This window comes from Anticarsia gemmatalis, chromosome 8 (genome assembly GCF_050436995.1).
Source record: "Anticarsia gemmatalis isolate Benzon Research Colony breed Stoneville strain chromosome 8, ilAntGemm2 primary, whole genome shotgun sequence".
Classification (NCBI taxonomy): domain Eukaryota; kingdom Metazoa; phylum Arthropoda; class Insecta; order Lepidoptera; family Erebidae; genus Anticarsia; species Anticarsia gemmatalis.
The window spans coordinates 13,387,691-13,531,869 of record NC_134752.1 but is presented as its reverse complement, the minus strand read 5'-3'; the positions used below and the strand labels follow the sequence as shown (position 1 = coordinate 13,531,869).

Here is a 144,179-nt window from a genome sequence, read left to right as displayed (position 1 = left end):
AGTCATTCCGCCATAGAATCATCACTCCATAACCAAGACCTTCTTAAAGATACTATGTAGAATCGAAGCTACATACATCAAACTCATCAAAGCAAAATACAACAATCTCTCTTAATCCAAAGAAGCGTGAAACAGGGAGACCCGCTATCTCCCAAATTACTTACCAGCACCCTCGAAAAAAATTTCAGGAGCCTGGCGGCAATCAAAAGGCATTGTTGTTAGTGGCAAACAGTTAACAAACCTTCGTTTTGCAGACGAAATTGTCCTCTTCTCTTCCTTTGCATTGGAACCCGAATCAATGCTCAAAGAACTGAGCACGGCAAGCTTTCAGATTGGCCTAAGTAAGAACCGTACAAAAACCCAGGTTATGACCAACAACACAAAACGTAGGGTCGAGGTAGGCTGGCACGTCATACACTATGTCGACGAATACACTTACTTGAGCCAGATAACCTCTTTTAACAACCGACGGGACAAAGAGTTGGACAAACGTGTCACAAGTGCCTGGAAGAGCTCCTGGTCCATGAAAGAGCTAACGAAATGTTTATATTAGCTGTCCTAACCTACGGTGCCCAAACATGGTCTCTTACGGAAAACCAAAAGTAGAAACCGAAGGTTTGCCAGAGAGAAATGGAGCGTAGTATATCAGATGTAAGAAGAACAGATCACGTCCAAAATTCTATACTTCGCTCCCAAACTCGCATAGCCGATTTAGGGAAGAAGACCGCCAGGTTGAAATGGAATTGGGCCGGCCACATTATCCGCATGCATCCGGAAAGGTGGGCCCGCATATCTACCAACTGGATGCCAGAGGATAGTCATCGCAGACGCGGGAGATTTAAACGGAGATGGCGGGATGACCTAGATGCATTTGAAAAGGACTAGTCGGATCTTGCCGCTAAAAGGGCGATTTGAAAGGGTGGGTACCCCCTTGCCTTTCCCTGCATCAAAATGTTAAATATTATTTCGAAAATTTTCGAAAACTAAAATTATTATCATGCCAAACGGCCATATTTATGGCCTTCCCATTGTAGCATGCTAAAAATAATTATTTATTCCACAATAATTTTATGCAAAAGGGACGTATTTCAAAATATGCTACTGTTATATTACAAAATATAATAACAAATACTATCTGTTTGAATGCAAAACGGTCGTTTTCAGAAATATGGCATTTTTGTATTACAAAATATGGTAACAAATACTATAATTAGAATGCAAAAAGGACGTTTTCCAAAATATGGCAGTTTTGTATTGTAAAATATAATCACATTAACTTGAAATTTTGCACCCAACACAGACGTATTTCGGATTGTGGCACTTTTTCACGCAACTGACGAGCATTTGCGTTCAATCTCCGGGCGCAACTCACATGGCTGTTTTGCACTGACATTACCTGTCAAAATGAGCTAATGCAAAAAGGGCAGTATGTCAGTGCAGCCATAATATAAGCAAAAATGATGGGGGTTTTTTTTTACTATAAAATATAGTCGGTTCAGGTGTCATTTTTGCAATAAAACGATTTTCATTTTTTTTTGAGTTGTGGCCCTTTTGCATTGAAGGAGCGAACTGTATAACTATATAAGTCTGCCGGTCACTGATGTTCTTAATCCTGAATTTTTCACAACTTTGTTAGCCGCGAACCTTGCATACAAGGTTCTCTCGTAAGTTAATGGACTGCAGCTATGACCAGACACAAAACAAATAACGTCGCTTTAAACATTTTTACGAAAAAATTTAACAATATTACTGACTCAAGATCGAAGCTATTATAGCACATAAGGTCTGTAAGCGACACGACTGGAACTCACTTTCAAACTCGAACGCCATTAACTGGGAAGTTGGCGAGCTTTTCTAAGCTTTTGTACCTTAGACGGTCTCTTTATCAGTGTTGATGGCTTTTTCTTAGAGTTTAGTGGTTCAAGTACTGAAGTTAGGAACGAGTAGACTGAGAAATGTTTTTGATAGACTAGTTTGTACTTGAATATGAAAGAAATTTCGCTGTTTTGGTTTCTTAGATCATGTTTGTCATTCTGTGTAGGTACTAATTGTGACATTAGCGAATTAAGAATCATTATCATATATTGTAAGACTTTTTCTACTTTAAACCTGATTATCTTTGTGTGATTCAAGAGTAATTTAATAGTCTATCGTTTATGCTCGCCGAGAGTGACTTTGAATACTGATTGCATTAAAACATCGATTTAGTTTCTCTTAAGCTTATTTTGAAATATAGAAAACTTTATTTGGGAAATACGTTTTTTACTTTATTTGGTAATCGAAACTATTATCTACGAGTAACTAGTGCAATGCGCGTACTAACATACCCACTGCGTAATAGTCTAACCACCACTACGACAATCCCACAATTGTTTAAAAAATCTACCTACTTTCATCAAACTTCCGTCAATTTTCAAGAAAAATAAAACCAATACAAGTCTTGCATGTTTCACACAACTTCAAAGAGACAAACACTTATTTTGAAGGCAACTTTATACCGGCTTCCATACAGCCGGCTTCCATACAAGCGGCTTCCATACACGTCATAAAATATGAACTGTCACGTTCACAAAGTTTTGATTTGTTCGTATGTGAAATATTTTATAGTCGCAACTTTGAATGCAATAACTATTTGAACGCGAGTTTCGGGCGATACATTGCTAGGAAATTGTATTACAGTTACAGAATAATATTACATTTTCTTGTTCATATATTTAGTTTGCGTGCAGTTTTGAATCGAATTTATGTGTTTTCGCACGATATTAGGTTTCTATGTATTGATGGATGTAATTTGAAAACAATCTTGTTAGTTTTTTCTTACAATTTTTTTATATTGTGTATTGTAAATTGTAGCTGCCTCCGCATGATTGCGTATGTGTCTGCTAATTATTTAGTTTCAGTAACTGGGCTGGAAAAATAACTTTTGAATTTTTCTATTTTGATTAGATTAATTTCCGTAAATCCGAAAAATGACAGTATGTTATGACAATAGGCTTATCCACTATTATATGAAAGTAATACTGTAAAAGGCGTAAGGTGGTCCCTACATATACATATACCTCTAGTACCTCTAGTAGCACAAAATGTATGTATGTACTATGATAATATAACCTCGCTTTCTATTACATGGGACTAACATTGTTAATGGCGGAACCTAGGTTTATTTCACGGGTGCCTATACCTTTGGATATAACAGGCGTCATATATAGGAAATAAATGAAATAGCCCCTTTACAAAACTTAAATACAAAACCTACTTTGCAATACATTTTACAGTTCCATACATATTCAATGGAAGTTTTTCCCGGCTAATTCTCCCTTGGATTAATTATGGGTGATTTATTACACATTGTGACTAAGTTTGCGCACTCCCAGGTACTTTGCTATCAAAGAGCTTTTTATTTGAATCGTTAGGCTTTACTGCTAAGTTGTAAGTGATTAATTGTATTGTTTGTATGTTTGTTTGCGTATGTATGTAGGTGTTACGTACATGTTGAAAGTGCTCATTTATTATAAACTACTAGCTGACCCGGCAAACGTTGTTTTGCCATAAAAATTTAAAAAAAAAAGTGTCACTTAGGGGCATGAAAAATAGAGGCTGGCCGATTCTCAGACCTACTCAATATGCTCACAAAGTTTCATGAGAGTCGGTCGAGCCGTTTCGGAGGAGTACGGTAACGAAAACTGTGACGCGAGAATTTTATATACTTACTTATTAGATTTGTAGTTTTTGGCGTGATACATCAACTCAAATAGATATTTATTCAAACTTTCGCATTTATAATATTAGTGTGATAGAGTTTTGTAAAACATATTAACTGCACTTGTGGGTATTTATGGGGCAGCTACCGAGTGACTTGATCATTGAAATCTAGATAATTAGTTATTTTCAAAAAAAAATACGATAGTTTTTTGGAATTTTTGTAATATTTTTTACAAACTGATTGCCTTTCGCAATTAAACTATACGTTTTTAGTAGCTGTCTGTTCCCGTTGAAGTAACAGTAAAGTTCAGTAACTAAAGGACTGCATTACATTATTTAAAAATATTAATTAAAATATAACTAACGAAAACTTGTCTATAAAACATTTTTTCAAGACCAAAATAAGCTAACAAAAAACATTAAAAACCTGTCAAGAAACTCATTACCTAGAAATATTTGTTTTTGTACTCATTAGTAGAGCACAGTGAAGCATTTGAACGCATCCATTCGTGTAACGTTAATTGGAAAGAAAGAAAGAACGTCATGTCGTTAAGACTGGCTGTTTGAATGCGGTGTTGTACTATGAACATGCGCTTTGATAGGTTGGTTAGGTGTATTGTACAGGTAATTAGAGAGAAATACACGATTTAGAAATGAATGTGAGCTATTATTGAATTCTACTTATAATTTTAAATGGCGACCACAACTTCATGCGCGTGAACTTGAGTGTCGCGGTTAAACAACACTTATTTATTTATATTCTCCTTTTATATTAGATCCATGATAGTCCTCTTCGTTAAATGGACTATTAAGCACATTTTTTTTCAAGTCTTACTTGTAGTTCCTGAGATAAGAGCGTTCATAAAAACTAACAAACTCTTCTCTATCTTACTTGTGCTGTTTTATTTCTTCACGATTGGATAATAGTGATTGTGGGTTGCATGAAGATAACAAAAAAGGCAATTAGCATAAAACCTTCATAAGCGATATAAAGAAGTAGACCTATCATGAAAATTATTGAAAAGTTAACAAGAAAGCTAGGGATTCCAAAGATCAGATGTAATATATAAGCAAAGCAACAAATAAAACAGTCAATTTCAAATGTATGTATATTGAAATATGATTAAAACTTTTTCACTTTAAATATAACACACACAAACGCTATTAATTTAATCAAAATTTGAAGCCTCCAACACGAATCTTTAACCAAAATTTCCCTTTCGTTTATAAATCCAATTTAATATCATCCTAATAAACAGTTTATTTATAACATTATCGACATAGTCTTGTCCTTGCCGGGTCCAATTTGCGAGTCTCTGTAGCCATAATTCCATGTAACATACGAGAAAGACCTTGTATCGATTAGAGACGTGAATTTTTAATGTAAGGTTGTAAAATGGACGAGGTCACGGCTCAGTGAAGGGAGTGTATTCGTTTCATGTTATGGATTAGGCAGCTAATTTGTTACATAACAATTGTAATATACCTAAATGTGGAATTTGTTTGTGTTTTTGTAGTGGCAAAACGGCTGATCAGATTTTGATAAAATTATGGCAGGGTGATAGATGAAATTGGAACGAAATACAAGCTATTGTGTTCTGTGCCTCGATTCTCTACTACTATCGACTATCGACAACCGAACTGTCATCGAGAAATTTTGTATGAAAATCTGATCAGCGCCTCTGACGGGTGTCGTAGGAAACATTTTGGCAGTACATTCTAAATGTCAAATTTCGATAGCTAGCCGGTTGTCGGTAGTCGATAGTGGTAGAGAATCGAGGTACTGAAGGTGAAACTTTTGCATTAGCTAGTTTTACTATTCAAACATCGTTTTTATTTTTATCACTCATTTTCGATCTTTACTTCATGACATCGTTTTGGGCTAATCCTTCTTCAGTTCAAGAAATCAGTAGCCATTATTTGTTGATTTTATGGCAGTAACGTTGTCCGTTACATGCATTCATAAGGAAACCCTTGTTCAGCAGTAGAACAGTAATGGCTTATAACTATATATTGAGAATGCTGAGGGACTCAGAAGCATAACCCAGACATGCTTGCAAGTGAGAACATAATTTGTATTTCATACTTCATACATTGAACACTTTCAAACTATGTAGCAGTACATAAAATTGTATGACACTATCTAAATTCATTACCTTGTAGATACTCGAACAGTTTATGTTACACTGTACAGTGTAAATCTTTAATCACGTCCACTTTGGAACTAACTTACATATTATGTAATGCACTTGTCAGTGACTTTTTTTCTTAAAGTTCTTATATTAATTAATAGAGTATGGAGACTCCAAAGACTTCAAATTTCATACGTTATAGAAAAAAATCATACGACGGTAGAATAATTGGCACCTATGGTGATACAATCTAAGTAAATATAAACTAAACTAAATTGGATAATTCTTTTTTCATATTTTTATGTTTGTAACAGTTCCTGCCGGGACAAACTTTGTAGGACACCGATGAAATCATAATTCCCACAAGAAAGGAATCAATGGGATAAAATTATACTATACCCGGACGAAATCGGGCCAGTCCACAAGTAAAGTATAAAAATATAGTTGACTGCACGTTATAACCGGAGCGCCGCGTATGGTGGGTTCGAACCCCACTCGCGACAAATATTTGTATCTTGACCACAAGTATCTATACTCAATATTTATCAGTGATTTGGTTACCGTAGTAAAAGCTCTGTTTAGTTTGGAATGAAATACTCGTGTGTGAGTAGTCCAATGAATTTTATTTACTTATTCACACCCTTAGGGCAGACAACGTTTAGAATTCTCTTTTGAGCACTAGATAAGTACACACAGTTGTCTATTTCACCTTTTCCAACAAAGGTTCAAAGCTACGTTACCGAAGTCCATTAAAAAAGATTTATTCTCTCACAATCCGGTCCAATACCTTTGTTTCATAAAACATCAAGTACAAGGTCAAACATGTTTTAATAAAACACATATTGTACTGAATAAAAACTTTTGAGACGAAACAATATTCTATCCATACATAATAGAAGTTGTTTACTCGACTGTATAAAGAAAAGGATAGCGATGCTATATGAAATGTGTTTCCATCTCTATCTTGTGAGTAAAAAGTAAGTAATTTTACTGTTTTTTGTGTTTAATTTTGTTTTCATTATAAGTAATGTGACTGTGACTGCTTTCACGGCACGATTGGTAGTGTTAGCGAGTGCTGATGATGAGTTCTTGGGTTCAACAATTAATCGCTAGCTAACTGATTTCACGAACCATTTTTGCATAGTACATTTTAGATATGGAACTCTCGATGCTCAAATCCTATCCTCGAATACAAATTAGCCTTCGTTCAAAACACTAAAAACCTATAACACTTCGTACAAAATATAGCTAACATACCTACAAATAAAAATAATATACATATTAATAAAAAAATAAACACACACAAATAAAATCATTTATAATCACCTGCAAAGGTGGCAAGTAGCTTGTAATAAAGATTTACTATACAAATTATGATGATGATGGAAAGTGACCTTTGTAAAATTTGAAGAAAATCTTTGTCAAAATTGATGAACTTCAGGTCTTAAAATATGTATTTTATGTAAAACAAGTGCATTATCTTCGTACAAATATTCAAACACTTAAGCAAGTGGTGAGCTAATAGCAGCCCGCGGCGCACGGAGCACTTAATGCCTCAAGTGCAAGGCTACGTTTGCCTTCTACCAGGAGTGCATACATGACTAGAAGCTTTATAAGTAAGTACAAAGGAGTTGATTCTTTAACTGGTGGTAACCTTTGGCAGTAAGTGATTAAGGCCGCCAATGACTTCGACCGCTTAGCACTTAGATTTGAGCCAAATTTTCTTGCTCCTTCACTCTTTTTGGATATAACATGGTATTTTCCCAATAGCTTTCCTCAATAAATGAACTATTCTCCAGAAAAAAAAATCAATTCGATCCGGTAGATCCTGAGACAAGAACATACAATGGGAGACAAACATTTGAAATTTTCTTTGTTCATCTGCTTAAATTAAGATTTTAAGGAAAGCACGATATAAAAGCATATAATTGACTCCCATAACTACACTCCCTGGCCTACTTTGATTCCAATACTATTTACATTCGTCAACCTTACCTTAAGATTATTTTTTCGTCTCCATCTCATCACATCAGCTCCCTCGGTTGTCGTTCACATCAATACTTTTTCAAGGCAATGTGATTGATGTATCAAAGGGATTCGCCGTATCCGCAATGTGAACTAACATCACATATCAGATAAGTAGTTTAGATTATGTTGTTTGATATTTGTGCTACGAGTTTTGTGAATATGATATTTTCATTTTGTTTATGAGGCGCCCATAGCCAGTTGTGCTCACCGGTCGGTAAACGATCTGTGGATTAAGCAACCGTTGGCGCGGTCATTCCATAGATGGGTGACCGCATAGTGGTATTTGAACTGGGCGTCTCCGTGCTTCGGAGGGCACGTAAAAAGTCGGTCCCGGCTGTTATCTACTAAGGTAACAGTCGTTAAGCCATGTCAAAGGCCTTTGGGCGACTTGAACAACTTTGACACTAGGTTGACCACTGACCATACGATAAGAAGAAGAAGATTTTGTTTATTATTTAATTACCTTTTTTAAAACAGTGCTTTTAAACTGAAAAACCTTACAACTGTGAATAATGCCACCACCCAGATATCTCTCCTCAACACGTTTTTATATGTGACTAGCTGACCGGCGCAACTTCGCTTGCGTCACATAAGAGAGAATTGGTCAAATTTTTCCCCGTTTTTTAAACATTCTTCTCTGGTACTCTATTCCTATTGGTCGTAGCGTGATGATATATAGCCTATAGCCTTCCTCGATAAATGGACTATCTAACACTGAAATATTTTTTCAAATCGGGCCAGTAATTCCTAAGATTAGCGCGTTCAAACAAAAAAACTCTTCAGCTTTATAATATTAGTATAGATTTTGTACAATTGGATAGTACCAATTGTACAAAATCTATAGTAAGTAGTAAGTAACTAACGAGTACCAATAAATAATCTGACCTTTGAAATTTACCGAACAATTGTTCCTGCAGGAACTAATTTGCTTCTGGATTATCGTAGAGATAGTTAGTTACTAGATAACTGGATTTTCGTAGAGCATTTCTCGATTGTCGGGCATCCCGGTTGTCGTTGTTACTAGTAGTAGAATGTCGCCCCTATGTTGTCTTACGTGAACGACGAATATGCGTGATGCGAAGTGATACGACGCATGAGTCAAATATAAGTCAATACAAAGAATCTCGCTTTTAAAGGATTAGCCCCGAGTTTCTGAGGTACATTTAGCGGTAATTTATCTATTGAATAGCGTTTAAACTCATATAAAAAATCCCGACATAAGGCTGTTTGTAAGCCTTCGTTATGACTGCGTTTGCAGTCAATTGCAGTATCACGTTGCTTTTCTATTTTATGAAGGACTACGGTTAATGATGCCTTATGTGACTGATCTTTTAACGTTTGAAATTTATATAGATTGAACAACCCATAACAGCGAGCGAAGTAAATTATAGCCTTAACCCTTTCAGAATAAGAGCACTTTTTACGACCTTATTTAACCTTGTACACCCAAGGGTTTCCGCTAAAGTAGGCCATGGAACGTAAAAATATAACTATTTTTAAATTAGTTAACTAATAAGCAAAAATTAACTAAACTTTTGCTCAAATAACTTCAGGAGATAATTTTCATTTGCGAAATTGGTACTAGAAATTTTCCGTCTAATTAGAAGTAACAACTATGTTCGTGTAACGTTCACATTTCAAAATATAAAGTTTTATTTGTATGTTCGTGTAATAAAAATATGTAACGCGTTTGTATAAAAGCATATTTTTTTTCATTAGCTACAATTTGAGTGCCCGTTGTCACTATTTTGACACCGCACTAATTTAATTAACTCGAAAATATGAGCCTACACCGAAAAACATTTCACCTAACCACGAGTTTCTAAAAAAATGGTATTCTAGACTCTATGTTAAAGGGAGAAGATTCAAAATGGATTGTAGTATAGAACCGAAATTGTAAATGACAGGTCAATTCACAGGTGTACAAACAAAATTATGATTAGTTAGGGCCGGGGCGCGCGGCCGCGTAAGGTCTGAGCCACGCTTTAGATCTCTCTTATTTATAATATTACCCCTATTTTCTCCCCAGGGTACACTAAACTTGATACTTTTATCAGGTATATTCTAGAGTTCACTGAGCATATAAAACTAAATATGAAATTTTGAAGATAAACTTATGTGCATGGTTGTGCTGACGATGTCGAAATTTGTACGTTTTCCATAATATTGCTGAAGCAAGAGGAACATAAAAATATCACACCAAATAATATTTTTTGTGACTAAGATTTTTTTTTAATTATGACTAGAATCTCTCATGATGTAGATCTCCCATTGACTAATTGAAAACTGAGGTATACTGTGGTATAGCCTGGAAGCTACTAAAGGCTATAGTTTTGGTTTGGATATATAGATTAAAATATACTATATTACTATATGCGGTCACCTCGCCGCAACAACCGTAGCGCCGCGTGTGGTGGGTTCGAATCCCACCCGGGACAAATCTTTGTGTGATGAGCACGAGTATTTGTTCTGAGCCTGGTTGTCAATTTATCTATATAAGTATATATTTAGAAGTATATAAGTATGTTTATCAGTTATTTGGTTACCATAGTACAAGCTCTGCTTAGTTTGGAATCAAATGACCGTGTGTGAGTTGTCCAATAATATTTATTATTTATTATATACTATATTATAAGTTTAAGGTCAGTGTTTTCATCAACAATCATAACATAGACATTCCCAGAATATAAGTAGTGCGATGGTTGGTAACTACCCATTTTTTGGAAGTACTCTGATTGCTCCATATTATGACCACGACATAATTTAACCATTTCTTATGACCATTACATAGTAATTCTTCCCTTCTACAATCTGGAGTTACTTAAATTACCTTTAAATAATTAAATAATCAGCTTTTCTACAAAAGCAACAAGTAACAAATAATCTCTTTCCATATAGCTGACCGGCCGCTGAAGTGTGGCCCGAGCCTTCGTTGTAGGGCAGCGAATGCGAGTCACAGTGATCCCTTGATACCGATAACTTTCCTTGTTCAATTACCTTAACGCTGGACGCAGACAGAATCCGTCAAAAATTGGAAATGTTTGTGTTTTCGGCTAAATATTGGATGCTGGAGTTTTTACGCGTGGACTGTTGTGAAATTAATTAGTGAATTGTCCAGTTAGAAGTATTTTGATAGTATCAGAGAAGTTGCTAATAAAATATGGTTTTATTACAATCTTACTGTCTAATGTATAAAATCTATTGAATTATTGCGGCGAGGTGACTTAGGAGGCGAGGCACTTTAACCACTGCGCCAAACGTGCAGTTAGAAAAAAGTAGCTGTATCAAACAGGTCACTGATGTTATAAATTCTGAATGTTGTATACCTCCAGCTGCGAACCTTGCTTACAAGCCTCTCTACTTAGTTGTCGGACTACAGTTTTATGTGAAAATAAGTAAGTAAGTATGCATTCATTCTTTCAACAATAACGTTTTCCTAGAACTAAACGTATAAATCTACATAATTAAAACTACATTTGTTCAACTTCCGAGAAAAATGTAGTTAGAATGTAGACAAAATGTTATTCAAAGTTCATTTCGTCTCAGCTTTCAAGCTTCAGTTTCCTTGCATACGTCTTCATTAGCATCGTATCCTGATTGATGATGTGATCAATACTGAGCTTATCTTACTGCAATACTGACTGTTTTACACTCCAATGCTTGCAAATAGATTTTCGGTGTAGTGTAAGAGTGCTTCTTTTCTAATGTATTGCATCTGTAACTAAATAGATGAAATTGCGAGACAAAATTAGATGCAAAAAGTTATATGCATAGAATTCCGTTCCTAGTGGTGGAAAAATAATGTTTCAATGAGTTTACTTTTTCACCCTTTTCCTAAATATCCATATACCAATTATTTAAATTAGTTACAGGAATTCTCATTATTTACTTAGACGCCTCGAACGTTTTTATTATCTCAGATATTTATAATATGCGAATATTGGCTAGATAAAACTCTACTCTAAACTTTCTTACAATCTCCCAGATGCTTCAAGTTCGACATTAACGTTTTTCAAACAAATAAAATTTAAGTCACCACAATCAATCACAAACAAAAACCAGAAACGAATACTTAAAGCAGAAAATTCGCGACCCAATTCATAGACAGAAAAGACAAATGATCCGAACGTTTTCTCTCCAAACTATCCCAACTACTAAAATAAAATGTACCCACAGTTTTAAAACAAAACAAAATGTGAAGTTTGCAAGCAAAAGTCGACGGATAAAAGTTGCATTCGTCTACTTTCTGGTTATATAACGATGAACCTTGCCAACCGTACGTCGGAAATGCGAAATTTCAATAAAACTTTGATTAGAAACGAATGATACTGAAAAACAATGAACAAGTTATAAGATTATTCTTTCGCTTGATATTTGTACAAGTAATATTATACTTCGCAAAGGTATAGCAGACTAATTTATGAATCTGTTTTGATATCAAATTTGTATGTAGTTTCTTGAGATCTACCCCTTATTTCTTCTCCCTTCTCATTCGGGAGAAGACCATTGCCCAGCTGGGAGTTAAAAAGAAAAAAAAGTATATTTATTCAGAAATGCGACATTTCAGCCTGGTGGAATTTTGTGTTTGCCAACAGACTGTGGTTTAACATGACTTTTAAAGGGACAGTTATTATCAGGCCATATATTAGGTCGGAGAAAAAGTCTTCGCATTTATAATGCAAGAGATTATAAATGCGAAAAGACTTTTTCCCCATTTTATTACAAGTTCATACATACTATAGTGAACTTGTAATAAAAACTCTTTGCCTTCAAGAATCACAAATGAGTACACGGTTCATTAGGTTTCTTTCAGTGAGCTCGTGAGGTACCCAAATATCGTCATTTTTTGTGTAGAGTTTTTATTACAAGTTCACTATAGTATGTATGAACTTGTAATAAAATGGGGAAAAAGTCTGTACCATAATGCGAAAAGACTTTTTCCCCGACCTAATATATGTTGACACGTGTAAACTACGCTTTGACAGTAAAGAAAAATACTGTCTGTGGACTTTTTCTTACCCCATCTTAATCTGGCTCATGTTCCAAAAAACAAAAAGAAATGGCTACATGACACAATTTTTCAAAACTTAATCTCAAATGACCATCGTCAAACTTAAATTATACGAGTGATAAATTGCATTAAACGCAAGCACCCGACCGCAGACATTTTGCTATACATTGTAGCTGGTCCTCAGTTATCTGGCTAGCGATTAATCTTAAGATTTATTGCATTTATGGCTGGTCTTTTTTGGCAAGAGGCCAGGTGATGCACGGATCATTTTGAAGATGAAACGACTTCTGCTCTTGTATATTTTTTCGGAATAAATTGGAGGCTGGGGGTAATAAAATGGATCTGTTTTTATTCGAAGACTGCCTCGGGTAGATGTTGATCTACTCGAACTTGAAATCTGATAGTAACACTTTCTTGTTTTTCAACAAACAACCAATTCATAATAAACCTAAATCTTTCTCGTGAATTAAGCTGTCTGTTGGTAAAAACCGCAGAAAACTACTCGAGTAAGTTAAGTAATTTTTTATTATTTTTTGAAGACTTGAAGGTTTCCGCTACTTTTCTAAATAATCGACAACAACAGATCTGATACTCAAAATATCTAAACATATACAATTATACATTTGAAATTCAAAAAAGATACTATGATCAGACACGAGCTTAAAAAAATCCTCCCAGAAACGTCGCAGATTTAAAAATATTTCAAGCTCATATTAACCCGTAACAGGAATACATTTACACGAGGCATTACCCAAAAACATACTCAACGATCGGTAATAAAGGCCTAAACAGTGCCTGCAGGCATTCTGATGGTGCATCGATCGTAAAAGAGTACGGACGGATAGGCAAGCTTCGGTAATACTGGCCGGTGCCAAATGCACTGTCGTTATATAAAATTGGCAACTACCGAGTTGTGGCCGAAACCGTGCGGTTACCAACTCCCAATTCGATGTATATTGTATATATTTTGGCTAAATATTTAGGAATTGAATTTCTGAATTCGAAGTAGTGAACATTTTTGTTCGTTTGTTTTAAGTTTTCGTAATAGTTTTGAGTGCTTCTTTTTATAGCCATGAATAGAAGATAAAAATACTCGCACAAAACAAAAATTTGTAGCACTAGATTATACTTTATTACATTAAACACCTAATCCTATCAAAGAATAAATATACTGTCCTTTGGTTTCCCTATTTACTTATTTACCAATTAGAAAAAGTGAGTATTGTTGTATTTCATTCTAAATATTTTTTGCTATCGAGCACTTATCACTACAGCTTCCAATAATAAAAAAAATGAATAAGCGAGCATCGGATTAAAGTATTGAAGTTATTAAAACAGAGCATATCCCACAAAAAATCACAAACTAATATTCTCAATTTCGTAAGATTATTAGCTTAAACAATATTTCTAATCTTATAAGAACACTGTCCCCGTTTCCTTCCATCTAGCCTGATTATACTTAGTCGGAACTTGCCAAATATCTGGATGTAAAATATTGCTATACTATAAAACAAAAATATGAATACATAGAAGAAAGTCTGCCTTCGTGGCGCAGTGGTTTAGGTCACCACGCCAACACTACTGCGTCGGGAGGTCGTGGGTTCGATTCCCACACGGAGCAATTATTTGTGCGATCCACAAATAATTGTTTCGGGTCTGGTTGTGCTTTGTGTCCGTTGTTTGTATGTTTGTAAAAGTCCCCGCGACACAAGAGCAATTCTTAGTGCGGGAGTTGTCTTTTTTTAAAAACAAAAAAAAAAAAAAACAAAAATGTTTTATGAACTAAAACAAAAGTTAGGTTGTAAACTTAGCTGATTGAACTGAGACGAAGATTGGCAATTTCGATTTTACAACGCTTTAATATTGTTAATTGTTGAATTAGTAATTCTTTCGGAAAGGACAGCCAACATAAACTAAAAAGCGACACGTGCATGCTCTCTTCATATTCCATCCTATAGCTGGGTTTCCTAAATCCCATAATTTTGTAACCAATAATCTCAAAATTTAGAGGTTACACCTATAAATATTCTTGTTCAACACATATTCAATTCGGCATTAATTGGCGTAGCCGGGTGGCAAACGTTCCATGTGTAGATGGATCCGATCGGCACAAGCCGAACAAGTGAATAGAGTTGGTTTTGTTATTCGATAAATATTGCCGAACCGAACGAGCCGAACTGAATATGTGTATAGCAAGCCTTACACTAATTATAGTACTAGCATGGCCCCTACGGCATAGTCTTAAGGCTTAGCTCCAAACCTTTAAATTATGACGCTTTCGTTACATCATTAAGAAAACGGTAAAGAAACAACTATTACAAAAATTATAGCACATTTTTTTACGAGGTTCCCCCACTTGGTGTAGAGGCTAACGGCCTAACACCCCCCAATTTAAACGCTGGATTATTGGGGTTTAGTAATATTTTTTACTACCGAAAATACTAACGGTACATACCATATTAGCTTTATAGCAACACTAAAACAGGTTTTAGTACCTAACTCTACTGTTATTATATTTACCAACCCGTTTCCTTCATAATAGTCACAAACCCCTATTTTAACAGCTATCTTAAACCGTCTTATCTTCACACTACGCACTCTAATGCATAACGCATGTACGAAACAAAAAAAAATGCGCAAAGCGAAATATTTCCTTTGATCTCATAAGTACACTAGAGGCCGAAAGAAAGTATACATTGGGGATTAAACCTTTATTGCGAGGAGAAAGGTTGTATTGTTGTATTCAATACGGAGGTCGAATACGAGAATGGGATATTTTAGCATTAGCCGTAATGACTTGCTTTTGCTGCGACGTATGGTCTGAGTTAAGTGGTCCTGGGCCCTTTTATTTTACAATTCATTGCGTTTGTACTTTGATATTTTTTGGTTTTTGAAGTTTTGTGATTGACTTATTGTTAAGTGGAATTAGTAGTTAATTGGGTATAAGTGTACCCTAAATCAATTAATCTATTCAAAATTATTTGTGTTAAGTGAAACCCAATTCTTTGTAAATCCGAGTGAGTTGGAAATATCCAAAAAATCATGTACATTTTCTTAGGTACATTCTTTATATTTTAACTAAAAGAAAACTTAACTTTAACTACAAGTTTAGACAAGAAGAGCGTGAAGTTATTTTTATTTATAAAGGGGTACTTTTTGATCCAACAACACCAAAGAGATTTAATGGCAAGCAATGAAAGCGAAACTGAAAAGATCTTACAAAGCGGTTTTGAAAAAAAAGTAATATCTTAATTGAAAATCGTATATTCAAAATCTCTAACATAATTAAACAACCCTCATCTATATTTTCCAAATATGGATTCAAATATTAGTTTGATCAAACCAATAGTGGTCCGTATTTGCGCTAAACAATCAGGCTAATTGTAAAACCGGTGGATAATCCAAAACTATATGAACAACAAACAAACAGAATGTTCATTTTACAATAATAATAAATGGCTATCTAAACAAATATTATTTGAAATGAGATAATTTATATCGTGTAAATAATTCAGCCAATTTAGTTTAAGTAGAGTTCTAGACAACTTGTCAGATGGAAGTTCGACAGTTGTGCACCTGGATAACCTATCAAATAGAATTTGGCAATTATTTTCATATATTATTTGCCGTCACGATATACAGCAGATTGGTAATCTGACTCTTATTCATAAGATATAATACTCTAAACTGGTCGATTTTTCATATTTTATTTTAAATGCTGTCAACTTTTGAGTGAAGTAAAAAGTATTTTTTGGGGTTATTCACTACTAGTTTGCTCAATGGACAAAACTACACATGACTTGAATTTTATTTACATTCCGTCGTAAAGTTATTACCACAAATTTTACACTCAATTCAATACGTTTTGTTATTTGAAATATCAAAAAGTTATTGTCAATGACAATTACTCTACCACACATAAAACACGTCGTAAGACAAACAGTTTGTGTCCACGGCCAGTCTAATCTGGTCATAACAGCAAGCAAAATAAAAATCACATAATTACGCCAAATTCCGTGTATAATCGCGTAAAATAATAAAAATACTGGCCACTAATTAACTTACTTAACCATTTAAATTACAAGGCATTTACTCCCTGTATTTATAAATCAAAGGGTCTATTTAATATTTACAATGTTGGTCAATTTCGTGGCCGCCAGTGTACGCGGTAAAGGGTGGCGTTGAATAAATTATAACGAGTATTGGCACGCACTTCTAACACAAATATTGGAAGTAATTAAATAACACTAATATTTATAACGTGAAAGCAATTTCAATTAATTTCATAAACAGGCCGTTTATTGAATTGGTAGTAATAAAATTATTATTCGTATACTTACTAATATTATTATTAGGTGGGGGAAAAAGTCTTTTCGCATTATAGTATGTATGAACTTGTAATAAAATCTCTTTGGCTTCAAGAATCACAAATGAGTACACGGTTCATTAGGTTTCTTTCAGTGAGCTCGTGAGGTATCCAAATATCGAGCTTTTTTGTGTAGACAAAAGATTGTATTACAAGTCCATACATACTACAATGAAAAAAAATGAAGAAAAATCTTTTTCTCCGACCTACTAATAATATTAGTAAGTATACAAATAATAACACATACATACACTAGACCTCGCCTTTTTCCCATAAGGGTCAGCAAAACCCAAGAACACCACTCGGTACGATCCTTACAAACTTTCCTTGCCTCATTCATATCCATGCATCTTATCATACAGGGCCAATGTTATAAATGTGATAAATCTGTCAATCCGTTCCGCTTTTGAGCCTCAACCTCTGAACTGATTTTGATGAAATTTTATATCAAGATAGTTAGAGAGTTACAACCATAAGCTACTTCTTTTATCACGTGGATCAACTAATGAAAAATAATTTAGCATGTACCTCAGTAAATTGCATTTATCAAAATATTATCTCTTTCATATAAATTCATACATCAAACATTCGACATGAAAGCATTTGATAAGATCAACTAATTGCATAAGATATTAAAGTGAAGTTTCAGCGACTAAGCGATATGGCAATTTGTAAAAAGTAATTTCTTTGCTGCTGATTTTTGCTAGTATTTGGCATTTAACTATTGGAATGTCATTGAACTTATAATTTCAAACGAATAACTAAAAATGTAGTATCACTTATGCACTTATAATACTCGTAATTAATTAGTTTCGTATTGAGGCGCCCATATCCAGTTGCGCTTACCGGTCGTTAAAAGATTTGTGGGTTAAGCAAAGTTTGGCGCGGTCATTCCATAGATGGGTGACCGCATAGTGGTATTTGAACTGGGCGTCTCCAGGCTTCGGAGGGCACGTAAAAAGTCGGTCCCGGTTTTTGTCAATTAAGATAACAGTCGTTAAGCCACTTCAAAGGCCTTTGGGCGTCTTGAACAATTTTGCACCTGGTTGACCACTAACCATACGATAAGAAGAAAAAAACTCTCGTATTTCGCAGAGTAGGTACCTACAGCTCTCTTTATTAATGCGTTTATCATAAACACAGAAAAAAAGACACACAAACTAAAACACTTTTTAAAAATCAAATCATTTATTAACGACTATCATAATCGTCAACAGATAGACTCTTGCGATAGTCGGTGCAATTATGGAACCTATCACTAGCTTTAAAAGTGGAAAGAACCTAATGAGAAGAGTTAGCAAGAAACTTACGGCCTCTTTTTATATGTTACATATTAATAATAATTACTAATATCACGACAAAATGATAGCCACTATGTAGTACATTGCTTTTCTGACGTAACGTGTAAATCACTTTAATCTAAGGAAGAAAACAATGTACAGCGTAGTGGCTTTCAAATAGTTGTCAAACTTAATAGCCCCCCTTCTCCTCTTAAATGGATGTTTCTGTAAAAAGAAGCAGGTTTTTAATTTCATGAAAATTGATTACGCGGTCTTGCCAATAGGTGGACAAAACATTAGCCTGGATAGGTAAAAATCTAACTTTCAACAGAAAGTCTCCTCGAATATATTTTGACAATAGCTTGAGACCGTCGATAAAATCCCTACACTTTGAGAATAGTCATTGAAACGCAATATTAAAGGATAAAACCTCTTGAATCGCGGTCTAGGCTATCTTTTAATACATTTACACTAAGAACCGGGATAATACTAGTTTTAAGATCCTAACATTAGCATTTAAAGGTTTATACACATAAGACTTCCTTGAGAAGGCAGGGCTTGTTTGGATACCTTTTTAACGGAACAGGTATGGCAGCACGATTCTCTGCCGTCGTTACTATACTAATCGTATATCGAGAGTTTGCACTTTGACATTTAAAATGTACTAAACGATTAGTTCCAACGATGTCGCCAGAGGGGCTGATCAGTTTTTCATACAAAATTTTTCGGTAGCTACTCAACTGTTTATATTTAATAGTAGTAGAGAATCGCGTTATACTAAGCAAGTAACTCTCAATCACTTCATCGAAACACGGAACTTAGCTACACTTAGAAGCTACAATTATCGTTAAAAGGAAATTAATACAATGCGTACAAGCTCTGACTATTCGGCCGAACATTTACATAGTCGTCATAAGGTTATTACAAGCAAGGTATCTAATGTGTAGTCACCTTAACGGGTCTCCCGATGTTCTGAAATGTAATGGTTATGGTTATAGTAAATAGTCGTTTATAGTAACGTTCAGGGGTTTTAGTGGACACCTTAGGGTCTGAGAAATATCTTTAATTGACTATTAAGTTTCACTTTTGTGTGAAAATCGGTATTTTGTGTAGTTTTTAGGAAAAAAGGTACTGTTGTGTGAGATCTTAAGACTGTTTTGAGGAGATAATATTTAACTGATTTTGAGCTGGACTAGTTTCTAGAAAACTCTCTAGAATATTACTAACAGTCTGTACTAATTTGAGCTACTACAAAAATGAATAATTACGAATTATTAGTTCCATTCGTTAATTTGCTGTGCTGTTGATCATAAATATTGTACTACCCAATAGTGTTACTTTAATTAAAAATGCATAATTAAGTATCATGCATTGCATGTCTGACTATCCAACATTTTGACACTAGCTCGATATACTTCGATACCATCGCACCTAAAATTCGATATACCACCGAACAACTGTCAAAATACTACCAAAATTATTCCACAAACGTTAGTTACAATGTTAAATTCTACTAGTAACATACAATTTTGACATAAACTCCCTGTACACAGAAACTTGCTTGAAAGTTTGTTCGCTGTTTAGATAGCAACGAGTTTCTATACTTAGTTAATTAGGATGCTTGTACCACTCTAGACAAAGGAATTGGGGAAAACTTGTACCATTTCAGTTTTGTTAACTTTAATTTACTATAAATCTATAATACGATTATCATTTTATTTATTAAAAGAAGTGACATTTTTTATGCTGAATTATCTTAAAATAATTCTTCATTGTTTGTGATTTGCCCGGCCCAAAATTTCAAATCAGATTCCTGAATTGAGTTTATATCAAGTCGAGTCAAATAGGTTCCAATTATTGTTACTGGTATTTTTATAGTAAAAGAGTGGTAAAAACAAAAAAAAAATACTTTTCATGCAAATAGTGTAGTTACGATCATTGCGGGCACCTTCCTTAATTTGACATGTCATTGTTATCGCTTCAAAGAAAAGGACAACGCTATGTCGACTCTGTAGTGCCTATCTCTTTCTTCCAGGAGAACATGGATTGGTCTTAAACTATGCTACATCGGTACTGGAGTCTTTGGTTAGACGTTAATGCATATTTATTTATTACAAACGGCTCTACAGGAACACAGAGAGTATTCGTATGGTTCTGTTTTATAGTGAACTAGCTGACCCGCGCAACTTCGCTTGCGTCACATAAGAAAGAATGAAAAAAAATCCCCGTTTTTGTAACATTTTTCGTTGCTACTCCGCCCCTAATTGCCGTAGCGTGATGTTATATAGCCTAAAGCCTTCCTCGATAAATGGTCTATCTAACACTGAAAGAATTTTTCAAATCGGACCAGTAGTTCCTGAGATTAGCGCGTTCAAACAAACAAACAAACAAACAAACAAACAAACTCTTCAGCTTTATAATATTAGTATAGATATGAAATTGGTTCCGATATTTTGCAAGATCTAAGCACAGATTAAAAACTCTGAATTAGATATTTCGTTGAAGATTATTGTAGCACTGATAAAAGACTAGTCTGTAATTATTGAACATTATTAAAGTAGCAAATTGCGCTACAGTGAGTCAAACTAATTACATATTATATAGTGCATATTTAATAGATGGATAACCGCTTAGCATTAGTTGCTGTACTCCTATTAACCACATACCGTTAATCAATATCAATACATAGAAAAATAAATAGACAATCACATCCAACTCAAAAATTTCGTACAAAAAATCTAATTACCAAATCAAAGAGTCACTCCAGTTTATTATTCAGTGCACATCTAAACCTATTTGAACTGGTTAGAACACTCATTACACGTTTTACTCCTAACTTTTATACTTTCTAGATCGTTAGTGTCAACCTTTACCTCACCTTTCTTCAATGTCAGAATAGATTTGTGCTGACTAGATAACTCTTAGCCAATGTATTAGAAAAAGAAGAATGAGATACAATCTATGATTAGTCAGCATTGGCTTTTTTGGTCAGACAGGCTATTGGCGGGTAAAAATTATTTGAAAACGTTTATTATTTTGAAAGCTTTTGAATAAATTGGTATGATCAAAACGGATTTCAGGTGTTTCGATTATGTAAGACTAGCTGACCCGTGCGGCTCCGCTCGCGTGAATGATTTTTTTTTACAAAGCTTAATTATTCCTTAACAACAAAATATGCTTTTTTTCACGAAAAATATTCTCAAAATTATTTATATCTCATATAACTCGCGCTAAAGCATATCCGCCATTAAAACTGTTGCCATGACAACGGAATTTTGTTAATTCAATGTCATTATAATATTGATTATTCGCGACTTCGGTGGCGAAACCTGAATTTTCCCGGGAAATGCATCATTTTCCCGGCGTAAAAAGTAGCCTATGTCCTTTCTCGGGTATCAAACTATCTCCATACCAAATTTCATGCAAATTGGTTCAGTAGTTTAGGCGTGATTGAGTAGCAGACAGACAGACAGAGTTACTTTCGCATTTATAATATTAGTATGGTAGATAAATAGAAAAATCGTAATTTAAAAAATATATTCTATGCTTGATTATTATCTGATTTAACGCGGAAATTATTACGATAACCTAATTTATCTCAATTTGCTTACTATTGCACTACAGATAACACTGCCGTTTTTTGCAGCAGTCAGTTAACAACCACATCCAATGTCCAACAAAATCTTTAATCTTGATGAATACAATTATTGATGTAAAATTTACATATTTGCAGTTACTTAGTATATTCAATGGTTATTTAAAAGCCGTGAGTTTCTTGCCGTTTCTTCTCACGAGTAACAGCTTTTCCGAAACGGCGGTAGATAAAAAAATATTTTGACGATTTCAAATACTTGTTAAAGTTTATGAAATCTATACTTCTATACTAATATAATAAAGCTGAAGAGTTTGTTTGTTTGTTTGATTGTTTGTTTGTTTGAACGCGCTAATCTCAGGAACTACTGGTCCGATTTGAAAAATTCTTTCAGTGTTAGATAGCCCATTTATCGAGGAAGGCTATAGGCTATATAACATACAGGCTACGGTCATTAGGAGCGGAGTAGCAACGAAAAATGTTACAAAAACGGGGAAAATTTTGACCCATTCTCTTAGGTGACGCAAGCGAAGTTGCGCGGGTCAGCTAGTAAAGAATATTTGACTGTGACTTATTATACGCAAAATGTATAACGTATTTCTAGCTTGACAGTATTGGCAGCTATTAGTATATAAAAAAACTATCTAATAGTAAGCTTCTTAATCCAAAAATCACTCCACAATACCCAATTACGATACAATGAAATAAAAACGCTTGATTAACCCCCTAATATACGTGTTCCAATTAACTCGCGGCGAATGAAATCAGGGAAAGTTATAAGGGTGTTCCCCACATGCAAGGCGCTGAGGCACAGAGGGACTAAATTATTCCTACACCTTCAAATTACCACAAGTATTGTAGGGAAAAATCCGACATGACCGTAAAATTAAGGCAAGTGTTCGTATGAATTATAAATGGTTACTTTTTTTGTTTTGGCGAAGATTCTTGTGAAGTGGTTTTTGTAAATGATGGGGTTATTAAGGGTTTTGTGAGAGAACTTTTTGGGAACTTTGGGTGAGTGATTCTTGATTTTTAATCATCTACAAGTTACATTTCAAAATCGCTGTTGTAGATTACTTAACGAAAGCGTAACTGGCAAGCAAGCAAGCTTTCGTACTTATAATAAACACGACCATGTTTTAAAACCGTAAAACATAGTGGAAAACTATATTATCGTTTATCACATAAAATATAGCTTCAATAATTTACAATCATTTTAAAAAACCCTGTAATCATTTCTGGCAGAATAAGAAAATACCTATTTTAGTTGATGTATACAATAAATATAAAGATATGGTCGTTCATAAGAGTAGCAGTTTAGAAATGTTTAGTCTTGATACTTGGATATCGTCTGTTAATATTAAACACTGTATTCATTCTAAGATTGAACATTTTGATATTCCAAAACGTAAGTGTAGTGTACAAAATTTAAAGTCTATTGTAATGACAATGTTGAATTCTGATTATAAAGATTTTTATTTGATATTTACTGACGGGTCCAAGGATACTACTGGTGTTGGAGCAGCATTTTTTGACCCCCAAAATGATTACAAAACTATTTTAAATTTATGCGATGGTGCTTGTGTTATGAGAGCAGAGTTGACAGCCATTACTGATGCCCTTTCTTATGTAGAGTCTATAGAGGTCAAAGATGTGGTCATTTTGTCGGGCTCAAGAAGTGCTCTCCAACATTTGGCCCGTTGTGTCACGGGTGTCCGAGGCATGCCGATAGCTTATGCGGCACTAGAGTCGATTCATTTAGTACAATCGAAAGGAATTAATATCAAACTTCAATGGATTCCTTCTCATTGTAGGGATTTCAGGGAATGACATTGTGGATGGGCTTGCTGGTCGAGCTGCATCGGATGGTATACCTTTCGGCAGCAAGCCCTACCCTTCAGAACTGATTTCTTTCATGAAATCTAGTTGCTTCGACATATGGAAGCAACATTTTGAGTCCACAATGTCAACCAAAGGTCTCTGGTACCGGACCATGCAGCCAGCGCTGTCTCGGGCCCCTTGGTGTGATGAGTCAGGCCTGTCGAGGGATCAGATAGTGGCGGCATTCAGGGTTCGTTCCGGTCATGTGCCCTGCGGCAAATTTTTGAATTTGGTGGGTGTTAAATCGTCGCCGATATGTAATTCGTGCTCGAAAATCGATGATTTGTTGCATATTTTAATAGAATGCAGTTTATATAACAATATTAGAGCACAGTTGCAATTGCAGCATTTTTTTTGTCATAATGGTAGTATAAATGTTATTTTGAGTGATCCATTTTCTGAAAAGGCGATTAAAATTTTTAAGTTTTTTAGTTATGTTTTTTCTGTAAATATGCTAAATTAAAATATGTCCAATTTATTTTTCTCTTTTGAATTTATGTTTTTTGAAAATTTTAATTGCCTTCAGTTAGAAAATTTGTTTGTTTTTTTAGATTTTGCTGTACACTTTGTTGAAATTTGAGTTTCCCTATGAGGCCGACATAGCCTTTTGTTGGCTAAAGGCCTTGACAAAAAATTTGATTAAAAAAAAAAAAAAAAAAAAAACCCCTGTCATATTTTAACCAAGTTAAATGTTTTATATATTTCATAGTGTTACTAACACACCTCGTAAAACGCAAGTATTTGAAAATAAAAACCAACTAAACACCAATAAAACAAAAATAAAAAAGCAAACAACAACAAACAGAAACTATATTACAACCCATATCTCCAAAACTTTCCATCTTTATTTCTAAGATAAACAAGAGACTGCAAACCGCATACGTGTAAGTCGATCTCCAAAACCCACTTTCAACCCCTCTTCCCCCCTTTAAACCCCGAGGCAAAAACCTACAGATAAGAATAAAAGAGGAAACACAAAAATCTTGCAAGCCTACCATATTGTTGGTGAATTTTTGTTGACGTCTGTTTACGTTACGAAAAAATTGACGGGGAGTTGTCGATTCATCATATTTTTGATAGGAAGGAAATAGTGAGTGTTATCAAAAAGGAATATGCTTCAGCGTCACTAATTTTCCAAGATTTTTCACGAAGTAAATGTAATGAATGCGTAGGTGAATATTTATTTATAAGTTTATGACTATACCTAAAGGTATTTGTTGGTAACATAAATTATAGCAATTTTAATTAATACTTATATTATCATGTTACAGCAATCCAACCTATTAGGTACCCCACGTCGGAAATTTTGCGAAACTCCGGATCATAAAAACTAAAAACATTTTAAAAAAATAGAGAACCCAATAACATTTGCCCAACCCGGGAAACAAACCCGTGACCTCATGATGATCAATCGCATACCGTACACCTCAGACAACATTTTTTTATAACAAAATATTTTTTGTAACAATTAGTAACCTATCAAACAATCCTTTGAATTCGCCAAAAAATATTCATTTAATCCGTTGACTCGCATCAACAAGAGATAGCTTAACGCTAATCTTGTAATAAATAATGGTTTTTGAACGATATTTCGTGGGATCTGAGCGATCGAGATGGAAGGATGGCACGGATTACGGGATTACTTGCTAAATCATTGGTTTGTTTAGCAAATTTATGTTTGTAGGGATATTGTACACGACTCTGTGGTTATTTATTGGCGTGTGATAGGATTCGTGGTACAAGTAGGAGCCTATGCCTTATAAACTGTGGATTTATTTCTTATTATCTACTATCGTCAGTATGAAGCCATGATCAACGCCCCTAGCGTACTTTGTAAGAACTATTTTTTCCAAGTAATTGTATTCTCGATCTGTCAACTGGCGAATGTCACCGTTAGTCGTAAAATGGACCATAGGAAATTGCGACTTAAAGCAGAGGACGACTTTTTATACTACAAGTAACTATTGACAATCGACTAGCTATCGGTATTTTTTTTTATGAATATCTGATACATTCCTCTAGCGGGCGCCGCAGGAGCTGTTTTTGCAGTATATCTTAAACGTCAAACTTGCGATATCCGATAAAAACTGTAAAATTTCCGCTACAGGAATTGAGATCCAAACTTATCTCAGTAATCCTAAATAATATTTAATAATATAATAAAGAGCTGGCTCTTTGATTCTTACGTTTCTAAACGAATGAACGTATATATATATATTCGCTTAGCCTTTGTTCCAAACTATGTTGGAGTCGGCTTCCAGTCTCACCGGATGCAGCTGGATACCAGTGTTTTACATGGAGCGACTGCCTATCTGACCTCCACAACCCAGTTTACTTGGGTATTAACACGATACCCTTCGGTAAGACTGGTTGTCAGACTTTCAAGCTACTGACTACTGTTAACGACTGTCAAAGATCTTCGAAAATGACAGCCGGGACCCACAATTTAACGTGCCTTCCGAAACACGGAGAAACTCGTTATGTATAAGATGGTCACCCATCCACGGAACAACCTCGGCAAGCGTAGCTTAACCTCAGAGATCGATCCGTGCGGCTGTTGTAAACTAAGCCACGAGCTCCTCTTGAACGAATGAACGTATCAAGATAAAATTTACAGTGATAGATTTATACCCCGCGGTTGAACGAAGTTTGTAAAACTAACTTTAAACTTCCGCAGTGACACAAACATTACACCTTTTGCCCGCAGTAGGCACTAGGCAGAGACCAAAGAACGCCACTTGATACGATCCTTAAAAAACTTAATTTGTATAATTCACATCCTAATATTTACCAATTTTATAAATTCAATAAAATTATACCGATTATAATATTATAGCATTTGACGTTCGATTTTCAGACCAAAACAATCTTGCGAATATTTGACAATGAATAAAAGCAAATTTCTTGATGAAAATCAATTCTAATTTTTATTTTTATTTAGATACTGCTGACTCTTCAACGTAAGTTGATACATTTGTATAGAAAATTCACCGCATTGCGCCGCTCTGGGGCCCTTAAGTGCATATTGACTGCGGATGAACTAGACGTAAAGTATCAACCTGGAGGTGAATTCCAATACCTTTATGTTCATAGGTCATACATACATAAAAAACGTCCCGCTTTTATACCAGAAGGCGTAGGTATTATACCTGCGTTTCGCCGTTTACAATTTTCGTCCTATAGGGCAAGACTAATTGCTATATTATTATGCTATGACTCCTATTATGACAACACTTCTAGATACTTTTTTTTTGTGGATCGCTTTAATTTTATTGTTCAGAGTGGGAATCAAACCTATGGTCTTTTGACGCAGGGGTAGTGGCGTAACAGCTTTTCAGCCATAGAGAACGTCGGATCTCCATGCTACTGTGAAAATCTGTTCACTATAAAAAACAAACATGCCATAAAAACTTTAGACAGAATTTTGCATTTACATATATGTAGTTAAAAATATTAATAGTGAATTATTTTGCAAATGCTATTTCTTTATAGCTCTTAACTCAATATAAAACTACAATTGCGTTATAAAACGCTTCAGTAATTGCATCTTCCGAGTTCTATTCACACGATGTATTTTTTTATTCCTTCTGTGACAAAACTCCGGGTCAACTAGTTTTTCTTGCTTCGTTTTTGTTGCTTTCTTACAAAAGTAATGCAGGCAAGTTATAACAAGCTTTAGACGTTCTGCAAGTTCGTGTATTAAAAATTTATGACTTTTGTATGGTAGTACCGGCTTTTGTTACTGGAATTGTGTAATTCTTTATTTATGTAAGAATTTAAATTTAAGCAAGCTGTGTAATTAATCTTAAATTATTAGTAAAACAAAACCTTTCGGATAACTCTTTAACTACTTCATGTATTTTTGTGAGATGTTCATAGGGTTGGACAATAGAACATGCATATTTTAATTCTTTCATAATTTTTGACTTCAAGGTATCATTTCCAATAATAAAAATAAATTAACACTACAAATTGCAAATACTTATAATATTAAAATTCCTCAGCATAGTTTATCTTGTTTTCACAATTACTAAAGAACCGTCTTCAAATAGCACTTGCACATGCTAAAAACCTTCTATACATCACAGAATAGTTCCGACACAGTATAAAACTTTGAAGCAATCCGCGCACCGTTACATCGCCATATATCCTTGAAACGACCAACCAAAACACTCGCTGAGAACATAAAAAGCCTTCCACATGCTCTTAGAGAACCCATAAACCCTTAGGAGCAACTAAACTGATATTTACGACAGCGCAGATTCCTCCCAGCCCTCTCAGTTCATCTCAATTCCTCTTAGCTTCTAGAATGTCTCCAGAATGTTCTGTCATGTTTTCATTATGTTTTAAATGAAGGTTAGTACTCTCTAAGGATGTGGTTGAATGTGCTGGGTTGCGTTGAATATTCTGTTGCGGTGTAAAGAGAGGTCTCTTTGATTGTCTTGGGCTGATCTTTATGTCCGATTGTTTAGTTTCACTTGTAGTTGTCATCAAAGTCTAGCCTGTTTTGGTGAATAATTAATTTTGCAGAAACGTGAACATTTTAAATTATTTTTGATTCAATGTTACTCTTGACTTGTCAAAAGAGCAATGAAGCAATTGCGAAAAAAGTATTTTTTGGAACACAAAATATAACGTTTTGACAGAGGTGTCTATTCTGTCAACACGCAACTCGTCAGGCTTGTGAACTTTATCCTTATCTATCTGATGACAAAATAAATTTATATCCGCAGAAGCTGAGTGTAAAACTCATAAATAACCCTGCATTAAATCCTTAGTCACATGTTAGTCAGTTAAAATGAAAGTTTTCATTTCGAGTAAGAACAAATGAATGGATTTAGTGAAAAAAAATATCACATTCAAATTATAATTTGAATTTACATACAGGCAAATTTTAACCAAAGAAAACTCTCCACAACTACAAAATAGCAGCCATAAGCCAGTTCTCTATCAAAATAATAAGTACTTAAAATGTTGTAAAACGTACCGTATGACTAAGAAAAATAAAACGGGATCATCTTGCCGGTGCCTGCAGTAGGGTTATTTGCATTTTTATATGGCCTGTGTCCAGTCGTATAGTTTTATTGCCTAGAGGTAGAACAATATGTTAGTTAGTCTGCTTGTGTGACGCTAGTGACCTGTATTTCTTTTATATTTCCTTCCTATTGGGTTATTTAAAGGAAGCTGTGTAGTTTGAGATGAGAAATCTTAGGGAAAATATTTTTTGGACGGGATTTAATGCGATTGTTATTTTTTTACTTTGGTTTGCTTGACATTTTGGCCTAGACCCATTTAATGCCCCATGTTGGGCGCCAAGTGAAAATAAAGTGATTTGATGCCAAGGAAATTTGATAATTGACCGTTAAAAATATTTTTTTCGGGGAGGTAAACTTAAATTATTAAGACTTAATTTTTTGTTTATTTTTTTTTTTATTTACACCCGGCTTGAAAAACAAGAAAAGTTCTTCGGTTTCGATATTTTAAGCAACGGTATAAAAACTTTACTGTTATAGAACCTGTTAGCCCCATTCATACCCAATATACCTAAGCCCTTATTTTGACCCCAAAAACATTTACACAGGCACGTGCCCTACAATATTTCTATACCTTTTCCCTTGCGAGGAATAACCTAATATATATGTGGAAGAGAGAACGAATAAGAATATATCAACTGCTTATCTTGCCCGTAAGTTGTAAGGGTCGACAGAAGGAATTGGGTAATGGTGTCGTAAATAATAGAATAACTATATTTTTGTACGCACTCTGTTTAGTTATTGAAGGTGTGTGGTCGACGTGGATCGCTTTAGCTTTGGAACTTTTTGTAGGAATACTGATGGAAAGCAAGGATTCTGGAAAGTTACGGAATTGTCTAGCGTGACACGTTAGAATTATCCGCGATTTATTTTCCGTTGGATGCTATTCTTCATCTTTTTTTAATGACTGTTAATTGCTATTTCAATGGTACACATTGTTTAATAGTTTTGTTATGTTATAGACAGTTGTTTTGTTATGTTTACCTTCACTTGGCAGGAATTCATTAGTAAAAGTAAGCAGCAGTCAGGTTCCTTTCTGGTAGAGAAAGGTCTTTATTTCACAGAAAAATAATACCTAGCATAAGCCTGAAAAAAGATAAAATTGTGACGAAGACCATACACGTTTGAACGTTTATAGCAAAAAATCATTAACATGCAATTAAAATTCTCCAAAACGAAACATAATCTTGAAAAAACAAGAAACTCGTAGCGCCTCACTAATTTGTCGTTCAAGCTCTATTCGAATGCAATTACCAGTGTGTTTCGAAGCGAACCACTCCCCGCTAGGTTCAGGCACAGATTTAGGCTATTACTGAGAAATCTGCCTGTCTTTATAGCCGGAAAACGAACACTCGGTATTTACTGAATTGAATTTTATATTGGAGCTATTTACTTTTATTTTTGGACTTTTTTGTCGCTATTCTGAAGTACTAGTAGCAACAAATATAAGACAACTCTATAGCATAGTGATTACTTTACTATTTAATTTTAATTTTGAAGCTAAGCAATGCAGCGATGTCTAGATTGAGATTGGTGGTCAAAAACAAAGTATCTCTTTCTGAAGCAGCATATTTTCGATATTAATATTGTCTATACTTTTTCATATTAACTGCACCTATGTAAGGGCAGCAAAGGAACTTGAAGGTAAAGGTCACCTTCAGGATTGTATACTAACTTTGACAGTAACATAATGTTTTAGTATTTTTTTTTAGAAATTTATTGATGTCTCCTGAAAAACATTATCAAGAGTGGTTCAAATTCAACTCATTAGCGTTGATTGCATTAAAATGCTCCCACCATACCTGCATCCACATTTCCCAAATACTGTTATCACACTCACCTTCCGTTAGTTCATCCCCTAACTCTCCCTTCCGGGTCCTTACGACCAGTTCCCCGGGTCCAGAGATTAGCATTCTTCCCAACGACTATTATTATCTACTTGTTGATACAACTTTTTGTTTTGAGAAATCTTTTGGACGCTATCGGCTTCACGGCTCCCGTGTTATGGGAGTTGGAACTTTCATGGTGTTTCAATGTCTTAAAATGTGTTTAAGTTCTATGGGAAGTTGGAGTTTGGGAAATCTTTTTCCTGCGGATTGGAAGTAAATTGATTTATTAAAAAAAAATAATGCCTTCTTTGTCTTTAAGGTTCTATAAGCTCCTTGTATTATAGGGAAATTTACATTTTGGCGACATAATTTATTATACAGTAAACTCAAAGTTTACTTTATAATTTAAAAACTCAACCTGTTTATTTTTAATCAAACCAATACCAAATTAAATAACTCAAGAACATTGATTCATTTCATAGTCAAAAATATTTTGATATATAAGTAGTAGTAATTAATGTCAAACACAGACGTAACTTTCTAATATTTATAAACAAGCATGTTTTTAAAAGCCAAACTTGATTTCTTTCACGAAAACCAGACCGTAAAAAAACGTGACTTCAAAAATGAAAAATCAACATCGAAATTGATTCGTCCTAAGTAAAAAAGCCTCGAAACGATCAAAGACTTTAAGAAAAAGTTATGACAGACCTTCGAAGGTCCGTTTTTTGCAAAAAATAAAAATACTCGTTCATCGTCGCTTAAGAAACAAATAAAAAAGGTGAAGATGTTTAATGATTGAAGTTTAGGAAAGTTTTTGTAAATATTCTGTGATCTAAGAAGCGGTTGATGATCAAAGGGTTGATTTTATATTACTATCGAGCAAGTTAATTAGTTATTATAAAAAAAAATATGAAAAATTTACGTGTTTAAATTGCATTAAAATGTAAGTCGTAGATTTACAAGAGTAATTAACCTATTTTATTTCATGCCTGTATCTTCCCAATACTAGGACATTAAATCTTAAATCCTTACTATCAAAAATTCTACAAATGTATTTTCGTTTTACTTTGTGTATTGTCTTTTAAAAACATGTCGAAGTGAATAACCTTTACTTAGTAAAACAATACCGGCAACACCCCACTTTGTTTCAGTCCGTTATCGTTTCTACAAAAATGGTAATATAACCCGAAACCTTTGTTGACACATTTAGGTATTCACGTAACACCTAGAAAAAAGGGTTAAGTACTAAAGTAAATTCGGACCGAAATGTAACACGCACTTTCTGATAATATCCATATAATCCTATGAGTACACAGATATATTTAAATTTTTATCGCCGGCTATCCGGATCCCTATAAAAGTATGCAAATTTTAATCGATAAGGTGATTTATAAAAATGGTAAGTAATAAAGAGAGTGGAAATATTGTTATCGGCGCGTCAACGGGCGGCCGCGAGTGTATCAATAACCGCACGATTTTGTACAAATCCGTGCACAATCGTTATTTTTTCGGGTATCGATTTTTCCGTTTATTCCATCTAGTCCTACTAGTAGTTCCATAGTCGAACTGTTTGGATGTTTTTATTCCAATTTGTTATACTGACGGATCGAACTATTTGGAAACCTGGATTTTATTCCAAATAGAACTACTGACTTCCGATATTAAATTAAGATTTGCTATTTTCTGCGTCTCTCTGTCTGTTCATGTACAGGATGTTTCTAAAACTTAAATAGGGTAGGCTACACGTAGTTGAGCCAGTCACTTTTATTAAAGTATTGCTATAAATTACAACAATCACACAATTAAATAGCAATAATCACTTACCAAAACACCATCAAAAATCAAAACATAATAAAGTATCTACGTTTCCGTGTCATAATAAAATGTCTACGTTCAAAAGATCTACAAAATTTCCAATAATCGTATAGCAATCGCAAAACGTAGCCCTCACAAATCGCAGTCAACGCAAGACAGGGTTGTTACGTTCTAAAAATTATACAAAATTCCCGGCGTATTTTACGTAAATAATTTTTAAGTATCGCACGCACGTAAACGGCCGGCATAATAATATCAGTTAAAATTAATCACTCCGCCAGGGATAGTTATTACGGTGTAGCCTCTTCCTTTTTATATTCATTATTATATTTAATAAAATATATTTTGGACATTGTTGTCGAGTTTCGCAGTGTTATAGCGATTTGGAGTTTTGGAATTGTGTTTTTAAATTACAATAGAATTACTTTTTTAGATGGCTGTGAAAAAAATACTTTGCGTAATGTAGATATTGTTTTATTGGAATAGTCGATGTTATTATTTAGAAAAAACAACCTTAATTTTAAAACAATGTACTTTGTCATTTTAGTTTTTTATGTCACAAAATATATAAATTTGTATATCTTTTTTATACTATCCTAACTCATAAAGTGATATGATATGAAGATGACCTTTGAAGCAAAGGAAGTTTGTAGTGATCGTAGCAAGTGGCGTTATTTAGTCTCTGCCTACCCCTATGGGAAGAAGTCGTGGTTTTGTCACGTATGTATGTATGAAGCCTTAAAAAAATAAACTATTGCTCATACACTTTTCTTACTATTCAAATATAAGTAGCAGCCCTAACCTTAGATTTATGACGTCATTTGACGTATAAGCAATAGGGGTGTCACGTGCGGAGTGTTTTTATCACCCACACTAATATTCTGACACTATCATATATTTTACTAAGCTCTAGAAGCAAATTCCATTTGATAGAGCTTTGTGAATAAGGGTTTGGACCCATTAGGCAAATTGTTTATTTTACTGTTTGATATAATTTTCTGATATGATATTACCCTCAAATGTTGGTGCTGTGTGGATTGAATAAGGTCTCACAAATCGTGAATGTGTATTATTTTTTTTCAAAAATACCGTACTTAATAAAACTAAGCTAAAACTGTTTAATGTATAATAGAATACGGGAATTAACGCGAACACGCATTTTACCTTAAAATGCCTAACGTTTCGGCGCAGGTTGCACTCGCCGTGGTCCCAGGCAGTCTGCCTGGGACCACGGCGAGTCATCACTAAAATGCGTGTTCGCGTTAATTCCCGTATTCTATTATACATTAAACATGCAACGCGAGAGTTTAAAAGTTATGTAAGCTAAAACTGTATGTTAAAGACGTTCATTAACAAAAAAAAAACAGATTTTTCTTAATAATAGCCCAAAGTTTATTAATGTGTCGTGTGTAACATGGGACGAACATTGTATACGGCGAACAGTGGGTATATTTCATATGTTTTGACTACACCTTCGGATATAACAGGCTTGATATATAGTTTCATTGGTATTAAATTTTATTACATAACGACGTATTTTCCCGTTATTTATTCGTATCCATGGGGGAATGATGGACAAATACTTAAACCTTTCAACACTATGAAATGAAAACTTCACATAGCAAACTGTTAGCCACAAATTATTAGCCAGCTGTACATACAGCCTTATTCAGAGCTCACTAACAACTTTGTGTGATAACTATGTGAGTGTTTGTCATGTAAGTTGCAAGAGTTAATTGAGATTCGGCCTTTGAACACCAAGTGCTATTGTTCTTTGTGTAAATTAACTTTAGTTTTTGTTCACTTCATAAGATGGTTTAATTTAGTTTGGTTTAGTTAGATGTTTGTAATTTGAGTTGTATTTTTGTGGTTTAAAGGACAAAGAGACCAATTTTATTAACGTTGTACAATGCTGGTTATTTAAATTCTAGGCCTAGTAAAAATGTTTTGTTTTTGAGTTTTACTCGTATCTAAAATGAAATACTTAGCCAGTATGTAAGTTTATGCCCTAGACCTTACTGTCTCAAAAGTGCATAAAATCATTAGTTATAAACTCGCTAATTATGTCATTGTCCAGTATGTTGGTCTACAAAAGTTAATTTTATCATATGCTATCCGTGAATAGATTTGCTTATCGTTGGCTAAATATGATTCATTTTGTATGGAAAATCTGTCAAATTTCTTTCTGAAGGTAAGCAAATCTTACCATGGATAGCATATGCATATTGGCAGTTAGTAGAAAATGGACCCGTGTGTTGAACTGTACGCAACGCTTGGCTAATTGAATAAAGTAAAACCTTACTTTTGCCGTTTAATGTAGAACTGTAAATTTTAATATAATCCCCAATTTTTCGCATGAAAGAAATACAAAGGAATTCCCACGGAACAGTAAGTTCTAAATAAAAACGTAAAAGCTTTATTATGCAAGATGATTTGTCACGCTCATAAAAACCATTAAGGTTATAAATAATTAGGTTAATAAACCCCTAGATTCTGTACATTGCATTGTTGAATAATGCAAACAGTAGCGTACATAATCCCTTTCTACATTATCATAATATTCGTGGCGTGTTAGTTAAAATTGCACGTCGCTTGGTTGCTCGTTATATTATATTGCAAATGTATTCTACTCCTTGTAACTACGTAATGTATGTGCAATTAAAGGCTAAGAGATAGTGTCTCTAAAATCTATGTCATTATACCCTGGTGTAGGGAAGCGACCATTACATACCCACGCACACAATACTTGTCTCAGGTATGGTTGCGCTCTGCCTCCTTGATTTTAATGTCTGTGAAGATTTTATGCTAGCGATAATTCATTCTACTCTGTCTTTAAATGTATTTCATTAAAAGGGTTCAGATGCTATTCATTCCCTATATTGATTATATCAGCAAACAACATCTGAAAATAGGTGGAATTATAATAAATTTCTTATCTTCCTCTTAGCTGTCTATGGCGCTGAAAGATAGCAAAAGATATTGTCTATACATTGGCACTTGACCTAGAGTCAAAGATAGTCACTTTTTCCCCCAAAATAGTCCTCTAAAAGGCTGAAAAGGGGTAAGGATGCTAGCAGTCTCGCACCATACTCTACTACAGTTTAACAATTGAAAACTATCAAACGCATATTAATAAGGTCACAAGAACCTTTATAAGATAACATCAGCTTCATATATCACGACTAAATTGAAATGTCAATCGTGCGTAATAGATATTATAGTACAATCAGATAAGAAAGGCTCTGTAATTTGTTCGGGTTATACAAGGGTAATTACAATTGGTTATAGATAAACATTTATGGCTATTAAATTAGGTTTACATTCGAAGTTCTATGTGTCAAACATTAGGTTTCTGGGCTTATATTGGTTTAGTTAGGTCTTCCACTATGAGCTAGTCTCTCAGTTTATATTTAAGTGTCTGATAACCTTACTGCTAAAAAAACTTAAGAAGTGATAAAACTGGTCCAAAGTCCTAAATATTGTGAAATGAGGTTCGTAACTGTGTCTTTAAGGTATATTCGCGATTACATCGGAAACTATGGCATGGATTTTCATGCTATTTATATATTTCAATGTGTAATTAAGGTTTATTGTGAGTTTATCAAAATTAAACCTTTATTTCTTTTTTAAATAATTAATTTTACTAACATGATAAATTCTTTGGTTTTGATGTAGTAAAATCTGCATAAGAAATGTGACTATCCTGTTTGAAATTACTTCTGAAATAGTGAAAAAGTTCGTCTTTCTGAACTTTTTGAAGCAAATAATTCAGCTATATTTCCACTGAAAGCATTACTTGGCAGAAATCAGGGGAACATTTGCCCACTTGTCAACACCAGTGAATGTAATAGAAAAAGTTTGGCAAACGGAACTCCTCTCGACGAAGTGAAGCTGAATATTGCATTTTTGTACTTTTGTACAGTTAGACAGATGATTTTGGAGTTTGTTATATCGTAAATCAAAGGTTTGATTTAAACCTATGATGTCTTAAATTAAATTAGAAAATTCAAGAATGAGACTTTTGCTCAGCAGTGGGACATATGTACATAAAATGCAATAACCACCCTAAACTGAAAATATTTAAATAATTCATAATTTTATTTTAAAGTTTATTTCAATATGATGCTTCTATAAATACTATAGTATTAGCGACGCCACAATAATAGGTTAATGGCTTAAAGTGCATTAACAATGTTAGCAAATATGATCTACTTAATGCAAAAAAATACTGATGAAAAATAAATCTTTATATAATGTCCTAAAAAATAAATTAAATCCAAAAATTCATTTTTGGATCTATTAAATTTTATATCAAATATCATCACCCCATCAGCTTGTCATAAATGTAATATAATTCAACGTTTCACTCCCACCATAAAAGAAAATAAGTGTAAAAATAAAATACTTATTCGATCCGGCTTCGCGAAATTCAATTTATTTTTGATTGTGCACTTGGAGCTCGCTGTCTCTTTGACTATAACAGTAAGAATATTTGCTTCGTTCGTTTTGTATGCATTTTAATGAAAGCCTCTCCGGTTACAGAGGAAAGTAAACTAAAAATAATTATACGATAATAATGTTCTATATTGTATGAAGTTACTTGTGGTTTTTAATTTCATTTTTATTGTGCAACTAAGTTTTGTGACGAAGTATGTTTTTTTTTTATTACACACAATACTGGCAATCTTGTTAACTCTCCTTGTTGAGCTCAAAGAGTAAAAGTGAATTTACGTCAGTACAGTGGGTGAGATTTTTGCAAGGAAAAAGACTTTCGTCGATGTATTTGTGGGTGTACAAATTTTCTTTATAATTTTCTGTCGTATTAAATATACACTTAGAATTATTAATATTTCCATTGAAATTACGTCAAGGACGCTGGTTTATTGTGCTCCTGGCATCTTTTTTTTATTAATGAGATTATTACAACCCTTTTACGTACAACTGTAATTAAAGGTATTTGTTTGTCAGGTGCATAACTGCATATAGTTTTGTTTCAGAGAATCTTGGGGTAAAAATAAAGTCGCAGATATATGCTAGTATTCTATATAAAATATTATTAATAGGAATTCCATAGCTCGATAGGGGTCTGTAATCGTCTGTGCGATCAGCTTTGTGTTCAAAGCACGGAGACGCTTTGTTTAAATACCACAATGCGGTCACTTGTGATGTCTTGTGTATAGTTCACCACATCAAGATTGGCTTACCAGTGTGATTGTTGACTGATCGGTAAGGTCCTATATAGTTGTGGGCTCGTTTACATGAAGTGTTTGATTAGATCGATATAAATTTTAATTTTAGAAATGTTTTTGATGATAATGCAGCGTTTAGTACTTTTTTAGGTCAGTTTGTCATTCGAATTGATGCCAATGATCCAGGCAATTTCATTTTGGAATTTCAAATGTTAAACTTTACTTTAGCGTCTTCTTATCGACCGATAAAAAGACGCTAAAGTATGTCAACATAATAGTAATTAATTCAATGTTAATTGATCATTGACAAGTGTCTTATAAATTAAGCTCTAACACCGAAAATGCTGAAACAATAGTTTAAACAACTTAAAAAATAAGGTTAAAAGCCAAATAAAGACGGAAGAATCAGCTCTATTTTATTTGCAACCTAACTTTATCGATTCTCATCCATTCTTTGAAACAAAAAACCCCGTTTCTCCCAGGCATCCCATTTTCAACCCCGACCCGAATTCACCTCATGTTATCTCGAAAAGTTCATTTTAACGGTGACTAGCCAAAACCTTGTAATTTACCGTCGGAGCAAACGAAGTTTCCACCTATTATATCACCCTTGATCTCTTTTAAAAGTTACAAAGACTATTCAACTCTCTTTTACAAAGTTATTGCAAAGAATCGAACTCGAGATTAACTATGACCTCCCAGATTTATTGTTCAAGATAATGTTCGATATCTTTTGTAAATTATTGGGAGTTTTGATTGCTTGAATACTTGGCTGTTAGCCGGCTGATTTGAGAAGTTTGGATTTGTGCTGCTTTTCAGTGGCTTTTGAGTTCGTTTTTAATTGATCGTATTTTGGTATTGGTTGGTATTAATATTTCTGCCAATTGTAAGTGCTAAGGTTTTCTAAGGGTTTTGACTACTCAGCTGTAGTAGTTTTGGGTAGCGGGTCACTATCTATTTGTCTGGCACTTTTATGTAGAGCATATTAAACCCCAGCAATAAAACACGTAATACGTATCCAAATTCTTTAAAAAAATATAACCATTTCATACGATATAGTTCTCATAGAAAAATCAATAAGATAATATTCAATAAACAAAGAGACTAACAAATTCCCCGCCACATGGTTTGATCCCACGACCTTCAATCCCCGAATTCCCCCCCCAAGCGTGTTTAATAAAAAATAAACGACTTTGAACACCAGATGCCCTGTTTTACTGTTCCTCAAGCTTTAACCTCATAATGTACCAAAGGATATTGGATAAAAACTCTCTTATCTTGATAAAAAGTAATTTTACCAAGTGTTTTGTTTTCCGCATCTCCCCTTTTCCGTTTGATTGGAATGATTTGCACAATTCAATTTCAATTGTAATTTTCAAACTAGGATGTATTGACGGCGTCTGGTAGAATGAGATCCAAAGGATTTTCCTCAAGAACTGAAGCGTGAACTGAAATAGGAAGAAATATTTTAATTTTATTCTTACATTGTGTAATGCAGAAGTATTCTTCGGCTGGCTTTCTTTCTTTGAATTGGAGAGTTGAAAACTGGGTTGATTTTTGAGTCTAACGTATTATAATATCGTTTTAAAACAAGCATAATATTGTACAATATGTTTAAAAATATAATATGTCGACGAAGAGGAACAAAATTCATAACAGAAGTTGATCGACAACTTGATGATGAAAGATTGGGACAATTTTGAATATCGAGGGATATTTTACTAACATAATATATGTCAATTGATATGCCCCCTATTTCAACATGGGACTAACATCGTTAATGGCGAAACGTGGGATTTTTAAAATTACCTTCGGGTATAACAAGCGTGAATTTTAGTATTTAAATAACATCGTATATTCGTTGTAATCCAACAAAAAGTATAAAATAAAAATAAGCATCAATATTTTATCAGTTGAAACAATTCCATTCGATTTTTCCCAGCGGTGAGAATAATCTCTATAGAACCGTGATCCATTTCCTCCCGTGTACGATTGCAACACATTAAACTACTTTTGTGGATTTTATATCGGCTTATCCGCTATTCCTCGCTTTGAACGCTTGGCCGCAACGTGCAGATAAGTGGTATATCGTTTGTGAAACTAAATAAATTTACTAGATACTGTTGAAGCGCGAATTGAATAAATAAAAACATGATACATTTATTTTGCGGTTTATACTGTTCTTCCAACGACATTCAGTATAAAAGAAATTTTTTGAAAACACAAATGTTTCACAATTTTTGAATATAGTATCTTGTAAGTCCGTTTAGTGTTTGCTAAACTTATTATCCACTTATACCTTAACTTAACAATGAATGATATCTTATAAACGCACTCATTACAAGTAGTGGCACGATTTTCTACTATTATCCACTATCGACAACCGGCTATCTATCGACAAAAATTCTATGAAAGCTGATAGCGCCCCTAGCGGATGGCGTAGGAACTAATTATTCAGTACATTTGAAATGACAGTACATTCAAATTCTCGATGCTTAATAGTACCAACTGTAGAGAGAGTTAGATCGGTATTGTACCCAAATCAGTATCAATAATTCCAACGATACAACGTTTCATCAACATTTGAATGAAGACAAGATTATTCTCGTTTATAACCTTAACATCAAGAGGCGCCGAAATAGAATTTTCTTCATATAATTTTCATGTTGCTTGAGGATATTCAACGCAGAACGTTTCGAGGGTACAAAAGAGATCGCGGAACTAGGCCAAGTTGGTTTGTTGTAAAAATTGCATCTAACGTTGTTTTGTTCACCTCTCAAGTTTAAGATCAGTTTTAAGTAACATTTTATGTAATGTCACGCTATTTTGTCATTATTTTTAATTTGGGCTAACTTTTATTATTTCACGTTAATGTAGTCGTTTCCGGAAGCCGACTCCAACAAAGTTGGAAGAAAGGCTAGGCGGATTGATGGTAGTCCTTTCTGGTTTCTTAGCCAGAAATACTTGCAAAGATGCCCTACGCTTTTTAATTACGGGCCTAAAAAAATGCGCTTACATTTTTTTCTCAAAATGTGACCAGTTTATGTTTTTTAACATCCGACGCTTTACGTACCCAAAAAATACTTGTATTGAACGACTTGGTCCTGTACCTGTTTGGAATTAACCATGCGCCATGATCAATTACAAATTACGAAGACTGAAGCTCCATATCAATCTGAATCTTGAACTCTCTCCTATACAAAAATACCTTTCTTACAACGTCTCATGAAAGTCCCAAGAGCCTTCAGTTAATTAAATAAAGAAGGTATTGCGGCATCTCATTTTCTGTTTACAATTGCATAAACATTCTCTAACTTCATCTAGGAAACAGCTTGTTCAAGTTAAAACTTGAGTTTAAGTTTTAAACTCGTTATGATTTTTGAATTGCTTTGTGGTTTGAGGGTAGTTTTTTACCTGAGTTTTGCTATTTACTTTGTTATAGAATTGTTTAGTGTAAACTTACTTTTACAAACTGCGCACAGGTGCATTTTTCTTGGAAAAAATATACCTGTTTATTTTCTGAGAATGTTATTTACTGACCTGTACTTAATTTATGTATTTTAATTTCAAACATATAATGGATGGATGTTTTTATTATGATGATCTTTGTACTATTCTACACATTTAATTTATCCGTCAATTTAATAATTATAATTTTGCAAATTTAACATGAATTAATCTACAAAATTTTAACGATATTTTATAAACCTAATTCCAATGTAGGCACAAAGAAATACTTAAAAATATCCAACCTTAACTACGTAAGAGCAAAAGAATCTTCAACTGTTTTCCATAGTCTTACACTATAATCTCTCGATACAAGCTCTAAGAACACTAAGTATACATTCAGACGAACAATAGGCACTTTTGTCACACTACGCTTTTCATAATCCCTTCTTTCTACAGATTACTATTACTATTCAGTGCCTAGGTTTTAGTTTTTGGGAACAAGACCTGTAACCTTTAAAGTTTTAAGGTTGCTTCGGTAAGCCTACTATCATTATTTAAATAATACATTTCGTAAAATAATCAAATTGCCCGTTTGTAACCTTACTATATTTTATTGTCACACAATATCGGATAGGCATAGATTGTTTTCTTGTATCTGTCAACCACCATTTTAGAAAGGAAAAAAAATGGTTGGTTGCTTATTGTTAGTTAGCTTTGCTTATGTTTAGCTATAAGTAAAGGGTAGAGATGCAAAGAAAATAATTCCTTAATAGCGAGACGAGTATCGGTCAAAACGACTTGGTTGGACGGACTTCGACGTGGTTCAGGGAAGAGCCATTTGAAGAACACGAACCAACTTGCGTTTAAAAAAAATGGCAATTTTCAACAGCACTACATATTCTGCTCAACGTTTGTAGAGTAGAGCACCAGCAACCGCCTCACACTCGCATAGTGTGTGAAACAATTTTACCCACAACCCACACATTGAACACCCTGTATCCTTCAAGCTTAATGAATAAATGTATGCCCATACACTTAACATAAATATTTAAACACGATTACTGACTAGAAAAAACATTAAAACAAAGGTTTCCTATTCAAATACAGGGTGTAAAACTGTGGGTAGTTTTAAACGATTAAATAAGGGTAATGTATTCGACCGTGATTAGGATGTGTTGCTTTTATCTTGTGTAGGCGTTACCGGTGTAACTGCGTGTTCTATGTAAGATAATGTTAGTTAAATTGTATTATTTAAAGTGGTTGATAATGTGTTGCAGGGAAAAGAAGCGATTTTTCATGATTGATTATTGATTTGTTTCTCGATTTTAACTATTTCTTAGCTCAGTTTCATCAAGATGAGTCCAACGTCTTAGTTACGAAAATGGCACCTATCTCAAGTTCTGGTACTGCTAGAACAAAAAGCAAGATATAAAAAAGAGTTTTTTAGAGTTAATATTAAAATAAGAAAATACTCCCCCGTCCATTACGCAGCAATATGAAACTCTTTTCGTCAACACTCCATTTTACGTATTTTTCTCTTCCAAACAAGATAAATTTTCCCTTCAAGTAAAAAAAATAAAGTGGAAAAATTCTAAATCACGAAAAAAATACACTCCATCCTAAAACAGCTATCCCAAAAAAGCAGAAAATAGCATTTTATTTTTTAACGCATCGGCCTTTCCGTAATCCAGTGTAATGAACGATCTGGGAAAAATATCGCCACAATCAAAATTGTAAATTTTGTCGCGTCGCGGCGTGGGCGGACCAAATAAAATTACTGCTACAGCCGTTAAGCTTAGAAAGTACTGATCGCAATTAGAAACGCCATTTTTTTAATATTTTATAGTCATAATGTTGTAAACTGCCTCACTGGTAATTAATCCTTATAGTATCCAACTACAGTACCGCAATTCTCTACCACTATCGACTACCAACAACCGGCTAGCTACTGAAAAATTGTGTGACTTTCGGTTCAGCGCCAGCGCCCCTAGCGGGTGTCGTAGTAATTAGTTTTGCACTACATTTTAAATGTCAAACTTTTGATACTCGAAAGTAGTGACTGTACAGAATTGCGCTACTGATCACGAGGTCTTCGGGTTCGCTTCCCACATTGTCATCTGCTAAAGTACTATTGGTTGTTTATATTTCATAACTTATATTTCTCAATAGTAATCTGGAGTTTAGTAACGTGCCTGTTTAATCGAATTAGAATTACCTATTACATTGTTAATGGTGAAACATGAGTGTATTAAACCTTTCCTTACACTTTAGGATAGAACAGGCCTGATATTATATGTACGTCAAAATCAAACCATTTATTACTTAATCTATACTTCTATACTAATATTATAAAGCTGTAGAGTTTGTTTGTTTGTTTGTTTGTTTGAACGCGCTAATCTCGGGAACTACTGGTCCGATTTGAAAAATTCTTTCAGTGTTAGATAGCCCATTTATCAAGGAAGGCTATAAGGCTATATATCATCACGCTACGACCAATAGGAGCAGAGTACCAGTGAAAAATGTAATAAAAACGGGGAAAATTATGATTCTCTTATGTGACGCAAGCGAAGTTGCGCGGGTCAGCTAGTAAGTTATAAAAATACAAAAGGATCTTAGGGTAGTGACAAACTTGGTAACGTTTTCGAGGCATTGCAATTTTTACTTACTTAGGTAGGGTAAGGTATTCTATTATTATGTCTAAATGCTAGCTTAGTATATGTGCAATTGTGCAAGAAGTCATATTATATTTACATCACAAAATATAACTTTAACACAGTAGTAGTCAGCACGTTAATTTGAGCACCTAGTTTATCAATAGCGAAGACAGACACTATTCTAGAAACACATGACGTCATCGCACAAAGTGCACCGGCCGAGTCAGTGTAATAATTAAACGAGTTGCAAACATCGACCAATAGGAATTGGCTTTTCAAGGAACCCTTCCTTTGTCGTTTGAAATGGAAAGACGTACTCCAGTGAAGAGATATTTGAAGTCCGTTGCTTTGAGGAATCGATAAAGTAAAAAGACATTTGAAAAGCTAACGTTTTTATGAGTGGTAGATTAAATCATGACTTTTTGTTGAAATGGAAGTTTGATTTTAAGTAATTATAATGTTACTTGTTTGATCAATATAGGAAGCAACATCCATCAAAATCAGTTGAAGGTACTTAATGTCTTTAACCAGAATAGTCGATGGACTAACGTAGAAGTCGATTAGGAAAGGGTAGGCCTAGAGACCACCACACTGGTTGCGGGCTGAGAATATTGAATTCTTTTGGGAACTGATTATTATCACACTTGATCATTTTAGTTTTCTTCATAATATTTTCCTTCGCCGTTAGAAGAAGTGATTATTATTTTTTATCGCCTAAGTCATCCAGGTATTCACTTTCTCGTTTATATTTAGTTATCCAGAAATCTTACACAGGAGACCAATAAACAAACAGAACAGTCTAAACGCTTACCAGAATACAAAACAAGTGAGTCTAAATATACCAGTCAGAATAATTACTCCTATGTGGCGTGCTCGATAGTGTATGCGACTGCCGTTCAAAGGTCTTGGGTTTGATTCCCAGCTCTTTACTGATTTCAATGAAAATATTTATCAATAGCTTGATATCGTGGCCGACAAAAGGCAATAAACTCGTCCCCTAAGCTATGGACTAACATTTTCATGAAGACACGTGGTTGTTTTTCATACGCCACCGGCAACGCCTTCGTGTATAACAAGGTGTGATGTTGGTATGCTTGTTATTCTTAGGTATTCCATATCTTACATAGGAGACCAATATACAAACAGTACAGTCTAAACATTTACCAGAATATAAAACAAGTGGGTCTAAATATACCAGTCAGAATAATTACTCCAGCCTCACATGACGTAATCTAGTCCTTAATACAACACAAACGCTATAAGCCCTGGCTTTTCAGAGTATATTGTCTACCTAGATTAAAGACCTTTTGTTATGAAACTACGAAAATTACTTAGGTTACCTGATAGTCGTGTAGATTATCTTTATGCGAGGGTTAAACTGTACTAGGGCATTTTTTGGAGCATACATTTTCGTATGTGCAATCGTCTAAGATACTTTTTTTATACAATTTGGCTTCTTAGCCATATCAAAATATGAAAACTAATATGAAAACGTGCATGTACTTTTAACCATTTAATTTTTTAAATTAAAATAAAAAAAAACTGCATTAAGAACTCAGAAACCCATAGAAGCTACTATGTTTCTTTTAATCATAACGTATGGGACCTATCCACGAATAGGCTCCAGTACCCATCGGTGATGACGAAAGCTGGAACCGTACTAAAGACAACGAGGTTAAGAATCAACTGGCGTTGTCAAACGGATGACAATTGACCACCGAGGATACTGGAAATTCGTGGTAGCAACCTTTTGCTCAGCAGTGGGTTACAGAAATACGCTGTAACAAAGAGCCCAAATTTCCGTCGTAGTGGAGCCTTTACGCTAAGAGCACAATAACTACCATCAATGAAACCACACACTCACTAAATTTACCTAACCCTATAACAAATTTCCCAACAACAATAGCTATCCTTATCCACACATCATACTTTCTATAACTATAACGCTCAAAAGTTATTGAAAACGGTTATAACTATTGACGAACCTTCCAAACATCATCTTGAAATAATTACTCACATCGCCTTGAAGAAAACCCCACTTTGTATGCGTGACCCTGTTTGTGTTTTATGACTATTAAATCAGTGAGGGTCGGCTTTACCAACAATATTGTTCGTTGAGTGAATGACCTGCGTAACGGCTTAGGACGGTATGGTGGAAACTTAGATTTTTTTACGTTTAGATATTATTTAGATTTAGATTTTTCTGTTCAATCTGCTGCAAGTAGATTTAAGATCGTTTATAATTGAGAATTTATCTTTTTTCTTTACCTGTTAAGTAATATGATGAGAATCTAATTTTGTGTGTAGGTACTTATATTTTTATTGATTACTTTAACAGTCGAAAGGACTATTGAACTAAACTCGTTACTTTTGTGTCACTTTTGTATCGAATATTCAATATAATATAGTATTTTAAAATGCTATTTCGGACTTCTAGCTAGTTGCTGCTGGAGACAACCCAGGTTTGAATCCCAGGCTTCAAATACATATTATTACGATTTTCTGGTACGATTTTCTCCTATATTAGCCTGGAGTTAAATAAACTAAAATCCAAATAATTTATTTCATACTTGAATCCATAGATCAGTTTATGAATAATAGCAATAAAATTGCCCTCTTCAGAAACGTAAATACTAAAAAGTGGCCGTTTTCAATGCTTCTCTATCTACCTTCTTGCAAACAAACTTAAAAGCTCACCTTTATTTTAGAAGCGACTTCAAACTAAGATTAGAGCGACGTTCTATTCTAAAACCATTTAGGTGTTGACCTAAATAGGAGGAAGGCTTGAGATTGAGATTGCTTGAGGAATAAACTCTAATCTCTGTAAGACGTAGTTCTAAATGGAGCAGATCTAATGTAATTGTCGTTTTATAGAAATCAAAACGATTATATTAATGATGAAAAATTTGTACTGTTTGTCCATTTTCTACGATTTTATCGCTAGATAAATGTATAATACCATTGCGGCAAATATTTTTTTGGAAATATAAAGACTACTTCAATTACTGAAGGTCGAATAAAACATTAAGTAATCAGCGAAGTTAAAGTTAAATCTAAAGCTAAACTACCGTCTAATAGCTATGGTAGACAACCTTAACAGCACAACAATTTTCTTAAAATTATTAAATCAGTATAGGAACAATTAATCAAAAAATCTTATATAATTAAAACACTTTTTACGTCCCTATATCCATTTATTTCACAAACATACTTTCACCTTTCAGCATTTACTTCACTATAATTACAAACTAATCTCACAGTTTGCTTAACACAACACTAGATGGCGTTGCACAACGATAAGATCTGAATCGCGCTAGTGAAAGGAGATAACCACTCTTCATAGAAACTTGGGCCCAAAGAGTACAGAGCTGATTTTTTTACATAATTTAGAAGATATCAATATAATAATACTGAGCCACTTTTTACGTCGATTTATAATGGCCAAATCGATAAAATAAATCATTAAACATATTTGAGGTTATCTCAATTATTTACGTTCCCAGTACATTATTCGACTGAAATCTATTTATTTAAGGTTATTAATGAAGTCATTACATGAATGGTATGCTCTAACAACCACAGAACTCTGCAGAACACATAAATGCTTCAAGGTTATGTACCTACCTGTTATTTTAGCCCTTTTGTTCTTGTCAAACAGGTAAATGATTTTTCTTTCACTAACATGTTGTCCGGCTGGGAGTGGTCTTAAACATGAAAGTAGCACCATCCACGTGCTGCAATGTACCTACATTATCAAAGCTTTTTTGGTATATTTGACACTAGCGACCCACCCCGGCTGCGCACGGGTTTATTATGCATGTTATACCTACATACATAAAACTTTCCTCTTGAATCACTCTATCTATTAAAAAAACCGCATCAAAATCCGTTGCATAGTTTTCAAGATTTATTTAAGCATTACAGCAAGACAGAGAAAGCGACTTTGTTTCATACTATGTATTGATGAGTAACTAACCATAATTGGCTGGATAGTAACTGTTAGTGCCACATAATATAATATTCTCTCTATGGATTTAGATGGAATAGGTAGACAGTAAAACAAAAATATTTTATTAATTATATTTATTCGTCATCATAACCATCATCACTTAAATAACACAATAATATGTCATAATTATGTGCTTCTTCAGCTTCTGGTCTCTTATCATCATTGGCTACACTGTTGGCAGCATTGTAGCATGAATGACAAATAATATCACTCTCACTTGCCTGAAAAATAGGGACTAATTAATGATAATACTCATTGAATTGAAAAATATATATAACTACTTTATTATTGTTTTTAATACAATGTTAATCTTTTAAGTAGTATTTATTAGAATTAGTATTTATAATGAATGCCTGGACAGAAATACGTGGCGAAGAAAAATGAAGAGAGCTGACGTCACTTGATGTGAAAAAAAGATGCTTACCGTTTTTGGTGCAATCCATTGTCTTACAATGGACAACATTATTTCGCCTTCCATTTCCAATCGACGACTTCCTATTGTATTGCAACGATCCGTTGCTATTCCACAAACAATGCAGAAACCCATTTTGGCAAATAGGTAGGCTAAATCCAGGTTATCAGGTGTTCGCGCAGAGGTCAAAGATTTGCAAAATCGGGTGTCCAGGTACAGAAAAAGGGTCAGTGAGTATACGATCAATATCGGAGTCCGGTTAACAAGCAAAAACTTCAAGAAATATACGAAATACACGAAAGAACAAGAAGCGAATGTCAGGTTTTGACTTTTGACACTCAAACAAATATCTCAAGGGATGTCTTAGCATAACGTAAAACAATCGATATAAAAATCGATATCGATCATTAAACTGATTCTATGAATAATTTCACTATACATAGATTCAGATTAAAGAAAAATATTTCCCTATCTGAATGTACAATAAATATATTTAAATAATAATTAAAACATTATAAACAAAATACAAAACATATTCCGAAATCGATTTTCTTCATTATGAATCGATTTACTACTACTTCACTGAGAGAGTGACTGACGTTGACAGTTATTACCGAATGACAACATTTAAAAAAAAATACTGGCTTTTGTGAAGACAGCTATAATCGACGCTGTTATCTATGGAAATAATTAAAAGTGCGTTTACAGATCTAGTTCGTAAGATGAAATTATTATTTTGCATTTTTTTTATATTTGGCCATTATTAATGTTGTTCATATTTAAATGATGTAATCTGGAAAAATAGACCGTTTTTTTGGTATATGTGTCATTCCTGTAACGCTTGGGCCCAAAATGGGTTATCTCCTTTGCATGGCAGTAACAATTTCATTACACAGTCCGTCTAAGGCATTAACTGGAATCATAAACTTTGATGAAACTATCAACATTTACCTCTACGTCGCTTTTACTCTGAAATATCTTGTTTGTAAATTAACTCGGTAAAGGTACCATTAATTAGTTGTCTGCAATTTTCAGCTGCAGTTTTTTGTACTTGAAATTTTAAATACAATCTTAATTATAAATACCCATAGGATACTTCAATGCTGACCATCTTGTTATATCTCTTAATTATATCGCGTTATAATGACTCGTGTCTATAGTGGAATTAAAGCAATTTGTTAAGCCTTCTCTAACACGAAAGATGAAACCAATTCCGCACAATAACGTAATGCTGCAAATGTAAAGAACGCGTTGAAATATATGTATGACTTTACTTAACCTATCACACTACCTTACACACGATTGTGCCCTACATAACTATCATTAACAAAACGCGTAGGTTCTTCGTGTTTGAAGCATTTCACGAACAAGTCACATCACCGCCTTCACCTAGCCCTCGCGCTTCTCGCCTGCCTGGGACTACGCCCGACGGCGGATTAACGAGCCACGGCAAACTGGATTGTACCTTTAAGTTCTTAAAAACTACTAGATCGCTTAATTATTACAGTTTACTAAGTACTACGTGTAAGCCCCAAAGCATAACAAAGTTCGTAAATATTTGTCGTATCTTTTTCTGCGTTAGTAATAAAATAAAAAGCCTAAAGCATTTTATTCCTTTCTCCAAGGACTTGTATATTGCCTGAACTTTTCTTGATACACGTCTTATTATTTAAACAGATCTTGGCTTTAGGAATTCTGCCTTTGTGAAATTCTATTTTCGTTGGGAATGAAAAATTACAAAGTAAATTAAATAATCATTTTGTTTCTCATACAGGGCGTAAATCATGCTCGTTTGAAAACGAACGCCGAGTGAAATTTTGTTAGTCATGTTTTAAAGTTTGTTCTTGCTTTAAAATGTTTATTTTAGCTTTTATTACGAAGCTGTAATTTATTATTAAGTTGAGTTTTGGGTTCAGTATTTAAAGTTTGGGCTTAAAAATGCCTACTTTATAACTTAGTACAGTATTTGGAGTTCAGCTAAGCGTTAAACTAAGTTAAGACTATAAACTTGACTTGCGGATACTATGATTAATTTTTCATCCTTTCGTACTCACAACGCAAATCTACTCCACCTATATTCTGACTACGTCAAAACTTTATCTTACTAGAGAGAGCCATCACAGATCAGTCAGTTTACTTATATATTATTCCATCTAGGTCATTTGAAATCTACTACTAGTCGAACCACTATATAGAATACCCGTAACCTTCCTTTATAAAACAAATCTGTGAGGGATTGTTCGTAACATATTTCTAGATGTGGGTGTTGCCATCCGACACTCAAAGGATTTAAGCCCTCCGGCAGAAAATAAACTACATTGCGAGAATAAAAAACAAACAGAACGGTTCGAGAGAATCTTTTTTTATTCGGAATAGCTGAAACGCAGTGATGCTTGGAAATACCATGAATAACTATACAAGATTATTGCCAGCCTGACCCTGTTTGTCAATACTAAAAGAATTACAGTAAGATTTCCGACGAACTATGCTTATGAGAATCCGATATTGGATGTAGGAATTTGGTGATAAAAAACAAATTTGAATACTGATAAGATTTTGACGTCTGTTTTGAATAGCAATCAGATGGAAGTGCTGGCATAGTTTAGATACTGGTTCTGATTTACTTTGATTTGGATAGAAGATTAGTTTTTCTTGGAGGGCAAAATATTCATATATTATGTAAAACTTCACAAAGGTATGGCTATTAAATCATGTAATTTGTATTGTATATTATATTCTTGTATTACCTAAATAACAGTAACGTAAGCTCGTGGCTTAGTTAACAACAGCCGCGCGGATCTATCTCTGAGGTTAAGCCATGCTTGCCGAGGTTGATTTGTGGATGGGTGACCATCTTATACATATCGAGTTCCTCCGTGTTTTGGAAGGCACGTTAAATTGTGGGTCCCGGCTGTCATTTTCGAAGATCTTTGACAGTCGTTAACAGTAGTCAGAAGCTTGAAAGTTTGACAACCAGTCTTTCCGAAGGGTATCGTGTTATCCCAGGTAACTGGGTTGCGGAGGTCAGATAGGCAGTCGCTCCATGTAAAACACTGATATTCAGCTGCATCCGGTGAGATTGGAAGCCGACTCCAACATAGCTTGGAAGAAAGGCTTAGCTGATATATATATAACGTTTGGACAAAATTCTCAATACAACCATTTTTATTATTCATTGAATAAACTGCCGAACCTAAGATTCTCGTACAGTATTGGTAACATAAACACGATATAAACTACGTTTTAAGTTATGACAGTCAATAAACGGAAATTAATTTGGATCAATACGTGTTCGAAAGATAATTAAAAGTGGTTCGTGAAAAGATTCAGGAATCTTAAGATATTTTCCTTCAGTGTGGGTGAGGAGATAATTATAATTCAAGTTATACTTTAAAATCATTAATATTCATTCAACGACTTTTTCGGAGAAAATGAGGACGGTCTCGTATATTTTGTCGATATCTATTTTAAATACCTTTATTTAGGTAGACAGGTATATAGGAGACTGTAAAAAGAAGCTAGCTACCCTGTGCTCATAGTGTTGTCCCAGAAATTTAAGTAGCTGTTATTTTTATTTTTTTTAAATATGGTAGCCATTTTACACACAACTGTTCCTCCTTTACGACTATACTAATTTTAAGGAACCAGTTCAACATGGAAATGACATGATATAGCTATATCTTCAAAGCTATATCACAAAGGCTTTATCTTCAAAAAATAACACCCTATGCAAAGCGAATAGCTTATAAGCATACTAAAGCAATTTGATTTTCGAGGAGTCTTAAATAATAAAGTATTAAGTAAATATTTTAACCACCAAATATTTTTCTTTTTATCTTTATTTATTACAAGGGATTTTTGTGCATTTGAAGGACGATGCCAATCCCATTGTACCTCATTCTAATTATTCTACTACGGAGTGTTCTTATCAACTAGATATTTCTAATACTAAACAAAACTATATAGCATTCACCACTCTCTCTAGAAAACTCTCTCTCCCTCTCTCTAGAAAAAATAAACCCTCTAGCCAATTTTGGTTACGTAACCAAAATAAAGCAAGCACATAGAAACTTTTGAAACGATATGGCTGAATCAACACAAGCATTGAGAACCAATAGCCGAGATAAGGCCACATAACGCATATTCACAACTGCCACCAAGAGATTCGGGGCCAGATAACGACGGAACTTACAAATGTAGAATTACAGACATGATGCTAAGTTTTCAAAACTTTGACTTGATTGGTTCACGAGATATCTGCTAGGTTTTATGTGTTTTTCATTCGATTTGTGGGTTAATTTCTTGGTATTGATTATATTATTAATGGAAAAGTACACAATGTGATTGGATATTTTATGTTTAAAACTGCTTAATTTTTAATGATCAGATTGTTTTTTCTAAGAAACGTCCTCTATCACTCACACTATTTTTCGTTTTTACTATCACTAACAATAAATATTGAAACACACCAGTAAATTCTAGCGCAAACAAAAAATAATAATTTGCACATCGATAATATTGCCCGAATTTTCTATTGACAGTTTTCATCGAACAATAAGAAGTTCTAATCAGAAAAATATTATCTTTAAAAAAATCCTTCGTTATTTAACAATGTAAAAAATCAGATCTTAATTAATTTTGTTGTCGATTTGTCCCAGTATTAAACTTACTGTCTGACCTAGACAAAGAACAGTACCTATTATTGTGATTCGGATTTCTCTGAAATCCGTCTACGTTGTTTTGACAAAAATGTCTTTGTCGTTACCTATACCTACCTCATATTTTTGATACTGGTAAAATTTATAGGAAATTAACTTCAGGAAATTGTTTTTCTGAGGCAAATGTTTCTTGTATGTGGTTATTATAAAGTTGTGTTTTGATATGAAGTCTATATTTATTATTATTCTATCTGAGCTTTACTTTTCTGTTTCTGTTAGTAGCTCTCAGTCTATTTGTGTAAGGTAATTTGTATAACATAATGTTTGTACATACGTTCCTATATTTAAACGCCATTTTATCCAAAGGTGTAGAGGCCGATGTATAAAATATATTCACGTGTCGCCTGGGCCCAACACCAAAGTTTGGGCTACTATTAACAAATATAACAATATAGATAAGAAAAGCCCAGAATACTTTGCCGGATCCGGGAATCAAACCCGAGACCCCGTGGTCAGCATACAATACCCATCATACCACAGAGGCAATCTTTGTAACGTTATGTATGTATTTACAATAAGGATAATAATACACCGTTATATCCCTTAGTGTATTTATTACAAAAACAATTTTACAGTTTATTCCCGAAATTTGATATTCTGAATGTGTTGGACGAGTTTAAAATGCCATTATAGGTGACTACTTTATAAGAGGACAAATTCTACTAAAGCAAGTTTCTAAAAATAACCGAGTATGGCAGCAATTTGAACGTTTCAAATACGGGTACCTTTGTAATTCAATTCAAGTTCTATTTTCCACTGTTTAAAAGGTTTGCCCAAAAAATATTCCTTTTAAAAGTGTTCGAAAATGTCAGAATGATGATGACAGCCACCCAATTCAAATACCAGCGGTCACCCATCTATGAAATGTCCGCACCAAGCTTAACCCATAGATCGATTACCGATCGCTGAGATACGAATACCAATTGTTTCAGCTGTTGTTATTATGTAAAGTCCCCAACCCGTACTTAGCCATCGTGGTGGACTTAAGACCTAACCTCTCCATTATTACCGTAGGAGACCCAGCATGGGACATCAATGGGTTAAACTTATTTTATTTGTTTCAGCTCGGAGTGTGTCCCACACGATTACCTCCCTGGAAGTGCCGTTGTACGCCGACCCGCGGCGCGAGGCCGAGCTCCGCTGCCAATACATGAGGCAGCAGCACGACCCGCCGCTGCACTCCGTCAAGTGGTACCGAGAGATGCACGAGATATTCAGATATACTCCTCAGGAAGTAAGTACTAGTAATTTTCTATAGACTATAGACAACGAATGTGTCCATACGTTAATGGTAAAGGTGGCTCTAGGTGGGAAAAAGTGTTGTTTTGTGTGGCTAGAAAATAGGTATTTTTAGACCAGAGTAGCGCTCTCTCTACTACTATCAATTGTCGACAACTGGCTAGCTATCGAGAAACTTTGTATGAATAATTAATCAGCGCCTCTATCGGGCGCGGTAGGAACTATTTTTACAGTAGATTTTAGACATCAAACGTTCGATACTCGATCCTACCGACTGTACAGAATCCTATTACAGTTCTATAAACAAAATTTGACTATATCCATTCGTTTCCCGATAATTAACAATTTTGAACCCTCGCGACTAATACATAATATATTATGTATTACGTTTTCTGATATTTGTAAGTATGTATTAGAAAATTCCCTTTAAAGAAGTCTTTGCTTGTTTGTTTCCACTTTCAACCTTCAAGGCAAATCTGTGCCAAGTCTGTGGCGTTGCATTTTATGTGACATGTTTATGCAGATTTACGGAATATAAAAATTTCACTAGCACCACAATTTTATTACAGCTTCTGTTTATTTACCGCTGAATATAAAGTTAGTGGTCACAGAACGTAGCAAGATGTTGAATTACGATGCAGCTGGTTTCACGTTTGTGTTTGTCGATAAATAGAAACGTTATACTTTAAACTATATGTTATACATATGAGATTTTTATTTTATGAGACTTTTATGGTGTACTTGTTTTCCTTGAAGGCAAAAACCTAATTATGATCTGTAGGAATAAATCCCAAAATAACATTTTTAAACCCATACATGCATTGCATTATAAAGTTTTTTTTTTGCTTATTGAATACATTTTCACTAGCTGATTCGCGCGGCTCTTCTTGCATGTAATTTGAGTAAAAAAAAACATTATCTAGTGTCTCCAACTTTGATTTTCTGAATCAGTAACATATTGACAAACATACAAACATATTATTATAAGTTTGACTATTTTCCAATATGAAAAGCCAATCCTAATTTTGTTTTTATAATTTAGCAACCATATTTACTCGTAGTTTAACTTTGTATCGAGAACTTACCTTTTTTTTTTTTTTTTTTGACGATGGGGAAATGCATTTACGCATTCCCGGCTTTAAGTTGGGGCAAAACCGGGATATGTGGGACTCACCCGAGACTAGGTACTACCCACTAAAACCCCACCGGAACAACGTCATCGCCATAGTGGGGTGGTGCAGGTTCACTTGCGTATTTCACTGCGACCACCCCGGCGCGGCACCTCCATGCCAGGCGCCCAAAGTTTGTAAGGGCGCCCAATTTTACCCAGGTGGGGGCCCCCAAGCCCCCAAGAACACAAAATAACAATACTTTACAACATCACAACACAAACACAATCAAACACAATAAGGCAGGCTATGGCGGGGGGAGGAGATGCGCATATCTCCTCCTTCGCTGTCCTCGTCTCCGCTGGCGGCGCGGGTCGGAGGAAGACGCCTCCCGATCCCGCTCCGCGGCCTCCTTCTGCGACATGACTGACTCGCAGAAGGAGGACACCGCCCTCCAGGACCCCTCGCTTTCAAGCATCGAGTTGATGACACTTGGTAGCGAGAGGTCCCCCATCGAGAACTTACCTAGTTTATCTCATAATAACATTAAACGCATTTCAGATTTAATTATTTACCTACACTAAAGATAGAAACAGATTTATTTAGGTAACAGTTGAGAATCAACGCCAGCCACCTGTGCCTGGCGGGAAGCATCGGTGACCTATTTCACTGCTAACACTAAATCAGACATCTTTACTTGCTTCAGTTAAAACGTTAAATGTAGCTAGCTGGTTTCAAAGTGTTTATTTTCTTCGATATCAAGTTACGGTGGTAGTTACTGGAAGTCTTTCAGTAACTCTTTCAGTGAAAGAGTAGAGCTTTGAAATTTTATTCTAATATTTTTAAGGCCAATTTTTTTTTTAAATAAATCGTTAGTTTACAATTAAAAGAGTAGTTACGATTTCATATTTGTTTTTAATGCTTATTTTTATTTTGTAACCAATTTTTAATGGCTACTTTACTTAAATATCGGTTGCGAGGTATTAACGACAAAAGTAATTATTAAAATTTAAATACAATCTACTATCTTAAAAAAAAAAGAGAATTACCGTACCTATTATTTGAAACTATCACGTTAAACCGCCATTGCAATTTTCGTCACAGTTACTCCAAAACGAAAATAACCTCATCTTTTTCAACGCTTCAACGACAAACCAAATGTCAGTCCTTCAAACACCAATGAATATTCAATATCCCCCTACAATATCATTGCATATAATTCTAATAGTATATTCAGTAAAAGCTCGTAGCAGGCAGTGACCGCAACGTTGTCACAATGTTGGGCGTCCACAGCGGTCCACAGAAGGGAATTTTCGCAGGACGCAGTGTCCATGGCTGAATAGAATAGCGGCGAAATAGCGGCACGTGTGTCGGACACGGGTGACTGGACTGTTTCTATACCTTTGTATTGTTTTGAGTCAAATTTGAAAACTTAGTAGCTTTGAGTGTAATTTTATTGTGTTAGCTTTCTGTGTGTGATTCAAGTTATTGAATAAGTGTGCGTGTAATAGTACCTTATTGGTTAGAAATCCTTTTTTAGGTTCCGATTAATAAATTTAATATCTACAACAACATAACTCTTTCATGTACCTCTGATTTTTATTCAGGTTGCTCGCATTGAAAGTTTACTAAAGCCCAACAATTTAGTAGTGTGCTTTGGCGAGCACGATTTGTCTAGATTATCACTAATTATTGTTTAATTACATAATCGGGTCACTGTTGATGTTTTAAATTCCAAAATTTGTGTACATTAGCCAGCAGCGACACTAAGGTACCCACAAGGTTTTCTCCTTAGTTAGTGGGATATAATATTTTTTCTAATAATAGACATATTAATTTTAATAAACCCTGCAATTTTCTAAAACGAAAGTAAAATTAATCCAAAATCGAAGCTCGTGAAGCAGATTTTAAATCGTCTTAAAAATAAATCGTTTCAATCTGTCTGATTGCACCCAACGTTGAACGTCGTTCAATGAAAGAAAGGAAATTGAGAAACTTTTGAACATTATAAAACCCTTTACTTTTCAATGGTTTGAAATATTTTTCAAAAGCCGTTAGTATTATTCTATTCATCTCATTTTATTCTATTTAACGCCTTCGAGATAGGAGGATCTGTTTTTGAACCTGTGTGTTTGTGGACTATCTGACGCCCGCGACATCGTTCGCGTAGATTTTGTTAATGAATGAAATAAAAGAACATTTTCGTCATTCGCTCATCAGATAATTCATCAATTCATCAAATAAGGATCGATGTGAAATAATTTTTATATAGTAAATGGAGTTGTCGTGAAAATATATATTCTGATCAAACACATTTTATATAGGTTACATCCATAGTTCTGTACCTCGATTCTCTACTACTATCGACTACCGACAACCGGCTAGCTATCGACAAAATGTACTGCCAATAAAGTTTCTACGACGTCCGTCAGAGGCGCTGATCAATTTTCATACAAAAATTTTCAATGACAGCTCGGTTGTCGGTAGTCAATAGTAACAGCGAATTGAGCTACTGACTGTCAAAGTTACACTTCTACATCGTCAATTTGAGAGACATGCCAATTAACTATACACAATTTTAGTTTATAATTTGTAGTATACGACAGAGGACTATTACAATACGCATAACCAAAAGGCCACAAGTCACATGCATCCTACCGTGAGATATGACCTTTTCGAAATTCAGTTTCAGTAGCATCAAAACCGTTGCATACCGGTACATTGTACCTCGTTAGTTCGATAAAGCAATACCGCATGTATAATTATAACGTGTGCAGTATCATTAGTTTGCTTTGATTATTAGTTGCGGCATTATGTTGTTCGTACGGTTCGAAGTTAAGTTAGTTCTGTTTTTGGTTTCTGATCTGTGGTTTGACTTTAATGCATTGATTGAATTTTCATATCTTAATAGGTGACGAAATGTTTTCTGAAATAGACCGGAGTTTAGTAACTAGCCTAAATGAGGCTTGTGCGAGTGAGTGACTAGATTTTTGAGTAAATCAAGCGAAATGTTAGGAAAAATTAAGTGTGTATTGTTGGATAAAAAGGTAGCTAAAGTCAGAACTCTACAGTGTGTAAAAGTTTTTGCGTAGATTCTTCCATCGTTATCTTTCAAAAATACGTATGCAACGTATCGCGAATTCGAAAGCGTAAGAGACAGACGTATAGTTTTTGTATAAATTATATTGGTAGTATAGAAATATTTTCCTTAGATAATAGAAGCCTTATTTGAAGTAGTATCAGCCCAACAGTTCAAGTCACAAACACGGCAAGTTTCGATTCAACTACTGACGCGAAACTCTCGCAGACAAGCCTTTGACCAAACACTGAAACGTCAGTCAAATTCAGATGTATCACAATACACAAAGTGAGGAGGACAGCTTTACGTTGCCATTATTTGGGTTTGTGTATTTGTGATGCTTAGTAACCTATAGATTGATACGTTTACTTATTTTTATAAACCTTAAGAGTTTGTTTATAACATCTCGGGAAGTACCTACTTGTTCCTATTAGAAAAACCGTTTTGTGTTGCACAGTCCGCTTATTCATTAAGGTTTTATGGTATAACGCTATGACTAATACTCAGAAAGCGATGAATCTTGTGAAATCGAATTGTGTCGCGGTCGGCCGGTAGTGAGATAAGTAGTGAGTGAGTAAACTAGCAAATACAGATACCGAATCATTACTTCAAATTAGACCAATCCCTCAAAATCTTTTAAGTTTTCTTACGAGCAATATGCGTTATACTTTTGGCATATGAACGTTATCTTATCTTATCTTAGGGACGCTAGTGCCGGCTTGAAGCCTTTTGGCACTCTGCCCTCTGTTAATCTTTTGTCACCTCCTGCTTTGCTATCTCGAACGCTAGAGGGCAGATTGACAGTTTCTTTTCATACATTTTCTGTCTCTTTATCAAGCAGAAGAAGATAGACTATCTAATACTTATTCACAAGCTGTGCAACCATAAGATTTTTTTTAACCCATTACTGTCCCACTGCAGGGCAAGGGTCTCCTTCCAAGGAGGGGGAGGGGTTGGACCTAGAGTCTACCACGCTGGCCAAGTGCGGGTTGGGGACTTTGCATGCCCTCAATAAATGTTTTAACAAATTTTAGGCATGCAAAGTTTCCGCACGATGTTTTCCTTCACCGTTAGAGTAAGACGTGATAATTATTTATTTGCGTTATTTATAGTATCAAAAAGTAAAAAGTATGTAATACATACATACATACTTATTATTACACAAATTGTTTATCCAAATTGAAATTACCCCCAATCTAGTATTAATAGCATCTATATTTCAACCGTTTTAAATAATCAAAGCTTATAATTTATCCCGATTTACTAAGTTTAGCCAGACGATGTAGTAATTTATCACTATTTAGACTATTAACAAGTTCTTGTAGTTATTTATTACTGCGCCACTTAACTTAAACGGTATCTCTCTTGTTAGTTTCGGTTAGTTTCTTCAAGCACTCATTTACGCAGTTAAATATTGTTTAATATTTGTTTTTATTGTTCTTCTTGATTTTATGTGTATTGTTCTTTGAAGTATTAAAATTTAAGCCTACGGTTCTTTCATATTTAAGTCTATAATGATAGCCTTAAACGGACTGGCAACTTTTTACACCTTGGAGAACTGTAAAATATTCTTAGCTGAACGATGTACATGATGATTTTTTCACCGTTCTTAAAGCAACTACGAAGAGAGCCTTTTTCTAGATTATCTAGTAGTATCTCTGTGTAGTTCCAAAGATAAAATAGCTGCATGCTAGTTGCCACTGTCAACTACACAAGCCTGCGAGTCACTGATGCTCTAAATTTTGTATATTTCAGCCAGCCGATAAATTTGAATACAAGAGTCTATTAAGTTGTTGCTTGTCAATTTGTCTACATAAGTATGTATTTAGAATTATATAAGTATGATTATCAGTTGTTAGGTTACCATAGTACAAGCTCTGCTAAGCTTTGTATCAGACGACCGTATTTGATATATTATCTATGTTATAAAGAAAGGTCCCAAAGAATTCCAATTTACTTTCCCAACTTAAAAAAATGTGTACTTTGTGCCTATGCAAATTCACGTTTACGAAAGTATCCGAGGATTGCCGAAGGTGCCCGAAGCGTCTGCTGTAATCATAGGAATATCATAACGAGTTATTGTTTGCTTAGGCTCAATGATAACAGTCACAGCTTATCCGATCTGCGTGAAATCTCTATGTTTTGAGAAGAAACATTGCGATGGAGTAAGGTTTTATTTATGTATATGAATTTGCCTATACAGTTGATATGCATAAGATCTATGTATTAATATGTGAAGCAAAAACTTTGGACCCCTTTTTACGAAAAACGTACGGACGCAGAAGTATGAAATTTGGCACACTTACAGTTTATGTGTAGGAGGAGTGCAGAACGCTAACATTGTTTAATAATAATGCTTTTAAGGTACGTAGACCCTCAGTTCAGATACCTCTGTGCCAACCATCTATGGAATGGCCTCGTTAAGTGTTGTTTAACGCACAGATCGTTTACCGACCGCTGCAACTAGCTATTAGCACCTCATTTTCCTTGATATTGATGATATTTAAAGACTCGATGCCAAATAAACGCGCTTAATGATTCAATAAACCAAGCCGGTGCTGCATGGGTCATCTCAATACGTTATATTCATTCAAACTATTACTAACGTGGATAGCATACATTTTGTATCCCCTTAAAAAACTCGTAATTCTTAAATTACATCAAAATGCAAACAATTTCATCCAGTGCAATTTTCCAAGTAACCCAACGACGAAACAGCAGTAAAAGTAAAAAGTTCAACTTTAATAAGACGTCGTACTTCCAAACTCGTCTGTCAATCCTTTGGGTAATCAAACCCAGTGTTTTTGTACTCAGTCCTCTGTTGTATAGAGATTCATCAAGTTGGTACCGGTTTTTTTATAAAGCTAAAATATTGCAAAAGATTTCAGGGTTTTCATTAAGGGATAATAGCAAATTTGCCGAAGGAGTTCTGCTCGGCACTTAGTTCTACTCTCCCGTACCGCGATTATCTACTATTGTCGACTACCGACGGCTAGCTATCGAAAAATGTTGTATGACACACAATCGGTTGAGCGCCTCTAGCGGGCGTCGTAGAAACAATTTTGGCAGTACATTTTAAATGTCATTCAAATGGTTCCAATTAAATAAATATTATAAATAAATATTGTTGGACAACTCACACATGGTCATTTGATTCCAAACTAAGCAGAGCTTGTACTATGGTAACCAAATAACTGATAAACATACTTATATACTTCTAAATACATACTTATATAGATACATTAACATCCAGGCTCAGAACAAATACTCGTGCTCATCACACAAAGATTTGTCCTGGGTGGGATTCGAACCCACCACACGCGGCGCTACGGTTGTTGCGGCGAGGTGACCGCTTAAACCACTGCGCCAAACGTGCAGTTACAATTGTATAGAATCGTGCTACCGTTCACCTGCTTAGGTCTCGATTTTTTACAGAACCTATCTCTATCCGGGCTAATAAAAATCGCTTTAGCGATTTAGATATTGAATTTAAAATACAGACTACTTGGACAAATAGGTAGACGGATAGACGGACATATGGGCAGACGGATAGATGGAAAGACACATAAAGTATGTAGGATAGATCTATTTTACACGAGTAACAACCAATATAATTTTGAACACAAATTCATGGACAAGTTATTAAAACGCTATCTATTTAAAATCCAATTAATTTCGCTTTCATGAAGTTAATGAACGAATTAATTATTTGTAAATACTTTTGATGGAAGGTTCCAGTTTGTTTAGTTATTTTTGTACAGTCTGAAACTTTTCTGGGATCTATTGAACGATGTTTAAAATGACCATGGCTCCATTATACGTTTTAATAATTTTGTATAATTTGATGCTATATTATGATTTTTTTTTTGGTTTGCAAATATTTTTATTGTAATGAAACTAAACATTAAATGAATGTCAAATTGTCAAAACAACAGCTGATTTTTCTTTTCTCTTCTCTTTTCTTTTAAAAGCAAAGCATATATTATTGTTGAATATAATCTATATAGACATCTTTTCTTCTCCGCCTTTTTTCATTTGAACTAAAAATATGTTTGGATTTCTTAAAATTAATTTTCTTAAATACAAAACACTTGGTGTCTCCAATACAAGTAGCATAAGAGCTAACTTAGTACCGACAGTGGCGACAGTATCATTCCTAGAATGAGCCTAAACAAATTGAAATAAATCAACAAATGACACCCAAACTAAAACAAAGTTTACCACTTTACAATACTATAAATTTAACCCATTACTGTCCCACTGCTGGGCAAGGGTCTCCTCCGGTAATGAGGGAGGGGTTAGGCCTTAAGTCCACCACGCTGGCCAAGTGCGGGTTGGGGACTTTGCATGCCCTCAATAAATGTATTAAACAAATTTTTAGGCATGCAAGGTTTCCTCACGATGTTTTCCTTCACCGTTGGAGCATGTGATAATTATTTCTAATACACACATAACTTCGAAAAGTCATTGGTGTGTTGCCTCGGATTCGAACCTGCGACCACTGGTGTGGGAGGTGTCAACTTATACCACTCGGCTATCACTGCAATACTAGTGTATTTATATTATAGTCGTTTGATGTTAATATAAATGTAGTTAACATCAAACGCCAACATTTTATCCACTAACCTCAAGCACAAAACAATACCCTTTTGGTTAGTAACCAAGCACCATTAACCCTAAAAGTATATCGTTTCCGTATATCCGTATTCAATTAACTGAAAGCTATTTTATTTTTCAATTAGGGCCAGTAATTATTTTCATGCCTTTTCGTGTGGAAAGGTCATTGATCTAACCCTTGTTGAAGGACACTATAGTCCTCAAAGGTACTACTTAAAACCTTTAATCATGTAGCAGGTGCTAATAAATTGGTAAATTTTAATATGAGAAAGTTAAATTGGTGCAGTCCATTAAAAGGTAAGAAAAAGTTTAGGGTCAGTGCTGTTTTGGCGTATAGTTTGTGGCTGAATGTTTGTTTGAAGTTATTTATGTTGTATAAACAAGTATTTATTTTTTTAACGTTTTTTAATTTAGTTTTCCGGTAGGGGTTCAAAGTTTATACAGCAGTTATAAGCTCGGAAAGAATTGCCTTCTTAATTTGCTAGTTCATGGGAAGGAACTCCTTCAGTTTGACTATTACAATGTTGTGGAGCAATAGTATCATTTGTAAACAAAATTAGCATTCGCACTCAAAAACCAATGATTATCCTCAATCATTAGCATCAGAAACACCTTGAGAATAACACAAAAAATTTGCCGCAAACTATCAGCTCTATAAAAATCAACCCTAAATATGATAATTCATCACAGAGTCTATTAAGTACTCAGGAGAAACACCAATAGAATACGAATTAGTTTTTCAAAAGTTTTGACAAATTTTGTCGCCGTTACACGGTGAAAAAAGTTGCCAAGTGGAAGATTAATTTCACAAGCTAATTGAATAAACTTGGACTCTTACAAGCATCAAATTAAAAAAGTCTACTTTTATCTTTTATTTTCTTCTAAAATTGTGAAAAATCTTTGTGAATTAATTGCAATTACTGTGATTAATTAGTGTAATAAACAAGTGTTTTAATTACGTGGCTTTTTGTTTGTTTCGTAATGTGTTGTTAATGTACTGCTTCTAGCGAATAAAAGAATCTAGTTTGATTACTTTATTTTGTTGTGTTTTTATTTGTTTCAACGGCTAATAAAACATCTTCTGTACAAAAAAAAATAACGAAATTTTCAGCTATGTAGAGTTTTCTATTCGTTTTATTTTTCATCGTTAGGCGAGAAAGTATTTTAATACGTTTCTCCTTTTTTTTACTATTGCAGCGAGTATTTTGTCTTACATCCTCAGTCATATGTGAGAGACTGAGACCAAGATCGGCTTAAGCCTTATTCATAGTTGCCTGAATTATTCAATTCCATTTTCTTCCAGTATTTGAAACCCTCCTGATTCTTTCGCTTGTTTATCACAGCTATTTCTTTGTGCCGATACACGAAAAAATTATACCCGTCCAGTTTTAAATGCACAGATGTAACTATCTCCAAAAATGGTAAAATATTTATTTTTATAAATGGCCTTCTAAGTGGATCGATCAATCAAAACAAACCAAGTACTCTACTTCCAATATTACAAAAGTCTCCTTATTTTAAAGAGCCCTCTTAATTAATAAGTCTTTTTAATATTTCCTCTACATATTTTAATGAGAGCTTCCAGTGTGTTTGTCAAAGCTTTCATTGACTTCATTATGGAAGGAAAGGGTTCATTACGTAATAGACTCTACGTCTCTGCCTAGAGCGTGTCTGCGAGCTAATAAAATGTACGAACATTTATTTTCGAGAAGTATTTTTTGTGCTATTATGTTTTGGAAAATTGTATTCATTGAATAGAGTATCCTAAGGTATTTAGTACTGGGTAGAGTCTTTTCAATCGACTTCTTTTCAAATCGAACTCAAACTTTGTACTAAACTCAAGTTTCGTAAACTTTGATTTTCACGATTTTTCCTTTTTAAACAGAGTTCTGTAAAAACACTAAGTAATCATTGAAACGAACACTTTAAAAACATGTTTATAAAAAAACACAAAAAGGCCATTAATTAAATAATAATTTGCCCAACTAGGGAAATGAACCTCACAATCAGCAATCGGATACACCACCGAACGCGCAACAAAATCAGTAAATTATGACTTGACGAAATTACACCAAAAAACACACCTTCCATATTCCTCATACAGTATATTTACTCTAGTCAAGCGCTCTTAAGCATGACGAAGTGTTGGATTACACTGTAACTAATAATTCATTAGATTATACTTCGTACAATTGTAATGAATATTTACTTTGATTCTACGTAAATATGAGTATTACTACAAGGTTTTAGGAACGGATTATTAAGTCGGCTTCATTTAATTAGTTCAGTTGAGATTGAAAGAGTTACTTGAAGGAGTATAATTGATCTCAGAATCTTCAAAAAATATAATTACTGATTGACTGTCACTTTAGCACGGTCAACAGCGTATCCGATAGTTGATAATAAGGTCTCTGGTTCGATTTCGTGGTCGGACCAATTACTATGTTATTATTGGACTTTCCTCATTTATATAAGAAATAGAGGCCGCCCGCGACCTCGTCCGCGTGGAAACCCTTCTCGTGTAAATCCCTATCCCTAGGAAACTCCGAGATGAAAAGTAGCCTATGTGTTATTTTGGGTCAGCAGCTACCTACGTGCCAAATTTCATCGTAATCGGATCAGTAATATTGGCGTTAAAGTGTAACAAACATCCATACATACATTCGCACAAACTTTCGCATTTATAATATTAGTAGGATATTCTTTTAAATACCTAATTTTGTTACAACAGTAAAATTACCAAACATGTCTCCATCACCTAAATGCCTGAGTGAAATTTGAAGCCATAACATCAGTACCAGTAGGTCCCCGTGGCTGCCTTAATACACGAACATTACCGTACTCGTATATAATAATAGCATTACCATTACTAAGATAACGTGTAATTGTCTTTTGTACAACCACTGAACAGAAATGTTAAGGTGAGTATACTCTGGTACATGGTTTAGTTAATATCTGTTTTTTTTTTTGTAGAAAATCACACTAAAGACGTCTTTCTAACAATAAACAATTAATTTTCGATGATAATAAAATCTCTTTGACTTCGAGAATCACAAATGAGTACACAGTTCATTAGGTTTCTTTCAGTGAGCTCGTGAGGTACCCAAATATCGAATTTTTTGGTGTAGAGAAAAGATTTTATTGCAAGTTCATACATACTATAATGCGAAAAGACTTTTTCCCCGACCTAATAATTTAATTTGTTCTGACGGTGGAGGAAAACATCGTGATGAATACGCATACCTACCAGTTGTTTAACACTTTAATTGAGTTCATCCATAGTCTCCAATTCACTCTTAGCCAGAGCAGTAAATTTAAAGCCTAACTCCTTCCTAATTAGGACAGAAATGAGTTAACAAAAAATCTCGAGACAAAGTTAGCTTTGAAAACGGCGCATCGGTAGTGCATAAGACTGCAGATCATAAAGTCCCACTTTGATTCCTAGTTCGATCAAAGTGCTTTTGGTGTGTTTCTAATTTACATTAAATTAGTAGTTATACCAGTCTGGAGTTTGGTAACCTGCCCGTTAAATGCAAATTGGCTTGCTCTCTGTTACGTAGGACTAACATCGTATAAGGTGAAACTAGTACTGCATACTCCCCTGCCATCACCTTTTGGGTGTAACAGGCGTGATATTATGTGTTAGCAGTCGGACACACAGACTGGCTCTGTGGCGCAGTGGTTTAAGACACCACGCCGCTACCATTGCGTCGGGAGATCGTGGGTTCGGTTCCCACACGGGACATTTATTTGTGCGATCCACAAATAATTGTTTCAGGTCTGGTTCTACGTTTTGTCCGTTGTTTGTATGTTTGTAGAAGTTCCCTCGACATTCAGAGCATTTCTTAATGCAGGAGTTGTCTTAAAAAAAAGAAAAGGTCAGTTAGTGTATATTCACTTTATAACCACTAACATAGAGATATTACTTGAATTTCGTTTCACATCGCCTACACGTATTTTTCTTCCAAACTGTCGTGATAGCTAAATGGCTGGAGGCGCTTCTTTCAGCCATGTTTTTGATTAATACTATAAATGTATGGCTCAAAGTAAACTTGGAAATTGAAGGAAAACGCAATTTGTCTCTTAATAGTCTTCGTTAAATAAATAATGTGGTAATGTGGAGTTTGCTTGTTATACAGATGAGTAACTTTGATAAATGAAAATGAACTTACCTGTGTTGCAATAAGGTTTATATTTGTAGACAAAAATTAAATAATGGTGGAGTTGATTAGATCTAGATTTTGAACAAAAACAACTTCTATAATAAGAATAGTCTAATATCGTCGGTAATATAATTTAACGACATATGTGTATAAAAAACGTTTAGAAAACCTCGTGTTTTCTTCACATAGCTAATGATAGTTATCAATACATGGGATAAAGTAATTGCGAAATACGGGTATATCTTATACACCTCTCTCTGTTCACACCATTTTTTTTATTGACGTAATGTATGTACTATCCCGCAACTTTGAATACTCTGTGAATAAACTCTTGTTAACCTTCCTAAATGACGGAGGGGTTAGGCCTTGAGTCCAAAAAAAGCTATAGTTAGTAATTAAACAAATTAAATGTTGCCTAGGTTTTGCTGTTAGCACGCTCAGATATTTCACGGTTGCTTTAATTCTCATGTTTATTGCCTATTTACCTTGCTTTTAGAAGCTAGGAATTCTAATATAACGTGTTTAGCCCTAATTAAACAATATACAAGCTAATTATTATACAATTACACTAGAATTTAATTTCAAAATGAACGACTAGACGACGGTTCTGGGAAATAATATACAGTCTGGTTTGATGTAGTACCTTACTTTTAATAAAAATTCTAGCAGAAATGTTTTAGAAAGAATTTTAATTAAATATTGCAGTAACGTGATACTCTTCCACTGACTCTTAATTCTTCACTACTAACTATCAACAAACATTTGTATGAAAATTTTATCAGCGCCTCTACCAGGAGCAACAAGTACTATTTTTGCAGCACAAAGTCATAATCAAATCATTTATTCGTATAGGTTTTTTTATGCAGCGCCCGCACTAAGAATTGCTCTTGTGTCGCGGGACGTTTAAAAACATACAAACAACAAACACAAAGTACAACCAGACCCGAAACTATTATTTGTGGATCGCATAAATAATTGCCCCGTGTGGGAGTCGAACCATCGACTTCCGGACGCAACGGTAGCGGCGTGGCGACCTAAACCACCGCCCCACGCAGGCAGTGATTTATTTATGTATTATTTTATTTAGGTATATTATATTTTAAATGTCAAACTTTCGATACTCGATAATACTGATTGCAGAAATTTCGTGTTACAGATCTTAAACACAATTCGATATGCGTTTTACACCCGATACAAGTATCAACTATGTTTGCACCCACAAAACCCTCGCAACAAAATTCTCTAAAATATTTAGCGAGAAAACTACTTGGTGTACACTTTGCTACCTTTGCAAGCGCTGCGCGTGACTGTACATGCATAAACAAAATCTTGGGCTCCCATTCGACCTTGTTTTAAACACTTGTGGTTATGACTGTACTATATAAAAGTTCGTTTAAACTGTACCGCGATTAGGATATTTTGATACTTTCGTCTCCATTGTTTCACGTAAAATTATGATAGTTTAATTTCATCTTAAAATTAAAATATTGTTAAAATTAAGTTTCGTCTGTAAGTTTTTTATCTTTAAGCCGACTCAATTTATTTATTATACAAAATTCACTAGAGAAATATTTTTTACATTGAATATAATGTAACAATAAGAAATTATATTGATACTGTATTTATATTGTTAAATACTCGGCACAATTTCGATACTGTACTAATATCTAATTTTAAGACTGCGATGTTACAATCCATAATAATGACTAAGCAACAAAATAAGTAACCTAAGTTCATAAATAATAATAATATAAGCCTAGAGATATTTTCATCACGTACCAAATGATTAGAAATAAGAAACTGATGGAGTATCCCATTTTTCTTCGAACAAAATTATCGTGGAGCCACCGTTTAAAATGAAATAAACTTTAGTGATCGTCTATTTTCCAAATCTACCGCCGCTTTTATCTGAAAGATGAATTAGAACGAGGAATTCCCCGAAGTGTGAATTATTTTGACGGTGTAAAGGTAGTCTTACACTGAAGGGAAGCGATGAAAAATATATTTCATGCTGTTTCTATCTGTGGTACTATTGAGACAAATCCAAGTTTAAATGTACGTAAAACCTTACAATCAAGATTAATTTTGGATGTTACACGTGAACAACTAGCTATCTACTAATAATGTGTTTGCATTATGTGTAAACAGTCATAAGTTTATTAATTTATGGAGAAAAAACCCTACCTTATGCTTTATGTAAAAACAAAATCCTTCCAGGGGAGTCGACGGACTCGTATTATTTACAATATTTGTATTCATGAATCATTTACTCAGTACTTCTAGTAAATAATTTATTGATTCATTTTTTTTTGTTAACTGTTCTTGGTCTCATGCACGAAATAACTAAGTGAGATGTTATTGACGAGACAGTATATCTTCCACAGGTCGCAGTACCTTATATCTGGGAACATTTTGTTAGCTTACCAGCCATTTGTCAGGGTCTAGAGTAATAACGGCAAGGAGCTTTGTGAAGCCTGTGCAGGTGACGCGATGCATTCATTTATGTGTTACCGTTACTGGTACTGAAACGTTCACTTATTACGATTTGATTTCAAAAAATATCTTTGTGATTCTAATTATTATAAGACGTTAGTTTTCGATAACTCTGCGTTTCGATTCCACAGTTTTAAAATTGTAATACTATCTTTGTGACTGTGTGTATTGGTAGGTTTAAAATGATTTTATAAAAATAAAAGTGAGTTTACTTTTGTCATTCAATGAATGCTTGTGTTTATAATGGCTACGAACTATTTTTATGCGGAATTTAAGAGAATTCGTTCAATGATTAATGCGTAAATCTTACTTCAGCAGTGACACATAAGAAAACCTTGGAAAAATCTAAGCCTAGTTTTTCTCGCAAATAAAATAAAACACACTCAAAGTATCAAACACACTACATCCTAACACGAAAAATACTCTGTATTTCTGCGAATATGAACTAGAAACATATAAATCAAAATTCTAGCTCATTTGTGTCATGTCAATGTTCTCGTTTTACTGATATATTGAAATTGGCAACTCTATATTTTATTCTTTAGACCTTGTCCAGAAGGGGCGAATTCGCGCGTATTTTGTGCAAACGTTCTCTCCACAAGTGGGCACAAAGTAACTTGTTTTTTTATCAAAACGAAGTTAAATTCGTTATCGTCTTTGATATAACGTCAGTCATTTCCTAGCAAATATAGCACTGTAGTCGCGATCGGTGTAATGAATTGTTAATTCGTTAAAAAATCTAAATGTTGTCTATGGAACTGAAAATTTTGCTGTCAGTGTCAATTTTGTTTTTATATTGTTACTTTGTGTAGCCTGTCTGAGGAGCGTAAACTTCGCGCGTATTTTGAACTCGCGCGAAGCTTGTAGACGCGATGTACAAGCGCCTAGTACTTCGGAACGAACCCGCGCGAATTCGCCCCTTCTAGACAAGGTCTTAGGTAGACTACCTACGTTCTTACTTTTTTTTCTTATAAATATGTATGTAGATCTCGGAATTTTGTTAGGTACCTATGTAAAATTGTTGCTTATTTCGGATTAGATATCTCTGGTTTCTATTCGCTGTGTGCTGTGTATATAGAAGTACATATTTGGGGTAGGAATATAGGAACAGATTTGATTAATATAATTAAACCAAAAAGAAAATGTTTCTTTTGGTTTAATTATATGAATCAAATCTGTGAAGTCAATATTAAAATAATATAATATTATTATAAGATTTACTCAACGACGAAAGACAAGTTACATAATATCACGCCTTTTTCTTTAGGGATAGGCAAAGACCAAGGAACGCCATTCGAAATTATCGTTACAAACTTCCCTTGCCTCATTCACGTCCATAAATAAAAAGATATTTTATATTTAACAGTTGAATACAACGTTGGGATGAAAGCTTGCGTGTCTGAGAGTTGTTTAAATAGCTCTTAGCTAGCGTGCAAGAACTCAAGATTTGACCTTCCCCTACTCTCGTCAGGAGTCCCGGGCAACATTTTTATATTTGTACAACATGCTTTTGCAACATACAAAAAAAAAGAATCATGTTTAGATGCACATGCACTTCGCACTATAATGGATTTTTATCATATTTAAGGATTCAAAAATACAGTTCTTGTATACTGCAGTACATGAATTCGACTAAGTATAGTATGCTAGTAATTAACTAGAGAACCCTGCATTTTTTTGAGATTAAAAAGTATGAACATGTCTAGCAGACGCATGGAGCTGAACATGGTCTGTTTCATATTACTACTACATTATTTTTGAAACATTAACACTAGAAAAAGATATTCATTATACATACGTAAGATCACGGCCTTTTCCTATAGAGGTAGTTGGAGACAAAAGAATGACACATTGTACGATCCTTACAAACTTCCCTAATTATTCATTGTAACCCACATAGACAGTGCACGACTCTCTTCTAAGTTTTTGAACTATACTCCTCACATCCAAGAACATCTTACATTCGCCATGGTTTACTAAGTTTTATGAGTACCAGCTTCTCCAAGCTTAAAATATTACGTGCGTAAATGTTATTAAGACTTAAATGCGAAGACACCGAAGAGGCATTCTGAGATAATTTTCATCTAAGTGCTGTCATTATAATATAATATCTCGTGAACAACGGATGGGGTAACGCTCTTGCACGTTCATTTAAATTTTAATAAGTAAAATTATTTGAGTAATATCGAGTAGGTAAGCCTCTTAGGAGAATGAAATTTATTCGTGTTCAGAGTTTTGGATGCAATCAGCGGTTGGTATATGATTAGAAGGCAAAGTAATCTTTGGCCTGTCCGCTATAGTTAGCTCTGCTTTTGTTTGTGAAGGAAGATTATAAATAATCATAAATTTAACCCATTAATGTCCCACTGCTGGGCAAGGGTCTCCTCCCGTAATAAGGGAGGGGTAAGACCTTGAGTCCATCACGCTGGCCAAGTGCGGGTTGGGGACTCTGTATGCCCTCAATAAACGTATTTAACAAAGTTTAGGCGTGCAAGGTTTCCTCACCATGTTTTCCATAACCGTTGGAGCTTGTGATAATTATTTCTAATACACACATAACTTCGAAAAGTCATTGGTGTGTTGCCTCACTTGCGTGGAAAGTGTCAACTTACACCACTCGGCTATCACTGCTCTAGTGGCTTGCGTTTGTTGAAGTCGCATGTAGAATGCTCGAATGTCTTTTTTTCTATACCTATTCGCACAGATTCATAGATAGAATTCATCCCCAGCTTATTGCTGCAATTACTGATTTGAATATATTAACTTAATGCTATTTTAAATAACGACTAGTAAGTTTCGATTCAGATACTTACGCAATACAAATGTGTTTTGTTCTGAGTGGTACCAACTTGGGAAACAAATACATCAAAATAGGTTAATGACCCTATGCTTTTCTTTGGCATGTTTATGATAAATTGATAATAAATCCACTTATAAATTTTATTAATCAATCAAAACATTAGATTGTTTTCTTTCTTGTAGGCCGTAGAACTCGTAGTTATTATAAGACTTTTCAATCAGCATTCAACCTAATTTTATCTTCATCCATTGTTTGAATCCAGATCTGAAAAAAAAGAAAATATATTGGTTTGATTATTACACAGAGAGATTTGGAAGACCGAATTCAGTAGCGAAATCAACAATATTAAGGTAGACTGGAAACGATGCACTATATTACAAATTACAGCACAAAGTTGTTTCCAAATAAATTATTTTTTAGGATTCCGTACTCAAAGTACTTAGGACTGTCCTCTAGTTTTGTGTTATCGATTGATTAACAGTTTTTGAATTGGCTAAATGAAAATTATTAGTTTCTTTATTTACTCTAAGCTACAAAGTCGTAGATTCTCTACAGCAACCGACTACCGACAGCCGGGTTGTCATCGAGAAATTTTGTGTGAAAATCTGATCAGCGCCTCTGACGGGCGTCGTAGGAACCATACATTCTAAATGTCAACCTCTCGATACTCAACAGTACAGATTATACAGAATTGCACAACTGATGTTCCCATGTAATGACACCCTGATACCCTGACCTAATGACAATTACTTTTAATACAACAAACTACATTTTTTACAACCATGGGCTTGTCTTTCCATTAGTCGAGAGGATAGGCGCCATTACTGTTTATTACACGAACACTGTATAAAATTGCATTATGAATAATTAGTTAATGAAATATTAGTATGTTAGTTAGTGGTTGTGAAATTAGTTTAATTTATTATATTTTATGAAACGTCCCGGAGGTAATTTGCAAATGGATGTAATTGATGTCGGCTATATTGTTACATTTAATGTTTTCTATTTATATATTTCAATGTTAGACGTATGACAAGATGTATAGTAAGAAGTTTGAAGAGATTTAGCAAATGGTGTTCTCTGGTCTCTGCTTACCCCTATGGGATAATGACGTGATTATTTGTATATATGTAATTGTAGACTGTCTCTGTTTCGCGGTAGTGAATGCGACTAGGGTTGGACATAGTATTATTCTATATTTTCTAATTTCTATTAGAATTTCTCATTACTTGCCCGAAATTAAGTTCCGTATTCGGTAAATAGCAATTTGCTCGCTCTTTGTCGCATGGGACTAACATTGCCAATAGTGAAATGTGGGTGTTATTCATACACCTTTGCCCACACTTTTGTATATAACAGGCAAATTTAATTTTCAATAGTTTAGACTTCAGATTCCTAAGAGAATCCTTTAACAATGAGCACAAAAGGAGAAATAAATCAAAGATCTGTTTAAAATACCATTAATTCAAGCACAGTAACATAAGATGCTCAAACGTAACAAGAACAGTCAACTCGTAACACGACTTACCATTCGTTAAAACAAGCTCAAGGGGAACTTAGTAACTTTGACTGCATGTATGCTGCTGGGAAATTGGTCACACAGTCTTACGCGATCGTTTTCTTGTTTAGTTTTTTTCCTTTATAGTTCAATAGTCTTTAACTAAGAGGTGAATTCTTACAGCCGCTTTTGCCTTTTAACCTCTGCCTTAATTAAACATCTCACTTATTGTCAAACTATCACATGATATAACGGAGAAGACAAAATATGCTAATGATTTTTTCCATAACTAAAACTTGTTAAACACATTTCTTGAGAGTATACTAAGTCCCCAACCTGCACTTGGCCAGCGTGGTTAACTAAAGGCCCTCTACCTGGAATTTTATTGTGAACAATATTGCTAAAAGCACGCCGCTCATAATGCTTTAATATATTTTTTACATTTTACATAACCTCGCCAACAACTTCATGAAATTGTTCCCGAAATTCTGTCCAGAGTGTGGTAACGAATAAATGAGTGTCATTTTTTTGCACTTACGCGTAAATAATGTAAGCGAAACTGTAGGACAACTTTGTGAGACAAGGGTGCCGAAATTTTGTACACAGCTTTATTTTTTCATCATTGAAGTTGTATATCATTGTACTGAGCCTTGCTGGAGATATGAAAGGTTTTTTATGAGAAGGAAAATACTAGACACGCAAATGTTTTATTATATTTTTGAGAAAGTGTGGTTTCTTTGAGGCGTTTGTTCTATATTGGAGAAGTAAATATTCTATGTGACGTTGAAGAGAGTATATACATTATACATATAGTCTGTTTTAGATTTGTGTTAGACTACAGCAGAATCCGTGAAATGAAAACTTAAGACTTTTAAATCCATCAAATATTTTTTCGATTATATTTTTCTATTAACATAGACTGCATACTCTTAAATTGTTTACTTTTCAGAATAAAATAATCGTATTTATTACCAGTATTGTAACTCTACTCCACCTAGATAAATAATACGCTAAGTTAAAAAATATAACTATCGAAATTTTAATGGAAAACTTGTCCTGTATAAAACCCAGAATCTATTTTACTTACATTAAATAAAAATATTCCATGACATATCGCTCCTTGAATACAAAAGGGCCACAAATCGAAATCTATAAATTTTACAGGAGAGCCAAAACAAATTTTTGAAACCGTTTTTTTATAACATTTCATATATTTATTTATTAAATATAAGATGTTAATATATCATTAGATGCGTATTTTTTAGCTCTATCTTTCTACAAAATAAACTTTGTAATAGATGTTACCCATTAAGAGAAAAAAGCATACAAGTCCCTTTTGCATTCAAAATTTGAACCAATATTATGAGAAATATGTCAAAAATTAAACACAGTTTTACAAATAAAAATGGTTAATTGTACTTTTTTGGTAAAAAAACCGTATCAAAAAGTTTAATAATAATTACTAAGTAAAACCATAACTGAATAGACCAGGAAAACATTGTATTAAACAATCTAAATGAAAAAATCTTAACTTTTTATTAAGTAAGTAAAATTATTGAGATCAACTTTGTGCGTAACTTTCATTATTTAGTAAAATTAAACATCAATCATCATCATCAATCAATGGGTAACGTGACGAGTAGACTGAGTGCAGCAGGAGTATTAAAGAAATAAGATAATAGAAAAGGTTTTTGAGTTTTATAAGCCTTTATATTTAGCATTCGTGGATTATTCCAAAGCTTTTGACAGCATTACTCATTCCGCCATAGAATCATCACTCCATCCAAGTCCTACTTAAAGATACTATGTAGAATCGAACCTTCATACATCAAACTCATCAAAGCAATAGACAACAATATCTTTCCAAGCGTGAAACAGGGAGACCCGCTATCTCCCAAATTATTTACCAGCACCCTCAGAGAAATTTTCAGGAGCCTGGCGGTGTTACGGCAATCAAAAGCATAGTTGTAAGTGGTAAACAGTTAACAAACCATTGTTTTGTAGATGACATAGTCCTCTTCTCTTTTTCGGCATCGGAACTCGAATAAATGCTCAAAGATCTGAGCACGGCAAACCTTCAGATTGGACTGAGTAAGAACCGTACAAAAACCCAGGTTATGACCAACAACACAAAACGTAGGGTCGAGGTAGATGGGCACGTCATAGACTATGTCGACGAGTACACTTGCTAGGGCCAGATAACCTCTTTTAACAACCGACGGGACAAAGAGTTAGACAAACGTGCCTGAAAGAGATCCTGGTCCAGGAAAGAGCTAATGAAGGGTAACCTTCCACTGTCACTGAAGTGAAAGCTCGTCGACATGTTTATACCTACTACCCGTCCTTACCTACGCTGCCCAAACATGGTCCCTTACGGAAAACCAGAAAGAGCCAGAGAGCGATGGAGCATAGTATATTATGCATCAAAAGAACAGATCACGTCCGAAATTCTATACTGCGCTCCCAAACTCGCATAGCCGATGTAAGGGAGAAGACCGCCTGGCTGAAATGGAACTGAGCCGGCCACATCCATACTAATATTATAAAGCTGAAGAGTTTGTTTGTTTGATTTTTTGAACGCGCTAATCTCAGAAACTACTGGTCCGATTTGAAAAATCTTTCAGTGTTAAATAGCCCACTTATCGAGGAAGGCTATAGGCTATATATCATCACGCTACGACCAATAGGAGCAGAGTACCAGTAAAAAATGTTACAAGAACGGGGAAAATATGACTCTTACGTGACGTAAGCGAAGTTGCGCGGGTCAGCTAGTTATCCATATGCATTCGGAAAGGTGGACCCGCATATCTACCAACTGGATGCCAGAGGATGGTCATAGCAGACGCGGGAGACTTAAATGGAGATGGCGGGATGACCTAGACGCATTTGAAAAGGACTGGTCGGATCTTGCCCCTGAAAGAGGAATTTGAAAGGAAAGGGTGCCTCTTTACTTTGCCTGCATCAAAATGTATTATTTTATTTTTAAAATTGTAACGAAAACTAAAATTATTATCATACCAATTGGTCATATTTCTGGCCTTCCCATTCTAGCACGCTAAAAATGATTATTTATTCCACAATAATTTAATGCAAAAGGGACGTATTTCAAAATATGCTACTGTTATATTACAAAATATAATAACAAATACTAGTGTTTGAATGCAAAACGGTCGTTTTCAAAAATATGGCACTTTTGTATTACAAAATATGGTAACAAATACTATAGTTAGAATGCAAAAAGGACGTTTTCCAAAATATGGCAGTTTTGTATTGTAAAATATAGTCACATTAACTTGAAATTTTGCACCCAACACAGACATATTTTGGATTGTGGCACTTTTTCATGCAACTGACGAGCATTTGCGTTGAATATCCGGGCGCAACTCGCAAAGTGGCTGTTTTGCACTGACATTACCTGTCAAAGTGAGCTAATGCAAAAAGGGCAGTAAGTCAGTGCAGCCATAATATAAGCAAAAATGATGGGGGTTTTTTTTTACTATAAAATATAGTCGGTTCAGGTGTCATTTTTGCAATAAAACGATTTTCATTTTTTTTTGAGTTGTGGCCCTTTTGCATTGAAGGAGCGATATATACTACACATAAAATACTACCATTTACTTCGAGAATATATTACTTTCACTGTACCTATGTGGTCTCATTGACAGATATATAACCTAGGTAAACTACATTCAGCTAACAGTTGGTACCGTTATTCAGATGTGAATGTATGCCTTCAGGCGGTCAGTTGCTACCGTAGCAAATGTCAGTCACAGATGTTATAGGCCTGTACTGCATATGATCGATGGAGATGCGAGAATTATTTACTGTTATATAGCTTATATGTTTAGTTGGTTTTGAAATAAGCTACCTATTTATACTTATAATATATTAACGATTTAATCTGTTCAAGACGGATTCCTTTTAAAAAGAATTCTAACAACAGATAAAACCATAAAATTCAAAATAATGCTTAATATTATTTTTCCGTTTTTTTAAGTGCATGATTTTTTTATTTTCCGCATGCTTTTTTTATTTCCTTGATGCTTTAAATCAAGATGTGGGCACACTTGTACCAAAATAAATGGGTTTTCAAAATTCATATTAATAACATTCTATCAAAAAGTAGATAACCAATTAATGCTTTCCGACTCGGAAATCAAACCCAAAACCACGTTATCAGCAGGTAACAAAGGTAGTAAATTGCCACCGGTTGGCAGTTTCACTTGTAACATTTCAAGTGTAACCAATCTGACACAATATAAAGTAGCTCTCGTACGTGGTGCTTCCACGTTGGCAAGAGTCGGGTAGTACGATATTTGTCTTCAGTACCGTGCCAATAGATTGGCCAGTTCGTGAGCTCGCATAATGGACCGCGACGATTTTTGTTTTAGAACTTTTGAAACGATTATTGATTAGTAATTTTTGAGATGCAGTGATTGTTTTTTAATAAATAAATATTATTGGACAACTCACACACGGTCATTCGACTCCAAACTAAGCAGAACTTGTACTTTGGTAACCAAATAACTAAACAAACACAAAAAAACACACACACACTAACTAACTTTTAAATATATACTTTTATAGATAAATTGACAAATAAGTAAATTGTAATAAATAGTTTTTAATAAATCAATATAATTGGACCTGGACATTGGATTGTGAGTTACACACGGCCATTTGACGCCAAACTAAGCAGAGCTTGTACTATGGTAACCAAATAACTGATAAAAATACTTATATACTTCTAAATATTAATAAATGATATTTCTAGGTAAATGTGCATGCATTGATCGTGGTTATAAGACTATGATTATTTGTCAATACATCTGAATTCAGTAACAGACAGTAACAGTAAGAATGAGTGAACGGAAGAACGTCGTTGACGTCTCCGTTGCCCGCAGTCTATTGCTATATTCAGGCAAATAAAGTAAAATGGCGCCTACTAATTTGATTTAGAGGTCGTAAACTAAAAGTAATTGATTCCTTTAATATTTTTGTAAACTATTTACATTAAAAGTATGAAAAGCAAAAGTTTGAAAGTTATGTATGAAATTATTATTAGATGTTGCTGCAATTGACATTCAATCATGAGTTTGAAGTTTGAATGAAGCAGTTTTATTGAATTTTTCACTTCTTTAATGACATTTTGCATTAAACATGAAAGCCAAGTCGTTATTTAATGGAGTGAACTTTATTAATAGTTATTTTAATAACATCTAAAGTAACATTTGTTACTTCATTGGATGTAAATTTAAGGATTATAGAATGAAAATTGTATTTATTTAGTCCTTAAAAGACAACGAACGATGCTCGCCAAAATAATACGTAAATGATTCATAAATCAGCTATTTGGATAGTAGCCTAGTGACAGTTTAATTTTGATTCATACAAACTCTGTCTTTCGGTTGCAAAAACACATAAATCTTTGCTTAGTAACAAGCACATTCACACTGATCTGTTACCACATGAGTGGATGAGCTACTAAGCAGATATTACAAAGTAATGGTTTCGTGGAATATCTTCAGGTTGTCAAAGCATATAACAGAATTCACAAATCCCCATAATCTATGTATATTTTACGTACAATATTTACTGCTCCGATCTACACTCGAAAGGAAAGAGATCCGTTGCGGTAATGCTGGAAAAGAAGATATGGCTTTGGAACTTCACATTTTTCCAAGAACTGTCCTAAGAACTTTTAGCTATGTAAGGTTTACTTACGATTTTTTCGATAACTTGTGTAGTAATCGACCTCAAAAAAGAAGGGAACAATCATACTCCACTGTATTATAGTATATGTAGGTATATTTAAATTATCTGTATTTATAAGTTGTCTGGTTATCATAGTACAAGATCTGCTTAGTTTAGAATCAAAGGACCATGTGTGAGTTTTCCGTTGATATTTATTATTATTATACATTTTAGGAATATAACTTTGATAAATCATTATTGCATTGCCTGAGCCTTTATTCTTAATCACTTACGTGGGAGACGATTAATTACCTATAATTATTTATCATTATACATACTTACAGCCTTTAAACAAAAAAACACCCTTATTTATTCCGCCACGAGAATAATCCGAGTATTAAATAACAATATAGTTTGAAACTTGGCTCGTTCCGACCATTTTTAATGTGATTTTTATTCAGATAGCCCGCACCATTGCGGGGTCCCTGGCGACGAAGTTTTATATATATGTGGGACTTATCTACAGTTATCGTGAGATTTATTTGAAGTGAGTTATGTCGGCTGTGACAGGATGCCCGCCATTTTAACGTTAACCCGAATATATTCAGTAAAATTCGTAATGTGAGTTTTTCATTTTGTTTTTTTCAATTGAGTACAGATAGGAGAAGTAATTTGTGTTAGTAGGTTTTGGAGACATTTTATTGTTCTCTGATTTATGCTAATGACTGTAGAGTTTATGAAATGGTATAATATTTTTTGTATATATAATAAAAAACCGGTAAAGACAAAATAAGTTTAGTAAAGGTTAATTTATTGTGCGAAGAATAAACATTTTGGTAAAACAAAGCTTATTAAATCATATTTTACGACGTAATGAGTAACTCTAACAGACATATTTGAAAAAAAAATGTATTAGGATTACGGACAATAACAATATTTGTATCCATCTCACTTGATATTAAGTAACTAAGAAGACGTGGATGATCCTTGCCTATAGAAGAGACACCTATTTGTTCTGTTTATAGTTTTTTCATAGTTTTACGCACAAGCGACCAAGAAATCCAAAATACACACGTTTACGATGACTTATCGAAATTATATGCTTGTATTACAATTCATTGTGAATTATAAAGATAATAATATTATGGTAACGAAAAAAAGGTGAACTTGCATGCCAGAGTTCTTTAAAACAGTTCATAATAATATGCAGTTTTCATACCTGCACTTTACAACATGATGAACTCAAGGGACCAGTAACAGTAGGTCAGTAATGGGTCAACATTTTTCGTAGTTCAGTATAAAATGTAATAAACTCTCTAAAAATAGTTACAACAGTGTTAAAGCGTGCCGACCTTACTCCATTAACTAATTGAGTTTCACCTCAAAGCTTTGACAGTTATGAAACCGAACGCATCTGACGTCCAGTTTTGTAGCTGTACTGCTATATATTTAAAAGTATAGAATATATGGTAAAAAGACCTACAAAATTCTACTTTCAATGAGTTTCAACATCAATAAAGCTTAGACATTTTAGAAGTCGTCATTTTAAGTCATCGTATTCTACCACCTTTGCTTGTTTACAACAAAGTAGTTACGATTTTCATATCCGTTTTACAATAAATATTTATTTTTGTGGTATTTAAAGATTTTTTTTGGATTTCCAGTTTTAATTATCAAGTTTCGAGAGTATGTCATTTAAAATGTAGTAAAAAATAATTTCTATGGTAGCCTCACGAGGCGCTTATCGTTTTCGTTTTTAAAAAAGACAACTACAGCACTAGGAATTCTTCTTGTGTCCGTTGTTTGTATGTTTGTTCTTACAAAGTATACCCAGATCCGATACAATTATTTATGCGATCCACAAATAATTGTTCCGTGTGGGAATCGAACCCACGACATATCGACGCAATGGTATCTGCGTGGCGACCTTAACCACTACGCCGCAGAGGTAGTCTAATCAAATTTCCATTAAAAAAAATTGTCAATAGCTAGTCAGTTGTCGCTAGTCGAAAGTAGTAGGGAAAGTTGTAGGGTAACAAGCCTCTGAACAATTTTGCATTTAACATTTCTCTGTAGCTTCTCGATACTTAGTCCATGTATATCAAAAGGAAATCGTTTCTATGCAGTAGTTGAACTAAATTTCTACAACAATAATAACACACACGTATCAAAGGAAACGCATGTAGAGCAGAACAAGAGTTACACCCTGTATACTTCATTCAGACACGGACTGAATACGCAAAGGCCGAAATCAGTTTGAAAGCCTTTGCCAACTCGAATCAGTGCTTCATTGATTCGTCTAGTTTGATACTGAATGGGTTTGTAAGTGAAGTTGATTAGTTTTGTAAGAATTTGTGGGTACCTTATGGTTAATAGAGTGGTAATAATGGCTGATGAAAATTTTAGCAGCCATATTGTCACTCCCGCTATAAGTGAAATTGTACGAATTATAAGTGACGTAAAGTATCATGTGCCTAAGGGACGATTTTGTATTACTATCGACCACCTGCTAGCCATTTTTTTTATTTGTAGATAAAGTTAATAAAAATTTAACTGTAACTTTATTTAGATAGTGAAAGTCTCTATACTCGATTCCGAACATAAAAATAGCGCTACTGAATTTTAAACAGGCTGATGATGTTGAGATTTTTGCAACTTGATGTTATAGGGTAATAGTAAACGGGAATATTGGTAAACGCCGGATATGTCACTAACTCGGGCCTGTTATTGTGTTGCAATTCGAAAGGTGTTCCGGAAATCACACTGGAACCGCATACAATATAGTTCACAGTAACATTTATGCAAAAATAGCCATAATTATTTTTAAGATCGGCTAGCGGCAATACTATTACCTCAGTTTTACTGTGTCAAACGTTTGTATTACAAACATCTATTTGATTCATGAAAAGAATATTGTTGAAAATTTCTGATATTATTATTGTTAATATTTTACAAATGGAATCTAAAGACTGATAGTTCACGTGTTTGTTTAAATTTAATTTAAATATTTACTTTTAAGGTTTGTACAAGAAAAAACATATCTAAATAACCTAAAAATATACTTCTGTAACAACCCACACAAAACCTTCCATTGAACTTTTTTCAAACATCTTTCACTAAACACAAAACAGACCTAAAGAAACGTTTCAAATTCCCTGCCTCTATTTATTCAACAGAAATAGAAATAAACGAACAGTAAAGAGACTAAATAAAATGCCTCATTACGTACACAGTCACTAATCAGGAACATTTAAAGGTATTTAGTTGAAAAACGAGGAAAAATACCGCTTTGATGTCGTCGGAATAAAATAACGTAGAACATGTTTGACTATTAATTAGTAATGTGAGGTTTTAGAGCCTAGAAAATTACGTGTCTTGTTTATTTAGAACAAATATATTTTCATTTTTCATACTAAAACTAGGACAGACGCGATTCACTCGCATACAAAATTCATTTCCCAATTTCAGGGTTAAGCATAGATTTTGGAAAAAAGTAGACTATGGTTGATTACCGGATTTCAATATCTCCATAATTCAACAAAATCGGTTCAACAGTTAACTCGGGAACACGAAACAAACAGATTTTTGCTTTAAAAATATCAATATTGACGCTACCACATCGAACTGATCTAGGTAGTCGCACCACTACCATTGTTTCTAAAGGTTATGGATACCGGTGGTGAAACCATAATGAGGTTCTTTTCAAAAATTAACCGTAAAATAACAACATGTTGAAAGGATCTTTAAAACTTTAAGTCTGTGGAACTTTCTGACTCAGATAGTTATATAACAAATCTATCTATCGACAATTATAATAATTGTATTTAAATTATATCGCAGACATTTCATAATATACTAATGCTAACATAAAAAGAAAAAAATATAAAATTTTTTATTCATTGCGTGGTAGATAACGATCATCGAGTTTATAATTCAAAACTAACAATAAAGAATTACAGATTAGTTTTAAAATTGCTTTGAATGTGTACATTTAAAAATATAATTTTTAGAATACATAATGTAGGTTGTGATAGAGTAACCTTTTACTGAAATATGTAATTGCCTATTTTAAATATTGTACAATGTTTCTTTGAAGTTTTCATTTAGTTATTATTACAGAATGAATCGTATTCTGTAATAATGTTATTTGATAATTTCAACATACAAATACTGTTCAACAACATAAAAAATATATTTAAAAGTTCATAAGTTCATACTTACGAACTTTTATGTAAATTTGAAGATTAAAATAAAAATAAATGAAGATTAAATTATTTGGCTAGATTTAGGAATTTTTGATCTCATGATGGTAGTCGCAGAAAAAAATCTCGATGTAATTTTGTCTTGCATTAAGAAACGTATTTAAAGAGTAAAATATATATGATAGAAGAAATAAAATAGGAATCATTTAGTTTTTTTCTTTTTTCTTTCTTTCTTGTTTTAAAAAAGACAACTCCCGCACTAAGAATTGATCTTGTGTGGCGGGGATTTTTACAAACATACAAATAACGGACACAAAGCACAACCAGACCCAAAACAATTATTTCTGGATCGCACAATTAATAATTGCTCCATGTGGGAATCAAACCCACGATCTCCCAACGCAATGGCTTCGGCGTGGCGACCTAAACTATTCCGCCACGGAGATTTCTTTATACTGAAAACCGTTTCAAATGTATACGAAAACAGATAATAATTGCTTTAAAAGTAGCAATTGGTATTCCGTTTTTTCTATCATTCAATTTAAAACTTTAATCTGAAAAGGTTCTCAGTTTTCGCAGGGTAATCCGAGAGCGCGCATAAAACTCCTGGTTTTGAAACATTTAACGTATATTCGGGGTGGATCGTAATTCACAGTTGAATTATTTAGTCCACCTATCTTTAAGGTGGGTACACGTTAGGGCATTCACTTGAGGCAAAATACTCAGAAAAATCAGATAGCAGATAACTATTTTAAAACTTTAAGACATTTTTTTTGTAATAAAAAATATATATAATATATTTTTTCAAAATGAAAGTTGTCAATGCGGAATTTTGAAACTACCTTTACTACTACTAACTTTACCGGACATTTAGTCAATCATTAACAAGATTCTAAATAACTGCCATGATAAACACCAAAATTAATTTCGCTTTTATCTTTTTGTCTGTATTGAGAAAGTATCGTCATTTTGACTCTTAGATGCATGATTTATCTATAAGCTTTTAAACTGGCCCTAACACTTTTTTCTAGAACCTCTTTTTTGTATGGAAAGTTGGTCGTTGTGAATGTTACACGTAAATCTGTACTAATCTATACTAATATTATAAAGCTGAAGAGTTTGTTTGTTTGTTTGTTTGAACGCGCTAATCTCAGAAACTATTGGTACGATTTGAAAAATTCTTTCAGTGTTAGATAGCCCATTTATCGAGGAAGGCTATATTTATCTTCACGCTACAACCAAAAGGAGCAGAGTACCAGTAAAAAAAGTTACAAAAACGGGGGAAAAATCACTCTTTCTCTCTAATGTGGCGTTAGCGAAGTTGCGCGGGTCAGCTAGTGTCTTAATATGTACCCACCTTTACGTACACGAGCAGACGGTAAGCAGTAACATTGGACGGTAGATATTTCGCCTCGAGTGCCGTGAACTTAAGAGTGTAGTGTGTTTGACGTTATGTGTGCCCGAATATGCATTGTTATTTACTGGTATAAATATATAGTGGGATATGTACAGCTAGTTTAAGAGAGAGTAGGGATTTCCTAGATTATATTTTATACTTAGAGTTATAAAGGAGATTATATGACAAGATGTATGGATGGAAATGAGGAAAGAGAAGTTTGTAAGGATCGTTCCAAGTGGCGTCCTATGCTCTCTCTGTCTACGCCTATAGGAAGAAGGAGTGATATTATGTATGTTTGAATGCATTATGGAACATTGTACAACTCATAAAATCCCGCACATGTCTTACTGGGGCAGATAGAGAGCATACATAACAAACCTTAAATTTTGGAGGGATAAAACAAACACACATACACATAATCTCGCAGGGGTAGGCAGAGACTAAAGGACGATATTTGCTTCGTTTATAGGGATTGCACTTTGTACTTTCGTGTGTTTGTTTTATTTTGCTTCTTTCACATCCATACATCCTATCATATAGGATTGCTAAATACGAATGCTACGCATTTAACTTCTTTAAATCACATATTTTCACACTCTATCTGGCATCACATCTATTTGAAGAAAATTTCGCTGTTGTCGCTAATCTAAATTTGGTTTGTTATAATTGGGTTAAATCGTAATATTATAAAGCTGAAGAGTTTGTTTGTTTGTTTGTTTGTTTGTTTGTTTGTTTGAACGCGCTAATCTCAGGAACTACTGGTCCGATTTGAAAAATTCTTTCAGTGTTAGATAGCCCGTTTATCGAGGAAGGTTATAGGCTATATAACATCACGCTATGGACATTAGGAGCGGAGTAGCAACGAAAAATGTTACAAAAACGGGGAAAATTTTGACCCATTCTCTTAGGTGACGCAAGCGAAGTTGCGCGGGTCAGCTAGTTAGAAATAAGTGGGACATGTTCCAACTACTATTGTCTATGGATAGAGCAACTTATCGAAAAAAATGATTGAAAATCTGATTAGCGCTTGTTGTAGGCGCTTTTGGAACAATTTTTGAAGTACATTTTTAACGTCGAACTCAATACTCGATAGTATTTCAGTCTTATGAATGTATATTATTAAATCTATACTAATATTATAAAGCTGAAAAGTTTGTTTGTTTGTTTGATTGTTTGTTTGTTTGTTTGAACGCGCTAATCTCAAGAACTACTGGTCCGATTTGAAAAATTCTTTCAGTGTTAGATAGACCATTTATCGAGGAAGGCTTTAGGCTATATAAAATCACGCTACGGCCATTAGGAGCGGAGTAACAACGAAAAATGATACAAAAACGGGGAAAATTTTTCTCATGTGACGCAAGCGAAGTTGCGCGCGTCAGCTAGTATAAAATAAACGGATAGTACAGCAAGTGTATTCTTTAATATTCTAAGCGATACCAATTAAATCTTCTACAAATCCAATTGACGTCATAAACACGACTACTTTCCAAAATTCCAGCAATGTCTCATTTAACATTTAACAAATTTCTGAAAACACCTACAATTTAATGAGAATTGTTTACACGTGTTTTAAGTAAAAACAAATTAAGAATTCACCGTCCTAGGTATTTCTATTTGCTGAACACGAGACTCGAAAATGAAAAGGTGATTACATAATAATATAGAATCTTTTAACTGTAACAGAACATTCGATTTGCTTTGGCCAATGATCGGTCATTTAGCTTGTAGCGCGATTTTCTACAGTCGATAGTTCGAGAGTTTGACTTTTTTTTTTTCATTCGATAACTCACACACGGTCATTTGATTCCAAACTAAGCAGAGCTTGTAATATGGTAACCAAATAACTGATAAACATACTTATATACTTCTAAATACATACTTATATACTTACTTACTTCTAAATAGATAAATTGACATCCAGGCTCAGAACAAATACTCGTGCTCATCACACAAAGATTTGTCCCGGGTGGGATTCGAACCCACCTGCATTGCGAGAAGGTGACCGCTTAGGCCACTGCGCCAAGCGTTTTTACTAATTCAAAATGTTCTTAAGAATTAGTTTCCACGGTACTCGCTAGGTGATCAGGTTTTCATACATTATTTTATCGACAGCTAGCCGGTGGTCAATAGTAGTAGGAAATTGTCCCGTGATGCCCTATTCTCCGAAATAAAAGATTTATCGTGATGTCATCGGAAATGTGTCATTATACTCTGTATCTATCACTCTGGGAAAACTTAATCCAAAACTTTTATGCCACTTTAATGTGGTAAAAAGACAAACTAAATTATGCTTTCAGGCTTATAAGATTTTTATTAATACATAACACTCAGATTTAAAATACCCTGTCAATGAAAACCGGGAACCAAAGCTAGCTTAATAATAATCCCTTTATATACAGTAATTAATTGTTTTTTTCACTCTATCTACCTCTATGGCAAAAAGGCGTGATTTTTTGTATGTTCGTAAAATTTTAACAAACTAATTACCTAGGGTCAAAATACAAAGATACTTGTTGCATACAAGAGTATTAAGCTAAAACATCCGTAGCCTGTCTTATCGTGAACCGCAACGTTCTTAATCAAAAGCCGGTTCGTGGAAGGAATGCTTTGTTTCAGTCTTATTATACCCTAAATCAATTTACGAGTTATTGAATTTTGGACAGAGAAAATATTTGGCAATAACGAGAATGTTTATTTGTCGTCGGGTTTAGTAATGAAAATGGTTTTATGAAATTCCGTGATTTTGTAAGATTGTCTCCTAGACTAGTTTTTGCTTTTACAAGAATTTCCGATATACTTTTCGGATAAAATTAGAGCATTAGTAATGCAGTGGATGGGTTTCAAACCTGAAACCACGCGAATAATGTCATGATAACATTTCCTAAGAATTACAAACCCAATAACAATTTATTTTCTAGACTAGAAACTATATTACAGCACAATTATTTTAACTAGAAGAATAGAACATCATTAATTATGCTTTAATAATGTATAATACTATATATACTAATCCCAATTACAGTCAGAAAGCCGATAACATACACGGAATAAAAACATCAACTTCCCCAAACCTACTCTACAACAAGCCCATTAAAAAGCAAGAAAGCATATATCACACCCGAAAAAAATCATGTAGAAAAACCTATCTCGTGCTCATTACATAAAATAAACAAAAAACGGCCAAGCAAAGGCCAAAAGCGAAACACGTTTCACGTTCCATAAAGTATAAACGTTATTTTTTAAACAGAATGTTTTCACCTGTTATGAGGCACCTTTTGAATCTCTAGGAATTATTCTGAAACGAGGTCGGTGTGAGAGCAGACGAGTGCGTTTCAACGGCTTTTAAAACTCGGCTGTTAATCTGTGCGATGTATTCGGTGTATTTATGTTTTATAATTAGGTGCTATGTAGGTTTCTAGGTGGGGCTCGATAATGTGGGTACATTGATTGGCGTTGATCTAATTTTGAACTGAGTTGGTGTCAAGATCTTTGTGATGTCGTGAGAAGAGAGTCGCGTTACGACTGAATGATAATGTTTTCTTTAAAAATAACTTTAGAAAAACTCAAAGCTGCGCCTAGAATTTTTTTTTGCAGACATCGCTTTTCTTTTCTGCTTTTTTTCTGTTTTTTCTTTTTTGCAACATGCTTTTATGGTTTATAGCATTTCAGAGGCTTGTAGCAACGAAAATACCATCAATGCAACCGAAATGTTGTCTTCAATATTAATTAAAGTTAATCTTAAACAACAGAAAGAAGCGTAAGATAAAATAAAATAATTAACAGAAGTTGATGATGATTATCGACTGTATCAGTAAACAATTTTCACCGATTTCCATGAAAAGACCATCTCCCATCTTCGCTTCTCATAAACCCAACTAACAGCTTTTCTTTTGTCCACAGCTAGAAACACGGGCTTTCAACGCGACGGGCGTGCTCATCACGAACAGTTCCTGTGACTCGCGAGCCTGTGCCATCAGCGTCAGACCAGAGAGGGGGACCGCCAAGTATACCTGTGAAGTATCCAGCGAAGGACCAAGGTTCGCGGTGGATAAGAGCTCGGCGAATATGACTCTAGCTGGTAAGTCTTCGTACTATTTTTGAAATCTCAATGAGACCTTTAACACAAAAAGTATGGCAGTTTCTCCGATACGATGCAGGAAAAGTTTACACTCAGGACAAGAAATAAGCTTTCCATCATGGAAGTGAAGTTGTTCCAACACGAGGTGCTTAGTGGGATTGCCAAATCCATCCGTCTTCTAGTCCAGGGGTTCCCAACCTTTTCTTAGTCCGGGACCACTTTTATTTTATTCTTGTTAGCAGGGACCACTATGTAAGTAGGTATATAAAAATAAAGTGTAATAATCATGAAAATTTAAAATTTTAAAATCATTTGTGGACCATATTTTGACTTCCGTCTAGTTGGGAACCACTGTTCTAGTCCTTTGGTTATTGCTGCTATCGGATTATTAGCGTCAAAATAGTGTCCTGTAGTCTGTTTCAATACGGGACAACTCAATGGAACTGGCACAATAGCTCCCTTCGCCTCAATCCGGGTTCCACGAAACTGTAACAGAAAATTATACAGAAGTTTTAGTAATGTACAAAATAATTTTAAGCTGAATACAGCTCCATGTGACAGGCTTAATATTATTCCTACCTTAATAAAATGACAGTATATTGATTCAATACTTTAATGAATATGAAATTAACATAACGTAAACATGGCTGATTGGAAATTAATTTTTAAACCGATGCCAATTAATTCGTAATCCGCGTATTATAACCATTCAAGCAAGTTTATATTGGAACATTATTTTGATTTCACAAATATAAATTTATTATATATTATACAGCTTCCGTCATCTAATGGATGTTAATTGAGAAAACGGGAGGCCTTAGATTCTATTTCGGTATTGGGAAAGATGGTCGTATTCAATGGCAACGTTGGAGCTTGTAGTAGCTCAACATAAATAACAACAGCCTTATTTTATCTTAGATTAAATTATAAAATCGTACTTGATCGAGCTATTACCGGTTTCAGTTTTTAATTGCTTCGGACCTACATATCTAGTTCTCGGCTTCGGCTAAGTCACAGGCTATAATATTCCTGATAATGCCTTGAAACAATAGACAATATTATCTTGTTATCAAATCGCTGACGGGACGTTGCCGACTTACACACTAAAAAAATCTTTACATAACCCAAAATTCAGAATTCCATAAAATATTTTGATTAGTAAAAAGCTTCTGTCTAATCCCTTGTAAACATAATTTCATATCGCAAATTTTCCTTTATCCTCAAAAAAGCCTTCAAATATTTTTATTCAATTACATCTAAATCAAGTGATCAAATACTACGTTACGTTTTATTGGGAACATCAATTACGGTATCCAATTTAGATTTATTTTGTTTGTTAAACGTTTGCGCGGTTTTCAACAAGCCATTTGTTTAAATTCAGTACAATTAAGTTTCGTTACAAGCTTCATTTACACGTTACAACGTGTTTGTGTTCAGAAAAACAGACATGTTTTATGTTAGGTAACACTTTTTAAAATAACATTAGATGTTTTCTTTTGGGAATAGTAAATAAAAATAAGTCTATTAATATTGAATTGCATTCTTCAATGCATAGCTAGACTGCGTTGTCATATTATTAAAGTTCGAACTATTAATCATAATTTAAGGAAAGCTTAGAAACGTATTTCTTACCCTTGTAATTATGTTTGCAACTACTTATTAAGTAGTTACCATTCCATTCTATCAATTTGTAGACTGGAGACATTAATCAATTTACTTAACTCCTAAGAAACTAACAGCAGGACCTCGAATTCTAATTCTTCAAATAGTTTTTGCATATCGCTACTAAGACTTGGTTATAAGCTTATATTTTCTTTACAGTATTACCAGAATATGACCCTTTGATCACGGGTCTGCCTACAATGTTGCAAGTGGGTGAGAATGCGCTGGTGAACTGCACGTCTGACTACTCGCTACCAGCAGCCATTATCGACTGGTTTGTGGACTCCGAGCCTCAGGAGGTAAGAACGACGAATTATAAGAAAGAACTGACGATGCTATGGACGTAAATTGTAGTCCGATAATGTATTAACGAGCTTTGACATGCTCGATTTGTCTGTAACTTGAGTATTTATAAAATGAAGAGGTTGTGGCTACCGTCAGCTGCATAAACTTGCGGGTCTTTATCAAAATGAAATCATTTATTAATTTAGGTCAGATGCTGACACTTATGATAGTCAATGATACAGAAAGTGAATTTACCGCTAGTTCGGAAGGTAGGGCCAAAGATTATGATGCCATTGATATTAAAAAAAAAAATGTTGTATCCCATCGATTGCCGTGAATCTTGCTTGCAAGTTTCTCTGCTTATTAGACTGTAGTATGGTGGTATGAGATGTATATTGTTTATTCTGTTAAAGATCTAGTCATATATAAAAGTATCCTCATATCAAAGCTTCAGACAGTTTAGATAACTTAAACTTTTCAACAAAAGACTGTCAAAAGAACTCACACTTGATAATATTCCATCAGGAAAATTCTCTCATAATAGGCTGTATATGTAAACAAGCGAATCATAAACAAACATCCGTATACAGAACAAATAGCTGACGGCCATAAACATATTTATCTTATACGAAGTTTGCGAACAAAACTTTTAACGTCAGTGCGTGTTTTTGTTCCGTTTGATCGTTATATTAATTTTGAATTTATGTAAGTGCTTTGAAATTTTGTGGGAAAACTGGTAATATATTCTATTTTAAGGTATACCTAAGTAGACCGAAGAGAATAGAGGTTTTTGCTACATTTTTTCTAGTAACAAGTACAAGTACTGCGTTGTCGTAAATCGTGTCTTGAAATATGCACGTATCTATTTTCAACAAATCTATCGAATTTGCCATGCCTATTTGTCAGTAGTAAAGTCTAATAATAATTATGGTTCTGAAATGATTACTGAAATTTTTAATTAGATTTCCATATGGTTACTGGCAAAGACACATATTTCACTCCTCGTTTATGATATCGTCTATATAATGAAGGCATAATAATAATACTTTTAAATATTATGTATCTATAACCCGACCAATAAATACTAATCCATCGTCAATTTCCGTCCATAACTAAAAATCTTTATAACAACTCTTCAAGCATTCTAGACCCCAGTAAACATTCTCACAGTACATAAAACTGAGTTTACAGGTATCGCAGTTTCTTTTATCGGAAACCTATAGCCGTGAGCTGCTGACGTCACAAGTACTGAACACAATCATTATTGCCATCTTAAATATTGAGCCTGGCTTTGCGTACTGCAGTTTTATTCTTCAGACACTTTTGTAGGTCGTTTTGTTAGACGTGAAGGTACTTGTGTTTTTTATTCTTTTCGTTTGGTTAGTCTACGTTATTTCACCGTTTTTTAATAGAGTGTATTTCACTTATATTTAATAGAGTGTAATATTATCTTTAGTGTACAATTATAATAGGCAGAGGTTTTGACCTCAAGTAGGGAGAAATAGGGGCCACTGGAGTTTTCTAGTTTCCCCTCCAATTTGCTCCATTCACGCATCGTATAAGGAACTACCGGAATAGTATTTTAGTAGTCTCACCACATTTATTATTATCTTTTGAGGCAGAGAAGATATCAGAAAGAATACTCTTAAAAAAAACACGCCTTTTTATGTGTCCCGACTGCATGGATATTTGCAGCTAAAATATCATATTGGTCTTTTATTTATACAGCGTCAGTGTTAAAAATTATCATCCACCTTATTTTCTCAAAAATATCCGAATTTTTAACCAAAAATGTATGAAACGTATGTGATAGATATTGAACCAGTTACCATTTATCGTACGTCAAACTTCGGGTTGATACTGAGAATTTTATACCAAAAAATTCCAATAGTATTTTGCCTGGAATCCTTTGACTGCCGAGACATTTAATGAAATGCCTACTAATAAATGCTATTGACACCTGTCTTCTACAGAAAACGCTTTTATACATCAATTATAATTAAGAACGAAGGTCTTGAAATTCTAGAGAGTAATTTAAAGACGACAATCAAGTTACTGAAATGCCGATAGTGCTGTAGCGCGATTTTTTACAGCGAGAACTGTCGATTATCGGGAGTGTGACTGCCGCAATAGTTGCCAAGCCGCCCGATGGATGCGCTGATCAGATTTTCATACAAAATTTCTTCGATACCTGGCCGATTGTTGGTAGTTTGTAGTAGTAGAGTATACAATTTGGAGATTTTTTTTACCTGATAGTCTGATAGCAGGCTTGTACAGTTTCTTCAGGGCATGCAAAAGAGTCCCAAACCCGCACTAGGCATAGTGGACTAAATGGCTAAGCCCTCCCTAGTTCGATAGAAGACCCTTGGTCAGCAGTAGGACAATTACGTGTAAAAAAAATCATAGAGGACATTAGAATTTAGACTTTTCGAAAATTGTTCCTATGATACCAAAAACTTATAACTAAGGCATGGAAAAAAAGTTTAACCTGAATACGAGTAAAAAATCCAAATTATCATCAGACTGTATTTATTACGTATACTTTTCCTAGAAAAAAAAAGTCTAATAATACTATGCATAGAAGTATTCATTTCTATTTCCAAAGTGACATTGGAATTATTCCATTATTCCACTCCGTGGTTTCAACAAGTTTTTTTCAGAACACAGACGCGACATTATTATATTATATTCAAAACACTATATCACAGTACTGAAGCTTTTTGTATGTACATTATGTATGAATGTGAAAGTGTGTCAGTTTTTACATATTCAAGGAATATGAAAGTTTGTACGTGTACTAGGTTTGTTATAGATAGTGTGAGAACGTTAGAAGTGGATTATTTCTTTTGATACATACATACATATTATAACATCTGTTATACCCAAAGGTGTCGATAGAGGTGTATGAAAGACTCCAATGTTTCGCTATTTACAATGTTAGTCTTATGTATTAAAGGACCAGTCTGTTGCTATTAACAGGATACGTAACTCTACTGTTTGCGCCTCAGAGGCAATTCATTGTGTAGGTTTAAATATTGGTATATATTTTTAAACGAGTAATAAATTTCGAACCGACGACGTTCGTCAATTTGTGCAACTGTCGATCATGTGTTCTTGATTTCAGTTCCTATGTCCAAAGCAACATCGAGATTTTCCAAATTTTTGAAATATCCTCACTAAAAAACATGCATTTGGTGAAAATGTATACACGTAAAAGGTTTATCCACTATTACACAGGGACTAACATTGTTATCTAAACAAATCGTAAATGCCATTCACTTCAACCCTTCTACACTTTCTTTATTAATAGATCTCGATTTAGCAACCCAAAAACAAGAAAGAATGACAATAATTTAATAAAACGACAGGAATTAATTCTCAAATATTCAGTAATGAATTTGACGACACCTTCAAATGTTCCAAACGTAAAAACGTCTTAAAACCTTCCATCACAAAGCATCAGAGAATTTATCAAACAAATTACACAATCCATTCAGAAACCTGTTGTGTTAAATATTATTTTAATTTCTATACCTTCCATTGTTCCTTGACGGGTTTTTCCTTTAATATTGATGTCTTTTGTGAGGAAAAGCCGTATTTCGTGAATAATAAATTTTGGACCGCTTTTCAACTTTGACCTAGTGGTAAAGGCATTGATCATTTATATGTTCACTTACAAAATAAGGGTATGGGCTATAATTTTTCAAAGACTAATCTAATTAGTCTACTTCTATACATTGTTGAGTCATACAGGCAGAATATCTATCCCGTGTTATTAATATACTGCTATGTAATAAAAGGTTTTTCTGAAAATCAGCCTTCCTCGTGTTATGTCAGTTCTTTTTGATGCTGTTCTAGTCTAATCTATTGTAGCCCTACAAGTTTTGCAGCGTCATCCTGCCATAATGCAGTGCCTGAAGACTGACTAAAGACGCATGATTACATTCTAAAATGTATTATAGAGATGCAAGCATTTCAATTAAGACGTTTCCTAGACATAATTGTCTAATACCTACAAAAAGATATACTTAGACTTTCATAACTTTTAAACTCTCGCGTTGCATGTTTAATGTATAATAGAATACGGGAATTAACGAAAACACGCATTTTACCTTAAAATGCCTAACGTTTCGGCGCAGGTTGCACTCGCCGTGGTCGCAGGTGGAGGCAGGTCTAGAGGCGTGTATCAGATTTTCATACAATATTTCTCGATAGCTAGCCGGTGGCCGATTGTCATCAGTGGTAGAGTATAGCGCAACTGAATTCAAAAATGGTCGAATGGATTATAGTTATCAACATTGTTAGTCTATGCCGTCAACCTACATATATATCATTAAACAATTTAAGCCTTTGTTATTACAAAATCACCTTTTACCTCCTAAATTTGTCAACCACCTAATAAGTGGCATCATAAATCTAAACTACAAGTTACAACATTGTCCCCGAAACGTTCGGAAGTGGACAATTTGCGGGACTGATTGACAGATTCGATATAACATTATCGGAAACGAGGCTCAAAGGGTCCGGGTAATGGGCAAACAGCTTCACCTCAGTCAAAATGTGTCTGTGTATTGCTGTATATTATATTATGTTATGTGTGTTGGGATAACTTATGGTAATATGCAAAATATGTGATATGGAAGGGGGATTTTAAATGGAAAAAAAATGTATGTATGTTTTATTGGTTGTCCAATATTGTGTATAATATAACTCTATTGTTTGTTGCTGTAACTTGTTTTAGTTTAGCTTGTAAATTCTAAAATATTTTTATGTACTTCTTCTTTTAGGCTAAGCGTAGGCACATCTATTTTAAACCATTAAGTAAGTAAAAGTCTAGTAGGTCTAAGTTTTTAATATGGTTCTATTGCTACAATCATTTTTATATTTTTTTTTATTTTAGATACGCAAAGTACGTATGATCGCTTTTAACTCCAAAGACCGCTCAATTGTGACAACGTATGCTGAATCAATCAAAGTAGCAATTTATTTTATAAAACGTACAGATTTCTGACTTTGTTGCCTTCTATACCATATAGATCAATACACGAACAGAAAAACAAACTACTACAAGCATTCAGAAACAAAAAGTTCCACTCATCTAAAATGAGTGGCGATACACACGGTACCCAACACTCGCGATACACACGGCCTCCCAACACAATCCGTGCAGCCGTGGCCCACTTCAGTGTAAAGCACGCAAATATTTGTTCAGCGAGAATCGACCCTCTGACCTTTGACACTCTGAGCCCTCTACGTGAGTAAGGCCGGTTGTACAACTGTATGGAATAAATACAAGAGAACTGGTTATGCAAGTGTAGTAATAAAATACAAGTAGGAATAGGGATTTATTTGATTTGACGACTAATTGAAAGAAAATATTGTAACTATTATAATCAAATTCACTGTAGCATGCATGCAACCTATTGGCCTGTATAACTATAGCAAATTTTGCCCGAGTGGGAATAAAAATTTACTTGAGGTAGCAAGTTATTTTCGAGAAAATATTAAAATAGATAACTTGGTATTTTAAGCGATGAAGGTCAAGTTTTTTTAAATAAATTGTGATGATGAACAGTTTCTATAAGATGATGACCTGGGGGTCGTCATTATATCGGTTGCCTACATTTGCTTAATGTTGAGCAACACAAATGAAATGCTATAAGTAAGTATATATACAAATATATTTTTTTGTATTTAAATAACACAGCTGAATATACACAAAACAAATTCAGGATGTTTTTCACAAAGTTTTAAAACAACAATCTTACTAATGTAACAAAACCAACCGCTCTAACAAACGCCTCACCACAAAGACTATCTTAAAGCCTGATTTCCCCAACTATTAAACTCAGTATATAAGGACAGTACATAAAATATTCATTTACCTTCAAGAAGCCACCGTTTGAAAAGAAAAAGAAAACCTAGCCGCCTTCCGTTCCATTTCTCTCCGGAGGTATGCTACGGGCCTTACAGCGACGTTTAACTGCGCTTCTTTAAAAGAGATTTCAATGCAATTAATATTGATACTGCAAGAGACGAATAATAAAGACGAGCTTTGGAATAAATGCTTGTAACTTTAGTATGGAGGTAGTGTAACTGTAACTGTTTTGATCGTTGTAATGTTCCTAGAATGTTTGTCAGCAAAATGAAATTATTTGCTAGTTTTGTTACGTGAGCATTGATTGGAATGTTGGCATTTGAAATTCCTTGAACGTTGGTCAATTTTTAAAACTTAATTTTTTCCTAGTAAGTGTTTTTGGTAGTTAGATAGTATTTAACAATTACCTCTTTGATAAATTTTGAAGACCGTTTTGTATTGCGAACACAATTATTCAATTATTAATAATAGTATTTAATTATTTATATTATCTTTTGTGCTGTTACTTTTGTAAGTTAGTTTTGCGTGTTTAACATAATAATCCGGCGTGCAGTTTTATATCGATTTCACAATAGTGATAGTTACAATTACATTTACACCTGTTGTGTCCCACTATTGAGCAAAAGTACGCCCACCAAAACTCTAGGTTCTTTACGATTTGCCTCCATTACAGTCCCTCTTTTAATACACCAAAATAAAAACGTGTGCCAAATTAAAATAAGTATAAAGCATAATTCTTTTAGCAGACACTGGCGGCTTTATTAAGTATGTGTTTAAAAGATCAAAGCATAAGTAACATTATTCTTTCAACCTTACATTACAAATAAGCTTCTTCCTGTAAATATTAATTTTCCACATGAGCTAGCTTGTGTAATGGTTTTCCTTCCTACAATTATCTTATATATTTAAACATAACACGTGTAAGAAAAGCCCAGAAATAATCATTTAATTTTATGAATAAATACGAAGACACTCTTCGTTTAGAAATGTAATTATAAACACAGGTCAAAGTTGGTCGTGAACTGTAGCGCAACTCTCTACAATTGATACTGTCGAGTATCTAGAGTTTGACATCTAAAATGTACTGCCAAAATAGTTCCTACGGAGCTCGCTAGAGGCGTTGATCAGATTTTCGTGCAGGATTTCGCGATAGCTAGCCGGTTGTCGGTAGACAGTGGTAGAGAATCGAGCTACTTACAGTACTTACTCTTCACTCTCTATCAAACAAGAAAGACGTTTGAAATTTTTTTGATGTGGAATTTACACTCAGTTTTTTTTTACCGTTTTGATCAATGACAATTGCTATCAATATTGAACTTGGACCTAAATTTCTACTTAGTGCCACACTAGGCTTGAATTTACATGCTCTAGCGTAAAAGACTAGTATTCTCCATAGCCTAGTCCATAGGAATATCGCCTTTGGCCCCATGCACGCCTTCCAAAAATCCGAAACTCTTTAGACCCGAGATGTGGTAAAAAAAACTTTTATTTTAGACCACAAAGGTCCATATAGTGTTAGTAAAGAAAACCTAGATAAAAATAGTACGTAACAACATTTTAGACCTTCATTTTAATAATTTCCTCTCGTACACAAACAGGTATCAATTTCACTTTCTGTAACGTTATTTTCGGAGCTATCGTTCTGAGTTTCATAATGAAAACAGATTACCTGGCTTTATTCTGTAAGTCAAAGGTCAGGAGATGACATCACCCAGACAGTTTTTTAGGAGTATTAAACACGCGGAGTTTATTTTACATTAAAAATAATTATTTATATACAAACAATATCACACCTGTTTTACCCAAAAGTGCAGGCAGAGGTGAAGAGGTGCATGAAATACACCCACGCTTTGCCATTAACAATATTCGTCTATATAAAAGGGGACAAACCTATTGCTATATAACGGGCATGTTACTAGACTCTGCGCTACTATTGAAAATAACCTAATATAAATTAGAAAAAGCACTTTGTCCGACCTGGGAATCAAACCTGGGACTTTGTGGTCAGCAGTTATCTAACCGACCACGTAAGCAGTCAAATAATAATTTAGTAGTGTTAATAATACTATTAACATTCCTAATTAACTCCTTCAATTATAATTAAACACACCACCGTACCCAAATTACTCGAATAACCAATTACTTAAATCAAAGATAAAAAGATAAGTCACCAAAAATAAACATTGTAAGTCCGTAAACGTTTCAAACTTTCTGTTGATTCGGTTGACCTCAAATAAATTAGATTTGGACCAAAACCCTCCTTATTCCGAACGTCATATTCTATTTGTTTGCTCCCAAAATTTAATATTTCAAACGATATTACAATAATTTTAATTTGATTTAACAATTGGCCGGAATTTGGTCGTTCGCTAAATGTATTAGGGTGAGATTTCGTTAATGAGGGAATGAGCGGGGCGGTGCGAGTTTTAACAACTTATTATCTTGAATGTAATGTTATTATGAAGGTGAATCAAGAGTTTTTGAACTCAAGGTACTAATGCTTTATAATATAATGCAATGGCCTGGTCTTCAGTGCGATTGAAAATTAAAGGATAGGTACCTATAATTTTTCCCCAACGTTTCCACCGACTGACATCGGTCGTGGTCACGGGTGGTCTAATTGCAGAATTATAACGGCCTGAAACTATGTTACTTTCGCTTCCAACAACTTATGTCGTGTAACTAAATAAATAAAAATTTAGATATAAGGTTCTAGATATAACAAAACAATTTTGATTTTTATGTGTAATGGTTATGTCGCGTGCGAAGGTACATTTTGCTGTTAAAATTTGTAAAAAATGTTCAAGGTACAGGGAAGACTCATGTGTCGACTAACTTAGACAAAATATCATCGTCAATCAATTATTCTATTGAATGATAAAAATATTTTCCATTTAAATTTAGACGTATCTTTCAGCAAATATACTTTTGTTACATTTTTTAATCTAATTTATAAAAAAACCTGTCCCTATTCTGTTTATTAACAATGCTCACAATTTAGACGGCTATGACATAGATGCTTTTTTATTGCTTTTTCCAAATACATTTTTATCAATGAAAATATAATCTTTGTAAATTTTTTCGATACTTTTACAAAATTTATATTTTTTTTTCTATTGAAATATTTATTCGTAGATAAAAATGTTTGCAAATTGATTTAAGATTTATATGCTTTTAACTTTGTATTAAGTCTAGAGGTTACATCACTTAAAGTAATGTGAAACATAATTGAAATGCTTCTACTCAACTATTTTACTTACAATATTATATTTATGAACATATTTTAAATTACTTATACTTGATGGGAATAAAATTAAAAAAAAAACTAAGATTATTTATTTTAGTTATTTTCTATTTTGCTTCAATATATACATACAATTCAACAGATATATCCTAGCCATGGCACTGATTTTTGAGATAGATATGTAGTACCTACTATTTTTGGTTGAAAATTAGATATTGTCTTATAGGCTCTTTGAACATTATTATCCAAAGGTAATATTTATCTAACTATAAATATGAATGTACTTAAGTGACAGCTTGAAAGAAATCACATAATATGAACAAAGATGCGTGTATGTCAATCGTCAAAATTAAATTGAACAACGTCTCATTACTTTCACGGAATTTTGATTACTCTAACGGCTGTAAAATCCATTTAAAACTTCATTAAAAATGAGCTACATAGCGACTACATATAGAGCAAATTTTTTCATTCACCCATTATCCTACGTGCATTTTCTGGTTCTAAGCTACCTCTCCACCAACTTTCGGTAAAATCGGTTCAGCCGTTCTTGGCTTTGTGACTATTGTGACTTACGTTTAGTATATACGATTACGTATATGTATATACGAGACTTGAGTATGAAAACATTAGAATTTGTCATGTCGCAGTCATGTACATTTTTCACATCAACTGTAAAAATCTACATCAAACCAACACACTTCGTGTATAATAGCGTACCTAAACAATTTTGATCCTTAGATTTTTCTTTTAAAATATAATGTAGCAACATCGATTTGTCACGATCAGCGAGGAAGCTAATGTTAAAAGACTGGAATGGCCTGGAATTTCTTGGAAATTTCCCAATGAAACCTGAGCTACAACCATTCGTCATCGTTAGAGGTTTTTTTGTTATTCACCTGTTTTATAGGTTAATGTATTCTGAAAACAATCTATTCGCATATTTTGTAGTGTATTTTTTTCGGAAAATGTCTTTGAGAGGTTTTGCGGATATTAATTTTGAGTCTCTTGAAGTCTCTAGGCACGTGACGTCAGCTTTTATCTTCATCTTATAGGAGTTAGTAGTATTAAGACACTCCATAACGTATATCTGCGGGATTTTATTTTTAGTGTATTTTATTTTACCGGAATGGTATCGCGTTTACAAAATTATAAAATTCAGACGCATTCAATATCAAACGATACGTCTTGAGTATCTCACTTGAAAAGTTACACTAAAAAAATATATTTATTGGAAAAAATATGACACAAGCAGCATAGCATAATAGTATCGACAATTAAATACCTAAATCTAAATCTAATTTATCTATTTGTCTATCTATCTAATTTATCTTTAATTAAATATGTATTCCACTAATATTATTCACAGTTGGTAATACTTTCAACTTCATTATCGAATAGAGCAAAAAGCCAACAATCTCGGATCCCTCTCGCTAACCAAGTCTTATTCTTACGGCTCAAGGAACCAGAGTAATTAGCTTAGTGTAAGAAAACTAAGTGAGTCTGGGTTTATCTGTAAATGTTCTTACTCCTGAACATTTCTTGAGAGAAAGGAAAAGGTTTTGTGAAGAGCCTTGCTGTTTGTGGTAATATGCTAATATGTATTTCAAGGTTTCATCTCGAATCATTTGATTACTAACTATACATTATTCAATTCAAACAGATGATATTTTGTCCCTAGTAGGTACATTTTAAAAGCTTGTTATCTATGTTAAACTGATATCGACCTTGCCAAAAATCAACGTATTTTCATAACGTTAAAGATGTTCAAAATCATTAATAATCAACAACAGTACTTAAAAACCCAGGGAAGTAAGTTTTGGAGGTGCCAGAATCGGTGGCTCCATGTAAAATATTGGTATTCAGCTACATACAGTGAGAATATAAGCCGACTCCAACATAGTTGAAAGAAAAGCTAAGTTAATGTTGAATCAATTTTTCAAAACGCTATAAAAATACTTCCACCGACCCAGATAACTCATTATCTTCATTTAACCCATCAATATAATATCATAAATAGATTTAAAACAGCTAATCATGAAAAAATCTCATTAATTTCACGGGCCTTTTGTCCCGGGGAACCCATAAAGGAAATTAAACCTTTGCTTTGAAAACGATGAATTTTCAAAACTTTCAGCGTAATGGTGGAATTGTGTTCAATTATTGAAATGATTTGGATTTATGACCTCTCGATTGGTAATGGACCTTGAATTTTACTCTAGTGCTTAATCAATACTGTTATAAAGGGTGTTGAAATGTTTAATGTTTGCACCTTGTATAATTAATGAACTAATTGTTTGATTTTGTTGCGTAATTGATTCATGTCGGGAAATTATAGTATGTGGTCAAATAGAAAAAAAGAACTTAAAATGTCATGATGATATATTTTTAAAAGTTGTTAGTTATTAGTATATTTTTACGGTTTTCGGTCAGTGTTTACAATAAATTTGTCCTGTTTGCCTGAAAGTGTTACTTTCCGTTTTTGTAACATTTTTCGTTGCTTATCCGCTCCTAATGGTCGTAGTCTAATGTTATAAAGCCATCTTCGATAAATGGTCTATTCAACACCAAATATTTTTTTCATTTCAAACCAGTAGTTCCCGAGGTAAACACGTTCAAACATACAAACTCTTCAGCTTTATAGTATAGATAGTATAGATTTATTTAAAGGTTACAAAACTTTCAAAGTGATGTAATATCTTTTCGATCGTGGATAGCAATTTTCCTTTCAAAGCAACGTTTTTCCTGTGACAGTTTAAACTATATAAACTGGTCAATTATGTGCCCCTTCGTTGTATTAAAAAATCAATATTTAGTTCGTGGAAACAGTCACATAATAGTATGTGAATGTAAACTAAAGCGCGCAGAGTTTTCATTTATTTTTACTTTTCATTGATTTGTTTGTGTTATATTTTATGATTTTGATTGTCTCTGTGGTACGGTCAGTAGTGTATAGAATTTATCATGAAGTTTCGGATAGGATGCCCAGGTCGGGTAAAGTATTGACCTTTTTTTATTTTTGCATGAATATTTTTTTGATAATAGCCCCGAGTTTGACAGGGTATTTTTTCAAATTAAATGTAAATGGCAATCGATTCACCCCTGTAACAGTACTAACGTTATTTACGGTGAAATGTGGGTGTGTGGTATTCACTTTTCTGCCTACACCATCACGAATCGAGGAGGAAACAGCTGTGATATATAATATGTTCTTGTATAAGTATAAACCAAAAAAAAGCACCATATAATAATACACGAACCTCCAGCTCACGCCCTTACAAAACAAGGTCCCAACACATGAATAAATCGTTTAGTAGAGTTTGCGTGAAACTTCGTACATTGTACAGCAAGTTTGGCCGGTACTAGTTAAATTCTCCAGTTTCTATTTGACTAGCGTTATATTGGAGTTTAGTACAAGTTTTCGGTTATAAAATAAGTGAATTTATAGCTTAGCGTGTAATGTGAGAGAATGTTGGCTGTGGTCAACTTGTTATATTGTTAATATTGTTATTGATGAGTTTGATTATTGTTTGGATAGTGTGGCTGTTATTTATATATGATTAAGCTAAGGGTGAGTTTGTATTAGATTTTGAGTTTTATCTCTAGGATTAACCTAATTTTTGATATTCATTAAGGTGTATTTATGAAATTTTGAGCGTCGAGCGATAGTTTACAATTAGCAATCGTTGTTAAAATATTACACTGAGTTGTCAACTCCTACTGCGCTAGCGTGGTGGACTCAAGATCTTACTCCTTCCTCATTCGAAAGGATATCCTTGCCCAGTAGTGGGATAATAATGGATTAAAAATATTTTAAGTGTGTTAAGGCGAATATGCGTTGTTTAAAGTTTTGGTGCAGTTTACTCAGACGATTATCGTCAATCCAAACAATAAACCTGCCTCGATATGTCAAGCACTCTACGGTGAAATGTACGTTGGCGTTGATTCCCGCATAATGTTAAATGCAAAACAAATATTTTATTGTAATTATTCCTATTAATACTTGCCTACTTATTTTAAATTATATTGATTCATATGTTATCTATTCTTATCCTACTAACGTAAGAAATACGAAAGTTTGTGGTGACAGGTGGAGTTATGTTTGTTACTCTCATGATAAATCTAATGGACGGATTTTAATGAAACTTAGTACACTGATATACTATAACCTTTATTACGCGTAGAACTTTACCCAAATTTTTTACCATGAGAAATCTTTTCACGCAGACGTTGTCACGAATAGAAGCTAATCATTCTATATTTTTAACTCATTATTCAAAACCCTTATAAACTAAATCAATATACAAAACCAATAACAATCCTCCAGCAGATCAAAATACTCAACATCGGAAAGCAAAACATTCATCTGAATAAAAGTGCCCTATCGGATCGGATTAGTGGCAAGTGCGGTACTCTCGGATACTCGGATACATTTCCCGCGTATCGGATCCGATACGGACAGTCCGAGATAAGGACATTGAAAAATACTGAGGTTACTTCAACTTACTTTGTTAAATGAACTTGAGGTTTATCTGTTTAATGGTATTAGAAATAGGGTTGTGTGCTTAGGTGTAATGTCAATCGAGATTATTAGAATTTACACTATAAGATCTTATGTAAACCATAATTGTTTGAATGACTTTTGCTGCATAGATCTTGGGAGAGTCTTACGCATGAAAATAAATTAATAAAATTTTAATGTCCTCCAATGGTAAGGGGGACTACATCTCTGATTCATTGTTCTGGTCCATGGTGAACTTGTGATTCTCGTGAATCCGTGAAGAGCTTTGAACAGCTCTGTGGTTGGAAAGCTGGCATGAATTTAGGACCTGTTAGAAAAGACTTCGTTTACCTTTTACTGTATTAGTCTATTGAAATTCATAGTTACTCTACAAAAAGATACACGTACCTATAGTTTAGTGTACTGTAGACTTCCTCGCGATGCCTCAATTTATCATTTACCGTTGGAAAATAGAAGTCATACCTATCCCAAAAAATAGATACATTAGTCTTCTCCAAAAAATAGTGTTATTCTTATGCGGATAACAAAATAAAGTAGAAGCACGTAAGCAAGTTGTCGGACAAAGTGTCGTCGTTGTATGGATCACGTTTTATTTACATATAACACACGAGAGGAATGCTAATGTTTGCTATAAGGACGATGTGAATACAGGTACAGGTTACGAATTTCTTTTATCTTCCGTTATTGTTAGTGATAGTAACGTTTTCTTTGGACGTGGTAGGTTGTATACCCGAGTGATGGTCATGAGGTCTCGGGTTCGATTCCTGGGTGGGCCAAATTATTTTTGTTATTTTCTTTTTTTTATAAGCTTTTTATGTGTCCCACTGCTGGGTAAAGGTATTATTAGTATTATTAGGTATTATTAGAGCAGTGACAGCCGAGTGGTTTAAGTTGGCACCTCCCACGCAAGTGGTCGCAGGTTCGAATCCGAGGCAACACACCAATGACTTTTCGAAGTTATGTGTGTATTAGAAATAATTATCACATGCTCCAACGGTGAAGGAAAACATCGTGAGGAAACCTTGCATGCCTAAAAAATTGTTTAGTACATTTATTGAGGGCATGCAAAGTCCCCAACCCGCACTTGGCCAGCGTGGTGGACTCAAGGCCTAACCCCTCCCTCATTACGGGAGGAGACCCTTGCCCAGCAGTGGGACATTAATGGGTTAAATTTATTTTATTTTATTTATTATATATATATAAGATTTTTACAATAGTAGCCCGGAGTTTGATTACGTGACCGGTAGATGGTATTATATATTACGTGGGTCTAACATTGTTGATGGCAAAACGTGGGTGTATTTCATACACCTTTGCCTATAGCTTCGGGTAAATATATCATTCGTGATACAGGTATCACAATTGTTACTATGCTCGGGTCATTACAAATATGCAAACTACACCACATATAATCATGTTATTTTAATGTAACCGTTGTAGGAAAACTAAGTAAAGTATAAATAAAGTTTTTTTCATCAAATATCCAACCGAGTCAAAAAAAAATGACTGAAAATCTAGTAAATTATATTTTGAAAATATTGTATGCAGAATCTATATATTCGTAGCATGAGTCCTCCCCTAAATCTTCTTAAGAACAAAACATAAATAAACCATAATAGGGGAAGACGAAGGCTCATGTCCTAAGCCGAGATTAATTAATTATCAACAGGTTGGAGAGTTTCTCAGAAAATATTGTAATTGCTTATTCTTTTACTCCAATTGTTGCTTGCCGAAGTTATATTGGTGACGTCACAAACGATTTGTAAAAGGATAATGGTAGTGAAAGAAATGAATTCAATGATTTAATGAGAGAGATTAGTGAGGCTTATGTACGTAATGGTGAGTTACAGATTAACTACATGATTGTGTTAAATCTTTGAGATGAATTTGGAGTTAAAGATCTTCTTCCCATCGTATAGTTAGTGGTCAACCTAGCGTCAAAGTTGTTCAAGCCGCCCAAAGGCCTTTGACGTGGCTTAACGACTGTTATCTTAATCGACAACAACCGGGACCGACGTTTTACGTGCCCTCCGAAGCACGGAGACACCCAGTTCAAATACAACTGTGCGATCACCCATCTATGGAATGACCGCGCCAAGGGATGTTTAACCCACAGATCGTTTACTGACCGGTGAGCGCTACTGGCTATGGGCGCGTCAAGGATGTTAAAGATGAAATAAATAAACAAGGCAATTGTAATAAATGTGGTGAAAGAGGTTACAAAGATGAACTGAATATTAATGATGATCAGAATGATAATAATAATTAAGAAGTTCGAATCGATTGGATTAAAAAAATAGGCTTAATATTTTTCAATACGTGCTAACACCACTTTTAAAGAAAATAATATGACAAAGATTTCATGTTTTTTGCAAAAAAAATTGTTGTTGTGAGTTGAAGGTAGAAGTCTATCGTTGATATCATAACTACTACCTAATATCTTGTCGTACCAAATTAATGTATTAAACTTTTTAGTTCATAGGAAATCCTTCATGATTGTCAATATTTCAAGTTACATTAAAGATCGTAAATTATGTTAGGTTTCAATCTTTCTCGAAATAAAGTATAGTAAATAGTAATATTATAAAAATACTGGTTATTGGTTTCTGGAACGACCTCAGTTCTAGTAACACACTTAAGAAATAACTGTACAAGGAAAAAATAACTCAAATATTTCATAATGTTGTTCTTGAGATTGACAGTTTTCATAGAATTATGATTTTCATCGCCTCAGATTTTTTTAGGGTAAGAATTTATATTAATTTCTACTTATATTTATATAGGGGATTTTGGTATAACTTAAAGGAAAAATGTCCAAAAATTTCTTCTTAAAGAATCATTTATTTGAACAGTAAAGTACACTTTAAATAAGAGGAGGTAAATATCTACTCGTTTCGCATATACTATAAACCAGGCGTACAACAGTTTTGGAGCTGCAGTGAAGCGCGGAAAATATTGGTTCATTGTTATGTTATTATTTTTACTTTATTTTACGAAATTGTTTTTCAATCCTGAATCCAGTAGTGCGATTCTGCACAGTCAGTATTGTCGAGTATGGAAATTTTGACATTTAGAATATACTGCCAGTATATTTCCTACGACACCCGTTAGAGGCGCTGATCAGATCTTCATAGAAAATTTCTCGATGACAGTACCTCGATTCTGTACCACTATCGACTACCGACAACCGGCTAGCTATCGAAATTTTGACATTTAGAATGTACTGCCAAAATGTTTCCTACGACATCCGCCAGAGACGCTGATCAGATTTTTATACAAAATTTCTCGATGACAGGTCGTTTGTCGGTAGTCGATAGGTGTAGAGAATCGGGCTACAGGTCGGTTGTCGGTAGTCGATAGTAGTAGAGAATCGAGCTACTGAATATTTGTTTATCAAAAACTTACTACTCAATTTTAAGTCCAATATTTACAAAAACACAATAACAAACCAAACTCCGAAGTCCCTTGAACTTCCTAAAAACTACCTCCGAAATAACTCAATCAATTGTTCGGGAACAAAACGTCGGTCAAGAATGATTCACAACCCACGTAACTTACTAGGGAACTTTGAACAGATGAAATTGTCCGTAAGTGCACAGTTTGTCGACAAACAAACTAAGACTTAACTCACTCGTACCGTTTTGAATAGCGACTAAAATGTCGCCGTGCTGAATACGAAATTTGTATGAAATTGTATTATCGTGCTGGAGTTATTGTTAGGGGTTGTTTAAAGGTTAATGGAAGTAAACGAATATTATTATTGAAACCGTTACTCGCCTAATGCTAGACTCAGCTATATCCTCGATGAAAAAAGATTTGGGCTGTGGTGTCGGTCTAAAGTTTTATTTACAGAACTAATCTCGGACTAGCAATATTTTTGAGTTTTTCGTTAACATTTTTCAAGAAGTGACCATTAGTTTTGACCGGGCAAAACTTCCAAAATTCGTAAGTTTAAGGTTTTAAAGTTTAAAACCTTAAACTTACGAATTTTGGAAGTTGACTGTTATCAGTCCATTAAAGATAAAATTAAATGCTGTTTTTTTTTACGAATGTTCTTTGTTATAAAACTTACTTAGCTACTTTAAACGTTGGGTAAATCACTTACCACGGAAATGAAATTATTTTTCTCCAAGGTAAATATCTCACTGTGGAGACAAGAAATGTCATCAAGTTTCCCTTACACGGCGTCTTTTGGTCCCCAGACAGTACTTAAAAGGTCTTCTAGCCAACAACTTTAAATTACCGGTGCAAGTTTTTATCCTTAAGGGCTTCAAGGAAAATGTTTATCTCCCCTAGGAGTTATTTCATTCAATTAATTATGCGCTTCCGTGCTTACTTTGTAGTAGTATAATTTTGTTAGAAACACTCAAAAGATACTAAATACAAAATTGTATCAAAAATCGTAAGGTTCTACTAATTTATTTTAATTAGTGGTCGACTTACTGTTAAAGTTATTTAAGACGCCCGAAGGCCTTTGACATGGCTTAACGACTGTTACCTTAATTGACAACATCAGGGACTATTGACACGCCATCCGAAGAACGGAGACACTCAGTTCAAATACCACTAAGAGTGCCCCAGTCCAATCGATCAATAAAATGACCGCGCCATGGTTTGCTTAACCCACAGACAGTTAACGGAATGGTGAGCGCTTCTAGCTATGAGTACCGCATATACTAGTAATAAGAAAATGGTACGCAGGAGTCATCTTTAATAACATAAACAATAGCATTGAAAGTTTCGTGAAGGTTCTATTGGCTATTTTCTGAACCTCAAGTGCTTGTTTGAGATGCACTTCGGTTTTAAAGTAAGCTTGTTACCGCGGTTGACTTGTTCGACTCAAAAAGATGGTCTGCGAATTGTATCACGCAGTACAGTATGTTTGGTATTGTATTTTATTGTTTTCCCCTGAGCTTCAGTTTGGCATTTTGGAAACCAAACGCTTCTTCTGAATCTCTGAAGTGTTCATATAGTTGCAATTGCCAGTATTTATAAGGATTTGGCACCGATCCATATATTTTGAAGGCAAAAATCGGTCTATTTTGCTTTATAAGCAAAACAGCTTTGTCTGCTATGTTTTGGTGAAAAACATGGAAATACTTGTAAAGTGATGGTTAAACATAGGATGCTCTTCCCAAGCCAAGAAGACGTAACAGTCAGACAGGCTTTCCCATTTCTTTTATTAGTGTAGATTTAACCATCCAGTCGATATGTAGCCTTAGCCTCATTTTCCGAATAAATATCGATAACACCTAAACTGTCCGTTTTTGACACTTGTTTTCATAAATTGGTTGTCACTTTATGTTTCGGTTATTCAACGAGGATTCTCTCCAAACTCCTAGTATTGTATGCTGTTAACAGTAGCGCAATTCTGTATAATCTGTACTGTCGAGTATCGAGAGTTTGCTATTTAAAATGTACTGTAAAACAAATTCCTACTGCGCCCTTTAGAGACACTGATCAGCTTTTCATACAAAGTTTCTCGATAACAAGCCGGTTATCGGTAGTCGATAGTGTTAGAGAATCGAGCTACAGACACACTAATCAAGTATCTATAAGCAATATTTTTTTCTACAACAAATGTTTCTTTCCCCAGGACCCTCTAATAACCGGTCACACAAACATCTCGGGCGCGGACGGCGACGGCCTGCAAGCGTCATGGCGGACACTCCACGTGTTCCCAGACGACTACCCGACACACCGCGGCTTTCTGTCGCTGCGATGTCGCGCGACGTTGCCGACAACACCGCCGCATGTACGCTCGATGTCCGTGCGACTGTTCGTTGCGGCGCAACCGCATATATCTTCTTATATGTTTAGTAAAAATAGTAAGTATTGATTACATATTCTTTAAATGAAGACAAAAAACTACTTAATAACTTCTAGTTGCCATCGCTTTTATATTTGATGGTGGGTTCGATTCCTACGCTGGTTAATCCAACTGGCAACAGGAATCATATTTTAAAGACATGGTATTATCAAGCTCCTTTCTTACGTTTACGTTTAATTTTCACACGACCCAATAATAAGTTCTGTTGCAGGTTTTTGGATAGCAATAAGCGCGTCACTAGTTTTCCCTATTTATCACCAAAACCTAGTTAACAAATGATAAAGCTCTCTATTTGTGTTATTTTTATAAACAAAACTTCCTTTACTCTAAATTTAACACACAGACCAAACCAAAACGGGTATCCAAATCAGATTAACCAGTCGACTGAACGACCGTTTAAAAAAGGTATCGTTTGCGAGCGAACAACTTTCCCTTTGTGCCGTTGACAGTAGAGATATCAAAAATGAAGAACAAAGACCACGATATTTAGCTTGACACTGAATACAGAAGTCTATGTTAATATATATCTGAAAAAAAATAACAATTTTTTACCTAGTTGTAACCTAAATGTCAAATGAAACCAAGTTTTGGCGTTGAAAGTGGAATAAAGGAAGGAGGGAAACATCTTCTGAGTCAAAGTGTAAAAATATATGATGCAGTTTAAAAAATGCTTTAGGTACTTTTTCATCTTATTATGTTTGAATGAACTCAAAGAAATTCATAGTTAAGATAAAAGGAAATCTCAAAATAACGATTAAATGAATACATTAGCATCTGAGCAAAAATTTCGTCTCAGAATTAGAAAGGGGTTTTAGGCCTTGTAGTGACCTTGCCAAATACTGGCAACTTTATATGCCTTTAGTTCATTTTTACGAGTTTTTCTTTCACTGTCAAAGCAGGTGATAATAATAGTTCTTAAATCACACATAATTTCCAAATGTTATTTGTACGTTGTTTTTTTTGTTCAAACCCTCGACCACTTGCTGTTGTTAACCGTATTGTAGCATGTTAACGTAGTTAAAAAGCGATTATTTGTAAGCAACATTAACTAACAATTAAAATAACGTGCTAATAACCAATTATCAGTAAACGTACAGTACAGTAACTGCGAGTTTGCACTGCTTATTTGTTCGCAAACGCGATTCTTTCTATTTTTATTTCTTTTAAGCGTTTTTTGAATAGTGAAACTGACACCAACATTTATTAAGTCGCTTTCAGTTCTATGTATAACACGGAATAGTGAAATGTTGTAAGATTTTTTTGTAATGGATGCCTGGCTTACTGAGTTTATTTTCGTAAATTGAAAAGAGATGTATTTTTATATTTTAAAGCTTTTCATCGTCGATCCAGTTTCCTTGCTAATGACTTCTTAAGGTAAAACAAACAAGAAAACTGTCGTTTCATTAAATTAATGAGATAAGACATTTATAATTAGCTGTACTAATAAAAATTATTCTTTCAAGCCTATTTACTTTCGTTAAAAGCGAAAGCCGAAAAATGAAAAGAGAATGATCAAAAACGTTAAAGATTACGGTTTTTTTTTTAATTTAAATATTTACGACTTAAAAATCTCGTTTATCCGTGAGCCCATTTCTTTTTACGAAATCCGTGGAATTTCTTGAACGCTTTATGAAAAAAAAATTAAGTAATTCAATAGGTAAACTTTAGCGTTATTTAGAGTTGACTTAAAAAAACTTTCTTTTTGTTACTTGAGCGCTTATTTTCATTATAATAAGGGATGCCTGAATGCCCTTTATCCGGCAAATGGCGGCCCTAAGCTGGATACTTTTTGGTCCTTTAGAATAGATATAAAAATTGATAGCCGTCTTCATCTTATTTTAGGGACATCTGAGAGTGAAGGAATTTATTGCGTTGATGTTTGAACGGAAGCGTTTTCGTGAGAATAACACGTTATTATATTTGGCCGAATTTATTTTACTTCTCACTATTTCAGTATATAACACAGTTCGTAAGTTATTCTTGGATTTGTACCTTTTTTAACCAAACCATTGCATATTATAATTATTGAATAGTCCTATTTAATTTATTAGTCTAATATGTTGAGGTGTTTATCAGCGCTCATTATTACACGAAAGCAATTCAGTCAAATTACCTCCTACTAAGCCAGTTTTTGTTCTGTATCCATACAATATAAAAACCCTAAAAGTCAATTGTATTTTCTTCTTTTCCGCCTCAAATCCTACTCTCATTATTCACCCCATCACTAACTCCATCCTTCCGCCTACATCACAATCCATCACTTCATTCTATTTATACCAAAAACCCTTTACAAAAACCTTTACTAACCCTTAAAACTATATTCCCAAGACACGTACAAATAAAATTAAAAAGTTGGTACATAATTATCAACTTCTTATCGTATGGTTAGTGGTCAACCTAGTGTCAAAGCTGTACAAGCTTGAAGGTCTTTTGACGTGGCTTAACTACTGTTTTCTTAACGGAAAACACCCGGCACCGACATTTTACATGCCCTCGACTTGACGCCCCGTTCAAATACCACTATGCGCTCACCCATCTATAATATGACCGCACTAAGGTTTGTTTAACTCACAGATCGTTTACCGACGGGTGAGCGTAACTATCCCATTTCTCCGAAGCATGGAAATGCCCAGTTCAAATACCACTATGTGGTCACCCATCCATGGATAAACCGCGCCATGATTTCCTTAACCCACAGGTCATTTACCAACCGGTAAGCGCAACTGGCTATGGGCGCTTACTAAAATTGTTTAACTGACAGGCAACGTAAAATTTGTGTTATGAAAACGAGTCGAGAGAGTATCGCGTCGCTTCACTGACTGGCTTTTGATATATTATGTCATGTATGTATGTTTGTATGTATGTATGTAAGGGACGTCAGCTGGGTTGAATCAATCGTTGCGTGCGTGGGTCTAATCACGATTGGGGTTGTAATATTTTAGGGTGGAATTAAAAGATGGGTTTAAGTATTTTCGATTTATTATATCTTTTTAATGGGTATGGTGTAATAAAGTATTACAACTGTATGTGGCAAGAGAATCAATATTTGTGAGATGTGTGCTTGTTTTAGAGATTTGATGATTTGTTGACTTCTGTTTTATACCTCTATATAAAGTTGGGGTTAGGCCTTGAGTCCGCCACGCTCGAGTTTGCATACCTGCAAGTACTGCTTTTATGAAGTTTCAGACATGCAAAATTGCATAACTTTGCGTTTTCTTTACCGTTGGAACAAGTGATTATTGACATAACTTTGAAATCTCACTAGTGTTGCCTCGAGTTCACAGCATTGTCCAGGACCATATACCACGCGATGCTTAGACCACTAGGTTATCACTGCTCTATTTTATATATTTTTAACCCATTACTGTCCCACTGCTATGTAAGGGTCTCCTCAATTAAATTCAATTCAAAATATCCTTTATTTCGTAAACTTTATTCAAAGTATTTGAAGTAGTCAGTATATTGTATTTTTAGTCCTCCCAAATGAGGGAGTAGTAATAATACAAAATATTATTTATTTATTTACTAGTATTAATTTTTTTATTTGTCCACAGATGCAGTAGCGAGCAGTAGTTCGCGAATTAGACTAGACACAACGTTATGGACGTTACTCCTGTTATTAAGAAGACGAGTGCCTTCAATAGTGAAGTAAATAGTGATAGTGAAACTATACAGTGTTAATTATGTTGCGGACTGGAAGAATGACGTAAGATTACAATGATGTAACATCACTTAAGCCCTTTTTCATTCAATTGTGAACAGAGGTGTGAACAAATTGATGTAAAGTCACTTACGCCCTTTTTCTTTTTGGTGTACAATGCATGTACAGATATAAATGGGTAGCATCTTTAAAAGAAGAATAGCGTAAGTGTTTATATTCGTTTTGTCAACTAAAGATTATTTATTATGCCTTTCTTACAACGAAAGTGCGAAATGAGTTTGCGTTGTGTGGATTTGATTGAATTCTCCAAGCGTTATGCGTTTTCATACCAAACCTTCAGACTGCTGAAAAATCCCATTCATTACTGAAAAATCATGCATCAGGTATTATCTTTTTTTGGGAATTCTCATCTAAACCCGCTAAACAAACACTAAATAGACAAAAGTATAGACTAATCGAACCTGGAACCTTGCAATTAATAAGCTAAAAAGGACAACCAAACCCGAAACTAAAAATAACCATTTTTATATTTACAATATTTGATTCAACTGAAATTTCAAAGTAGTCCAGAACGTGCTAAACGCAAATTCCATGTATTGTTCAAATAATACACGAACTATTTACAATCACGTCGACATCGTTATGAAAACGTTATTGATATAACTAAAATGCGTGTGTTCAACTGGATGTTCGAAATTAATATTATATTATTTGATGCGATTTGTATGTATCCTATTCAGAAAATAAACGGAAAATAGAATAACGTATGTCATATTAGATTACTAGCGAACCGTTCTTAGAAATTTACATCTATCACTCTGCAAAATTTTGTCCAAATAGTACTCGTTTTATCATGAATCAGGAATAAGAAAACACATTTACCATTAGATCGGAATTTGTGTATGTGAAAAGTTGACAAGAAACTCGGGTTAATCTTTTTATTCGTATGATGAATAGAGAAATATTGCTATACGAACTATAAAAAGACATCCATTCATAACACAAGACGTTTCATAGATAAATAATAATATTAAACGAACAATTAACAATATTAAAATTATTTTTAACCGTTAAATACAAATAACAAACCAAGTCTGTTTTAAATCAGCATTGACTTAAGTCTTCCCTCAGCCTGAAAATAATAATAAGAAAATCAACACAAAATAACACAATCTAAAAATAAAAAAATACCACAAAATCATATCGTTATCGCGACAAAATATTTTTATCAAAGAAATCTTTTTTAGATTCTTTTCTAAAGGTGCCACAAATAACTACGAGATTCTGTAAACAAAAATTGTTTACATCGTTATTATATACTTGGTTAGATGTTCCCAATTTTAGTTGTATTGAAAATTCTCAGTATTAGTACCGAAATGAAATGTTTGTTGAATGAACTGCGTCATGTTTATAAATCTAATATATAACCTACCTTTGGTGAACGTAGGCGTTGCTATAATACAGTTTTCTTGGTTTGATATAACTAGCACGAATACTATAGTTGTAAAGAAAAATGTATTTTGAGATCTATTCTAATATTACTATTCCATTCAAAGTAATACAATTATTAAAATCTAAAATATCAACTAATCCGATATTATCGACTTTAGGGCTTAATTTCATAAAAATCGGTTCATAAGTTTAATTATGATAGCGTAACAAACACACAAGCAGACATACAAGGTTTCGAATTAAGGCTAAGTGTGATTATGTTGGTTTTACTTTATCTCAAAAAACATCCTTAAGAAAACAAGAATTTATTAAATATAAATGAATTTGCGGATATCTAAAAAATATTTAATATACGGTGAATGTTACCCAAAATATACCAAAAACAATATCGAAAAAGTTTATTTAATTCGAATAGTATTTCGTTAGAAAATACATGGAATTTTCAACAAAAAACATTATTGTAAAAAATACGCTGGTACAAAAATATTTGCGTTCCCCTCACGTACTGTCAAATGTACGGAACGTTGAGGAAATTTAAAAGGTTAAACAAACCACGATGCGTACAATTAATTTACGGATCCGTTTCAATTTGTATTTCGTTGAGTTTTTTTTATAAAAAAGGAATTGGTTTAGTTAGAAGGGCTGAGGATATTTTTGGACTACATTTTCAACTAGAACTGTAATAACAGTTTGAAACTAAAAAATCCCATGTTACATTGCTTTTTTTTGCGTTATATAAAGAAAATAAGTATGTACTTAAGTATATAATTATATTCAATTTTTTAGGCACTAAACATAAAAAAAAAATCATAAACCTCTGCCTACATGTTTATGCATAACAGACGTGATATAATGTATGTAAATAGACAAAAACATTATAAACTGATTTGAGAAAGAAAAGAACATTGTTCAATGGAACATATGAAACTATATCACAAAAAATCGATTAATTCAAAAATATATTTAAAGTCCTTTTGCGCGTCAATTAAATTATATATTAAAACAGTATCTTTGCATACAATTATAAATACGTTTTAAAAACATATTACACTCTATAGTTCAACAAAAAGTTCTGTGTTCAATAAAATTCACGCACACTGCAGTTTGCGCATTTATAACGCATATTGTTCTGTGCAAGTGAAACAAAAAATATTTATGACTGCACCAGTTTTAGTTATATAGAATCAAAAAGAACGTAGGATTTTAATTTTATTCCCCAACTGCTTTAAGTTATTCGGAAGATAAAGGCAAAGACGACACAAGGTTCATCAAACTCTGTTGAATTATTTATATACGTGAAAATCCTTGAATATAATTACGTTCGTACGTTGACATAATATTTATCACCCCCCGTACAATATTATAAACACACGCTACAAGGCTCCTATATAAAGATTTGAATTACAGCTTCGGCTGTCTTCGTAAACTCACGAAAATACCCGATCGTAATCGAATCTCTCCAATCCACACAACGCAGACACATAAAAGTCTTATGTACAAGAGAAATCATTTATATTCTGCTGTGAAATATTACGTTATTATGTAAAGAAATAATATATTTTGGTGAAGCTAAGGATACACATGATTAAATCCGTTTATATGAGCACGCGATCACTCATTCTAAATTAGATAAATTACATAAATATATCAAGCCCTTTGCTCAATATTGTTATTTAATACTTTCGTATTATATTCCGAGGCTAACACTGTTTTTATTTTATGTGTCACTTACACTGTTATGCGGGATAGGCGAACTCATTTTTTGCGAACAAAAGACTGCACGTCGTCGGGGTAAGTGCATAAAGGCGTAAGTGTATTCGGTAAAACGAAATCCGGTCTTATTTAAATTTAAACTACAAAATGTTTTACTGCATTTCGTTGGTTTTGCCGTAAGTTGTTAAGTGGTTTTGTGCTTCCCTCGGCGGTATGTATGTTAATGCGTTGCTCGAAATTGGCTGTACCGGGAAATTTATAATAGTCGCATTATTTTACTTTAAAATTAAGCTACTTTTCCATACATTATAAATAACTTCACGCGTATTTTCGTGACTGAAAAACCTAGCTGGAAAATTGAAAATACGAATATTTACTGCATTAAAAAGAGCCACACTCCGCAACAGATTACTGGTTTGAATACGAGGACAGCGTTTTTGTAATCCACAATATATTTCAAGTCTGTAATTATTTGTATGTACGTAAAAATATCTAGTTAACAAAAATATTTTTAGTTAATAAACCATCCCTTTATAAAAGCATAAATAAAAACTAGACCACACGATGTCTATAATTATATAGCTTCTATATCTTTCTTGGAGATCTTCCCAAGCTATTATTTTCTCAAACACAAGGCTTTTTCTTATTTGGTCAGTATCTAGTTACAAGTTAAGTACAGATTTAGTGCTAGAATAAACAAGAAAAATAATAGGCCTAATTGGTTTTGTCTGAGACCAACATGGCTGGATGAAATATATTTATGAAGTAGAAACTATTATTTCCAATTACTGATAACGATTTGTGAAGTATGTGTGTTGCTGTAAAGGGTATTTTTTGGTTTACTGGTAAATCTGTAAAGTTAGCGGTAAATCGTAATCTTACTACACCAATCCTTTGTTAGTAGAAGGTCGAAATCATCTGTGAATTTCTTCATCTTAGACATCTTACTATCATACTCTTATAATGTAAAAAAAGAGAAATCCAAATCAAATAATTGCAGACTACTTTCATCTAAGTCAATTAACGCTTATGATTGTCTAAGTTTGGTTAATGAATTGACTGTAAATTTGAAAGGTAGAATTTGCAAGTCATCTACCCCGTTTACGTCATTAATATTGATTAAGATGAGATGCTAAAGGTACAAAAATAAAATATCGCATACAAAACTCGATTTTTGAACGAATACGCAGACTTGAAAACAATCCGATCCGGTCGCTGGCTACGCCTGTCCGTTTCTGTAGAATTAAACCAAAATATAAAGTTACACAAAACCCCGCAACATAAAATAGATCAAAAGCATTGCAACATTTTATAAACGGTCAGTATTTGCTCTCTACGTAACCGGATACGATACTTTTCCCCGAGAAAACGAAATTTCCTTTTAAAAATATCCTCAAAGGAAACAGTATTTCATCGGTCACAGAAATTCAAGATCCATTTCTGTTCTGCACTTTAAATTCTCGCGCTCTGCGCTCTACAGTTTCAATACACCTATCACGCTTCTCCCGAGCTTTGTGGCTTTTAGAATCGCGCGACGCCAAACGTGACACTAAAGTAAAACCAGCAGTGGCCTTTTGTCGAGCCATTCCGACTCAGAGTCGCCTCTTTACAATATAATTGTAAATAACAACCTCTAGATTCTACATCGAAAACGTAAATTAAACTTCAGAGAAAGTCCGTTCCATTGCGTTTTGCAATCATCCACCCCTTTTGATTATCGCTGTGAAAAGCGCAATGGACTGTGCGAATTAATTTGGAACGCGCAACTATCTCTAAAGTTTGTTGAACATTTAAGCTATAAATATGTGGATAAGGTATGAAGGTAAGGTCAATGCAGAGTGGGTGTATTGTGGTCTATACTGACGGATATATATGATAAAAGTCAGTTAAAGTTTGTCGTTTGCGGTTGCGTTACGTTGTGAGAACTTGGAAGTCCCATTAGGATCACGAACACGTTTTAACGTGACCGCAACGCGATGTAAGGCGACCACATAACGACTTGCAAGTTAACACAGTGCGTGGTAGAAGTTGCTGCGATAATAAATTATATTACAACTTATTTATGGGCCGTTTATGGCACGGTTTGATTGCGTTTTGAATAACGCAACATTGGTATTCAGACAACCATATATTTGTTTTTATAACCGATTTCAAAGGAAGAGGAAAAATTTCGAATCAGAATTTGATTTATACATTCACAAAAATGTGTGCATTGATTGTGGTGTTTTAAACAGAAGCTTATGTTTGATTTTGTCAAGACCTCATGATGAAATTTACAAAAAATAAACAGAGTTCTTGTATAAAGGAAATCAGATTATAAAAAGATCATTAAATTCGAAAACACACAACAATATTTTTCAACGAAAAGTCAGTTTTTTTTGTGAAGAAATAATGTAGGTTATGCCCTCTCGTAGTATCAAAATTTATTTATATTCCAACTTTTATATTCTCTGTTAAAAAAAAACGCATTATAGATAACCAAAGAAGATATTTCTTTTGAAAAGCCAATACAATATTTATTATTATTTTATTTATAATACAGTACACTCGTAACTCAAAAATAATTTGATTTGTCTTGAATATTTCATATTTGATTGCGCTATTTTCTTGTTCAAGTGCCAATATCAGTATTTTAAGAGTTGAATATTGCACAATTCACATTGATTTTATTAGGTTTTCAAATAGCTTTTGAAGATGTGACCTTTTTAAAGATGTCTAGGACAGTGGGCTGTGTTCCAAGCCTATAATATATTAAATTTAATTGCACTTCAAATAAAATTGAGATCATAATTTATTCTAGTACTAGGCAATAGCTAAGTTTAATTTAGTTTCAGCGTTTATAAACTCTTGCTATAAATGGCTTTCGTGATTTTGTTACTTGTTAAGACGGGCTTAAACGATAACTATTTATTTGAAGTTATTTATATTCGCGGTTCTTTAGTCTCTACCCATCTCTATGAAAACAAGGTGTTATGATATCGATATTATTCGATATACCTAGAAAACGTGAACGTAACAAAATCCCTTTCTCCCCTTTCAAAATAAATCAAACTACATAAAATATTATTAAAGGTAAACAATATGAAAATGTTCGCAAATATTTCTACCACGTATTGTACTATGAATACGACGCAGTGTGATATAATAAATGTATATTTAATTGTAAATATAATTAAGTGGACGTGCCAATTTGTTAATAAGCTACAAATCACGTTACTATTGTTTGAATCCAATTATTTATTGATGTTTTCATATTTTGCATAAATGTTGTCAATTTTAAATCAGTCGACGTGTACCCGCCATTGTGATAATATCGGGTTTTAACACACATTGCTTTCGCAGCTGTGAGTTTAAAATCAGTTATTTACTACTGTTATATATCGTATCGTGCTTGACAAAATGCGTTTTTTCTACCATTATAGTAACTAAGAAATATTACATGAAAGATCTTACTTTTTCAAATAATTCAAAATGTCAAACGCTCTCGGCTTTTAATTTCCAACTTGAAGAAATCGCACTAATTGTGTCTTAGACATTAATTAACGAATTTCAGCTTAAATATTACGCACGAGAAAATTATCTATGGAGTGTTTGTGCCTACTGTTGCTTAACCCACATTTTTTTACTGAAATACGAAAGTTACTAAATTGCCGATGCTTTATGTATTGAATGTGTATAATCTTTAATTATTGCATTAATATAAATTGTGGGAAAATTATGTGTTATTATAAGGTTATTTTATATAACTGTGTTTGGCAGATAACATTTTATTTATAAATTTATAGTAATTGGTTTGTAACAATAGGGATTATTTCGAGTACAACAATGAATGTGAAAAATATCGAAGTGTTGGTGAAATTAGATTAAGTACAATTAAGTTTTTTTGTTAATAAGTGTTAAAGCAATTTCGTAAGTAAGTTCATTTTTTATAATTCAATGCAAATTCTTATATCCTACATGAAAACTGAAAACCTTAGCAAGTGTTATTGAAAAATTCCTATTTCAATTTTCATACAACAAAATTAGCAACAATTAAACGAAAATGCAAAACGGGTAATAAAAGAAACTAGCATATTGTCAAAATGGCGGGGCTACGTCGCACGTTATAAAGATACATTGTATATTGTACAGAATAAATTGAAATGTCTCAATGTCATTAATAAAAACGATTACGATATATTACTGAATTTTATTGTTTCCTTGTTTATACTTTTATGAAGATATGAGTATATGACACTAAAGGTAACTTTATATGGAAAGAAAAACAACAATTATACTTCTTCCTAAAAACGGTTCTGTTTAGATGCAGCCTTTTCTAGATTTTATTTGGATACTAATCATAACTTACTGCTACTTGAGTAATGGTTTATACCTTATCATGAAATTTATCTCTCGATTAAGTTTGGTTATGGTTATATTTGGAATGTTTAAGCATGAGTAACAATTCAAAATTACTCATTAACGTTTAGTTTTTTAACCTGCACGATGCTTATGGACGTCATAATAATATATTAACAAATAGTACTCGGCAAACGTGCTTGTAAGTTCATAGGATTCATAGCTTAGTTAGCTTTCTAGACAAGTCTTAGATAAAACAATACTAGTTTATGCTACAAAAATTCTCACAGCATTGCCACGTTCTAGAACATAACACAATAAAACTATTGATACCTCACTCCAAAGACGGAACACCTGCCGTTTCGCGTTACAACGTCGTCGTGAATTTTATATGAAATTACGACGTCACGCCGACGCGCCACTGATGTTCGTCGACTTTAAACACCAGACACATTCAGTGCGGTTGCGGGGCGGGTGCGTGTCAGAACGGTAGTATAGTTGGTGGAATTTCAAGTTGATGTTTGGACGACTAGACAATACTAATAAACAGGTAATATGGCTGACAATATACAAAAAGTAAGTAAAACGATGTACTGCTATAACCGTTATAGAGACGTCCGAGTGTGAGTGACGAAGACGTCGGAATGACGATATTCCTTTACTTGTACTCCATTTCTCTGGTATTTACCCTTTTTATTTCTCACATCTTGGGCAGCAGCTTGCTGCTATATTCAGAGACACAAAAACTGTGTCTGTGAATGTGACTGTGTATTAAAATCGTTATCAAATGACGTTAGTTGGATACGCTCCCGTTGTCTGTGTGGTATACACTTTATTCTAACGCTACACCAACGCTTCACCGACGGCTGACGCCTGCAACTGCAATGTTTGTATACTGAACATTTTCTAAGGAAACTATTAAGTGTACTCAAATAGACACCTATCTAGAACCTTTAGTGCAAGTTATTTATAGACGTGTATAATAATAAAAAATATACGATGAAATAATATACCTGAAACCGTGTTTTGTTTCGTGTTGTTATTGAACTAGATAAAAGTAGCACGGATTGGAAAGCAAAAGTTTTATAGGTTGACAGGTTTGAAGTTCACAATAATAAATGAAACTTTGTTTACTGCGGCCAGTGTAAAATTATATTACGTAAAATGTGGCAGGTGTTTTTAGAAGGGAAATCATTTCAAAAAGTAGTCAGAGATGTATTAATTGTTACTACCAATTGAAGCGGAAATCGGAGCTAGCTTTAAAAAATTTTTTCATAGTTTAGGTCAAAAGTAATGGCACTGTTGTCCTAGGTTAATCAGTTTTAACCTGATCACCTGAACCACAAAAATAACCGAAGACCAGCATATAAATAAATATTTTAAGAATATTGAACAGCTTTCTTTCATACCTATCCTTTTACCAAATACTATAAATAAACAAGTAGGCAAAAGTGTGCGAACTCCCAACTCTCAAGATCCAATCTTATCGAGTTTAAACTCATTTCAACTTTTACTAAACTTCTATATTTTTGGCTAAAGATTGGTCTTTACCTTCAGTTACTTTGACATTAACTGCAAAAGAAACGAAAGATACCTTATATAATAGAATACGACGGAATCTCAAAGCTTGCGACAACGGAACTTGCGCCTAAACGTCAGGTATTTTAAGCTAAAATGCGTATTCGCGTTTATTCTCCTATTATTTTGAAAAACATATTTTTAAAAGTTATGTGGGCAATATAGAATTGACTCTAATAATAACCACATAAAAAATTGTGTACAGCCGTTGATTCAGAGTTTCGTATATTGAGAGATCTAATTATTATGAGATTCGTAAAATCAGACTGAAAAAGTTGATTTTTATTAAACGGACAGGTGTTTTTGCATGAAAATAAAAATTGAAATTTAAAATCACGATTACTTCTTTCGATTATGTTTCAAAAATACAAATGAAACAGCCTGAATAGTAAAATCAATTTTAGCACAGCTAAATATATACAGTTCAATATTTAATGAAACATTTTTCAGTGAAATGTTATCGTAATAATAACAGGTTATTTTTGTATTGTTTTATTTTCATATTTTTGCAAGTCTAAAGCTATTGTGTGCCTTCATTTCTGAATGAACTATAAATAAAAGTATGTAGGTACCTTTTTTATAATTATTGTTTTTTTGTATGATGATTATATCTATGTGTTGTGCACACACTTGGACACTATAAAGTCTTGCACATTTGGTTGGTTTCAATGATACTGGGCGCCGTAGCCATATTGGCCAGTAGTCGCCGTAGCCATATTAGCCAGTATTGGCAAGGAGGACACTTATATTGTTTTAAATATCGTAACCTAAATATCATTGATTCTATCTATCCAATCAGCCCGTTTCCACCCACTGTTGAGTATAGGCCTCCCTCTTAGCACGCCACTTTATATGGTCCTCCGCTAATATCATTGATAAAAAGATAATAATAAATTTATTCTACTGGTATTTGGTTTTTGTGTATTGGTATTGGAAATCATACGTGATAAGTTGCCTTCTTAAATACATATAAATCAAAATATGTAGAAAATCTATGAAATTTATCACATTAATACGTATTTACAAAATATCTCTTAAGGTTTCTCTAAAAGTGAAGGCAGGTTGGGTTAAGTTAGGTTATCCACCTGTAGTAGACGGGTATCTACGCTCTCGTAAATTTCAATCACCATACATTATAACTAAGCTTATATTTTGAGATCAACGACCTGCCGTTGTCAGGATGTTAATTACTCACTTACGCAATAACAGTTTAGCGCTTAGGTTACTCAAAACAGGTTCGTTGATACTTGTTTTAAAAAATACTTGACAACCACCCTGGTGTTAGCGTTTTTGTACGTGACTGCTGATCACGACTTCTCAGGTTAGCTTCCCAGTTCGGGCAAAGTTCTATTGGATTTGTCAATATAATAGATTTTCTCATTAGTAGTCCGGAGTTAAGCTTGCCCGGTAATTGACAATAACCTCTCCTCCTATTACATAGGAATAATACTGTTAATGGCGCCTGGGTGTATTTCATTCAACTTATCAAAATAGTTTCATCTCTTATAAACGAAATATCAAAGGTATCACAGAAACAAAGTCAAATGCAAAGGCTAACTAGTTAATATAAAAATGGTTTAACACGCACCAAGTCTCACGCCAGGATTTCCTAGAATCTACTGAAAGCAACAAACTCATTTTCTTTCCAACAAAGGCAAAACTTTTCAGGTATCTCTTTATACCGAATTCTTTGACATTTATACAATTTTCGTAATTAAATAAGTTTTTTTTTTCAAATATGTCGACAGAGATTCGAGTTTTATTTAATATTTTGTTTGTAAGTTCTTCAAACGTGATGTGAACAGAAACTTTGTTAATAATCTTTATATTAAAGTATTCGTTTCATGAGTTTTTGCTTCTGCGGTTTGTTTTTGTTACTTGTACTATTTGCTAGCTTTGTTGTGTTTTAACAAGGCTTGGTGTATTTTGTATTGAATTCCAAATAATAACGCATTTTTAAAGAAAGTTTGTTTAAATAATGTTAGACACATTACAGTGATCTGGGGGCACGGAAGTGCCCCCGCAAGTCGAGCAAAAAAAAGCGGCACGGCCGTAACATCCTTTTCTCGAAGCAATTCGGGCTATTTTTGACACCCCTATAATTTCGTTGTGGATAAAACAAAAAGCCTGGATTTTCAGAAACTAATCAGTCATTGTATAAAGACGGTATATTTAAAATTTCAGTCAATTTGAACCAGTAGTTTAAGAATGACAACTTGTTAAAATTTTGAATTTTGTCACTCACTGATTCACTGACTCACTGACTCACTGACTCACCGATCATCAAAAGTCTAAGGTACTTCTAGCAGACTTAGAAGCTTAAAATTTAGAATACAATTAGGGTTTAGTGTCTTAATCATGGGAAAAATTTAATATTTTCTAATTTCGGTCCAGTTTTCTAAATACACCAACTGCAACAATAACTTTGTAATCCCATATAAATGTATAAGATTACAAGGTTACATTTGCAGTTAATGAATTATTATTACTGCAGAAAATAAAATAAATAGGTGTAAATAGGTACCTACTATATGAGGCATAACGGGAGGGGGTATAGGGTGGGTAAGGGTGTTTAGCCCATGAAACTGAACAACGTTCCCATAGGAAAATATGTTGAATTATGAAAAAAAAAACGTCTTTCCATACAAATTGGACTTATGTTCGCTCTACAAAAAGAAGTGAGATGCCATCAAAAACATTCTGTAAAAACATCAAGTCTCGCCGTAAAAAGTTGTGAGATCTATATAATACCAAGTCGATTAATCTATTTAGTCTCTACTTAAAGGACCTTCTGTCTTAAGTTATTACGTATGTTATTATCATGCCAATTTAAAAAAAAAACCTTTAAAACAAATAGATCGACTTGGTCATCGCAAGAAAACACAAATTCGCCATTAACATTTCAGGAGCATTAACTTCTCGTCGAACTGTGTAGTGTGATACATACTAATAACCAAATCATGCGATGGCCAGGTCGGTCTATTTGTTTTAAAGGTTTTTAAATTGGCATGATAATAACATACGTAATAACTTAAGACAGAAGGTCCTTTAAGTAGAGACTAAATAGATTAATCGACTTGGTATTATATAGATCTCACAACTTTTTACGGCGAGACTTGATGTTTTTACAGAATGTTTTTGATGGCATTTTTAATTTATGGTTAGTATAGTACAAGCCAATGTTCTTTCAATAGTAATTATTAAAATTTATCACTGCCTAGTTATAAGTACGGACACTCATGTTGGGTTTATCACTATAACATCTATAACATGAAAATAGGGCCTAAAGTTTAAATATATTAAATAAAAAAGAATGCATAAAAATAAATAATGACAGTTGCAAGCCCATTAAACGCAATTTAAAAGATTGCCTGAATGCCTCTATAATACCTTTAAACCGTGGCTCAAATACGCTACAATAGTCAATAAACAATATCAGAAATACTGAATAAAAGATCTCGATGCACTACAAAAATAACTGTGAAAATCAATTGTATTCTTCGCTCTAGATTTCCTATTGACAGAGCTCGGTAGAGTCTGTAGTATAAACTCTACCAATAAAAATTCAATTAAGTAGAGCTATTGTTAGGTTTTCATTCAGGGCTCTATCACAGTTGAGGTTTATTTGGTTAGTTTATTGGTTTACCTGACTCTACGTGAAAGGAATTAGAGATTATAAATCACTGTTGTATTTGTTTACAGTGATTTTTGTTTAGAATTGGTGTGATAAAAAATAGATTCAAGAACTCTAGCTGGACTGGATATAATAATGGTTAAAATCAAGTTTTAATAGTGCTATAAAAACCGTTGTTAAGACTTAGTTTCAAAACTAAATAATTTAACATTATGTGAGTGAATTAATAAAACAGTACATATATACAGTAAAAAATAATTAAATTGAACTTTGCGATTGTTGAGCACGTATGTCTTTATTTGAAAGGAAGGCTTAGGTCTTAAGTCTACTTTGGTGGCCAAAAGCGGGTTAAAAGGCATAAAATTAATTTAAGAACTGTTTTAGAAAATTCTAGGTGTACAACGTTCCATTGCTCCGCCAAATGAAGTGATAATAATTTTCATTTTGATACTTTCGAAGAGTCATTGGTGTCCAAGGTTTGCAGTCCTCGGTAATATCATAAGAGTTAATACTTCGAAGACTCAGGTATCACTTTTAAATAACGTATAATTAAAATGTCATAAGAAAAGAAAATAACCCGAGCAAAACCGCAGCCTCAAGCTAGTACAAAACTACTAATAATTTCAGAGCCAAGTTTAAAAACTGTAGAAAGAATGAAAAAACTTTTCTCATCTAAAAGACATCAAGTTGGAATCATTGAACCGTTGTTAACTAACTTAAGATGCCGATGGCTGAGTCCTTACTGGATTATTAACGCGTTTATTTATTTAACAAGAAATCTTTAACATTTTGCGGCTTAGAAAATTTACTTAGAAAAATGGTTCTTGATAAAATTTAAATGATGTTTCAGATTTTCAAGCCGAAACAACTATTACTTATTTTCTCTATATCTTGACTCCAACAATCAGCAAAAATAATTTGCTGATTGTTGGAGTCAAGATATTGAGAAAATGTGTCACGCAGGGGTTTATATATAATGTTGAAATGGCGCTTTTGTTAGTTTGTGCGGTAATAAGTAGGTAAGAACAGAAATTTAATTGTTGTTACGACAAATAGTAATATGATGATTGATGATACATTCGTACTATTCGTTTAAAATATGAGACTAACATTCCAAACATCACTGCATTTCTTACGGAATCATAAAGATATTTTAAATTCAACAGCATCTTAGTAATATTTTTGGAAATAAGCTTATTCAAAGACACGTCCAATAATTTAGAAATCTATTTAATTATAACTTTGCTGAGTTAAATGAAGTACTTAACATTTTTTTTATTACAAAACTAATGCAACCTCATTGACATTACTTACATTTTAATACAAAATCTTGCATAATTTTACCATACATGCTTTAAAATTAATTTAGTCTTGAAGTCGTCAGCACAAGAGATTTCCTTCTTGTATCTCAACGCGAGCGTGAAGACAGTCAAATGAGAGTGCGCTCCAAAGAACTTGGCCCCAGTTCTTACGTTGAAATATTCACGGTGCACTTATTTACTTTATCCAGTGAGGACAATGGACTTAGTAAGGGGCGATACACCAAGAAAAAAAACTTAGGGAAGAAAAACTAACCTAAAAAATTATATGATTTGTATTCCGATTCGAGACTTTCTACAGTCGATACTATCGAGTACCGAGAGTTTGACATTTAAAATGTACAGAAAAAATCGTCCCTACGATGTCCGCTAGAGGCGCTTATGCTACTAGATTTTCGTACACAATTTCTCGATAGTAAGCCAGTTGTCGATAGACGATAGTGAATCGCGCTATAGTTAATAGCAAAATGAAATGATGAATGAAAGTAATTCTTTTATCAAATAGTAATGATGAATAAGATCAGAGATTTTATCCATGTTTTCAAGAGAATAAAACCACAGTTTCTAAAAAAAAATGCGTCTCGTCATGTATACAAAATCAGTCTAGTGCTACTACTACTGCTTTAAGCACATGAACTAAATAAAAATAATAATATTAACCATTTCCCAAACTTAAATTATTACATAAAATTGCAACCCACAACAAAATTACATTAGAAATTTCAACTCCGTCACATTCAGCTTCAGCGTGCAACGTTCCTTACTTTTTCTTTTATAATACAACGTAATTACGGCGACAATTTTATCTTTTATCTTTTACTGCAGCTTGCGTTTTCTTTATGCGATTTTGTAAAATAATACGAAAAAGATCAAAAGGTCTTTGTGTACAGCGCCTTTGTGCTCCAATAGTATGTCTTTAGGATAGATTGTTTTGTGATTTAGAAAAAATCATTGAGATTTTTTATTTCTCGTTTTATTTTTCTTAATAAAGCCGTGATTATCTTTTGGTTAAATTTGCTGCTTTGAGTATAATTCACGGCTTACACAAGATATGTATTTCGATTTTCAGTTAACAAATAGTTACACCAGACTTTTATTAAATAATAAATGTAAAAGTAGTTGTCAACTTTTAAGCATTCACGCCTATTCTCTCAGTCTATTTAGGAGTAAGTGCCATATTTTGGGACTGGAAAATGTTTATATAAAAATTCATACAATGTAGTGATTCTGCTTATAAAAAGTTTTGAATATACAAATAAAACGTAGATAGATAAAAAAATAGTTTTCGGATCTTATTTTATATTTGTACATACTCTTTTAAGAATACAATATACTATTAAAAATGTCTACGTCTACTTACTAGTTCAGTAAAATCTATAACAATATTAGAACAAAAGTAAAAGATATCAGAAGATCTTTGCGAGGACATAGCCTTTGTAATATCGGAATGGTATTAAAGTCTGCTCTGTGGTTTACGAAAGAACAGACGGCTTATTACGAGTACTTTACTATTTGCTTGTTTTCCAAAAGTCTCTGGGTTTCTTGTCTACTGCAGCTACTTCCAAATTGATTTTATTTAACCGTAACTTTTGATAATATATTGGAATTTTCATTAAATTAATAAAGAATAATATAAAAATCGTCTTTCCCCCGGTTTTTGAGGCACATTTAGCGATAGTTTAAAAAAAAGTCTATTGCATAGATAAACTACCGCTAAATGTACTTAGAAACCGGTAGTTAGTCAACTAAAATATCCAATATCTATTTAAATTTGACTATTTCCTCCTGAGAATGTATGCACATACTATGAACAGCATGTTTATAATTATACACATTCAAGAAGAACAATTCCTGCGCTTTAAAGTAAAGTCTAATAAATAAGAACGTAAGTCTAATTAATTATTAAGTTGCGTCAAATAAACTTTTTTTTTACAATTGTTTCTACGCAGGCAGAGTCGTGTCTATAAGCTAGTTTGATATAATACTCGTTTACAGAAATCAAAAACTAAAACATATATTGTACGAAAAAAAACTAAAAAAAAGCTTCAAAGAAAAAACATTGCAGTAAAGTGTATATTGTTTTAGGCGTAGCACATTCACCGTGTGATATAGCGTAGCTCGTAGCACTCGTAGCTGTCGTAGCAACGACATACTCGTAGCATTGTAATCACGTAGCAGGTAGGCTGTAAGGTGTGATTCTCACTTGCACCTAGCGACAAGTTTAAACTATTGTATTTAGACTTAGTTTTGTTTCCATAGCTTTTTTCTTTAATCAGAAGTAACCATAATACATACATTATTATTACCTTTGTAGTTTGATATTATTATTTTAACTACAACTTTTAATTAATTCTGAAAATTCTGAAGTTCAGAAACTATTCAATAACATTTTTCATTGTTAAAAATTTAGGTAAAATTAGCATACTGATGCAAAACAAACGCAAAAGTTTAATCCTATTTACAAATTTATTCATTAAAACATGTATCGACGATTTTTTTACACACAACAGTGCCTACACAAGTGTGAACCACACCTAAGCGTAGAACGTCTACATTCCTACCACATCGAGACACGGTATCTACGTTAGTGTAAACACATATTTGCTTCACAAATGTATATTTAAGAACACACACACAAATGCACGCATATTTTTGCACACAACTGCGAACAATGAAGGGATGGCGTTTGTAAATCATTTTGATATAGTTTTAATATGAGGTTTATGGGGTTTTTATAGGCTTTTGAGGGACTCGTGTCTGCATAAAGTTGCAATTGAACTTCTTTTTAATAATGTGTGTTTTTTGATATTCACTTCGTTCTGTTTTAAAGTATTGACTATAATCTTAACCTAGGGTTAGCTTTTGTTTATTTTGTTGTGTAATGTTATATAGGTTGAGATTTTAGCAATTCATAGCATAGGTTTCTTTAAGCGTACATTGTAATTAAAAGCTTAAATGTTTTCTTATTATAGTTGTTTCCGATCAGAAAGGAATGAGTAAGTTTATCTACCTATGTTCGGAAATATGTATAGGGTTTGATTGTCTATCTGCTTCACGGGACATCATGTAAAAATTTATGTATAGCAAACTATGAAAAATTACTCATTTTTGCGTTTTGATTCATATCAATTATAATGATTGGAAATTTAATCTGTGCTTTGTTTATCGCACGTCCAATACCACCATTTGTAGTCTAGCACCGTAATAGTACTAAAGCTTCATTCTATCTATATTAGTAAGCCTTTCGACTGACTTCGTAGAAGACGCTCATTGTCTTAGAAACAGACACGCGAACAATAACTCATTGTTTACTATAAATAGATGTAAATGTTAATTGAACATTGTATTATAGATTTAATGAAGAGGAATTAAGCCTTTTAGAAGGTTATTGAGATATTGTTTCTGTTTGTTTTAAGTTTATATTGTTTAATCACATATACGCGCCTGTTATAAGAGTAGGCAGAGGTGTATAAATACACCCACATTTCGTCACTTGTAATGTTTGTCCTAAAATAGGGGGACAAATCTATTGTCATGAATCGTGTTATCAGACTCTTGGCTACTATTGAGACATTTTCTGATATAAATAAGAAATAGCACCCCTTTTTTTGCGTCGGGGGTAAATAAACGTATCGATTTTTGCCCGACCCATGAATCAAACTTCGAGGTTGGCAGTTGTGTGCACTTGCTCCTAGTTCTTTAAAATGCAGATTGAAACTTATTGCAGGTCTTACTTTTTTATGTAGCATCTCGATTCAGTTTTTACTCTTAAGTTGTTTACACCTAGCATTTTAAATAATAAAATACTTAGGATTTTCATTATCAAAAATACCATGATATATCTCTATGCCAAGAATAAAACCCCGATATTTTGGTAAAACGGACAAAAATAAACCAACATTAAATGCGATATTAATAACTCCTAATAACTGGAAACTATTATTAATTTCCCATTCCATTTCATTTACATATTCCCATAAAACGTACAGGTCATCCCCCTCACATTCCCGGAACCTTTTAATTAACTCTATGAAAAACAGAACAAATCTACGCTGCTCCGGTTTTAGACCGACGATAAATTTTTCGCCCGCGAATATTAAAACTAGGAGATAAAGCAATAAATTGTGGGGTCGTTGTCCGGCCGGTTGATAACGCCGGATGGTTTTGCCGGACGCCAAAGTCTATAACTCAAGCCCCTTGCACTCTATTGGAAATAAGAAGGTTTGTGCTATTATTAGGTAGCCACTAGCTTTACTCAGCTACTTCAACTGAAAGTACTATATTTTTTTTTGTTTTATGCTTTCAAAGCTTAGGGTTTTGTGATTTGAGGTAGTAAGTTGAAGAACTGAGATCAAAATATAGAACATGTTTTGTTGGGGATAGGAATAGGTAGGGCAAGAAAAATCTCATGATATGAACGAATTCATATGAATTCTTAAATTACTCGTTTGGAGTCGGATAATTTGTTTGAAGTCGGTATATTCGTTTGAGTCGGTATATTCGTTTAAAGTCGGATTATTCGTCTGGAGTCGGTACATTCGTTTAGAGTTGGATTATTCGTCTGGGGATTGTGACCCAGAATCGGTGTACAGAATTAGTTACAATAGCAACTTGCCAGCTCTACAAGTAACTACTCTTTTACAAAGAATACATTTTCTAAGACGTTACGTCTGTGTGACCAGCGCCTTACATCCCTATTTTTGATATATGGAGGGCATGACCTTGGTCACTTATCTTGTGAGGTGTGTGTTTGACGACAACGTTTTGTCGAATTGACGGTTTTTTGTAGAAAAAGGGTGTAAATGTAAAGTGATATCGATATGGTAACTAATACTTTTTGTATTTTAATCGGTACGTACCAACAGTGCCTACAATGAACTTTAACCTTTAGCGGCGAAAAGATGTAAAATAAGAAACATAGTAGTAAAACACACTTGTTTTTCGCAACAGACTGTCTTTTATTTTTACCATAGACAAGTAAGAGAAGATAAATTTACACTAATATCAAATAGGTTTAATAATATTTTGTTATGAAGTTGCTAATTCATTTATAACACATAGTAGGTTCTATAGTACTGTAGTTGTGTACTGTAAAAGTTCATCATCAGCGTAGCCTTTCTTCCAGGTATGTTGAATAGCTAAATACCCGTATTTTACATGGGGCGACTGCCTATTAGACTTCCACGACCTAGTTAGCAGAGTTATAACACGATACCCCTCGGTAAAACTGGTTGACAGATTTTCAAACTTTTGATTACTTGTAACAATCGAAAAAGATCTTTAAAAAGACAGCTGGAAAATACAACAACTGTAAAAATCCTTATGAAATATTTAGCAAAAAAACTCAAAAACATGCTTGGATTATCTGAGATGCAATAATAACAATAATAAATGTCAAAAATATGTAATACTTATTCTTGAAGTTAAATCTTTCATTTAACAATGTAACGTTACACTGTAACGCGCCTGCTTCCATCGCTTTTGTGTGAAAAATATTAATTAAAGAAAAACAATGTCTGAATTGTGCGGGTCGTAGGGGCGCAATCACAATAACGTATTTTAAAATGCAAGTTTTTGAGGAAAATTTTGCTTTTAATTGGTATTGTTTTAATCTATTCTTAGTGTAATAATATAAAGCTCGGTTTGTGCTGAACTCGCTAATCTAAGGAAGTACTGGTTCGAAATGAAAAAGTACCTTTTTGTTAATAGTCGATTTTTTGAGAAACGCTTTAAGTTAATAACATCACGCTGTGTCTAAAAGGAATTGAGCACCAAAACGGAAAAGTCCAAGCGGATAAAGTCCTGGGCGGCTGTTAGTAGTTATAGTATTTCGAGACTATTTCGAACGAAAAACTGTTATTCACTTACTATTATTAAGCACAAAAAATATTAATGACATCTATTAACAATATTATCCTATGAAGACATATGAACTGGATGTTGTCCTTAAATGTGTAAAATAACAGGTAAAAAAATATCAATTTTGTATCTTCTTCTTATTTACTTAATTTGTAACTATTTTTTTCATAAAACCTACCCAACAATATTTTATCTTATCAAAACATAATTCAATCAGTTTCGCTTGACCTATGATACTTGTATAGCCGTCCAGTGAAGCCGGTGTTAATTATACAAATTAATTATCTTACCAAATGTCAAGGACTCTGCGAATACTAAAATATCTCACACGTGTACGGGCTATTTGGGAACCGGTTTTGGTATAATTAAGTATTTAGTATTAATGAAGTATTGTAGATTTAAGTTAGTAATGGTTCTGTGAGACGAGGCATTGGTTTGTGGCATTTTTTATAGTATACGAATGCTAGTACATGTTGATAAAAATAAAGAGAAAAGTTTTCATGTTCATTTTTAAATTATTGTGTTTGTGCATTCAATATGTGCTCAATTATTGTGCATATTGTAAGAATTGGTACATGTTTCTACACTAAATATGTATGTGAAAACCAACCTATTGCCATTACATCCATGCAAAAACAAATACGGGCTAAAAATGTAATAGATTTAAAACATTTTTTTAAACCTATAATCCTTTTGTTTGAGTTCAATATTTTTATACAAAATAACAAACCAATTGCTCGAAAAGCTTCACACAACAAAAAACATGAATCTATTACACTGTATTAAATTCTCACAATATGTACTTATATTAAAACATCGACACATGGACGCAGCTTTGCAGAGTTTTTCTAAACACAAGAATTTTCATTTTGCAAGCGCACGCCAGAGGCGAAATGGAAAAATTTATATAACATAAATGTAGACGTGATAACTAAAACGATAGACACTCACACGTAAAAACTGTGACATACAGCTTATGTATTTAAAATATATTATTTTAAGCGATGATGTATTAGAAATAATTATCACATGCTCCAACGGTGAAGGAAAACATCGTGAAGAAACCTTGCATGCCTAAAAATTTGTTTAACGCATTTATTGAGGGCATGCAAAGTCCCCAACCCGCACTTGGCCAGCGTGGTGGACTCATGGCCTAACCCCTCCCTCATAACGGGAAGAGACCCTTGCCCAGCAGTGGGACATTAATGGGTTATATTTATTTATATTTATTATTTTAAGCGAAATTCTAATAGGGTTTTGTAGTACTACAGTGTGAAGTGAGAGTTTTTAGCAACTTACAGCAAAATCTTGGTAGGTATAAAATTATTTGCTTTAAATTTTCATTTCATACAGAACATGGTGAGGAAACTTTGCATAGTGCATTTTGCAGTTTTGCATATTTAGCCATTCTAATTTGTGCATCTTAAGGTAAGTCTTGCTCGCAAGAAAGGTAAGATGGCATTAAAAATGTGTTTATAATATATCACTTTAATAAAATAAGGTCCACAATTCGGACCCGCAACCACAATTACAGATACTGTTAAATAATTCAAGAAATTTGCCGTCGATTTAAAACCTAGCTTCCAAAACCTTACACATTGTTTCGCTCAATACACAGGCAATTGTCAAAAACTACCTGAACAATACCAATCAGCGGTATAAGTTCCCAACGCGACAATAATCCTGAACCCTATCATCTAAAACTGTAGCAACGGGTTTACCTGATCCGATCACTTTACCAAGTTCCTGACCTCGGAGCGAGAACAAAATGTACGTATTATTTCTATTCCCGAAGGTTTTAAGGTGTAGTGTAGCTGTATAAATTAGGGGCACTTATATAAACGGAGACGTTTAAAACAACATTCTCTTGCGTTAAATATTTTCATATTTTCCTATGAGGAGGCACCAAAAACGCCACCCATGCTATAATCCCTTAAAACTTCCTTTGCTTAAATCACATGAATCACGCTTAAATCATAGAAATAAATAAATAAATATCATTGGACAACTCACACACGGTTATTTGATTCCAAACTGAGCAGAGCTTATACTATGGTAACCAAATAACTGATAAACATACTTATATACTTCTAAATACATACTTATATAGATAAATTGACATCCAGGCTCAGAACAAATACTCGTGCACATCACACAAACGAAACAATCATACGATATATTTTGGATTTGATTTCTGATCTCCAATAAATTATTCTTTCTAGATTTCTGGAATCGACAACAGAACGTACCTTAATACGATCCCTTAAAACTTTTCGTACTTCTTCTACATTCACACATCTTATACAAGACCGCCGGCTAAGATTACGCTTTTTAAAACTGGAGCAACAGATACCAAATTTATAAAATTTTACAATACGAAATTGTTTGAAAAATATTCGAGCATCGTTTTGAAAAAGTGAGAACAGAATTGACATGAAGCTATTTTTATAGTTAAAACGGCGTTTTTATTTTTGAACAGTTTTTATGTGCGGCTGTATCGTAAAATGAAAAAATATAGTCTATGTTCAACCCTGAACTAATATTTTCTATGGCTGTGTCAAATTTGATGTGAATGGGTTTTACCGTGGATAAGTAACAGACAGGCAGATTTTTACTTCCATAATAGTTGCGTGAAAAGTATTGAAGGTGAAAGTGTGCATTTAGATGTTTATAATTATTTTTTCACTAGCAAACCCGGCGAACTCCGTTTCGCCACCAAATGGCTTTGTTTTATGTAACATTTCGTTTTGTGATTAAGAGATGAAGAAACATTTTTTTATGTTTTATATTTGAAAAGGAAAAAAATATTGCATTTCACAACAGTAATGAATTCATTTTGAATACAAAAATGAAGTGTCATTTAGTTGAACTTCTCTAAGTATATGAAAGTGAATCCAAAGTAAATACTGAATCGAAGCGTTATACGTGTCCGCAAATTATTCGAAGATTCATTGAAGTGCTCTTTGGTAAACCACATTTTTTGTTTTTTGGTCTGACGTTAACACAAACAAAGCGGATGGTTTACCAACTCGTGAACACGCAACGTATAACTGTCCATGTGAAAAACAATGATTCTCTAAATTTATCCCGCAAACACTAAGCGATTGGCCTTGCGACTTGTTAATTGTCATTGCGAACGCAAGGCGAACTGGAAATTGTAATCGTTTGAAGTCAAACGGAAGATCGGTCGGAATCATTGGTATTCGAGGAATACATACATTTTCACCTGCGTACTTTCCGTTAATGATGGTTGCCTCAATCAAATTCGACATAAGTCTTTTTACCGCAAGTCGAGTACCGTTGCAAAGTCGCGGTGGATTCAAATTACGCAATATCATAATAACTGTACCAACTTTGAGTTGCAAGTTATGTGGTGGAAATCCTGGTAACTCCAGAGAGTTCAAAAACTCCGTCGGATAATTTACTACTTCATCGAGATTTGTTATAGAATCAACGGATTTGTATGTCACCAAATCGCCTGCTATTTTTGATTGAATGGTGAAATTCAGTGCGTGTACATCATTATTCTTTGCGGCAAGAATTGCTCGTTCACTTAACCAAGCATAATTCTGATAATTCTCACTAATGTTTGGAAAAACATTTTCAATAAGAGCTAATTGAGAGTCTACAAATTGACAAAAGTCGTTGGTAAGAGTAATTAATCCAGATGTCGCATCAACTGGGACTTTTCCATTTCCAACAGCTAACAATTGTTTGGAAAATTGTGCAGCACTTTGATCATTTTGAAGTTGAACTCTCATATTAATGGTTAGCGATAATGTTTTTACGTTATTCCATAAAGGTGATGCCTTCAGGCAAGCATTCAATTCATCTGCAGGCGTTCCACGGGGAATTACTGGCAAAGTCTGCCTGAAATCGCCTGCCAACAATATCATCAAGCCGCCAAAGATGTTGTTATTTCGCCGAAGATCCTTCAGTGTCAAGTTAAGTGCTTCAAGTGATTTCTTATGTGCCATTGTGCACTCATCCCAAACAATGAGCTTGCATTGCATCAACAATTTTGCCATTGCACTGGATCGGGAAATATTGCATGTTGGAGTATCAATTGTGTTTAAATTGAGTGGCAACTTAAGCGCAGAATGTGCAGTACGACCGCCATCTAGAAGAGTCGCCGCAATTCCAGATGATGCTAACGCCAAAGCTATGTCACATCTTGATCGAATAGTGGCCAAAATCAATGAAATGACAAATGTTTTCCCTGTCCCTCCAGGTGCGTCCAGGAAGAATAGACCACCAGTATTATTGTCCACCGCTTGTATTAATGTTTCGTATACTTGTTTTTGCTGTTCATTCAGTAACGGCACATTATTTTGAACAAATTCCTGAAATGTATCAACATTGTATTGCAGCTCTCGATTTAATTCTTGGTTGAATGCATCGTGCATCGATCGATTTGGCGCAATCATTCCTACTTCAATCAGTAGCTTGTTTGCAATAGTCAAGCATTGATCCTCAATCAGAATCAATCCTTCATTGTAGATTTCATCGGTTATTTGCATGTCAGGATTATTCGTTTGAATGCGCAAACGATGCAAGATATCTTCACATATGTCGTCTTTGTATTTGTTCCATAACTGCATTGGTTGTGAAGGAAAACATGTGGTGATGATAATTGCGAACAGCGTTCGTATTTGGTACGCATTTGATGAAACAACTGAATCGGCAAGTGTTAAATCCCAATGAGAATCGTTCTCCAGCAAACCCAATAGTTGACATGCTTCTCGATATGTTTGGCATTGGTGGCCATTCACAGTTTTCAAATGCGCAAATGATTTTGGTCCACGTACATTTACCAACAGCAGTCGCAAATAAAAACATTCATCATTTCTAGGATGAACAGTATACATACGACCTAGTGCATCAGAGGAAAACACCTGTGGCCAATCTGGAACTGGGGTGCCTTGTTTGCGACGTTGGAATTTCTTTGTTGATTGATTCCAAGTGTAATACTTGGGCATTTCAACGTACATCAGCGTCGCTGCGAATGGATCTGTTTCACACATTGAAAAGAAGCTAGTCAATGTTGTCGATGGTGGTCTCTCAGCTCGTTGTGCGGCATTAGCCTCAGTGAAGTAAACTCTTTGGCCATTTTCCAAATGCACTGCTAAATGTACAACTGTGGGATATCTTTCATGAATTTGAAATGACAATAATCGCCACAGTGCTTCATTAGTACTGACGTATCTGCCCATTTTGAAGTTGCTGATTTCGTCATTCGCATTTTCCGACGCAATACCAAACACAGCCATGTCGCTGCCTTTTGTGACGTACTTGCACAAATATTTGATTGATTTGGCCGAATGACAACTCTCAACGTTTGCATGTGTTTCGAAAATTCGTGATAGCAGCGGGCAATATGGTACAATGAATTCATTTCCGATCTCAATCTCTTGATTTTGAACTTTGACTTTAATAGTTCGACCATTATCTTCTTTTGAACGCCGACGATAAACTGGATATCCATCGTGCCCTGTGACTGTTTCAGCAACTAACGGTCGCGGATATCGTTTTGTGCACTTTCCATCAGCCATGCAAGGCGATAATGGATTCAAAGCACCGCACGGTCCATGCACCATCTGCGTCGTCACAATGTCGTGTAGATGGGGATCAGTGACTGGATCAGGAATTTCAGCTGATATGATGTCATCCACTTCATTTGAATGTAATTTGTTCAGCAACCAAATTAGGATATGAGCATGCGGTAGTCCACGCTTCTGCCATTCCACCGAGTACATATAACAACGTGTGTCACCAAAAACTCGATACTTAGTAAGCACATCCATCATAACCTTGAGTTTTTGCTGAAATACTCTGGCGATTATGTCATGGCGATCTTGCGGTTTTTGTCCCGGTTCCATCTCACGTTCAATTTCCATCCACTTCGGATTGCAAGTGAACGTAATAAACAAATCCGGAGTTCCATAATTTCGCACGTACGTCATAGCGTCTTGAGCGTATTCGTGCATGTGGCGTGGGCTTCCGATATATGATGATGGAAGAATCGTCAGACGTCCAACATTCTGAACATCGCCATCTGAATGAATAGCATCACGCAAGTGTATATAGTCCTCAGATCGTAGCTTTGCCTGATTGTATCGGATGAACGCTAAACGTTCGGTCTCGACTTTGACATACATGTCGACAGCGAATTGCTGGAATAGCTGACGGCACTTCAGAATGACATTCTCCTCATGTGTACGAATCATCAAACGATACGCATAGTAATTCATTGCGCTTAGATTTTTATTCGTTGATACACCTGAAAATGCAAAATTAAATGAATTGTTAATAGAAACCAATAATAGCAATATAATTAGTGTGTGAATATTTTACCTGTAATTGGATCGACCATCTTCAACGTGATGTCGTATCCGTCTTGCCCTTGCCAATAAATGATTGGATATTGTAACGCATCGTACAAACGATGTGTCTCGTTTACACGATGCATGATATTGCTTCTTCGCTGAACGACAATGTCTCGCGATTTAGTTGGATCGCCAACAATAATTGCAGCAACATCATTAACGGTGGGTGCATTGAATCTTCGCACGTGTTCACCTGTTGGGGTACAATCCGCTCTTATGACAAATTTGTGCGTATCCGATGGCATTTGTTCCAATGCTGTTTTGAACATATTAACCACAGCGTTATTAGCGTGAAAAAATGCTTGCAACTGTTCTATAATTCGTCTCTTTAACTGTTGTGTTCCCTGTATATTGCAACGCACATTCAGCTGATCCACCATCGACGAAATAAAATATATTTGCAGAAATTGATGCGGCTCATCCGGTGATGGCACCATTGAACCATGCAAATGATATATTTGTCCTTGTATCTGTAATTGCAAACAATCATTTGTTGAAGAATACGGTGTAACTTCTGATCGTGTGATGGTGTAGTGTTTGGTGTATATGTAGTTTTTATTGTTGCAATTCATTTTGTTAGTGTGAGTGATTGGTTCTGTGTGTTGTATCTTTTACCTTGCAAGTCGGCATAAAGCCGCCTTCTCGAATGATATTAGCTCCAAAGGAAGTCATGCGAAAGCAGTTATTGTATTCAAGGATGTGTTGAAGAAAATGGTAGGAATCGTGATCACTTCCATCGAACAATTGTTTCAGTGGCTGTGGTGGTGTAAGTAATGGATCCAGTTTGACTTTTCCACTTGCGCAACACAATCCAGCCGTTTCTCTTTTAAACTTTAACGCATTACAATATCGGCATACAGTCGTCATTGGTCCAATATCTAAATTTTCATCATTACTGTAGTTCGCAGTGGGATCATATTGGAATGCCAAGCGATTGTATGATGCCAATGATCTTCGTGTGCTCACGCGCTGTCTTAATCGGGCATTTTCTCTTATTATATTTTGTCTTACTTCGCTTAAGTTCTGTGAATACACTTGTTGCTGGCTTGCATGTCTTGTGCGGCGGCCGATGTTCGCACGTCGTCCTCTAGGCATTTTGGACTATGGACAGAGTAGTGAATTTAACCTCAAATGCACGATCCACATAATTTACACAGTTTAACTTACCACCTTAAAGACAAAATGCCTGCTGTTGAAATTGAATAAAAATCTGCACAATACACGTAATTGATTTGTTGGTTTCCAATTAAAATGTTAGGAAACGAATAACTTATATTTTTTACTTTTTTGAACACAATACCGTTTTTTCACATGAAATTCTCTGTCAAACAATATATCACGCACCGGCACCATCTACAATGAGTAGCTGTCAAATAAAAATATTAAAAGAAATACGATACAAATATTGGTATGTAGTACATGCTATGTATCAGAGATAGCGCTGTATGAGAAAAATGATTTTCTCTGTTTTTTCGCCTTTCTGTTGAATTTTTTCCTGAATTTTCTTTGCTATAAACCTCGCGGAGCTCGAGACCTTTCCAACGAATCCAAAACCGTGGAAATCGGTTCGTGCGTTCTGGAGTTATAGCGTCAGGAAGGAAAACCCGACTTATTTTTATATAGTAGATTACAAAGGTCTGTTGAAGTGCCACGTTATTTTAACGTGAAGAGGTTGCCTGTTTATAGTCTACAAGTATACATATAAGTATAAGGTATTAGAACTGCAAAACCATATATTTTTTGTCAGTTGGTTATCCGAACTGATTTCATCGAAATTTTGCATAACAATCATAAAAGGCCAGGAAGGAAAGATTAACTTCGTTTTTTTATCAGTTTTTCAATATTAATTTCATTGAAATTATATCCTAGCAAAGCCGCGTGGGTGAGCTAGTATCATCGTAACACAGAGATGCGTAAAATGTACTCTGCAAGGGATAATCTTATGTAAATCCTAATGCAAACTTACCTCCCAAAATACACATGTAGTTTTCAACAATAATATTGCTACATGTACTCGTTGGTATGCAAATACTATAACACGAACTCTCGATTTGAAAGTGGTTACTGGAACTATAATCTATCCTTTCGTTTATAATGCTCGAAAAAGCAAAAATAGCTTTGTTTCCATATAAGACGTTAGCTGCAAAACTATTGAGGTGATTTGGATGAAATTTTGCTAAGTAAAAGATCGCAGAAGCAAAACTGCACATATATTTTTTCTTGCTAACTTTGGAATATACAATATCATTAAGTTTATTGATGTGATATTGTTTTCTGTATATTGTTACGTTATTGTTTTTGTAAAAGTGCGCTTCTCGCCACCAAACGTCAAAGTTTGGTGAGTTTACTTGTAATGAACACTAACTGTAATGTTTATGCCATCAAAAACATCCTGTAAAAAACCTCAAGTCTCGCAGCGTAAAAAGTGGTGAGATCTATGTAATACCAAGTCGATTAATCTGTTTAGTCTCTACTGAAAGGACCTTCTGTCTTAAGTTATTACATAAGTTATTCTCATGCCAATATTAAAAATATTTCACGTTTAAAACATATAAATCGACCTGGCCATCGCATGATTTGATTATTAGTATGTACCACACTGCACAGCACGACGGGCCAGCAACCGAATTCCTCACTAGGGTCCTTCCGAATATAATGATTGAGATGAGTATCTTAAAGAAATTAATGCTCCTGAAATTTTAATGGCGAATTTGTGTTTTCATGCGATGACCAAGTCGATTTATTTGTTTTAAACGTGAAATATTTTTAATATTGGCATGATAATAACTTATGTAATAACTTAAGACAGAAGGTCCTTTCAGTAGAGACTAAACAGATTAATCGACTTGGTATTACATAGATCTCACCACTTTTTACGCTGCGAGACTTGAGGTTTTTTACAGGATGTTTTTGATGGCATCTCACTTCTTTTTGTAAAGCGAACATAAGTCCAATTTGTATGGAAAGACGGTTATTTTTTTCATAATTCAACATATTTTCCTATTGAAATGTTGTTCAGTTTCATGGGCTAAACACCCTTAAGTTATGCCTCATACAGTAGGTACCTATGTACACCTATTATTTTCTATTATACTACAGTAATAGTTAATTCATTAACTGCAAATGTAACCTTGTAATCCTATATAAATGTATAAGATTACAAAGTTATTCTTGCAGTTAATGTATTTAGAAAACTGGACTGAAATTTGAAAATATTGAAATTTTCCCATGATTAAGATACTAAACTCTATTTGTATTCTAAATTTGAAGCTTCTAAGTCTGCTAGAAATGCCTTAGACTTTTGATGATCGGTGAGTCAGTGAGTCAGTGAATCAGTGAGTGA

The 144,179-nt window shown here is 34.0% G+C and overlaps 1 protein-coding gene across 1 annotated transcript; it reads left to right on the top strand.

The window, feature by feature from the left end:
- Window positions 1-49,614: 49,614 nt before the first annotated feature.
- Window positions 49,615-114,733, top strand: LOC142974919 (uncharacterized). Its single transcript, XM_076117489.1, has 7 exons — window positions 49,615-49,625; window positions 49,726-49,847; window positions 54,169-54,338; window positions 89,298-89,475; window positions 91,297-91,436; window positions 110,663-110,894; window positions 114,451-114,733. Exons 1-7 carry the CDS (start codon window positions 49,615-49,617, stop codon window positions 114,546-114,548), a joined length of 951 nt encoding a protein of 316 aa, XP_075973604.1. The 3' UTR covers window positions 114,549-114,733.
- The last annotated feature ends 29,446 nt before the right edge of the window (window positions 114,734-144,179 follow it).

What these genes read in the sequence shown, in the direction of transcription:
- LOC142974919 (XM_076117489.1), top strand. An exon ending in GAGCCACGGCAAACTGGATT is followed by an intron (nt 49,848 to 54,168) that starts GTACCTTTAAGT and finishes TATTTGTTTCAG; the next exon opens with CTCGGAGTGTGTCCCACACG. An exon ending in TCAGATATACTCCTCAGGAA is followed by an intron (nt 54,339 to 89,297) that starts GTAAGTACTAGT and finishes TTTTGTCCACAG; the next exon opens with CTAGAAACACGGGCTTTCAA.